Raw genomic sequence first — 144,179 nt, 5'->3', positions numbered from 1 at the left:
TGTCTTGATTTAGGAGGCCAGAATCAGATTTGCTGCCACGAAGAGCTGTCACCGTGAAAGAATGGGATGTGATTTATCATCCCGAACCACACAGGGCTGATAACCAGAGAGCTAGCATTTTTGCACACACACACACACACACACACACACACACACACACACACACACACACACACACACACACACACACACACACACACACACACACACACACACACACACACACACACACACACACACACACACACCTTCTCCCTTCCACCTCAAAGAAATACCTTAAAAAACAGATTAACACATGTTCTCAAGCTCACTCATCCTCTGGCTCAATCACTCCTATATGTTTTCACAAAAAGCCGCAATTTGACAGACGCCGTCTTGCCCCTCGCTCTCTTGCAGCATGGTGCTGGATCACATGCTTTTTTACAAACTGCAACTACATCACCTTCCACCCAGGGATCCTCTCTAAACGCTCCCTTTTAAACCTCCACTAACAGTCTCATCATTGATTTTATGTCTCTGTGCTTTTTTTTTCCCTCCTCGGGTTGTAAGCAAGCAAACACAGCTGAACCCTAACACCCTGTGTCCCGCTGTGTCTCCCTCAGGGTGTTCTCATCACGAAACAGCTACAAAACATCTTAGAGTGAAACACCCTCAGCAACACAGGCCATTGAAAGGCAAAGGTGACGGGAGCAAGTTTTTCACCATTTCAAAAGTACAGAATCATCAAATAAACTGCACTCTCTCTCTCTCAACATTCAGAGGTTGAGAGCAGTTACTTCTCCAAAGAAGTAGTTTCTCTTAACTCTTTCTATCCTTTTCTCACTTTTTTTTCACCCACCCATCTTTCTTTCGGCTCTCTCTCTCTCTCTTTCTGTCTTGCTCTCGCCAGTTGCAGCTTATTATTTCTTTGTGGAAGAGTACGTGATTGCCAGGATTGCTTGGTGGTGCCTCCTCTGAAGTTGTTAGTTTCAATGAAAAGGCAGAGAGACTCAGATTGTTCTGCTTCTGATCTCTCCGCCTGTGTCTCCGCTCTGCCCTCCCGCTCTCTCTCAGGTTTCAGGTTTTTTTCTGATCAATCAACAAACTGTTGCAGTGTGCGGCGGTTTCAGCGGGACGCATAATCATCATAAGGTGTGTTGGTGCGCACGGAGAGGAGACTAAACTTGCCAAAGGCTAGCGAGTGCAAGCGTAAACCTCGCCTGCTCTCCTGTCCCTGTTAGCTCAGCCATTTTTGGGCGGTCAGGCTGTCTTGCCACAATCACACGCTGGCGCCACAATTGCCTAGCCCCAACTGCAACCCTTTCACTGTGTAATGAATACGTCCAGAAATAAACTTTAACCACTCATGCCCTGCTGCTTGCCCCTCGCGCATATATGTACAGAAACAAGGCTGGAGTGATGTTTGTGTTGTGCCCTGGATAGTGGCATGCTCACCTGGCCTCAGGACGGCATGTGGTGATGGAGTGGTTATGGTTCAACACTGAACCAGTCAGTGAGAGAGAGGTGACCACTGACCGCTGTCACCCTCTGGTGGGACTGAGCGCGCCCCAGGTCCAGGGAATGTTGTGGAGGGATAGAGATGACCAGAGAAGTAGAGTGGTGTTTTTGTCTACTTGAAAATTGTGTCAAACTCTATGTTTGTGTGTACTTATGCTCGTATTAAAAAAGTCATGCTCATGATCTTGGGCTTGTGCAAAGGTGCTTACATACAGCCACATACTGAACACTCTTCTGTTTACATAGTACATATGTAGGAAAATGCTTTTTGTGGTATTCATCGCTGTCTGCATGTCCGTATGTATGCAAGATTTATCGCCACAAGAGATAAATATACCTGCACCAAGCCCACAGGCTCGAGTCTTGATTGTGCAAGGGATGGTCGGATCAGAGCGGTAATTTTCCACATTTACACTCAGCCCACTTGAGTCCACCTTGAAGGGCGTTTCTATGAGGATAAGTGCTGTATGCTTCCGTGTATGTGTGTGTCTGTGAGTGTGTGTATGCTGTATGCTTGCACAATTTTGTTTGTCTGCGCCCTGTGTTTTTGTGCTGCAGCCTCTATATTCGTCTTCAGTAACATGTGCACGGCAGAGGCACATTCCCTTCATGTAAACTGCTGTTACGAGTTTTGTTTATTTTCATCCCGTCTCCGTGCAAATAAGCACACCTATGAAATCAGATAGCACAACATTTATTTACCATTTCCATCTGTGATAAATGAAACCAATTAAGCCGCACTTTTATATTAGGGAGGAGGCAATCCTAATTTTCTCCTTAAGTGCGGTTTCCACGGCAATCAGAGGTCTCTGCAGGGGGTCGGGAATGGAGGCGTTGGGTGGGAGCGCACACAGCAGGGACAAACAGAGCGAGAGCCTACTGCACTCCGGCTGAATCTTCTGCTGGCATGCACTGTTGCTTTCTCACATACACACGTTTGCTGGTGCACACACATGCACACACACACTAACACACACACAAAAATCACACAGAAGCAGCCAGTATCACACAAACATTTGCACATATTCTCTTTGTTAATTTGGCCTCATCTATAGGCTTCGTGGAGTGAAACTGAAGGTTATAAAAGTGTCCATGTTGATGTTGACCCATCAATTCATGAAATGAAGATCATTCACTGATTCACGAGTGTCCATCCAATACTGTACGTTTGACATTGAGAGCGGTGTCCTGTGTGTGCAGGCCTGTTCCTCTTTCTTTCCTATGAATGAAGGAAATGAAGGGAAAATATGGACATGACAGCTTCCTCAGTCTATTAACAGGGGACGTATTTATGGTTCCAGTCAGAATATTAGGGAACTTGGCCACGTGTGTCATCATTTATTGTTATGTCTGACTGGATTTTCCCTTTCCCTCTGATGAGTGTGGGCTACAAAAAAAAAAAAGTCTGATTTTTTTTTATACAACCACAAAGCAGAATCAACAAATGAGCATTTGCGCAAGTCTCTCACATTTGTATGATTTTAGTTTTTAGTAGTAAAGTCTGTTTAAATAGGTATGAAGGATCAAAACGAGCTATTCTGGAGCTCGATAGGGGGAAAGAAACCTGTGGAAATTGTACCGAACCAGACAGTTTTATTTTGCCCAACTTCTGCAAAATTAATAAACAAACAAAATGAATAAACAGGAGCCGTGCTGAAATGTTGACCAAGCAAACAGGCAGACTAGAATGGCCTGTTGTGAGTATTTACAGGGTCCGTTTTGGAGCTCTTACAGAAGCTCACAAGCTTGGGGCTAGAAAATAAAAAAAATAAATGTATCTATAGAGAGAAGTTTTTTACACTTAGATAATGTTGATGCTTAACAGACAATGACTGTCCTTTTAATACAACAAACTGTTATTTACAGTAAATAGAAACAGATTATGTGTTATCTATAGTAAGCAACACTTTTTAGCCATTTTCTGTTCAGTGTCTCTTTGTGAATTAAACATTTTCAGTCTTTTTAATACAATCGATAAGTTATTAGCAGTGATATACTGTTCTGGAATATAATCAGACAGAGATTCGATTACATGACAACGTTTTGCTAAAAAGACAGGACAGCCAACAGATAAAAATAAAGTCGATTTTGACAGTTTTTGATAGTGAGGAAAGCAAAGGAAAAAATATAATTTGTGGTGGATATTCTCTTCTTCTCTTTTTACTTTTACTTTACTTTAATAAACTTGAATTATCATAATATGGCACGGTTTTGTATTTTGTTCTAGAGTTATTGTTGGTTCATGAAAATGAACACGGCACTGTTCGACTAACCAATCAACTTTATTTAGAATGTTGAGAACATAAAAATGCATTGAGAGAGCTTCATATTTTTTGGCCAATGAATCTTTTTAACAGAAGATGGATTCCAACTTCACTTTTGCAACTCAACAGAACTTTTCCTGTAAACAATTAAAACTTTCCTCTTGTTCGCGGTTGTGATACGTACGATTCCTCCGCTCTATAGAAGCCAGTTTGCTCTTTTGTACGAAAAAAAATGGAAAGGAAGAAAAGAAAAAGGCGGGATTCAATCCGTCACACTGGATCTGGCATAGCCGTCTTATAGTTTGAGAAAGCAAAGAAGAAGTTGAAGCTCAGACACAACAGTTGTGAGTCAAACGCAGGAGTGTTCCACAGGCACAAGGATGGAGAGGCACAGAGGGAAGAAAAGGAGAGAAGGAGGCACAGAAAAGGAAAGAGAGGGATGAAAAGAAAAAAGAAAGAGCGCAGGCCTTCCTCAGAACTGTATTCATAGAGTCTGGCTCTTTCAGGTTCATCTCTCATTACTCCTGGGTGCTCTCTCAAGCTTAGCGGAAATGGATTACGCTACACAAAGAAAGGAATAATCACCCTATTCTCCTCCTTCTTCTCTGATAAACACACAGGCGCACGGGACACATCTACACACACACACACACAAACATAAACACACTCTCTTCCAGTCTGTTGTTTTGCCATACAAACTCATATACACACACTGAGTGAGCCAAGCTTTGTGTGGCTGTGAGTCGCTGAGTGGGGTGCTCGTTCTCTCGCTGCATGCCAGGGGACTCGTCAATTATCTCCCCAAACGCACCCAGTCCTCAGGGGGAAAAGGCGGTGACGGAGACGTCCCTGTTTTTGAGGGAACCTGGAGTTTGCAACATTCAGCTGAGTGACAATACATTCATGCTCTAATTCTAGGCTAGCAGATGTAATGTTTTTTTCCTCTTTCTCCCTCTTCCTTTGTCTCATCCCCTTCTGCTCTCCTTGTACTTCTCATCATTCCAACTTTGAGAAGTTGGAGCTCCTAAAGGCTTTAGTCAGTGTGTGTGTTTTGGGGTAGTTTCTAGTGGATCCTCAGCTTGAGTTTGTGCTCGCGTGTCTTTTGCATTAAAGGGTGTATTCTACAGTTTGATCTTTTTTATCTAATGCAGGCAAGGTGGAACTCCCAAAAGAGTTAGTTTCTTTCCCTGAGCAAATTTAAGAAATGTCTGCAAAGGAAGAAAAAAAAAAAACAATAACAAAAGAAAAACAACAGTTTTTATCATATTCATGTAATTAATTATGCAATGATTAGCATTTTCTCTTTTCAAGCATGAAACAGAGAAAACCTTTAGCAGTTTTATATTTACATAAACAATTACATCAAGCCTTCCATGGATTAAAAGTTTGGACCGATGCAGTAATATTTTGACAACGTTGTGCCAGTAAAGGCAATATTTTTAACAGATGGTACTCATGTCATTACAGTTTTGAGGTCTTGAATTTTGAGTCGAACATATAATTGCTCTGTCTCCTGACAGCCACCAAGCAGATTGACTCACTGGGAACGGCTTCAAATAAAAAAAACTCCCTGTCCATGTTTGTCTTGCCGGGGTTGACTGTATCTGTGAGCACTGGGCTGTGCGGCCACTTCTACCTGGTTAAATTAAAGAGAATATGAATAATAGATGGGGAGAATGACACTTCCGTCGCCAGGGGTAATGAAAGACCGACTTCCAGCTCTCTCTTGTCACTCCTCTGACTCACAGAGAGCGCTAATAAAGATGACACTTGACAGCTAACGAGACCCATCACGGGTGGGGACATGCACACATACACAGAGAAAGACGAAGGGAAAGAGAATGGGGGAGAGTAAGATAGTGAAAACACAAAATATAAGAGGAGGGCAAGTGTTATCAGGGCATCTAACCTCTGACTGGCCAAACAACTTGTTGTCCTGCTCTAGCATTCTGCAACATATTTTATAAAGTCAAAAAATGACTGTCACTCACACACAGATTTTAGGTTGGAAAAATAAATGCGGGGGGGGGGACTGACAATAAAAAAAATAGGCAACTTCTCAGTAAAAGGTGTTGGAGAAGGGAATGAAAAACAAAGCAGAGGAAAAGACTGCAAATGAGATTTAAGTCTGTCCATAAGGGACAAGTGGTGCACTGGAACACGGAAGGTTGGAAGTTGGAGGAAGCCCTGCCCACAGCCTGATCTGCTGGGTCAGTCTCAGCTCCAGTCCTGCCGCAGAGCTCCCATAGAGAGGGCGTGCCATTGTTTACTGTCCGCGGTGCGGGTAAACAATAAACAATGAAAAGACTGAGAGGTTGCCAGCACCTCACCCTAATGTTGCCATTTTGGGAACTCAAATACGCCCCCATGCTCCTCACAGCCCCCACACACCACCCACTGCCTCCCTCTACCTCTGCCACCTCCCCCATTCAGATCCATCCCCAGCCCCAGAAACCCCAAAGGGGCGGTCGCCCTGCCTGCCCACGCTGCCCTCTAAGAAACCACGAGAGGGTGTGGTTCCGCCTGAAACAGGGACGCCATTTATTTTGGGCGCATCTCTGCTGACTGACTCATGTGTTGACTGGAAAGTTGGCTGCAGGCTCCATGGGCCGAGGCTCCACCAGCCCATGTGGACTATCAGTCACTGACCTGCTCTCTCTCCTTTAGGGCCCCCCCCCCCCTTGCACCTCAGCCCACCACAAGTTGAAATGCACCAATAGCCACCCACTCCCATCCTCCCACCCACTCTAACCAGCCCTCATCACTACTCTATTTTTGTCTTTATGTCAGCCCTGCCACTTACCACCCTGCTCTTAGTCTCAAATTGGAGAATTGCCATTGTTTCACAGTGACCTTCAGTTGGTGTTTTGTAAGAGTTGCTCATCAAGCACCATTTTATGATGGGCATGTGTCACATGTATTGTTTGAAGAACTTTATTAACTAAGAATATATGGAAATAAAAAGAGAGAGAGACAAAGAAGTGGAAGTAGAAGGAGAGATAGTTCGCAGAAGCTGAGTCGGATTAATTTGGTGCCATAATGAAAAAAAAAAATCGACCCTATTCGCATGTGGAATAGAGGATGATTTGATCTTAAATAGCAAACCTGCAGATACATGTTTCCATCTTGACATTTAAGGTGAAAGGGTAAGACCTAATGATTGGAGAGTTTAGCAATAAAATCGGATGATTCGTTTAGAAATTCTGCTACAAAAAGAATATTTGTATTTATTTATCAATTTATTGCCTCAGTGGCTAAACATACTCTGTAAAAATAAAACAATCCACTCTTACAATACATCTGGAGCCACAGTCATCTGTGGTATGATTGCAGTCTTTGAAATATAGAATCCATTCAATCAATTAAAAAGAGCAGTCTTTAATCCAATAAAGTAACCATTAAATGTCAGGAATAAAACGCTTTTACAATTCTGATATTGCACATTTGAAGACGGCAGCTTCTGTTCTCAGTGGAGAAATAAATTACCTATACAGATATTGTATATATGATGTGTGTAATAATTGAAAATTGGTGTTTAGGTCAAACTAAAGGCAGGGAAATGTTTTAATCTATGTATACTGTACACACATCAGATCTTGATGAACGAATTATTCAAGTTAAAAATCTTTACTGATGTACATTGTTTAATTTGTTGAGAACAAAATGACCTAACAACGGTCAATGGAAACCAAAATCATCAACCCATTGAGGGCTAGATTTAAAACCGCACAGAGTAAAAAAAGTAAAAAATTGAAATCACAGGCTGATCCAACTTGCGTGAATTTTATCACGGCAACTCATAATGTGACTCAGTAGTGTGTATGGCCCCCGTGTGCCTGTGCACTCATGACAACATCTGAGCATGTTCCTGATGACTCAGTGGATGGTATCCTGGGGGATCTGCTCCTAGACCTGGGTCAGGCCATCAGTGAGCTCCTGGACAGTCTGTGGCTGTACTTGGCGGCGTCGGATGCACCGATATGCAACATCCGGTGCTCAATTGGATTTAGCTCAGGGGAACGTCAATGCGTTCGTCATCCAGGAACTGGAGATCTATGCGACCCTCCAAGGATATGCCTCCCCAGACCATCACTGACCCACCAACAACGGGTCATGCTGGATGATGTTACAGCACAACGTTCACCACAGCGTCTACAGACTCTTTCATGCCTGTCACATGTGCTCAGTGTGAACTTTCTCTCATCTGTGAAGAGAACGAGGTGCCAGTGGCGGACCTGCCAATTCTGGTGTTCTTTGGCAAATGCCAATCCAGCTGCTCGGTGCTGGGCTGTGAGCACAGGTCCCACTCGAGGTTGTCGGGCCCTCATGGAGTCTGTTTGTGACGGTTTGGTCAGAAACATGCACACCAGTAGCCTGCTGGAGGTCATTTTGTAGAGCTCTGGCAGTGCTCCTCCTGGTCCTCTGCACAAAGGAGCAGATACCGGTCCTGCTGCTGGGTTGATGCCCTACAGCTCTGTTCAGCTCAGGTATCTCTTCCATGCTCTTGAGACTGTGGTGGGAGACACAGCAAACCTTCTTGCGACCGCACGTATGGATGTGCCTTCCTGGAGGAGCTGGACTACCTGTGCAACCTGTTTGGGCCTCATGCTACCAGTAGTGACAAGGACACTAGCAGAACAGAAAACTAGAGAAGAATCAGTCAGGAAGGAGAAGGAGAGAACAACTATTTTCGGCCACCACATGCAGAACCATTTCCTTTTTGGGGTTTTCTTGCTTTTGTCTCTCCATTGCACCTGTTGTCACTTTCACTTGCACCAAAACAAGTGAAATTGATTCACAATCACGTGCGCTTCCTAAATGGACAGATTGACATCACTGAAGTTTAACTGACTTGGTGTTATACTCTGATAAGTTTTCCCTTAATTTACTTGAGCTGTGTATTTTCTTGATGTGTGCTTGAATATGAAGAAAAAGACGAAACTATGAGTAAATACATTTTTCACAGCTGGAGCATTCAACATGGCATAGATAGTCAATAGAAGAGAGGACAAGGGCCCATAAAAAACTGCCCAACTGTAACAGGACTTTTATTTATCTGAATGCAGAGTCTTTTATATGGTGCAAGTCAAATTTATTCTTTCGCTATTTATTGTCACTAGGGGATGGAGACCTGGACCTTTTTTATCCTCAATGTAAATGTCTTTGCATTGCTCATATTTCAAAGCACCACAGGTAACAAAAACAGAAAATCTTCTCACAGCAGCATGCAGCTTCATTTAAATTTAAAGAAACGTAGGCAACAATTTCATGACATTACCTGTGACATATACCTGACTACCCAGCACAAAAACACACTGACCTACTGTACTACATCTTATTTCTTTACCTACTTTTTATTATGTGGTGGTCAAAAGAAGCAGTGGGTGCTCTTCATCTTCCCCGTTCCTCCCCAGGGTCCCCATACTGTTCTGGAGATGTCTGTGGGTTCCTTGCTATGGCGTGGCGCTCTGACATTCCCTCCACACCCACACTGGCAGCCAATGTGCCAATTAGTGGCCTTCTCCACAGGGGTGGGTGTATGGGAGGTGGAGAACACAGGAGAACGAGAGACAGAGGGGAGAAGGAGCAAGAGAGGGAGCGTGTATATGAGCGTTTTCGGATGTGTGTATGCGTGTGTGCGTGTAACAAGGCCTCAGACCTCAGACATTCCTTTCGCTATGACCTAGGGTACAATTAAGGGTTGTCCCTCCCCTGCCTCCCCTCCTTGATGGACCACATCAACGGAAGTCCTGGCCCAGCTGGAAGCTCTAATGACGGGAGGGAGGCCAGGTCGCGACCCTTGTGTGCCACCTCAGCGCCACGCCCTTCCTGTTTGGGTCCAGACAGGGTCTACGCCAAGAGAGGAGCAGAGAAAAGGGGAGACTGGGAGCGAGGAAGTGTTTTGAGTTCGTGAACATCTGGAGAGCTTGCTGGGAATGATTGGGTGGTAGAAACAAGCATGGTAGTTGTCGTTATGATTTTACTGCTGGACCAAAACAGCAAAGCCAGCCCTAGAAAGCCATAGGACCATGACTGACTGAGTGACGGCTTGACCTAATAATGAAGTTACACAATTGTTCACCCAACCAAGTGCTTGAGTTTCCCCGGTAGGTTACTAGCTGGCATTAGGCAGAATTCAAATACAGCGAGATGACGATGCTGATTAGCATATTACATCATCTGGTGTCGTTTAGCGACACTTTGAGCAGGTTCTTGCTTCTTTCAATCAAAAGCATTGTTTATAATGGTTCAACAACAGTTTTAAACTATATCGCATGATGACCAGTTACAGTCCAGCCATGTATTAGCTTTTGAGCAGGTCTTGTTTTACCCTCACCTGTCAACCCTTTCTGTATAAGGAAAGAGATGACTTCTTAAAATTGATCAAATTCTTAATTTACAAAACATCCACTTGAGAAACAGAACTCGCTGCTGTCATTACTCGCTCTCTATCTGAGGCTTTGGACCTAATGATAAATTAGTCACACCTTAGAGCATGATTGGAGGTAGTAAAGGGCGAGATGAGAGACGCAGACACGTAGGTGTCTGGTTATTTGTTAGAATGTAGACGGTGCTGTTAGAGTATCATGGGACTGAAAGCCGCGGTCCTCAGCCCTGCTATCGTCAGACACCCACCCTCATGGAGAGGCTTGGATAATGATATCTCTGTGAGTCGGTCTGTCTATCTGTCTGTCATGCCTCTGGATTTGCTTTCTCCATTCTGTTGAGTGAGGAGCAGCAGGAAATGTGTGGGGGTGGTAAAGTGTGTGTGTGTTCGTGTGTGTGTGTGTGTGTTGCATCTGGTAGGCTTACATAGCAGTATGGTCGTGTGTTTGAGTGTGTTTGCGTGACAGGGGTCCCCACAGATTATAGATGTTGATGAGCATCTCCTCTCAGCTTTGAGACCGTGTAATTGTCACCTTGCTCAAGTAGGTGAGAGAGGCGAGTAGGGCTGCACCTATCAATTGTTTTTTTAGCGATTAATCATACGTTTATTTTTTAGATTGATCTAACGACAAATTTTTCGTTTAATCTAAAGCATTTTTTATAACTTTATTAATATAATAATGATTTTTTTTTTTTAATGTAATTAAAATCATTTATATTTAGTTAATCATCTTCTCTAAAATACAAACAAATTTGACAAAAAAACAAAATATACACAGCAAGGCGTTATTCCACAACAAAAAATGATCTTGAAGTAGCCTAGTAGTTGTATCAATGTCTGTATTAAGTCAAAAACTGACAGTACAGAAAGTACAATTTAATAGTGTTCCAACAATGTTTATTATCGTTAATTTTCGAACTGAAATGAAGGGTACTCGTATAATAAAATAAATGTTCTTTTCTTGTTTCAAGTAGAGCTTCTGTACACATATTAACAATCTCAACAAACAACTGTCCTCTTTGTTCCCACTTTCTCTTGTTCAGTGACAGAAGTAAACTCTACCATGTGCTGTCCTTTACTACTACTACATGCTTTGACTCTGCGCAGCCACCTTCCATACGACGCGTCGATGCACGTTTCGAAAGTGGACGTATTTATGTAATCAATGACGTTGATTACGTTGGCGCGTCGCCCCAGCCGTAGAGGAGAGATACGCCTTAGATAACCACATAGAAAACCTCCAATCAAAGAAGAGGGACAGGTAGAGAGAGATGACGACAAAAATAAGGAGCGAGAAGTAATACCACAACACCTGACCAAACGAAAAATGATGTGGCGGACATATCACTGACCAACTAAAACCAATGTTCTGCTGATATGAATTACACCATGTTATAGAACATACAGTACAGCATGTGTGAGGTCATGCGTCTTACGTGTGCATTTAACCTGTGTGGGTTCATGGCTGCTTCTATGTGTGGGACAGATGGAAACAACTAGAGTGAGGGACAATCAATGCTTGTCCAGTGATCATAGTCATTACATTATTAGTGCCTGAGTGACCAATAACACTGATAATGTTTCCACTTCCCCTCTGAACAAAACAGACCGACATGTTCAGGGTGAGTCCTGATTCATTCCATTAGGCCGTGAATATGCTGTGTTGGTTCACTTAACTGTGTAAATTCCTATGGTCTTTTATAGCATGCTGTAAATGCCAGTGCAGATTATTAGGTGTAGTTTGACTTAATTAAGTAAATTATTTTAAGTCATTTAATCTTAATTTTTAGCTCAAATTTGCATCATGAACTACTGATATTTTAAGTATTTTAATATTTTTTAAGGACTTGTGATACAGATATTATCTATCCATCCATCGATCTATACAAGAGGTGGTCTCGGTCCGGATAAAAAAAAAAAACATGGTTCAGTTTGTTTGCAGTGTGAAAACGCTTTTTTTTTATAGTTTAGTTTTTTTTGGGGGGGTATGATCCCAGTCTTCCCCATCTGCATGCCAAAGTGTCCTTTGGCAAGATACTGAACCCCACATTCCCCCTCATAGAAAAAAGTGATGCCCATAGATGCACTCTATGAAGCAGGATTTGCAGGACAACTTGCTGCAGGATAGTCCTCACTACTGATAATACAATGGTTGAATGACAACGACGCTCATTTTGCTGCCGGTAACATCATAATGATATTACAGAGGCAATGAAATTAGCTAAGTGAAATGGTTCATTCTTGATTCAAATGGAGAGACTACTTGCATATATGCACTTCATTCAAAAGAATCAGCAAATGCAACAGCAGAATTTACAACATGCCAACCCCAGACAAACCAATCAATGTCAAGTAAAGGTACACCCAGCCGGAGTGCAGGTAGGTGATGACGATAGGACGCATGTTAAATAAAAGTCTTTAGTGCACTCCATAAATTGCAATGTGAAAACAAAACTAAGCAGATCAAATGTAAACAATGTAACAGACACATGAATCTTGGTTTGGATTATCAGGTGTGAAAACACCCAAGTCACTCTGCAATTTCCCCACCAAACCCAGTTGAGATTCTATGCCACTGTGTGTACATTCTGACAATGGTGTTTGAAATTGAAGTGGATGATTAGATGGTGTGTGATCATTAAATGATGTAGGCAGAGCAAGACTGAACCTTGTGTGAATCATTTGAGCTGAGAGACATGTGTAAGACATGCTACCACGTGAAGCAACCGCAGTGGTTGTTGTCTACGTGACAGTGTCATGTTGTTACAGTTCTAGTGAGGTGAACGTCAGATACGCAGCTTCACCATACCTACAGCGTCAATTCAGCACAGAAGTATAAATAGGACTTAAAGTGTTATCATATTTTCTAAGCCTTTGAGGTTTTTAACCAGGTTCATCATTTGTTAATCATCAGATCTTCATGGGAGACAATGAGACAAACTGCCTTAAACTTGTATTCACCTACTCCCTCCTAGTATCTCAAGAGCTGTCTGAAATCTGTCATTTGTGTCTTGTTAATGGAACTACACTAAGACATTTTAAACGATTTTTTAACACCTATACACCTGCTTATTCAATCAGCCATGGCAGCAAAAATCATAGAGATACAGGTCAGCAGCTTCATGTTCACATCAAATATCAGAATGAGCAAAGAATGTGTGGTCAGTGATGGTCAGCGCAATTGTTGGTGCAAGACAAGTTGGTTTGAATATTTTTTGAAACTGCTGATCTCCTGGGATTTTGATGAACAACAATCTTCGAGAGTTTACTCAGAATAGTGTGAAAAACACAAAAACATCCAGTGAGCAGCAGTTCTGTGGACAGAAACATCTTGTTGAGGAGAGCAGGAGAATGGTCAGACTGATTGGAGCTGACAGTAAGGCCACAGCAACTCAAATAAACACTCTTTACAAATGTGGTGAACAGAAAAGCGTCTCAGAATGAACAATATGTCCAACCTCGGGGCGGATGGGCTACAACAGCAAACGACCATGTTGGGTTTCACCCTTGTCAGCCTAGAAAAAAACCGGAGGCTGCAGTAGGCACATGCTCACCAAAAGAAGACAGAGAAACGTAGCCTGGTCTAACAAATCATACTGTCTGATGGTGTCATGGTGAACTGATTGTGTTTCGGGGCTTTAAAGTGACAAAATGCAAGATTTGATCTCGACTTTACTTAAAATCCCCTTACAGGTGGGATGCATAATTCACTGCTGTAAATACGAGTGGCAGCCTGAGCCTCCCCATACACACAGCTGTACACAAATGCATTTGTTGACAAGCTGACAGAAAAGAAACTGGCAGCCTCAGAAGCAGAGTCCTCGCAGCATTTGTAATGTTATGTCTTTAAAATGTGTCCTGAACAAAGTTACTTATTCGTGCGCACACAGTTTTTGGAGTCTGGCAGTAAATGTTTGCACATTCACTGCACTAAACTCAGAGTAGAACAGCAGCATACAAGCTAACACAGTTATTGACGTCCAGGTTTAAGGTATCAAATCACATCAAATTGTTTGGCTAACTTGTCAGCTAGACCTCTATTTAAATGTGTTTTCTGACTTCTACTGATACACTAGCAAGTAGACAACTTCACTTACACAGACAAAAGTCAAGCAAGCAGAACAGCATGAGACATAATAAGCTAAAGTTATGACTTACTTGTCCAATATCAATACCAGATCGACATCTGTCCTGCTTCCTTTGGCCTCTTGCCAATGGGTGAACTATGCTCCAATATTCACTCTTGCTTGGTTTCTTACTCGATCATTTTCTCCTTCGTTTCCACTGAGAATGTTCTCTTCGGTTTCTTTGGTGGCTATGCTGTGATGTCCACACTAAGAACTGGCAAGCTGGTTGTCTCTTATAGCTAGATGCTAGGTCCAGCTCTGGTGGTTGGTGTATGATGTAAAGCAGGTTGTAATATTCCAGCATGGTACACCAGAGTTACATAGTGTAGTGGCACACATGCCATTGTTCCCATTATATGTTTGTGTTCCATAAGAATGATTTCGAAGGTATTTAAAAAGGTATGAAAACTACCTAGTGTTTCTTTAATACCAATTGGTTGCGATTTGAATGCACCAGCCTATCTGAGCATTATGACCGACCATGTGGATAACACTTTATGACCACAGTTTACCATCTTCTATTAGCATGACAATGGGTTCAGTGGTCTCCCCAGTCACCACAGCTGAATCCAGTAGAATACCTTTTGAGATGTAGAACAGACTCACAGGATCATTGAAGGGTAGTCATGTCAACATTGACCACAACCTCAAAAGACAACAACATCATGCAGAATGGCTTGTGGCTGTTATGAGAGCAAATGGCGACCCTGCCCAGTATTAGCATGGTGCTCCTAATTAAGTGCTTGGTGAGTGTTTGTGACGACGACTAATTAAAATGGACTAATAAAAAATATTTAAATATCACAGTAGCACACTGACAAGAAGCACCGTGTATGTGTGTTGCCATCCTGTCTTCCTGTCACGTCATACAACAGTGAAACAGTAAACATAAAACAAACACTAATTTGTCCATATTGACTGTACTGCTCCTATGTCTCTCATTAGCTTCTATTAATCTATTTACCCTTCACCGTGCCCTGACACCACCCCAAGAACCCCAGCCTCTGCCAAAACCAAAGTGACACTGGCTCCGCAGGCGAGGTTGGGAGGCCATGAGGTCATACCAATGATGGCACTAGCTGTCGACCGGTGAGATGTGGGGCCCGTAGGCGGAGGGGTGCTAGGTGCCTGCAAGGGGAGAGTGAAGGGAGTGTGCCGGGGGAAGTGAGACATTCATTAGGAGAGCCAAGCTGACGCTGTCACCCTTGCCTGCTTCTAAGGAGCCTGCTCAGACACACGCCAGCCTCAGCTGCTGCCGAGCCATGGCTGTGCTATGCACCGACATGTCTTCAACATTCAAGTCACAGTTTGTGTGTGCATAAATATGTGTGTGTGCAATTGAATGTTAAAATGATGTGTTATGCTGTGAAACACTGTCACACAAATGCTCTTTCATTCACAGATGCAGTATAGAGTGAGTAGATAAAGATGCAGAGAGAGACGCACACACAGGGTCTATTATAAAATGCAAGTTCAAAATCATGGTTCATCTGCTGAGGCCTTTCACTTGCTTCTTTCATGCAGTTCTGATGACAAATGAGACAAGCATGTTCCCTCAGTCATCTTGCACGCCTGTGAAAGCAGAGCCCATTTTATTGGGCCTCTAATGCGATGAGAGAGGCCAGGAGTCAATTACTGTGTACTTATTCTCCCTCTGCCTGAACACTGACTTGTTAACGCTTCCTAATAATCAGCTATAGTGAACAAGAGGGTTACACTGGATCCTTTTGACTCACAGAATGGAAAACATTTTCCATTCTCTTTGTGCCCCATCACTGATGCCTGACAAAAAAATGAATAAAGACAGGAGGGACACGGGGAATGTTTACCTTATAACTGTAATGATGTCCTGGGCTTTTGTTGTTGAAACAATGATAAAGGAGGCAAAGTAGTTCACACTTCTATGTTTAATACCAGCATTATACTTTTATGATAATGTTCTGTTCATGTTTACTTTGAAACAGCATAACAATGAGTAGAAGGTAGAACAAGGTTTAAAGAGGCCGTTCTCTGTCCAGAATACATTGACTTGTCTCACAGAAAATGTTTCTTGAACTGAGGCCGTTAAGACGTGGTATTAACATTTGTCTCAGTTGATCCAAATCACACTTCTAGTTCTAGTTACAGGTGTAAATATCTTTGACATACGGGCACATAGATCGCACCTGCAAGTGGTCTGGGACTAATTATTTTAGTTGTGCGAACGTAAAATGTGTCTTGAGTCTTGACACTGACTGGGTCCGCTGATGTCCTCTGTCCTGCTGCAGTTCCATGTAGAACCTACTTCCATGTAGAAGTTCATGTCTGAAAATGCCTTCTGTCTCCCTCTCACATATACACACACACACACAATATTAACATTGGAACACTTTGTATAGTTAGTTAGTTAGTTAGATAAAAATATTATCAGGTCAACGTGAACAGAAGTAACATAATAAAAATAATAATCTTATTTGCATAAAGAGCGAGAAACTGAAATCTGATCACATGTGGTCACTCAAGACACGTGTGGAGACGTATTCTAGCACCAGGTGTGAACTGACGTACTCAGAGCTGACCACTTGTGATCGGATGAACCGAGACACATGTTAATACAAGATCTGAACAGGGCCAGACAGTTTGTGTTCAGCCAGTAAAGGCGGTAACACTACCTAACTCCATATCCCTCATTATACACTACCTGTGTAGACTAGCTTAAAACTCCTTTGCTAAAAATATAGCAGAGGTTTTTGTTATTTTAGCTCTTGCCAGGTACCTGGTGCTGCTTACATTTGTATTGCATTTGTTTGTTTTGCTTGCAGGGGGTTTGCAGTGTTCAGAGCCGGTATGAACTTGAGAATAGTGGGAAACATTTTTAATTAATGGAGACATAAGGAACGAAGGGCCCACACTAAACAAGGAACCTCTACAGAGAAACCCATATTATTAGACCCTACTTTCCATTTTTAACACAAATGTGATTTGTTGGTTTGTTAATCAAAACACAAAGCTACAATATTCTTTAAGACAGAAATAAAAAAACATTGGATTTTATATCATGCATCAGGCTAATGCATTTTCCATTGTTCTGCACCAATCTATTAATATGCTGGTGTCTCCTCCATCAAGTGTTATCATCCTGGCACGCTTTGCTCTTGTAGCAGCAACGATAGTACTTATCCTCTACTAACAATGCAGAATATCACTCTCACATTCTCCACTTGTCTCTGCGGACTCAAGTAAGATTAATTTACTTTTAACATAATCAAGTAATTGAAAGGTTGAATAACTCTCCAGTTGTGGTTAATTGTGACAAATTAAAATGGCAACTCTCTCCTAGAGTGTAGGCTCTCAGTTTTAAAAGCTTTGCAAAATGCCGTCTCTTCACACAGTTTGATTGGAGAATTACACTTCATTGTTCTTGATTATCCAAAATATCTCGTCAAATTCTGCTTGACAAGGTTTTTTTTCTATTTTTATGAAGCAACTTGCTTTTGAAAAAAAATGATTAAAATACTGGCACTTCACAAACACTGTAACTTGGCTTTTGGAATACACAATGGAAATAGGATAATAAATTCCACTGCATTATACTTTAATTCAATCCAAATGAGGTTGATCTTTGCCAAATCAGTTTATGAGAACCCCTGGCTTTGTTCATTTGTTTTAATTAACGAGAAGAGGAGAGGTGAGAGAAAAAACACTGGCGAATTGTTAGTGTAATTAAAGATTAATTCCAGAATATTTTGTGTGTGATGATGTCTCCAGTGTTGGGGAAAAATATCCATATTTTACATAAAACACTGTGCGGTTAATTTTAGGTAATTTAACATAAAACCTGTCACAGGCGCTTCCGACACTATTCATTTAGCATTAGAGGTGCTTCAAGGACCACAATTCATGTGTCACTCCTCTTGTCAAAAAGACGTTTTCATGTGAGGATAAACCTGAGGCAACTGTTTGAGGGTTTAGTCACTTACTGTAGAGGTAGAGCGCTTCATTTTGCTGACATGACAGAGCAAGGTACGAAACCTCATGCAAGAAAATAATAGGTTGTAGATTAGTGGACAGAAATTCTACTTCCATCCCGGACTCTTGATTGTAAAATTTTAAAATGTATGCTATTTACCTTACATACCACCTTTACTTGAAGGTGCCTTTTTAAATTTCTGGCCATGGTGTCTCAATCTTCATGCAGCACACCATAATTTGCAGCAACATCAACATCAACAAAGATCAGTCTACTGTATCTATCTGGCATCCTTTTTTTTTTTTTTTAAGTAAAGAAAAACTGTTTACTTTATCAATGTTAAACCCAAACATTTTAATCCCAGTTATTTAAGGGATAACACATCCACATTTATTGTGTTTTTTGATCATTTGCCTCAAAAAGTCCTCTGCATGTTCAGTGAGCTTTTCTTTCATTCCTCCAGAATGCTTAATTACCTAAATGAACTCATTATGTACTTCACTGGACTAATTTCACTCTTTGGCCAAGGTCAAATTTGACAGAGATTTAAAGTGACCAGTCTGTAGATCTGGGAGACAAGGAACGGTGCAGAGTGCCAAGAAGAGCATGAAGAAAACAAGAGGGGGAAAGAAGAGATGATGGTGTAGAAAGATCTTGTGTTGGGGGAGGTCATCAATGGAGAGATGAAGTGAGGTACAGGTAACATCCACTGAAATAACTGCCATGGTTGACCATGGCTATAATGCATTTGATATCCGTTGGATGCAGGTAACTGAGTGCGCAGTTCATATAGTGACACATGGAGCACTAGTAACTAATGACACAGCAGTTTGCCTACAGCGCTGGCCCATCGCCTGTGGGATGAATAAATCAATTGAGTCATTGTGCCGCACTTTGTCGAAAGTGATGATGTTGCGGGAAACCTTCTTGTGCGTCGTTTCACCAATCTGTCATCCAGCAGTATGGCAGCAGATCACAATAACCACAGAAAAGGCTGCTGGTACTCTTTTTTAAAGTGTCACCTCATTGTTTTTGTTTTAAAAACAGTCAAACGTGGCACCAAAAAGAAGGAGGGGCAAACAGTTTTGATGGTTTTAAAGGATGGAGGAATAGACATATTTTAAAGAGTGTGTTAATAAAAATCAATGCCATGCATAAGATGTCGTTTGACATGCCAAGGTGCCATTTCCTTTCTTTTATCTTAATAGATCACCTACAGCAGTATCTCCAACATGCAGGACAAACATACAGCACATCTTCCAACAAATATCTGGGGACTCTGAACCATATCCCATTGTTTTGTTGTTTTTTTCTTTTTGTGGCCTGCATTCTGCATAAGACACTACAGGACTAATAGGTTTTGTTTGTGACATCACAAAAGAGTTGTAAATCATGAATGAGAGTTATGTTGCATTTTGTCATGTTGCTTTGGGCAGGATGAGCGTGATGGATAGGCCTACAGTGCAGGGGACAAATGAGTGAAACAGCATGGGGAGAGGCATAGGTCCCACTAAATTTGCCATAACAACTGCACTAGTTCACACATACATTTATACAGTTTTACATATTTATAGTTAAAAGGCTACAGTATTCTCTGTAATGTATCTGGTTTTGTTTGCTTTAATATAATATATGCATGTTGCTTCATGTTTTGCAAGCAAGCCGGGCCCTCTGCTCTCCCATCTCTTATCTGGCTCTGCTCAACTCCTGTTCCCGGGGACCATTGGGAAGGACAAGTCCTGGCTGTCCTGGCTCTTGACAGAGGAGATAAATCACTCAGCACACCGGAGGATAGCCTTCCAGTCGGCAAGCTGGGAACTTCATTATACCGCCCCTGCCACACATTACCATGCAGATCGTCACTGATTGGGCCGGCGCTGTGGCGAACGCAGCCTACTTCTGTCAGCACCAGAGGAGTCTCATATCTGTCTCAGCGTTGAGGAAAGGAAAGGAAAGGAAAGGAGAGGAGAGGAGAGGAGGAGTTTTATAATGGAAGGTCTAAGTCAAGAGACAAAAATGGAAAGTGGAAGTGAGAGATGATAGGCAGATCTGAAGAGGAAGTGGGGAATTTTCACTAATATCACGCAAATCCAAGATATTTGGCAGAAAAAACATTGACATAAAAGTGGATTTTTGATGACATCTGCAAAATTCTTGCAAATCTAAGCAAACATATTCTGTGTGAAATTCCACTATGGTGTAGTTTCCTTCAGCAACGAGAGGCCCAGGAAAACCACAGTTTCGACTTTTTTGCTCACGCTATTCTGCATCAACACACTTTCACTTGCTCTAGCACCTTGTATGTTTTGAAATACAGTAATTTTCTTCACCACAAGCCACCCATCTTGAGAGCTCATGAGGACATATAGATATATTTATAGACCTCAAACTTAGACATGATTTATGAAATGCTAAAATATTGAATGGCAAGTGCTTCCTTAGCAATTATTTGTCATATAATGTAATAAAATTAATTAAATAAGCACAAACTGGGTTTTTTATAATAATACCGTACATGGTTCAGTGAACACTAACATTGTTTTTCAAAGCAGGATGTGGACATGGCCAGTTTAAGTTATTGATATTGTTATATTGTATAAATATACAGAGAGCAACTTAGTGAGATGGGAGAGCACCAATCCCTCACATGCTGACTCCAAAGACAAGCATGGATCATATATCATGTGCCCCGGGACCCCACACACACACACACACACACACACACACACACACACACACACACACACACACACACACACACACACACACACACACACACACACACACACACACACACACACACACACACACACACACACACACACACACACGGTAGTTTCCTGGTACAGATCAGCATTAGATTGACAAAATGTTTGAGTGTCACTTTCAATCATTTAAATGAATACCTCTGTGTCTAGGTATGCAGACATAAGAAAGGAGACATATGAAACTATGCAAACTTCTGCCCACAGATCCATTCTTACAGCAGGAACCAGAGCACATGAGAACATCAAGCTATAGCGTTTCATTCTGTTTGATTCACAGCACATCAACAATAATCATAATAATAATTACTTAGTAACTCAGTTACTTAACTCTCACAGAGATACGTATGATAAAACAACTAGCAATGCTATTCATCATTTAAAAAAGCTGTGTGTATTATAACCAGAGTTCAATGGGTTTACATCTCTTTCTCTTTCTCAAATACTTTCGAGCCGGGCATCAAGCGGGATCAATACATTGGGGGGCAGTAACCTGATCGCATTGATTATCTTCTTTTGTTTCTTGGCTCCCAACCAGTGAAAACCATTGGAGAAAGATGAGAAAGACAAGAGAAAACCCAATATCCAAGACAAAGTGAAAAACATATAATCCAAGAAAACAAAAAGCAAGAAATAAATCAGTCAATCAATGAATTCAGCGTGAAGCATTTACATTAGCTATGTAGACAGGGAACCTCTCTGATTAATTAGGGAAAAAATAGTGATAATCACTAAAGTTTAAACTTATTAGACATGTTACAGCATGAGGTTATCACCACGACACCTTCGTGAAGGAGATGGACTGTCGGGTTGCAGTTGTCAAGGACGACACTGAGGTAACTGTGTTATCGCTAGGAGTGATAGGAGGGCGTAATGGGGTGGGCAGGGGTTCCAGGTGTTCCTAACAAGAGTAAAAGCAACATCAGAAATTAACTAACATTTCATTCCACACTTCCGATCCATGTGGTGAGTGCAAATGAAACTGATAGGGGGGTGTGACTCCTCCACCTCTCAACCTCCAGTTCTCACCGCTGACAGCAGATGTCAGTTAACTTCTGCCTGTGCTGCTGCCTGGCTCTCTCTCACTTTCTCTCTCTGACACTGGCTCATCTTCGTTAATCACCTACCAACACAAGAAAGCATCGAGTAACTACAAGGTTTTATCCTCGCTCCCTTTATCTCAGACTACCCTTTTTTCCTCTACCTTAACTTTTGTATGCCCTCCCCACTTTTCCCCCCCAGTCTAACCCTCCCCTCCCCCAGCCCAGGTCTTGTGTGCCGGAGGATCCCCAGGGTGTGTGTGGGCTAATTAGGGTGAGGCATATCGGAGGGAAACACAGGTGTTAGCCAGACCGTACTCGCTGTACAGAGTAATGACTGTACTAGAGCCCCCTCATCCCACCACCACCCCCCCAAGGGTAATTTGTCGCTACTCTGTATAACCATGCATCTCGCTGCTCCACTTCTGTTTGCTTTTCATTAATTCTTTTTATGTGGTTATTTGTTAGCATTATTTATGGCCCACACAAATATTAGTACCATTAGCCAGAGACCCAGCAATGACTTTGCTACTGTGGTCGTCACCTAAGCCGCGAGGGCTACAGAGCTTTTGCGTCTTCGTCAAGTCAAGGTGGCGTGTTAATGTGTGCGTGTACTAGAGATGCGCGGATCGGCTCTGACGACATCCTCACGTATGCTTGACTCATCCGCCCATCACCCACCCGAATAATTATTTTATTCAATTTAGAGACCGGCACCCTCACTTCCATCTCTACTGGTGATATTATGGTAACATATTACACCTAAGGAGGCTGTTTTTGATTAAATTCACATTTATTTGAAGTAAATGTTTTTTTTTTATGTTCATTTAAATAGTTTCAGGTATTTACATGATTATGGAGCCCCTCTGGTGACATTTGGGGAAAAAAAATATTGCGTTGCCACAACATAACGCATGGGAACAAGATAAAAAACCTGTGACCACGCGATATGAATCCGTTCTTTAGTAACAAGACCTGGCGAAGTGAACTTAAGAAGCCTCTTGGATGAGAGATGAAACGTTTTACTTAATCACATGATGTAGCCTTTATAATGGGCTTTAGTTTGACACTGTCTGCACTGACTCTGATTGAGGACACACTGTGGGGGAAATGTTTGCAATTATTAGTAAATAAAAACATATGGATCTATTTTTGTGTGGCCACATTTGGCACATTGGTGACAGGATGCGCCTGGTGCATCTGGAAACAGGGAGAGATTGAGATGTAGTGGGTGTGTTAGCAGCAGGGATCGACTTAACCAACCAGACATTGTTTGAAACTTCCCTTATCCTTCCCTTTAAAGGTTCACCCTCCCCTTCCAAACATGAAAGACAACCTGTGGTAGCCTTCAGTTCTCATAAAAACTCAAAAGGTGTTTAGTTTGTCCAGTTTGAACTACTGCAAAATAAAACATATAAGCCTCTGTAGAGAGGACCTGCTCCTGATGTAAATATAAAGTATTTAAATATAAAGGGCCCATTGTAGGGTGAAGAAAGGCAGAATTCGTACAATTTAGATGAAACACTAGTGAAAACATCAATAGGATTATTTTATATAAAATTTCTGCCAACAGATCCCTTTCACCTAAATCCTACACACTGAACCTTTAAGGAGAGTATGCACCCCACAACAGTGTAGTGACATTTTTATGAGTGCTGACTGCACGTGCCTCAGCAAGAGAGAACACTGGACATTTGACTGCACTTTGCACAATGCGCCTTGGCGCAAAAAATAGGGCCCAATGTTTTCATTGACTAGTAATTGCAAACTGCAGGATTAAACAAGATTGTCTTTGTCGCTGACATTTTAGAGAATGTAATTAATATTTTACACAATGATGTATGATGACAATTTCATCCCATTATTTCTACACATCCGCTATTAATCAGAAATGTAAATTTTTATGACCCGACTGACCCGACCTGCGGATTAACCGCAAGTCAGCTGGTATAACTGCAATCTGCGCGCCACTAGCACATCTCTGCGTGTGATGCCATGTTAGCAAAAGCTTTGATTTACATCAATTGTCAGACACACTGCATTTTTCCTCTTTCCTTATTGCTCCGTTGCCTCACTGTTTATCGCCTCTGACGGTCGTATATCACATTTTAAACTCTTTTAAATTCTCCATTTGTGATGTCCAAGTACCCCTATTAATATTATCGTACATGACTGTGCAAATCTCAAGGATAAAAAAAAGTGAGCAGGAGAACATTCTTCTGCTTCTTACTTCTGATTATTAAATTATGACAGAGGCTGCTGAGTGAAGAATTTATGAGCACAAATCGACAGAGAGTTGGAGTAACAGACAGTAAAAAGAGAGAGCGGAGAGGGTGAGTGATGGGAGGAGTGTGAGATGCAAAAAGAAATTGTTGAGACAACTCCAGGATCGACGGAGGAGATGAAGAGGAGAAAAGGGAGAGCACGCTACTGTTAAGTGCATAAGTGGCGATATGCACCCAGTGAGGTGGAACTGGACCTGGTGAGAGAATATTGTCTTAGGTCAAGCCGAGTCAGATTCACTTGGGTGACTGTTGCTCACTAGAGCAGAACACAGCTGAGGGAGAAAGTGGGTGTAATCCTGAGTCAGCGCCATTTTCCCTCTTACTTTGTAGAAAACATGCTTCATGCAACTCTCAATATTTAAGATATTCATGTAAGCAGCTATGGTATTGTGTAATGCAATATCACATGTTAGATGTATGGTTCTCTTTAATAGCACATTTTGATAATATGCTTGAGAGTCACGGACAAAAAACATCCACTTATACAAGGCATTTACAGCGAGCACTGTCCACTGTCTATTTACTTCAACAAACGTATTCTCCAAGTACTTAAGCGACAGCAGACATCCAATATTTAAAACCAGTAAAAGCTGTCCCAGGAAAACCACTTACTATTGCAAAATTAAAACCTGGCACAACTGACCTTTGTTTGTTTACTACAAACAAACCACCACTCTCATAAACAGGACAACACGCAGCATTTTCTGATGTCCATCCATAAAACTTTCCCTCTTCACTGATGGATTGTGATGTTAAAGGGATAGTTCACCCAAAATTTAAAATTCACTCATTGTCTCCTATCAGCTGTATTGCAATTTACACATGGTGTAAATGATGCTGCCTCAAGTCGAATTTGAATGTCAGGGCTTATGGACACTTGGAAGACACCAGAGGAGCAGTATGGCTGCTTTTTTTCTTCCTTCTGTTTTTCACATTTGAAGAAGTGGTCACCATTTACTTCAATTGTATTGGATTTGGCTGCAACGCTGTTTACCCATGAAACTCCAAAAGTGTTTTGTGGACTCAAACACTTCACCCACCCCTCCATCAGCATAGTGGTGAGTAGATAATGAGAGCATTTCCATTTTTGGGTGAAATATCGCTTTAATAAAAGTATGTTTCTCATCAACTTTGTCCAGTTTGTTTCTGTTGTTTTTTGCATGTTTACAAATATTGCAATTCCATGGTAGTAAAGGTATCAAGCAGGTGATGGCATGAAGTTCTGTAAAGGTCATTATGTTTGGTATGGCTGTCTGCCCTGCATACTGTACTGTGCATCATGTTCAGCTCCACTCTGAGCTTGGGTGAGTTCAACCGTTACCCATTGGTTTTCAACCATCCCAAATAGGACTGTCTCAAGGAAGCATTGCATATGATGCTGCTTTAGCTTTAGCTGTAGAATGTATTGCAAATTAGCATGGATGGTTTTGATAGGGGCAGCTTCACAGCAAGAAGGTTTTCGGTTCGAATCCTGCCAGGGTTTTTTTGTGTGGAGTTTGCACATTCTCCCGGGGCTGAGTGGGTTTTATCCAGGTATCTTGCTTCCTCCCAAAGTCTAAAGAAAGGAAAGAGGGAGGGAAGGAAGGAAGGAAGGAAGGAAGAAAGAAAGAATCGATAGCTGGATGGATTTGATAGTTTATATGTCTGTATAATGTGTGCAACCATCTTGTAATCTTGTGAATTAGCTTGGTTCATCAAACGTTTCCAATATCCTCTCAATGATGTTGTCAACTTGTCTGGTCCGTTTCAATGCTGTGGAGGAATTCTGCAACTGCGTAATGCTCTTTAAAAACTCCCAAGGGCCCCTTGTAACAACAGTCAAGATGGCGACACAAACACACTGCATTAATGAAACAAATCACCTACATCTAATTATTACATGGAGTAAGTTGTTATTTAATTGAAGCCATTTAGTTTGTACTGTCAAACAATGAGGTGACGATGATGTGACTCATTACTCCCGTGGTATCCAGAGGGACATTGTGCGATCAGAGATTTGTGGAGTGTGTTAATTTAAAATTGTACGCTGGATGTGTTGCATTACTTGTATGTGTAAATTGAAAGTATTTCTTTACAGTGCGAGACACAGTGTGTAAGTGTTGTCATGTTGGCAGCAAGGTCATCAGCCGAGGAATTGAAAATAGTTTTAAGTGCTGCTACTACTGATATCATTAATTGTTCAGAAAGTCTTGGGTAAAAAGCTCAGAGCCGAATCCCACCTGCGTACATCTTCACTGGTATAAACAGCAGTTACAATGAGTAAAATGTTTTTATGGAAGCAGGTTTTGTCCAGCAGCATGAAAGGTAGCCTGCAGTATGGTTAGTGGGTTCACTATAGATAAATCTATGTACCACTCACTGTGAGTTCTGCTCCAATTCAGCAGATGAACTGCTCATACACTATAATTGTTCCAACTGTGTTCACTCTGTTGCCTTTGAGCCAAAACATAAAATAATGAGCCATACATAATATGCAGATTAAAGTATCAATTAACTGTAATAATGAAAATGTTAATATAAAAAAAATTCAGCTGTGCCATGTCTTTACAGTTTTTACTATTAGCTGATTCAAAACTGATTTAACTTCTTTTCCTTCTTTGTCATTTCTCATACTTTACAGTAGTGCTTATCTTCACTGTCAACTTTCAGTAGTAATTCAGGAGGAAGTGGAAAATTCATATAGTGCAGCACAAAGGAAGAGTGTGAAGGTCAGGGCAGTCAACTTGGATTTCTCTGACATTTAACTGTGATTTTTCACAAACCTTGGCCAAGTATTTTTATTACCTAAACATTCCCTCACAAAACTCAGTTTACTTTAAGTGAGCTTTATGAGGTAGTGTAACTCCTCCACACAATGTACTGACCCTGTACCTACAGCATTTTTGTAAGCAGGTGTTCGACAGTGGTTTAAGTCATGTCCTGAATATTATAAATGGCACTCTTCAAACTGAAATCTCCCCAAACCCCTTCTAAATTGCTTTTGTAAAACCCTTGTTAAAGAACCTACACAGCTATTTATTGACAAGCTTTAAGCTAATATCCATCCTTCCACTAACTAATAAGACACTTCTCTCACACACACACACACACACACACACACACACACACACACACACACACACACACACACACACACACACACACACACACACACACACACACACACACACACACACACACACACACACACACACACACACACACACACACACACACACACACACACACACACACACACGGGTTATGCCAGGGCAGGGTAATTAATTATTTCTATCTACTTTAAACTTTATGTTTTGACAATGGTATTCTATAAATTGTCGTAAAAATTTTGGTTGGTCTTTGGTTGGTCTTTTATGTCTGTCTTGGAGATCCTATGTCTGAGAAACAGACATGGGGGGTTGCACCAATGGGGGTTGCACCAAAGACTAACTCATAACCTGATGGATGACATGAGTGTCAGAGTTTTAATTAGTTACTTGACAGCATAAAAATTGGGTGTAACATTATGAGTGGCAGCTGAGACTTATTCACAATTGTTCAAGCATGTGTATCGACAGGACCCTGAAACAAGCTCCATTCCATTATCATTACTGCGTAGACTGCTCCAAACTACATCATCAGCACAACATGCCAGTGTCTTTATTTGGCAAAGAACTTGCAATGTGTCACTTTTAAGGCTTTTCATCTGAATATGACAAATATCCCGAAGACTCAGAATATGCAGAGAAGGTTTGGTGTCAATAAACTCCAATAAACAGCCATGTTTGCATGTTATTAGTTTCACAGACACATAGTTTGTGTGTAGTGTCTTAATGCAATTCAGCTTGGCAGCCAACACTCGCATTTCAATGAACATTTAAGACAACAAATTGAACACAGCGACGTTGATACATAGCACTGCATGCTCCTTTTATTTTCACTATTTATTCTATTCTGCTTTATTTTATGTACCTATCCAAATCTTGATTTCAAGAACAACTGCATAGTGTGTAAATATGTGTCAGAATGTTAGTATAAAATAGGTGTATCGTGGCATGATGGATTTTTTACCATCTTTTATTTTTGCATTAAAAATTCAACAGTGCCTACAAGTTCGGGTCTAAGCCAGTAAAAGAATCAAATTTGAAAATAGTTTGAAATGACAATTAACAAGAAACTGCTGCTCCTTTACCTTCTTCACTGTAATTGGTTTAACTGATGTTTTATTTAGTGTCAAAAGCACATTTGTCACATAGGGTGCCAAGGCATAAAATGGGTAATGGAGGAACAGAGAAAGGAATAGAGGGACAAAATGAGGCAGTGTTAGGAGAACACATACTTGATGGGTACTGTCATACACTCCCTGACATTTTGTAAAAGCCTGTGCTGCTGACACAGGTGAGCACAGACAAGGGAAGTTACATTACACAGATGATTGGATAGTGAGCTAACTGATCACTCGTTCATTTGCACTCTTTCACCCTGGGGTCGGAGGTGTGACAAGAGGCGTTTGTTCATTTTTCCACTGCTGATGTCAGTTGTTTTTTAATCAGCACCACCGATCTGTAAGTAGTGCAGGTGTGGCACAGAGGAACATAATGCTGAGGATGTGTGAAATTACACTCGTTATGGGGTTAAGATGAGAAGCACCAAACGAGGCATTACAAAAGTTTGGATTAGCAGCTGATAGTTGGATTTTTTGTCATCATGAAATTGTTAGTTTTTCCAGCCTTTACCCTTTAGAACTTTGAATGAATAGCAGCAGAATAACAATGACTCTAATTTTTTAATTTGTCTACTTCAATCGTTTCAAGCAAAGAGGGCCTCTGTTCCAATTCTCTGAAATTGATATGTTCAAAGATAATGTATGTTGCCTTTCAGTTATCTGACAGTTAGCATGTAGCATGAATCTACAGAAGATTCATATGTTGAGAATGAGAAACTTTCCTTTTGTTAGGATGTGAAATTTGGTAATGAAAGGTGAATTCAACATTCATCTAATTCAGAAATGTACACTTAACACAATGTGCTCAAACAATGAATGCACAAATTATAATCATTTTTTGTTTTTACTAAATACATCACTTGAACCTATTTTTTTGTTTAAACTCACATGGACTGCATTTATGAAGTACTTTTCCAGTCCTCACCACTCAAAGTGCTTTACACAACAGTTCACATTCATATCCATACAGTACTTGTACTATACATGTAGCACTTGACTAACAAACAAAACCACACTCATGCACCAGTGGTACATCATTGGGAACGATTTGGGGTTCTGTATCTTGCTCAAGGACACTTCCCCATGTGGCACTTGAGGAGCTAGGTATCAAACCACCAACTTTCCAATTAGTGGATGACACACTCTACCTCTTAGGCCCCAGCTGCCCTAAGTGAACCCTTGGATTTAGTAACTAGTCAAAACCTCCTTTGGAAGCAATAACCTCAAACTAGTGCTTCCAGTGGCTGTAGATCAGAGGGGCCATTTAAGGGCAATTTCTGGAAATAGTTGTGACTCAAATCCAGAGAAACTCATGGAGCTGCAAACTATGACGATTACAAGAGAACAATGCAGACCTTGGAAACAGAGAAGGTGGGGTGGACCCTCATGATCCTGGGAAGGCGCAGATTAATAGACACTCGATGGACCACCTTTGAAAATGGGAAAGTACCAACAAACTTGCAGGACACCAGACAGAAGGGGAGGTTCTTAGTGGTTTAGAAGATAGATTTTCTAACATATATTACATGAGCTAATGTACATTTTGCACATACTCGCTTCTATTTTTGGAGAAAATTGAGTCAACATGTTTTTCAACTCGTCATTAGTAAAGCCTGGAACACATTGGTCAAACCAAAGGCCATTACAAGACAATTCAAGGTGCAGCACATTACAAAGCAGGCAACCATGCACTGCATTGGTTGACGGGCTAGGGTAGTGGAAGTAGCACTTGTATCTGACATTTAACAAGGGACATTATCTTCATTTCCTGTTTTCTTAATTTCATGATCACAAATTTCTTGCTGCAAGTTATGTCCAAGAGGGGCTCTCTCAACTATAAAGCCAGCAATGCTCTACATTTCATTATGGAAAGTCCCCTCCTTTATTAATACTTAGAACCTACTTTATGTTTTTCCCTTTCTCTTCGAGAGAATACATTTTAACACCAATAACAATAAATCACATGACGATCAAAACCATATGCACTACAGATCCCTCAGATCCAGTGAATAATATAATTCAGTGAGGACAATGCCAATGGAGCCCGAGTGTGAGAAAAAAGGTGACAGTTTGGCACCTTCATGCGCTTTTTCCCAGTGGCCTAAAGGTGAGATACAAAGGTGACATTTCCAGATATCATATGTGAAGAACAATCACATACACATATGGTATAGTCTGAGCAGTGCTGAACTTGGTAATTTAAATCATCAGATTTGATTCTAACAAAGCACATTTTCCTGCAGTTCTGGTACCACCAGAGGATTGCAATTGTCTGATCGGCAGCTTTTTAAGTATTTAGTAGTGAGTGCACTTTGAATGCATATGTAATCTCACTTCCATATATATAGACCAAACACTGACCATACCTATGTCCAAATATAGTCTTTTTGGTGACTGACACTTGTATCACTAATGACAGATAATGATAATGATATCTGCTCTGCTAGGCCATTACTGTGGTGGTCATTGTAAAGTAGCTTCACTACATGGGCCCTTAGTCTACTTGACCACTTACAGACCTTGCTTTATACTCCCAGAGAGCCCCAGTTATCCCCTTATCAGCAAGTAGGGAGGTTCATTCTTGCTGTTAAGAGTTTGATGTCTCGCCAAAGGTAAAAACTCCAAAAGTTTGGATGTCTAACTATCTTAACAGTAGGGATGAAACGGTTACTGATTCCAGGTGAATTTTTTTAACTTTTTTGGGGAAAAAATGCTAGAGGAAACACTGTACCATGATGATTTGGTTGATAATGTCCAGCATCAACCAGAGTGAGCAAGTCTCCCAGATGCAGGCACAGCAAGTGCAGCATTTGTTGTGCGTTAAGATGGCGGAAGGAGCGTCAGGCAGGTGGGGGCAGTAACAGCAGGAGAATTGTTAGTAATCCGTGGCCAACAAATGCTAACATCCACAGTGGAAGTGCATATTGTATGCGTTTAACAAATGTTGATATTTTGTTGCAACTCTGACATTGGGGGTCTACATCGGCACCTAAACATAACAAGCTGACAACCTTCAATTAACAAAAAACAATACCGTTAATACAGTTTTATTGATAATAATATGTCATTTAAAAACTTAGTGAAATTACTATAGTATCAGTATATTTTTTACATTTACAGCACATTTTAACGATACCGCGATTATACTGATAACAGTGATAATGTTAATCACTTTAATCGTGATACAAAATGTTCTCTACTTAAAAGTGTGACCCAAATGTTATCACATTTTGATAACAAAGATGATGGTTCAATCTCTAGGTGTTATGCAGAAAACGAATGCCTCTCCTGCTGGCCTTATTCATTGGTGACTTGCTGGAATATGAAAGAATTCAGTTCAGGATTTTCCATTTCATAATCCACAGTTCAATGTTAAGGCCTTTTAGGGCCTCATTCATTTTTATGAGGTGTTTTTCTTGTCAGGACCAATTCTTGTCTCTACAGCTCGGACTCTGAAACTATCAAGAAGCCTTTATTTTTGTTATTGAATAAGAATCAAAGAACCTCTAGGTGAGGCCTCAAAGACACCTTACAAAATATTCCTTTGGCGGGTTAGTCCTAATGTTTACTTGGCATGAGCCTGTGCCCAGAAGCAGCAGCCCTTATTCCCTCTCTGACACCAGTGTTGTCTTGCGCTACACGAGGAACCCTCTGTGCCCACAATTAATTTCCGCCAGAGCCATAATATTCCTCTGGCGTCTGCAGGAGACTGGCAGTGACATTGAGGTGCATGGTCTCTGAGCCTGATCTTTAATAGACATATATTCCAAACTTTCCTCCTGTGCACCCGACAATTTACATGTCCAGAGACCTTTCTCCCCACCCTTCCATTTTTTTGTTTACCCACATATGATGAAAGAAAAAGTTCACATTCACGACATACTTTGCAGGTTTATACAACAAGATTCTTGGTGCTGGAACATGAAATCAGTTTTGAAAATGTTATCAAAGAAAACTGAAAGCATTGTTCAGAATATCTTTGTTTTATAATTCTGTTGTCTGCTGTGAAATAGGTGGTTAGTTTATTTGATTAATGTGACACTAAGTCTGAAACACATTAAGCTGTAAATGATTAAAGTTATAGCCTGATGTCCAATCCACTCAAAGTAATTTAAACCTTATTCCTCCTTAGATGGCATTTGACCAAGTACAACAATGTGAATGTGACTAACTAATTTACACATTTAGCTAAAGGAGGCCCATGGTCTTGCATGTTTGACATTTTAAAGACTAAATAACTATATCTGATCCAAAAGTAGCTCATTAGTCACAGCACGTTGGAGGACTTTGACCAGTTTTATAATACTTTCTTGTATTAAAGTTTGTCTTAGGTCTCACCCAGCCTTCCCCTCTTTAATCAAGCCTGTGTGCTTATATTTGTGCCATTGTGAGATTCTTTTTATCTTCTATTTGTTAATGACCTTTATGCGCAAGCTATGTAAAGAATGTGAGAATGTTAGCCGTCACTCATTGAGTCTCCTGTGTTCTTTCGACAGCAGAGAATGTGTCATGGGTTTAAAACTGTCTCTGAAGTGGGAAGGTTGGGTGTGAATTCAAAAATACCAAGAAATAACACTAAATGAGAGGCCACCATTCATCCTGACTGGCACGGTATGAGCAGACTCCATAAGGTGTCGGCAAAGAGCATGGATCTTACTAGTAACAATAAATTGATTCTACAGTTTTCTCTTTCGCTGACAGTCCATCAGTTGTCCAGGAACAGGAAATGCATTTGAAGAGTTGTGGCTCGTGCTAGCTAACCACTTGTGAGGTGATAGAGGGATATTTTGGCTCACTGATCAAAGAGTCCTTTGATCATCCCATTAACCATACATTCAAAACAGTGGAATATTTTTGGGAGGTTGCTAGAGGACGTTTTGGGAAATTTTGTGGTCATGATTGCTCTATGAATCAAAAAAGCCCTAATAATCATAATTGGATTCTAGGTTGAAACATATAATAGTTAATGGTGAGGTAGGAAAATTCCATATATGTGATGTTTTCCTAAGCCCATACGAACAGAACAGATTCCTTGACAGCGCTTGGTGAGGTACAGTGTTTGTACAGGCCTACAGACAACTTGTCTGTAGCTTCATACACATGCAACAGGCCACTGTGGGAGACAGTCTGGCTGCCCCTAACTCTACAAACATTGTCACAGCAAACAAATCTGTTTCCAATTTTAATGTGATCAAATAAATTACAGAAACATTTTTTCACGGGCTATACTCCTTAGCGGATACATCCAGGTTGCTAGTGCCAGGAAGAGAAACATGCAGCCAAGATATTTCTCCTTCAGGAAAAGCTCTGTGAAGTCATCCTTTCTATCTCTGTGACAGTGAGGGACTGAGAAGTTTAGCTGCCTCTTGAAGCTCCCCAAACAACATTTTGATACAGTTAGGGCAAAGGCAACATGATTATTTGTGCTGTTTCCTTCACAGTAAATGTGCTCTGCTGCAGGGGATGGGGGGTAAAACCGTGACAAGCTTGTAAAATCCATGACGTGCTTGGGATTCTTTGCCCTTATCACCACTTGGTTCTTTTTTTTTTGTCTGGCTGGTTTCTGAAGTGTAATGCCCAGCACTCTCTTCCTAATCATGCCCTCCGCATAGAGTGTCTGGCAGACCTCACATCTAGCAAAACCTGTTGAGTGGCTGGTGTTGTGGCAGGTATGAGGCCTTGAGTTGAGACTTGGGGTCAAGCCAGGGATAAATCATTATTGCAGAAGTGAGTAAAAGCAAGTATGGGCATATTCTGGGTTTTACTGAATGTTTGTGTATTATCCAAGAAAGTTTTGGTGTATGTTTGCGATTCATGTGTGGTGCAATCAATGCCATTTGTAATTTGAATGGCTTTATAAAAATGCACAGATTGTTATGTCTACGTCTGACCAGCAATTTGGCCGTGTATGGTCCAGCCAGTGGTGATACACTCCCCTGTCCTCACTGTTGCCTCCCACCATGCCCCTTAAGGGTAAGGGTTCATGGGAATGACCAATGGGAAGCACCGCTCAGCTACTTCCCACAGCCAAGAGACAGCTGTAATGCTTTAACCCCTTCCCCCCCATATGAGTTTCAAAACACACACAAACTATCTTAAAACACAATGGAATTTGTAGGTACACACATGAGCACATATATACAAAGACACATTCCACACTGCAGTTCCTCCCGGTCGTGCTGTGATACGGCTTCTAAATTGATGGTGTTTCTGCTGCAGTGTCCTAGATTGCCTCTGAACATTCATCACTACCATCCATGGCAAGCTGTGGCCACTGGCCTTCAGTCAAACCCCATCCCGTAGCGCCAGTGGGGCACTGATAAAACAAACAACACACTGCTGCCTACACAGTGACCCTCTGAGTCTGCATATTAAGACTCTCTACCACCCCCCTAACCTTAAATTACTTTTTTCTCATTCACCCTCTCTCTATCCTCCCCTCCAGCCCCAGTAGACCTCCTTCCTGTTTCCTCTCAATCTGCACCTCCTTCAATGCGTTGGCTAACCTCCTCCTCCTCTCTTCCACATTTCTTTATGCGTTTCTTTGTGCTGTGTGATGAAGAGGATTTGGGTAGCTACAGTAGCTGAGGGGGCTGGAAAAGGAAGAGAGGGAAGAAGTGGAAAAAGAAAGATGGCAAGGTGGATATGGATGGGTGGGAGGATAGGGGGCTCCGAGTATACACAGTTCTCAGAGGAGTGAAGTGAAAGCCAAGAGAGTTCTTCTAAGGAAGTGAGTTCAAGATTAATCTCTTTTATTCCAGCGCCGTCATCATTCTGCCTTATGCGCTCTCATATGTAGACATTTACACACTGTGCCCTGTCACACATAATTATGCCTTTTGGTCACATTTCGTCGACAAAACAAGTAAAACTAAAAAAGTAACTAGGGAAAAAATTACTTCCACTGTTTTGACAATACATTTTGGGCCGATCGCTTACAATTGGCTCTTGCTCAGCTAAATAAGCAGGCAGCTGTGTAAGAGAGAACCCTTGTAGGATTGAAGATACAGACACAGGGGAAAGGTCACGTTTTTGCAGTGAGTAATGTGTGAACACACTCACTACCTAATCATATCCCCCTATTGGACTGCTTCCATTGCAGCCAAAGACACATTACCTGTACTGTACATGTGTATCTTGACTCTATATATGTGGTGTATGTTAGAAGCAGAACAATGCATGACTACAAGGCAAAACATTGTTCAATTTACATTGAAATGATTCATACAATATAATTATTGTTAATACACATCATAGACTGTTTATAAATATGGACAACATGACAGCTCCTTATAAGTGAATCCGAAGCATCTTAATCAGCCTCTGGTGGGTGGCTACAGTATAGGTTGATTATCCTCTTAATGTTAGTGGATGTGACATGGACCAAAATAAAACATATAAGTATTCTTTGAATACATTTTTCATTTTAGGTATTTCTTATCAAACTGATGTGGGTCCTTTTCCGGGGAAGTTTGGTTTTAATTAGTTATTTGATACTATATTAACAGAGTGAAATGTCATGTCTGATATCAAGACTAGAAAAGCACTATATAAATACAAAACCATTTACCATATCTTAGACTGAATCCAGGTCCAGCCGATAGACACGCTCAAACTAAATACTATGATCACTACTGTGCAGACTCAGGCTCCAAATTACATCAAAAGCCCAAGATGGCGGCAACTGAGCTGGAATATTTTAGTTTCAAATTTTGAACAACCAAAAGAAGTGTATAAAGCCTATGGTATACATACACAGTACATTGGTTTTGATGGTGTCGTTATTCATTTTTACTTCTGTTTTGCTGCTATTACACATTTGGCCACAAGGGTATTTTAGTGAAATACAGCCACCATGGCAAAAATGTATGCATGTACTGTTTTATATGTAGAATTTTCCTCATCACTGATCTAGTGTTTATTACAACAAAGCCATTAACATGACACAAATGCATTTCAGTAAATGTAACTACTGATAGTCCAAAAACCCCAATCAAGCACTAAATGCATCTTTTCCTAATGCTCTTTTCAGTTGATAGAAATAAAAGGAGAGGTGGCATCGGCTACCTCATCACACTATAAAAATAAAAATAAACTATTTATAGATCACTTTTTAAAATCTAAGTTACAAAGTACAAAGGGTAGCAAAATTAAAGAGGTCATAAAATCATAAAAAGAGTAAAGCAAAGATGATGGAATCACAAATATTAAAAGACAACATTCATTTAAAAGAAGTGTAAAAGAAAATTAAATTAATAAAATTCGATAAAATAGAATTAAAATTCAGATAAAATCAGAAAATGCTCTCGGATAAAAGTACATTTTAACGAGGGATTTAAAGGAGATCACTGACTCAGCTGACCAGAGTCACTCAGGCAGATCACTCCAGAGTTTTGGGCCCCTCTGTTCCCTTTAGTTTTTAATCTAGTATTTGGAACACACTTCATTTGTTCTTTTTACAGTGCTGTAAAAGGTAAACTACATTTTAAGATCAAAAATATTCCATGTGGTGAACCACGTGAAGTTGACGTTTTTCCTTTCAGGTAACGGCAGTCTGTACTGTACATATTAGAGGTGTATTGTCTGCATATGAGTGATCCTACATTATAATACTTGAACATTGAAACACCAATGTTAGATGAGAGAAGTTGACAATATTTAAACATGCATGTCATTCTTTTAAATTTAAATAAACATACTATTGCACAATTAAGCGCACCTATTGATTTTACTAATATAGATATTGGTTTCCATTTTAATTTACAGATTCCCTTACAATGATTGACACGACAAAACCCACAATATTTTTTTTAAACAATCACAGTTTTGGTTGCAGCCTCCATTGAGAATATGAGAAAGAAAGAGTTGTTCCATGGCAAGCCTGTTATTGCGTCTGCCTGGTTGAGCATGGAGGCGTTAATGTCTCACTAATCACATTAACACACAACACTCACCCAGTCATGGGGATGGAACAACATGAATTCTCTGCATGGCTTAGGAATCCATCCGCATTTTGCTCAGACAGAAGCATTATAGAGTCAGCAGTTAAAAACAAAGATTCCTTGATGGGATCAGGGGGAGCTTTTGAGACATACTGGTCTCACAGTCAGCTGAAAAGATGTATCATCTGTTTAATGCTGGAGGAAATTGGAAATGAACGCACAATACAAGGATATGTGACACAAAGAGAGCAGGAGACTGCTTTTGCTGACAGTCAGGCAAGGCCTGATTTTAAGTAAGATAGGATCAATTTTTGAGAATTGAGAGGCTCAATGTGTAGAGGAGCTTAGTGGTGGATTGCTCTTCAGAGCTACATGTATGGCTGTTATAGTCAAAGCAGAAGGGAATTGACATATTCACAAATGATGCGCTTTTGAGGCGAAAATGCAGGCAGACGAGGTGGAGAAGGAATGTACCGGTGTGTACGTTCAGTATTCTGTCAAATACTCTGTAAATATGAGGAAAAACAGGGAAGTGCTTGATCACAAAACTTGAGAAAACATTGTGTCGTAGCTTTAATCACCTATTCCTTGTGCTATCCACAATGAGTCGATGATAAATAAATTGACGTTCAAGTAATAAACATTCCTAAATCAAACTGTTGACTCGGAGCATTGTTGACACACTGTAAATTTCTACAATATGCATGAGACAGAATCTCAATAGCATTAGTGTCCACCACAGGAAGCTTAACTGTCACTTCTGTCACTTCTGTCACTTCGATGCAATCCTCTTGCTTGTGTTTAACTGGTCTCGCACATTCTTCTGCCGGCATCTGTGCCATCTCAGAAGCGGGCCTTGTCTCTTCTGCCTGCCCACCTCCTAATGTTATTTGGCAGAACAAAAGCTTCAGTGCTCATGCCAGCGATCCTGCCGAAGGAAGTTCTCGGGCATATGAGTGGAGTTTCGGTGGAGGTAATATTACCACTCTCAGCAAGCGGCTGCTTGTGTGTCATGGCTGTGGACTTAGAGAAGAGGATGTTTGTCATGTTTCTTTTGTTTGCTGTGCATTCTCCTCTCTATATGCTCGCTCCTCTGGTGTCTGGCCTGTCTGTCCTGCTCCTCCTTGGCTTTCTTATTTCACTTTCTGTCTATGGATCTTCGCCTCCCCCTCATATTCTCAGATTCTTTGCTTGACATCTCGTTTTGAGTTGTTTCTCTCTCTCCCTCTCTCTTCCTCATCTCTTTGATGCCCTTATGGTTGGTTGAATGACTGAAGCCATAAGGCTGTTCCACCCACACACGTACGCCGAGCTGAGCTGTCCTGTGCTGCACTGTTGATTCTCCTGCTCAGCCCTTCTGAAAGAGAAGGCAGTGTGTGACTCAGATGCTAAGGTGGGTGGTATGGGCGCAGGTGGGTGGTTAAATAGGCTAACTGTAGCTTCTCTAACGCACTCACTTTCACACGGGAGATATTCTGATAAGTAGCTACCACACAGCAAATTGGAGACGTGAACATCTCTCAAATGTGATTTAGAGTTCAAAGATTGTCACTGTTATATCTCTAGGTTGTTTTGGAGACAAACCAAAGCTCTTAATTTGATTTGCTGCGATGACAGTTACTTACTATGAGAGCTCGCTCAGCCTCACAGTCAAAATGACATTAGCAGATCAGCATTATCATAATCATCCAAACCATGCAGCTCTCTGGGTTGTTTTCATATTTGCCTCATCACAGGAAAGTGTTTGGAAATAGATGTGTATAAATCAAATGATTTTATTAAATGTCTGGAATCAGTGCCGAGGCTGTAACGCTACTTTACAATCTCACAAGCGAATTGCAAAAGGGAGATTATTAAAAATGAAATCCAACAAATAGAAAGTAGAAGCATCATTGGATACAGTTTTGTAATTGTGTTTCGGTTATGACAAGATTTTGATCTCAACTTTTCTTAAGATAAAAGTTGAACATTATCATACGGAACTGGAGTATATCAAATTTAAATCATGGTAACCTTTTGCTGTAGGCCCACGAGTCCAATGCTGATTGACAACAAGGCTTCTTCCTCTAAGTGGAGGGGTTTAGAATTTTGCCTTAAGTTATAGATTTAGATTTCAACTTCTACCATGGGTAATTCCCCCTGACAGGCTAAAGTGACTAAGTTACATTGCGTGCACTAGGGGGGAACTGCAGCTGGCTTATCTTTGAACGTGATTATCTTTATATAATTTGGCTGTCTGTAAAGCACTGTGAGTCACTAACTGAGGGCAATGTGATGTCTCTTCTCTAAACCGCACAACACACAAAGCCTTGACTGGACACTTTTACATTATAATGTAAAAGTCAATCTATGGATTGACAATGTTCTCGTAATTGAAGTTCCAGTACAAACATAATGTTTTATGACCAACACAGAAATGAATGAAGAAGATTGTCTGAACATTTTTGCTATAAAGTATTTGTGGAACTGACATGTAACACAATGTATTTGAGTAAGGATTTTCAGCTGTTGTGGTTGTTTGCCTCTGTAGGCTTGTTTTGGTGCAACACGCTCCTCTTTTTTTTACACTACAGCACCTAGTCTGATGAAGATATCACCAGTTCTGTCTATCTGACGCCCGTAACCATCTGTTGGGAGCCCGCAGTGGAGCCTTGATGGCTGTGCATCTGAGTGGTAATTGAGCCTAAAATGTGCTTAATAACGATTGTCCTGCCTAATACGCCACATCAGGAGCTCATAGCACCGTGACAACCCCAAGCAGCCGAGACAAGCAGGCAGGCAGATAGGAGAGATGGGCAGAAACCACATTTCTGCTCCTCATTAGCCTCCAATAACTGGGAACAGCCCACATAAATGCATCACCGGGAATCAGCAGAGAGAAAGACACTAAAGTAATAGTTTCTCTGAAGGGCTGTGATATACGTCAGTCCCAGTGCACTCTGTATTTTATTAAATATTATAAACAGGTCTCACTTTGGTTCGACAGAATGTCTAGTCTGTTCACATTTTATCCTACAATATTAATTAGAGACCAAATACAAAAGGCCTATTTCCATTTTTATTCCCGAAGCCCATCCAAATGCTTATGTTACAACCAAGACAAGTGAGATAAGCCCCACTTCTCTAATTGGTCACATAATGAACCTCCTTTTGAATTTATTTGTCATGTTCATACTGATCTTGGCTGCTATGGTTATGAAAACATCCTCTGGGAACACGTTCCCCATGTTAGTAATGGGTGTAAAATGAGTTGTAGGTCTTTATACAGTGTAGTCTAGGATGGGGTGCTCTGTTCGCCATGACAGCTGCCCCAGGAGACCACATGGCAGTAAGAGGTACTTGTCAACAGTGGGTTAGAAACAAAAAGGCAGGCGTCGTCCTTGTCGGCAGGGGACAGAGTGTGGGATCAGAGGGCGTGATATCCTGCCCAATGCCCCCGCTGAGGATCAAGAAAACCCTAACTCCGTGCACCTGTCAGGCACGGCGGGGAGGTGGTTTGACAGTGTCTCACTTGTAACACAAGAGAACGCCCCTCTCCTGAGGTGTGCGCGTACAGTGATCATCATGGCGTCTGTTTCAGATCTATAATCAGTCGTTCAACCTGACAGAAGTACTGTGTTTTTCGCCTGTATGTTGCATTGTGTTGAAGCTGACAAGGCTGGGTGCTCAGGATTTTTGGAAGGGTAATTGCCTCACAAAGTGAACTGAGTCATGAGGAAATGAGCATCCTCAGAGAAAAATCTGTCTTACAAAGTAACTCATATACACAACAACGAGAGCCTGCTGGTGAAGCATTACTTATTCCCTCTCAACTTCCTCTGCTATTCATTTTCTAGTCTGTTCAACTTAGAGTGTGTGGGTGCCGCTAACTCACCCAGCCGCATGTGTAACCTGCTCAGCAGTAGCTAAATGTTACTCTGGGGATATAGCTTCATAAGAGCAATACCATGCATCACAGAGACCACATTTAAATACCAAATATTGCCCATTCATTTCTCCCTCTCCAAGCGTGGAGGAGAGCGCAGCACTGTGTTTAGCACAGGCCAGGGGGATTTGAGCAGGCAAACAGATGGGACCTGAGAAAAGGTATGGATAAGGTGGAAATACAGGAGCGGAATCCCCCTGGGAGCACCCTCCTCATTCTGGCACCCACTTTCATGGTGTGTTTAGTAGCCTACTCTGTATGAATTATGAACAGACTCAGAGAAAGATTGTGTAGAGCTCTGAATACAAAGTGTGTTATGTTCTATGTGCTAGCTTTTCTCTGTGCATCAGCTTATTTTGGTGTGTTTTACAGAAGAAAGTCAGCCTGTGATGCTGTTATTACCAGTCAAACTGGATATATCATTGTTCTATTTTTTCATTAAAAAATGCAACTTAATTGAAATACATTAAAGAAAACTATTTGACCAACACAATGCCTGAAAAATTCTACACTCTGTGTACAGGACTGCAGCGATCATAGCAATCAGCACTATCATTTCAAGATTTCTCTGGACCGCACAGCACTGACAAAACACATGTAGGAGCAGAGTCGACAAATCTGGAAACAAGATGGGCACTCTGACCTTCCCCTGGCACGACGCCCACAGCCTGCAAACCCACTCAACATGACGGGTATCTGTGCGTCTCTGCAGAAATCGTGGCAGGCATAATTGCACCTCCTGTCCAAGTGCGAGGAAGATATTCTTGAGGACCTTTCCTCTATGCATCTCTGCGAGACACGACAGAACAAGGGTACTCATCTTCATCTGTGGATCAGACCCCAAAGGTCCCTTCCGTTAGTCGGAATGTAATGAGACATTGTTAACTAAATTTTCCCAATCTTCAGAGGAAATGCAAAAAGGATTTTCCCTGGGACTGCAGAATATCACTACCATTTGATTTGATTGTCTGTCTTGGCGTTGGTGAACAAATGTGACTTTGACACTAAAAATGTCAACAAAAAAAAAGAAATAGTGTGTGTTGTATTAGGTTCAGTTTAGGTTAAGGTTAACGTTAGAGAAAAGGTTAGGCTAGTAGTAGTTATCTTCAAGGTTTGTGTAAGTCTCACGGAAATTAGTGTAATGTCCTCAATTATGTGAGCATGCCGTAAAGAATGTATCTAACAAAAGTGGAGACAGAAAAAACCCTGCTCCTCTGTTCTCTCTGCCTCTCTGGATGTTAAAGGGGTGCTTACCACAACTACGGGTCACTGTACAGATGCCCTGACATTTACACAACTTTCTCTGCATGCACATAAACTCAGACAGACAGACAGACAGACAGACAGACAGACAGACAGACAGACAGACAGACAACACACACACACACTCACAAAGAATCACAATGTTAATCTGTGTCACAATGCCCTCTGAAAAGATTGGGCACCCTTCAAAAATCCCCCCGCTACAAAGGACAGTTCGTGGCACCAGCGTATGTTGTCAAGGCTGAGGTCATGGTGAACTGTGTCACTGTACGCCCAGGAAACAAATGAGGCGGGTCTATTATGCCAACTCCTGGTTACATGGACACATTTAGGGACACAGTGGCTGTCTGTTTGGAACTCACCCTGGATGGCTGGCAAAGAGTGTGAGAGAGAAAAGGTCTTGGTTTTACCCCTGTGTCCTCCTTTTACCCCACTTCTAACTGAACACATGTCCATCAACAACCACAACATCCCTATTTAGAGCTAATGAGAGGTTCACTCGCAAGTGCACACAAGGGGCGCGAGTGACCCTTTGTGACTGACATCAACAGCTACTAGCTATAATGCTCAGCCTTTCGTGCACTCCAGCCTCATTCTTAAAACGCATGAGATTGGTGAGTGAAGAATGTGAATATGGAGCAGAGAGGAAGCAAAGAACTTTTACTTCCCCACAACACAAACCTTTGCTATTTTCAAGGCTCTTTTTGGGTACATCAAATGGTACATGCATTAGAATTGCTTGAAGGGGCAGTTGCTAGTTTGAAGCTGCTTGTCCGTCAATCTCTTTCACACATGATGCCTGGACTATGATGTGAAGTTGCAGGCCCCGGGCCACAAGAGAAGCACACCATTGTTGCTCTGTTATTACTTCTACTGCTGAAGAGTTTTACATCTGTATGTTTCTCCTTTATTTACAGAGTGCATCTGCCTACGCAGACCAAGGTGCAAAGGAATGTTGTTTTCCTGCTCAGAGACAGACGTACGGACACTGACAAGGGAAGGGATTTAAAAGTCGCAGTCTCCTTGGTAACAACATGCTTTCTCCAAAACCCAATCTCGGCTGTTTAATCACTTTCATCAGTGAAATTATCAACACAATTACATCAACAATGCAAACATGTGAATAAGCAACCCAGCATTCACTACTGCCGGAATGGAGGATTGCGTGTTGATGAATAATTGGCATTGATGAACAACATAAAGCCACATTTAGATACGGTACATTAACCAAGTATTTGGTAGAGTTAAGTTATTCACAGGGTTGGAGAGAGTCCTGGAAAATGGTACTCAAATGAAGTACTGTTTGTCAATATGAATTTACGAAAAAAAAGTTAAATTACTTAAATTTAGTAAGTCAATTAAAATGTACTCTGAGTAAAGACAGAGTTAATCTGTTAATTTTAAGGCTACTGGAAGAAGCCTACACATAGGTTGTTCCTTGGTGAGAACTGCAGTTAATATATTTAATAAATGGTTGGTCTCAGCACTGTAATAAATTTAAATGTTATGGGATGAGAAACAAGTGGACCTGTAGTGAATTTTAGTAAACCTAGTACTCAAATCATGGGCAAATCTATGAGCCAGTACTCACATGACCTGACTGATGATCTTAACTAGCCCACTTGACTTATAGAAAATAGTTTTAATGGCCCATTGGATGTGCACAGGAGCAAATAACTTAAAATAGCATTATTTAATGAATGAATAATTACAGGGAGCTTTATTGTATCACTTGATGCTGATTCAGACAACAATGTGAATAGTGAGGAATTCCTGACATTTTCCAGGTTGGAAACAATAAACCATACACCATTCATAGCACTTAATGGCTAAATGCAAACACCTGTACAATAAAGCAGGTTTCTTGGTACTTTATGAAGTGATGTTAACCTAAAAAAATCAAATAACCAGCCAGTTCATATGGAATTAACAGCAGAATAAAGCAGCATGAAATGTATCTATAAACAACATAAACTCCAAGGCGGCTGCAGCCGGAAACACAGACAAAACACTACGTTGCTAGAGAACACAGAAGCTGCTGGTGCTCTCCTTTGTACAGTGAGTCACAACATCCAGTCATTTACTTGTTGCACACATCTGTCTGTACGTCAGTCTGTCAGTCTTGAGCACCACAAAGTCCTCCACAATCTGCTCTAAAAGTAGCTTCTGCGCTGGTTCATTCTCAATGCAAAACATATCCCCTCGGCCTCTCTGTCTCACTCCTCCAAGTTTTCAAACCCTGAGCTGAATAAGTTCTGCAGTCACAACGGGGATCATCAAAAAACAGGTGGTCCACACCTCACTGACAGAAGAAGTGAATGTAGGAGTCAGAGGAATCCCCAGTCAGTATTTAGCTTTAAGCCAGGCACAGCATGCACCAAGAGCTATAGGTTAATGCAACATGGCAGGTGTGTTTGATTTGGGATGGTCGCTGTGTTAAATCACTGATAAAGTAATGAAGATTTGACCTTTTCTTTATACAGGCAAGCTCATTTTTAACATGGTGGCTTAATGAAACTATCCTTTAGTTCAATGTACAGTTAGAAAAACCTCTCACAATAACTTTTTTGTAAATTGAAAAACAGCATGCAAAATGGAACACAATCTTTTTAAATATACATCATACCTTTAATGTATCAATTGCATATTAAAATGGTTTAATAGGACTTATTTGGAAACAGTAGCTGACAAGTTAAAGAAAAAAGAAAGAAAGAAACATGGCAGGTGGACAGACAACCCAACACGTGAAGTGTATTTCCACGCCGAACTATAACACATCATTACAATCATCTACCCACCCCCTGTCCCTCCTCAGTGCTAAATAACTAAATTGATTCCACCAGAAAGCATGCACTTCACCACTGACACCGTGAGGGGGATTTGGTCCTGTGGGGATATAAATACCTGCCGAATCATGAAATGCCTAACACTGAGAGATGGAGGAGAGGCCAATCAGGTGAATAATGGCCATAGGTCTTACACTGTAGCTGCCAGTTCTAGTTGCCATCAGTAGTAATGTCCACCTTGACAAACCCTAAGTGTGTTTTTTGATCAATGCTGCCTGATGGGAAGAGAAAATCAACCCCATAAACGGGCCCTTGGATGCTAAAAGGGGAGAGAGACCTGAGGGACACAGCACTGAAATGTATGGTGAGAGGTATATTGATGGCTGAATTCCGAGAAGTAGAAGTGTTTGACTCTATAGCACTCGCTCTCACCCTAATATGCATGTACTGTGTACCTGTGTATTATGTGCTGGTAAATACACATATGTCCACAAGTGATCTGCTATATACTGTGCATGTAATTAAGATAGAGAATCGGTCCAGCTGCAGCGTGGTGCTTAGAGACAGTTATGACATTCTAGCTTGTCTCTTAGATCGTGCCTCAGTGGTTGAAAAGTTCATCTCTTCAAACGTAGAAAAGACTGTAGAAGTGTCTTGAAGACGACAACGAGAGCAGAAGAAAGGCAGGCAGAGGGAAAACAAACAAAAAAAAACGAAGTAGCAACAAAGTTTCTCTTCTCGGCGAAGAAGGAGGCATGTTTCTGTGTCACCGTTTTCCCTTTTCATGGCAAAGGGAGGAGAGCCAAGGTCGAGTGTGTCAGTGTGAGTCAAGCCTGAAAGTGTGAAGACTCCAATTAGACATAGCCTCCGGTCTGACTCCAAAAGACAAGGATAACACACCCCTCCGTGAAAATGTGCCAAACAACGCAGTGCAAACACATACACAAACACATGCATATACACAAACACACACGCACTCGCACACACACCACATGTCTTCATGTCCCTGTTTTACATGAAATGCATGTTGATACCACAGCTGTTTGCACCCCATCCATCATCTCTAGCAGGCAACAGGCAGAATTATTAACAAGCAAAATCTGTCATGCCCTATTAGCGCAATAAGGAACCTGCTAAGGCAAGTAAACAATTTATTAATGTATGGCTGATGTATCTAATTATCGTGTGTTTGAAAAAAAACTAATATTTATGATTTCACGGCCTATTTGCACTTAATCGAACATGTTGCCAAAATATCACTACACTATTATCACTATAATATCACTACACTATTTAATGAGTACAGGGAAGATTTACAAAGTTTACAGTGTGAGGTGTCTGTTACTCTGAGCTTGTTCATAAGGACATGAGATCATCAATGATACTTGCTGTAGTGAGCTCTAATAGAAATTAAATATAAATTAGTTTTAATCATAAACTATTTTCACTTATGAAAATTAATTTTATTAAGTAGCATTAGATGATTGTGTAGATTAGTTTCATTGACCATTTGGTTGATTGCTTTCTTTTGCATAATTTTGTCTTTTAATGCATTTGTCCACACTTTTAATTGAACAATTACCCATTTTAAAATTTAGGACACTTTCCTAATGGTATGGGTACATTTCTCCTGTTTACAAAGCAGTTTAACATGTAGGTCTAGATTTCCAGATATTTTTTTCAGGGCAGTATTATAAAACAGGATGTTGTTGAACTGTGGTTGTTGCTTTATAGTGCAATGATCATTTTACAAGTATGATGGGGGGACAGGCTTGGGCTGAGACAAATTATGTGACCAAAGTGAGAAAACATAAGTATTTCAGCCATGCCAATAATAATGGATTCTAGAACAACTCTTTGAATGGAAACAGCTTTTTCATGTTTTCTAAAAACCGCAGACCTCACAAGCTGAGTTACTTCCTTGCTGCACCGCTACTGGTTTACCAAACAGTTGAGAATTATCTGACATTTCTAAATAAGTAGATAGACTAACAAAGAGATAAAAATGTTCTTGCTACTGATGACCCGAAATAAACACATTTGATAATAGGGCCTAATAAACCCAATTCAGCACATCATGGGAAAGCACACTGCAACAACTCATTTGGTGAGGATGATACATGCTTTACACATTAAAATGAATGGCTCTTTGAATTATTTCCCTGTCTTTATTTAAGTCACAATAAAATTCTCAGTTCAAATGAGGCAACTAGAGCTCGGTAGATGTTTTTATGGTTATGAATAGTCAAGTCAAATTACTTTTATATTTTAGGGATATTATATTATAGGGAATGATTCAGGTCTTGATTCAGTCAAAGGTAACATAAAGCAGAAGATGTAATATGTAAAAAAAATTCAATACATAGTTTAGCACTTCATGGTTGTAAAAAACATTGCCAACAAACATAATCCACTCAGGTGTCCATCCCCCTATGCATGATTTGGCAAAAACCACTAAGGAGAATATACCTGTCATTTTCTGGAGAAAAGTTTGCACAATACCAGTGGCCTTTTTCAACAGAGACTCATCTTCCTCATAACAGAGTAAGATCACTCTTACTAAAGACATGGATCATTGAATCCTGCCTTTAGGTTCAATTATCCCCAACACCTATTTGGTCAATCCCATATCACACCCATCTCTCTCTCATCTCCATTGATGCCTTGCTGCAGCAATGCCCTGATGTGGAGAAAATAGGTATTTTTGTGTTTTTGAAGAGGAAAAGATAGCAGAGATGAAATAGCACAGAGTAGATTGTGAGTAAAACTACAGACAGTAACCATCACACGGAAATGCAGAGCAGATGTCCAGTGTACAGTGTGGACTTAATGAGCCATGAATGATACGAGAGGCAAGAGGAGATGCCTGTCCCTATCTGTTCAGAGAGAGGCTATGGTTGGGACACATCTGGTACCTGCCCCCCTTCCTACTGCACCTGTGCTTTAGATGCTCGGGGATGGCTGTGAAGCAAACTACAATTACAACCTCAACTTTGCAATTTCTACCCATCTGACGTTCATCTAATGCGCAGTAAAAAAAAAGATATAGACCAAGACCTTATTTGCTTTAAACGTGGTATAATTCCAATGACATAAAATCATATAAAGTTTAATTTTCAGGACAAATTAACAAAAACTAAATACATTTTTTACAGAGAATTAGATGAAAACATTGACCACTTTCATGCCTGTACTTATTGTTTAATTAGACCCAGGATATGATTAGCTTGACTTGGTGTATGCAGGGTAGACTGGCTCTATCCAAATGCATATAATACATCAAATATGTCTGACCTTTGTGCCAGTGTTTGCTCTTCATTCCATTTCAATCTTTTTTTAAATCATATGTTATTGTGTACCGACTGTTTCTATTTTATCTTAAAAACACAATATCTCCAGGAGAAGTTCAGAGCTTGGCTGAAAATGAATAAAACAAATGGATGTATATTCTTTCCATTTACTTAATTTATTGTTCCAACAATGGACAAAAAGAGTTTAATGGTTTTAGCGAGAAGTGATTAAAATATGGAGGAGGTGATTATAATAGGGCAGAAAAGGGAATGAGAAGAGGAAGTGAGAGATACCAAGGATAAATGAAAGATGATGGTGATGCACTGGAACAGAGCTCCATATACGAAAGCACCGGAGGAGAATCTCAGGAAGGAAGCATGGAAATGGATGGTGGTCAGCTGTTTGCCCATCGGTTTACGGCTTGCTCAGTCAGGGGCACGGATGACCCAAAACCAGAAACTCTCCCTGCTGTCATCCACCTCCCGAGACCACCATGGAACTGACCTAATTTACACTGATTGATCTTTTTCCAAGCTTTCAAATGTGACCTTTTAACCACTTTTCTCCATCACACATTTACAATTCTGGATTGGAAACTTTCTTTTGGGGAGATTTTACCGTTTTTAAATGGTTATTCCTATTATTTACTTGAACAAATTTATGTTTTATAAATGTATTATAGATGTATTTTTTCAGACAAAAAAGAAAGAATGACAGGTTCATGTCGGGCTCGGCGAATATTCTCAGAAAATTGCGACCTGAGCCTCACTCTATATATATATATGGCATGTCTGAAGGTACTTTGTTTGTTGGATGATTGAATTCAAAGTCATACAGTAGACTGGAAACAAACTGCAGTCATATTTTCATGTCAATACAATATTTAAAACACCTTCCCAAACAACAAACTGCAAATCCTACAGATTCTAAATTCATTGCCGAGGAGATTTTGAATGAGGTGAACGTGATATGTTGAGTATGGAAATGTGTCATTTTGTTTGCAAAATCCAATGACCTATATCCAACAAAACCAATTATATTTAACATGAATTAATATTATATATCAATGCAACTTGCAGTACAGTAATCGCCACAACCTTCCTTAAATCTAAACAAAGTTTTAAAGAACACTGGGGAAGTATTTTGCTCAGCTCCTGTGTAATATTATAAAAGGATCATCTTATAGATTCAGAGACACTACATGTAGTGGTCTATAGTCTGTTTGAGTGCTCATCAGAGAAGCCAGTGAACACTGATAAATGATTTTGCAGATGTAGAAGTAAAGAAACAGCAGTAAGATGAAAAAACTTTGTATATATTAATTATAACGTTTTTCTCTGTTGAACATAGCAGTCATTAGTATCATTGTTTTGTCATTATTGTCATAGCAGCAGCCGCAGCCACAGCTGCATCATCATTATCATCAGAGTCTCTAATCTATCCATCATTGTCATCATCAGGTAAGTAACCAACTGTGATTTCTGGGCACTGCATAGCATACATTATATGACTAGATCTGCCCAGATAGACAGCAACTCCATGCATGCATGCATCCATCCATCCATCCATCCATCCATCAGTCCATCTAGAGAGAGAAAGGCAAAGAAGTGTTTAAAGAGTAGAGGGAAGAAATCACTGGAGGCCTCAGACCAGCCTATGTGGTCCCACACTATCCTCTCCTGTCCGGGCAGCATCACTGAGTTAGACTGAGTGGCCCTGCTCCAGCATGTTGAATAATGAATTAGAGGCTGATATCCTGTGACGGAGGCTGGGAGAGAGCACTTCCTCCCTGGGCCAGAGTGGGGCTTGAATACCCGTGAATAATACATGGCCAAAAGTGGGTCTGTTGAAATGACTCAATACTGGGAGTCAAGTGCGAGATTATCTTTCCACGGTTATGAAAATATTGCAGCCTTCGTAACACAATAGCAGAGGTGAGAAGATGACCGTATGAAGCAGGCTCACAGTTAGTGCTCAGTATGAACAATTTTGTATCAATTTTTTCTGGATTTCTGAGTCGTTTCTAAAATGCTGCTCCAGGAGTTACAGTTGAGAGATAATATTTTATCCATCGAAACTAAAAGCTAACTCTGGTGTACGTCGACTTAAAACTAAAGAAATGCATTAGGATTACTTTTCACTGGAAGAAGTGTGCCTCTGTTCAGCATGGCATGAGTATATCTGCAGCCCAACCCCAGCCTTCTGGTCTTTCCTTTTTTCCATGTTTCATCATGGGTTTCTTGTTACATGAATGTGGAAAACTAATAATCACGGCACCTGTCTTTTCAAACAAAAATAAATCTTACCAGACAGAATTATGATATATTTACTTATCTTTATAAAGTTGTCAATTTACACATTCAAAAACGGATTTTCTCTCTCCCAAAAGACTAACTGGGGCCCTGTGTCTCTCACTGGGCCAAGTCAGCCTCCAAGAAAGCTGGAAACCGCAGGCTCTTGCTCAGCCCCGGCTCTCCCAGCTAACCGCTAATCCATGTGTTTGATACATTAGACGCTCTGCTTGGCTTTGTTCTGCAGGGATGTGCTGTCCCTTCCCCTGCCAAGGCTCCCTCTTTCCCTTGACTATCTCTCTCGCTTGTGCTCTCTCTTGCTCCCGCTGCAGTCCAGAGGATTACGCCACAGTCCATGGGATTTATCTAATTGTGTTTAATTAGGGCTGGGTCAGGCCCGAGTCACAAAGCTCAGGCGGTTGGATTTCGAGGGAAGCAGATACATGTGAAGTAACCCCTTCCAGATCTGAGTCTGGCAGGTGGGCCTGAGTAAGGTGAGAAAGAGAGAGGAAAGAGTGGGAAAATGAATAGAGAGCGAGGAGAAAGAGAGAGTGCAACAGAGGGCAGAGGGAGGTGGAAGAGAGGAATCAGTAAGGCAACGACAGTGTCTGTGTTGGATTCCCCCAAGGAGAAATCGATTGCCACGCGCCTCGCTGTTCCCCAGACCTCTGTTTCTCTATGCCTCTCTCCATGACACCGTGCTGCAGGGAGCAGTAACTCACTGTGCCCTTGGTCGGGGCTTAAGCGGATTGTGGGTCAGGATGTCGTCCCTTTGGCTTGATGCACTGTATCTCAGCTCAAATAAATTCTCCACTGAAGAGTATTAACAGCGAGCAGCCTCTTGCTCTCGTCTGCCGAGGACTACCATGGGCTTAGAGCAAGACAAAAAGGCGCAGAGGGGGGTGTGCAAGGAAAGCTCCAGTTTCTTTGATTTTCAACCACTGAAGGCCTCCAAGTTTACTGAGAGCATTTAACACTCACTATATCTGGGTTACTTGGATTGTACGTTGTCACATTACAGTCCGATCATAATTCAACTACATACATTGCATCAATCCAATCTAGAAAAAACCTGTTACCCTTTACTTGGTCCACTACATCACCCGGTGTATGACTGATCTAAGATGTAACCATAGGAACTGAATCAAGTGCTTAATGACTCATCTCTCATCAAGCGAGAAGTATACACATCCATTTCTTTTCCATCCAATAATTTAATGAAATGCTATTGAGTGCAGAATATATCCCATGTAAAAAATTCAGCAATGCATCAAAGAAAAATGTTTATCCCTGTAAAGGACCTGTCATGTTAAATCTCTGGAGCGTTTTCTCCTGTTACAGACAAAATGAATCTGGTCGCCTCATAATGAGCCCTTATTATGGCATTGTGTTTATGTTGGGTGAAACAAATTGTTATTCCTGTGGGGAGGGCTGGGAGAAAATAAAATGCGTATGTAATTTCTGTACCACAGCATTGTCATCAGGAGTTACTGTAAAAGCGGGCAGCCTCTGAAATGTGAGCTGTTGACACACACACACACACACACACATACACACAAAAAGAAGTATGCAGTAGCAAAGCCACACAAAAAGGAGTTCTGGGGCCCATAAAGCCGTGCTGATGGTGCAGCAGTTGTAAATGAAATGTAATGAAACACTGCTGCTAGCTTTCGTCTTGATTCACTTCGTCACATTGACTTTATGAGACATATGCCCAAACTGACAAATACATGGTGTGTTTTTCTTCTTCCCTCTGACTGTGCATGTGTGCAAATGTGTGAATTATGTATGCAAATGAGAGACAGAGGTGGTGTGTTTATTCTGCTTAAAATATTGAAAATCATATTGATGTCTAGGCTTTGGAAATCTGCTTGCAGACATGTTGAAAAAGCCAACAAAAGGACTGAGATTGTTGGTCTCTACACATGTCAGTGTCCCTGTTAGATAAAATAACAGCACACTAAATTGCTCAATCCAAATAACTACCAAAGACTAACAATACGATATCACCTTACACCAATGTGTTGATTCAGCAGGAAGGACAGATGGACAGTGACAGCCAATGCTATCAACCTCAATTGACTCAAAAGGCTCCTACAATTACTCACTACCTCTTAATAACAATGACCACAACAGGATCCAGGGCACTTCACTGGGCCTGGAGACGGTTCTCTGTACAATTATTCATATCACAGCCCGAACAAGAGCAATGGACGGAATTGTTGGAAGTGAGTAATTATAGGGCCAAGCAGCAGTGGCTCTAAATGCCACAAGCTGAGCGACTAAGTAGTAGCCTTGTATCCACGGTAACCTTTAAGTAGAAAAGTAATATCTGTATAATATGGCCCCATCTGATCTGCGAGAGAGGATGTCCAAACTCTTTGTGACGAGAACATGGTTGAAAAGAAGTTTATTAGTGTCTATTTATTAAACAATTTCACAGGGAAATTGTTTACTAGGTTCATGGAAGCATGCTAGATTTAATCAGTTTGAGAGAAACAGAATTTCATTTGTGTGTATGGAAATACTAAATGACAATAAATTGAATCTTGAATCATTGAGAGGTTTAGAGAGCCACAAAACTGGCTTAGTTGAAATTTTTCCCGAAAGCCTCTGGTTCCTCACCTCGGCACTATGATTTCTTTATAACCAACCTTTACATCAATGTTACTGGTACCCAAAAAAATAGCTGCCATCCCTGCATTAAGCAACCTCCATTTTCTCTGGACTTCCTTGACACCTGCATGTATCCTATCATAAAGAAGAAATGGCAAAAACGTCGGTGTGAGGTTTCATCACATAGAACCAGGGATGGAGAAAAATAATAAAATTGTATTATTTATCACAGGTTGGCAGGGTGAACTACTGAACACAATATATCCATTTGCATCACCCTAACAACTCCGTCCTCTGTCATCCCCAGCATTAAGAATTGAGCTCTATATATCAGCCTTCGTCAGGCCACTGTCAAATCTCTGCATCCTCAAGATTTTAACTTTTGTAGGAACTAAAGGGGTTTTCATGTTTGTACATCTACAGCTTCAATTATTTAATTTTCTGTTTTAATTGCAAAAATATAATTTAACTTCATCAATCACATTTGACACCACTGAATGATCATATATATTTGCCACTGCACTTGAAAATCATGAGCACTGTGTCTTCCAGTATGAATAACAGAAAGTGCCTAATTAGTGAGGTACGTGGGCAAAGCTTATGGCTGAATTTTCATCGCCCTTTTCACTGGTTCCAGTCAACTCGGTATCTATTTACACAAAAAGGTGTGAGATGGTTTTAGTGTCCATAGGAATTAATCATATTCATTTGAATCCAAGTCAGGTAAAAAGAAAATGTATTCTATAAGACGTGATCATCCTCCTCAGGATATGACACCAGACTAAGGCTGTGTATTTTGTCTGCAATCACTGAGAACATAAAAATAATTCTAAATTTCATATAGATTCAGATCACCTAAATATCGGGATGTATACGAAAAGAGGAGAGAACATAGTAGTGCAACAAAAGCGACGAGAATTTAGATCAAGGAGTGAATGCACAGTATGTATTCTTTGCACAAGTCACCTTTGTGGACTGATATTGCAAAGTGTAGCTATTGTACTGACGGCCTGAGGTAAAAGTGGGACACATCCAGACTTAAATTAGCGGCACAGCAGTTGCATGTGTGCACATAACATTGAGGCTGGTTGCCTAGTCACAGCGGAACACAGGCACTGCATCCCGGTCCCAGAGAGTGGACTGGAGATGCTGAGTCAGCCAAATCCCTCAGCTGCAGGCTGGAATTGGCCCCCAGGAGCACAATGTCTGACCCACATAACTAAATGCAAGGTACAATATAGTACAAGCTTACATTAAGTTTCATAGTACTTTACTTGTAGTTGAACTAACACTACTGGTGACATTGTTTCCTTAATACACTGCTTTGATAAACTCAAAAATATTATATAAGTCTAGTTGAATAATGCACAAATAAAAGGATTTTGAAGTTGTGGCTGAATTACATGTTTTAACAGGTTGTCCTCACCTGGCCCATTAACCTCTGAGGTCATTAAAAGCCAGGAATAATCACCATGAAGTTGATTTGTGAAGCAGCTTTCTCCTTAGTTAGTGAGATAGTAGTTTGTTCCAAAAGCAGGTTTAAAATCCCACAGTGGTCATATTCTGGTCAGTTGAACGTACTAAGACACACAAACACATACACACACCTCACAAAGGGCAGTTAGATGTGTAGTGGCCCGAGGCTTGCTTGCCCATGGCAACAGAACACGCAACCATTGCCTCCCATTAACCTCCTCCAAAGCGGGGGGAGAGGACTGCAAACAGACAAGAGCTGAAGACTTTATATTTAGAGGGTGCACAACTGAGGCTCTGCTAGCTATCTGTTCCATCTTTGTTCCACCTTGAGAGGCAGTGCTCGCAGGCTGTCAGTAACCTGGCAACAAGTAGGGTACTCTTTACTTATTTTGTGTTTTTATGTAAGAATAAATAAATAAATAAGACACATTTCCAGTTAAAAATTTCAGGTAGACCCACTGACTCTGGCAAAAACACTGTCCAAGTGTGTGCAGTTGAATTTGCATCGATGAGGAGAAAAACTGTCAGGTGGGAAAGTGGGAGCTTAAACTAATATCAAAGTCAACCAAAAAGAGAAGGAAGAGAAAAGGAGGAAGAGAAAACTTGCATCTACAAATGCTGCCTGTAATTTTCAAAGCTGTGGCCTAGATAAGCACTTGAACTTAGGAGTTGGTTTTCAGATATGTGGCATGTTTATGCTCCCTCAACTCCACCGTTCTGGTTGAAACACTATCCCCAACATTATTCCAGGCCAACATTTGTATGAGAGCATGGTTTTGTCTGTTATTGATTGGTTGCATGGCTATTTTGTCATGCTGGTGCAGTGTTGGCAGATGTACAATTTTGCTCTTTGTACTATGTGAACAATAATAATAACTTTATTTATTTGTATAGCACTTATCTAAACAAGGTATCAAAGTGCTTCAGAAAAGAAATCTATGGCAAAAAGATGAACTCAAATAAAAGGTATACAATTCAGTTAAATTTTAAAGGCTAAATCATAACATAAGGTCAAGACCTTAAAATCTATAGAGAAACCCAACAGTTCCCACAATAATGCCAAAATTCCCTTAATGTCTGATAATTTAATTACGGTATAATGAGCTATAATAATACGTATACTAATATATGGATCCTATATCTGTGTTTACGCATTCTTTTTGTTATGATGAACATTAATATTGGTGTGATCTCTTCTCACCTGACTTCTTTCCAGCCAGTGGAGGATGTAGGAGTCACAAAGAGGGATTCAGAGGTGGTGCTTCTGAATCTTTCTCACGAGCTACGCTCAGTTTACTTGCGTCAGCAATGTGGCTAGATTTTTAACCAGTGTCAGAAACCCATTCATCTAAATATTGCCTCTGTGTTTTATGAAAGTGCATATTTGTTTTCTTACATATGACTCATGTACAATTATTTTCCCCAAAACAAGATAATTTTAAGCCTTTGGTAAGATTCAACATTTCCCATCTGGCAGTGCTGTGGAGAATGGTATGGCTGTATCCAGTGTAATTCTGCTACTGGGGAACCATGTTCTTTCTTGTTTATAGTTCTTTAAACCAATTACAACCCTTTTGGGTGGCATGAATCTCCAGATGCAAGGAAGGTGCCCCTGCAAAATAGGTGAGTGGGAACTTGTTTTGGTGGAACATTTGGTGAGGTGAGCATGGTAAATCCCCCACATAAGAAAACGCAACAAAATAAATTCAGCTTTTCACCTGTTTGTGCTAATGATATCCTATTTGTTTCTCGCACTATTTGTATGATGTCCCTCTGTAGGACTTCCTCCTTCCTTCCAAATCAATAATTCAAGGTGTTGTTTGGGCAGTGAGTAAACACTAAACAGGATCCTGATCTATTCGGATGACATGACCTCCATTATGTTATCATGAGGACATGAAGGTCATTGATTGGTGGGGAAACATTAGCGCATGTCAAGCTGATCCATCTGCAGCTCCGTTTAGTAGGCAACATGGTTGTGAATAGAGAGGTAAGGGGATCAACTTGCTTCCTACGGTTTCTAAGCGATACAAGTCACTAATAACAAAACTCACTGACCACATAGACATTTTTCTAAAAGGTAATTATTACTAAGTAACGTGGTCATAACTTAACAGACTGAACCTATAGGGACACTCAACAGAACCAGACATTCTAAACACATTTACGGTCTTTGGACTTCGACCATTGCATTTTTCACTCTGAAGAATAAAGGCTTGTGTGTTCTTTTCCATGCCAACTTTGATCAGAGCCCTGGAGGAAATGGTCATCTGGACTCTGTAAAGGAAACTTTGTCTTAATTGTTAAAACTAACACTGCGCAACCTGCACTGTGTTATCCCTGGGTTACAGTAGGCACAACGGCAGCTGGCTCTATTTTGTTGTCAAATACAGGAAGGCAGGGAGGAGAAAAACAGCATGAAATCGTATCAGTAGAGAGAGAGAGGACACTTGGTATTATTAATAGTAACAGACCCATGACAGTGAACAGAGAGGAGCCTGTGTGAGCCGCCTTTTATTTCAGCCACCCCTTCCATATACCCCACAACTCCCACTTCCCTCCACCCCAGCATCTTATGAAATATGTACAAGGCAAACAGAGGTGGGGTTGATGCGCAGACCTTCCTCCTCTATGACTAACCGCTACACGTCCAGTACCATTACTTATTTATAAGGCATGCCGTGTAAGTGCCAGAGTGGCCTCGCTCGCTTTCCTCCACGCCATAAGGGCACTTTCATAACACCCTGTTTACATTTCACCCACCAAGAGAGGAGTGATAACAAAAAAGGATCTCCAATTAGTTACAGTGTCCAGAGCATGGTGAGACACTGGCGGCTGTGACGCTTCTGATAAATATTTGTAATGTCGTAGTACCCATTTGCGCTCAGTACCATCCTAGGTTATTAGAGGAGATGAGTTAAAAACTTTTCCAAACTTTAAGTTATGTGGAGAATAAGTGGAAGAAAAAAAAACGCCTTGTTCTAAAAAATCTTTTTGAAAGTGATTACAGTTAAGGAAGTAAGTCCTAATATGTTGTTTCTTTAAATTATCTGCTTATATGAAATTACATTTTTTGTTTTCTTTTCTAGTTATTTTTCTTTTTATACATTAAATCTCATAGGTGTCCATTTGTTTTACTGCTGCAGGAGCAGAAATATTACCAGGATTCAATATTAGTGCCACTGCGCATGGTTTAATATCATTTTTGCAACACCATTCATTTTAGTCCATTTGATGATTTCAAACAGACATATTGAAAGGAATTATGAATTTACAATGGCTAGATTAGACTCTCTTGGTGCATGTGGATTGATGTGGATTGAATAATAATTAAAATAAATTCTGACAGCATCATTACAGAAAAATCAATGAATACAGCAAAGCCTCTTGCATGGTGAGAGTATAGTGCAGATTTTCAGCTTTGAAATTTGGCTTCTCAAGAAAAAAAAGAACATACTCATTGCCGCTTGCATAGAAATAAGTGGGAGGATTCATTGTCAGTAAGTAAACAAAGCAGTGTGACAAGCCAGTACCCCTCCCCACTGTGTTTGTAACACAGTAAAGAATCAGATCAAATCTGGATTAAGAATAAAATGCCTACAGCATTTTACATGCACCTTCCAACTGTATGGATTGCAAGCTCCAACGTTCTTACCAAGGAACTCCATCTGGTGTGACTGTATTCTACTGGATTGTATTATTTACTCTGTGAAAACCATGTAGCTTCAGACACTTACTAAAAAAATCAGGTCATACTCTCTGATATATAAAGTATATTATACCAAAAGCAGTGAAACTGACAAATAACACTGTCACTTTAAATATAATACAATAAAAACCATACAGAAGAAAGCTGTTTACAGAATATACGGTATTTTAATGGAAAATTCAGGCTGCTTAGGAATTTATTTAAAGATTGTCTTTGTGATAAATGTACATGTTTAGTACTCAGATCGCCTCTGTGAATGTGAAAGCTAAGCATCCTTCTTCCCTTATGGCAATATAGGTCATATTTTCCTCCAACTCTGCCTCTTGAGTGTCTCAGCATGAGCCCTGCCCCATCTCTGAATGCCACCAAACACAGAGCTGGCCATACCACTTGGGACACACAGACAGTCATTGACACACACATTCCGACAGAAGCAGTGCCAGGCAGACCTCAGACATGTTACCATTACCATACTGCACCACTGTCTGGGACCTCCATTGCCACTGTATCCCCAAACCACTATCCAGTGCCACGCCTCATACATCCAGCCTCAGGCCAGGCCAGCCCTGCCCAGCTGTGTGTGATCCAGGCCAGACCTAGCTGACACAGGTCCACCCTCCATCTACGCCATCCACTCCATCCTTCTCTGCATCTCTCACACCCTAATCTCTCTCATCACTTGTCTCTGGATGGATGGGGGTTTGGGATTGACGGCAGGCCCTCCGCCCGCCGTCCTTGCCATCGCCATCTGCTTGGTGAGCTCAAGGAAAGTGAGAGGAAGCGTGGCGTGTGTCTGCCAGCCAGCCAGCTATCCTCGCTGAGGGCCGTTGCGTCCAAAAACGCTGTGCCGTGCCGCAGAACCTTAACTCACTGTCACAGGGCCGTCCAATGTGATTGATCTGGTCCATTTAGTTGGAGCAGCCAAGTCTGGAGGAGGCCTGGTCCTCCAGTAGCCCCTCCAGCCCCTCTCTGCCCAATCTAGTCCTGACATCCCAACTAGCACAACACAAACACTAGAGCCCTGCCAGCTGGCCCACAAGCTTGACATGCTCTCCCTGCTTATCAGTTAACACGCCACGGGGCTAAAACCAGGCTTGCATGGCCTGTAGTTCTTTTGACTGTCCTATTGAGGAGTAATTGTACTGAATTGAATCATAATACAAGTTCAAATTGCGATATGCTTTTAGTGCATGATAATGTCATCCTGTTGGAAAAGCAGGATATTTTATTTATTAACCACAGGATAGCTGAGGTTAGCGAAGTTAAATGCAATCGCTCTGCACTGGCAAATTAATGCTCAAAGAGAAGCTTTTTATCAGCGCTATTAAATTGAAGTGATTCAAAAAGCAGACAGTGGTGCATTTCATATTTCAACAAATCCTCCAGAATATTCTCAATACATTTATTAGCGACAGATGAAATGGAGTTTGGAGGAAATTAAAGAGGTCATCAGTACAGGTTTGTGCAGTTTCATTTTACATCCCTAATATCATTTCCTGTTCAGCATATTTACGTATCCCTATCCCTTTTATTGGATGGCTGGTGCTCTGGCTTGGCTCATTCCAAGCAAGGCATTTCATTGGGGTTTAGTTACTATGAAAATGGGTTCCCTAGACAGAGAGGTCACGGCCACAGTCCTTCATCCAGTTGCTATTTGCGCTCTGTGTGTATTACATCACTTTGAAATCAGGCAAGTCCAAAGCACCGACTTGCTCAATGCTCCCTTTTAACAAGCCCAGTATTAGTTTTTGGAATTTGCCCATCGCCTGTTTTTACACTTTTCCTTAAGACTCCAACAACATCACATGGAGTTACTTTTCTTTTGAGACATGCGACTGCTGCAGAGGCTTCGATCCCGAACTGCTCCATTTCACTACATAAACAGAAAATGATTGTAGATTTACCCTTAAAAGTCATGTAGGGTTTCCTTGATTTTGTTGATATAGATGTGACATTTAACTGGAACAGACATTTCTTTAATGCTTTAATTGTGATCAGTGAGGCAAGGCAAAGATACTGACCTTTTAGTTTCAGGCCAGGATTCAGAAGAGAAAGGGACTCCATGTACTCTACATATATACGCTGAGTGAGTTTAAGACATTCAGGGAAGTTGTTAGGAAAGTTGCATGTCCTCTCACTTTAATATTTAACAAGAGGAGAGCTTTTTTCTCTAAAACTTTTCATCATCCTTTTGCTCACTGTATGTTTTTTTTTTTCTTTCGCCAAATCTCTCTCTCTCTCTCTCTCTCCTTTACTGCAGGAGACAATATTTTGCATCAGACACAGTAAAAGGAACCTCACAAACCAAATATACTTTCTCATCAAAATACTAATATTCACAGTTTCTGCATAAAATGCACACAAGAAAATGTTTTGACATAATCCAAATTTTTTCAGTACAGTTGTTTGTGTATAGTGAGCCAGTAATGCAACCAGAATTTGAACTCACTATTGTGTGACGTCCTAAGCAAAGTTCCTATCTAACTGAGGCAGTTGGAGCATTCATCTGTGAGCTGTCCAAGGACCACCATGGGAACTTCACTAGAGGGGATGGCTGGAAACATTGTGGGAGTGCAGTGACAGTTGGGGGACTTTTCTCATGTGAAAAGGGCCCAGCCGCTCCATAGAAAAACACGCCACTACAAACAAAAAGCATCCGTGACCCGATAATGAGGAACTCTGAGTTTGATCATTTAAAAAAAATATAATAATAACTAGCAGCAGACACCCTTTTTTTTTTTTTAAATCATTTTTTTCACCTTCTACACATTTGTAATTGCAGCCAGGTTAATTAAAGAATCCTTTCCTTAATTCCCCCGAGAATATAATCATGACAGTTTAACGAGAAGCAAGGTAATATGATCTCATATTTTTGTTCATCGCTGCAAACCGTGTTGCAAAGTAGTTTTAAGCGTGTCTCCGATGGTGACATCTCATCATGGCACAGTATGAAATGGTCCTGAAGTTGAATGAGACTCAAACAAAAGCGTGAGGGAATTAGTATATGCGAGGCACATTTCCAGAAAGTGTTTATGTTCTTCTTAAAGCCTTTCTCTGGCAGAAGCGATTACATGAACGTCTCCTACTTATTTGTTTTCATCTGAACATTTGGCTGAGGGGTTTATCCATCTTGACAAGCACATAATATGGCTTTTGGTGCTGTGAGGGAGAAAACGAGAGCGATCGGAGGAGAGAGAGGGGAGAAGACGTGAAAGTTAAAATAGAGGCTCTATGGTGGGGTTTTATCACTTTTCTTGCTGTTCCCTTCCTCTCTTTAACAACATGCTTAACTCCCCAAAGATGTGTTGAAAGATCACAATAATCCCCTCGAAATGACATTAGTCCTCACTCTCCTCTTTGAGTAGGTGGAATGTAGCGGAGCCAAATTACTGAAGACACTCTAGGGTGTTGGGAACGATGTGATAAACACATAAAGTTCCCAATGTAATTTGATTAAGTCTAAAAAGTATAAATATGGTGTCTGCTCTGCATTCCATGCTAAGCCAATTAAAAGCTCTACAGTAAATGAATTTTTGTCTATATGATAGTTTGACTTGACTTCCTCAGCAGTCAAAAGGTATAGTGGAACATTTATGTTGCTATATCCTCTGCTTCACCACTAGATGTCACTAAATCCTACAAACTAAACCTTTAAGTAAAGTTTAGTTATTTAATGGGAATGTGTTATTTTAACCCTTTGATTTTATTGGTCAGGATCCCTCTACTTCTTAACAGTTGTATATATAAATACGACATAGAATAAAATGAAATATCTTTCTCTGAAATGTTTGAGAAAAATTATATAAAAGAAAAAATGTATACAACTTTGGTTGAAATTGAAATTACCCAAGTACCCTTTAATCTATTAGAATTTCTTTATGGCACCGTTAAACCACAAGACGCAACATCTTAAAAAATGGTACCTCTTATCTTTGACAAGGTTTCTCAAAAGAAAATACTGGTATTGAGTAAAACCTCGATGAAACACAATATCAATGAAAATTCACCATACCAAAACTAAATTATTTGGCGTCACCATTAGTGGGCCCACTTGAGTAAGCCATAAACAGGAATAACCCCCCCGTTGCAGGCCTTTGTGCATCTTTGATGCCATGTTAGGATGTGTGTGGTACCTCAGAGCGGCTGATGATGATGTCTTCCATCAATGAGCAGCAGCAGGTCACTCCTCCATGACACACAGTTCAATGGCAGTCTCCTTACTTTGTCCAAACGTGGTCCTTACGTCCTCAGATGACGAAGAGAGAGAAAATAACCAAACAGTCCTCCTGGGCCTAATGGTCATGATGGTCACCAGTGGGTCCCTTTAGCAGCCAGAGTTGCCGCAGTGTGTTGGGAACTGTTGGGTCTCTTTATAGATTTAAGGTCTTGACCTTGGCCCTTAAAATTGAACTGAACCTTTTATTGTAATTCATTCCTCATTCTGTGTGAAGCACTTTGTAACCTTGTTTAGATAAGTGCTGTACAAAGAAAATGATTATTATTATTCCTGGTCACACAGTGCGCTGTCTGGTCATGCTCTGTGCAGGTGTCAAAGTCCTGACACCATTAGCACGGAGCTAGCAGAGATGCTAAACGACAGCTAATCAGCAGGCTAACGGCTCAACTAGCTGCGCGTCGCTCCCTAAACGCCGTAAAACATTCAAAGCAAGCACTGAACAGCCATATAATCACTTTTTACAAATGAGTCAGGCTGCTTTAGTGACATAAATCTAAATATCTGTCTTACTGTGGTAGCTGGTAGCATTGTGCGCACACTACGTCCCACAGGTGCGTCACACACGCGCCGTCTCCTCGCGCCCTCTGTTAGTCCCGCCCCTGAACCAATCGTGTTGTTCGAAACGGATGACCTCTGTGAAAGCACCAATCAGATTAACGAAACACATGCAGGTTAGTCTGTCTCACGAGGGATGTCCTCTCAATCAAAGTAGAAAAAAAGTTACGTTCTTAATGGATAGTTCACCCAAAAATTAAATGCACTCATTATCTAATCACCCCTGTGCCGATGGAGGGTTGGGTGAAGTGTTTGAGTCCACAAAACACTTTCAGGGGTTTATAGTGTTGCAGCCAAATCCAATACAATTGAAGTAACTGGTGGTCACGTCTTCAAACGTAAAAAAAAACAACAGAAAAGAAACATAGAATGGCTTCATACTGCTCCTGTGGTGTCATACAAGTTTCCTTAGCCCTGACATAGCCCTGATTCGTTTTGTTTTATTCAATAATGTGCCCCAACAACCAAAACCAGACCAGGGTGAGACCACAGGTCAGGAAACTTGTGATGTATTCGCTATGGAGAAGGACAACAAAAGGGACATTTCTTAATATCGCTTGTCCTCGCTTGCCTCAATCACTTTGCCACTACTTTGTGGAAGCCAATTCAAAATAGAGCATTACAGACCATGGACCTCTCCCTTCACCAATGGTGCATTTTGAATATTGTGGAAAAAGCACCAAAGTGCTTATTTCGATTCCATCAACCTTGGAGCCTGGGAGGCTGGACTGGAGTGCTCAGCTCCTAAAATTGCTGCCAAGACATGCCACTGACTTTTCTAACCAGCTTTTCACTTACAACAGTATAATACAGGAGTGGAGAGAAGGCACCTTTTTGTTCTTTGTTCCAGGTGTTTATGTCCAAAATAATGGACTCCCCTTTTATTTTTAACCAATTTATTATCTATCTATCTATCTATCTATCTATCTATCTATCTATCTATCTAACTTTATTAATTTGTGGTATGTTGTATCCTGCTGGTGTATGCATATATCTGACAGTGTTGTTTTTTTTTGCAGCCCATATAGTTCTGCATGTGTGTGGCTGTCTGTATGTCGATCCGCTTCCCCTGGTGTGTCTGAAGTGTTGGATAATTAGCTGCCTTATCAGCCTGGGACACGGGCAGCCTCCTCACCACTGACAGGTCATGGAGCCCAGGACCAGCGGGAGGTTGGAGACAAGGAGGAGGTGGGATGATAAGGCCACAGGAGGAGAGACAAGGAGGAGAGAGAGAGAGAGAGCGAAAGAGAGAGAAGGAGCTGGGTGGTGGAGGTGGTGGTGGTGGGGGGTTTGTAGACAAGCAGACAAAAACATGAAGTAGAGAAATGGGATGAGGAACCAGACAGAGGAGGAGACAGAGAGATGGAGCAGTTTAAAAAAAAAGAAGAAAAAGAGAAGGGGAGACAGTTAGGCCCCGCAAGGACAGAGCAGCTGCTCCGGCCTATCAGCTCTTCCACAAGACCTCGGCACTCATTAGCATAAATTCGAATGACAAATGTGGCCCGCTTTGGCAAAGACTAATTAATTCATAGAGAGGGGGAAACTCACCAGAGTAAGAATTCAAATCATTCACTGCCACGGGCCTGAACAAGTGTTAAGAGGGAGCACGTTGATGGGCTATTGTGTTATGGAATTACTACAGTTGCCTTACATGTCCTGAAAAGGTTTCAGCTTTCATTCACTATTTGATTTGTGTTGGGGTTTTTTCGTATATTTTTTTTTTTTTCAGTATTCAGGTTGAGTGCTCGGTGTTTTGAAAAGTTTGTAGAGGTGCTTTTTTCAATATTCCATATTTACACTGTGTATGGGTGGGTGTGATTAGGTTGATTAGGCTGATATGTTGTGTTTGGTATATTTTCACACACACACACATACTCAGGACTTCAAGATTTATAAGAAGGAACAATGGACTGGAAAAGATTGCTGCTCTGAAGTAATGGCAGACTGCATGGAAAACACAGGGAAAGGATAAGTGCGCCCCCTTGTGTTTAGCACTCATACTCCTGCTTGTGAAACCGGTCTCAATCTGGCTTCATGAACTATGATCATATCTGTGGAATGGCACTCTCGCTCACATTAAAATGATATTGCATTCTGTCACTATGGTTACCTGCACAATGTTTTGCACATCAATTTGACCTCTTCCTCTTAGTCTCTGCACCGCAAACATTACCTCATTTTATCCTCCTTTTGATTGTCTGACAACGAGGTAACGTCTGCCAGTGAAAATGTCTGTCTCCTCAACTTTTGTTAACAAGACCATCATTCTTCGGGGATTCTGTGCAAACCGAATCAATCCAACATGTTGGCATGTGACACCGAGTGGTGTGGGGGGCCTAAATGATCCATTTAAATGAGATTATAGATTGAGTATCTGCTTCATGCCGCAGCTTGTGTTAGCCCTCAATCCTCTTTGTTTTCCACTTTACAGGAGGCCTGACTGGTCAGAACATCTGGCCCTCATCAAGTCCAGGTGTTCCTGCTACAGTGAGAGTGTGTGTGTGTGTGTGTGTGTGTGTGTGTGTGTGTGTGTGTGTGTGTGTGTGTGTGTGTGTGTGTGTGTGTGCTTGTGTTTGTGATTCAGTCTGTGTGTGTGTGTTGCAGAGAGCCTTCTCTGTCTTTCACCTTCTCTCGCTCCATGTCTGTCTCACTCTCCACCTCCTTACGTCTACTGTCTTCTCTTTCCTTTCACTCCCTGCTCCAAAGCACACCACGCTCAGCCAGGTGCAAGCGTTTTTCTCACCAAATCCCCTGCTAAAGACCCCACAATGGTTGCCCAAGAACGCTCCCTGCTAAACCAGGCTCTTCCTGCTCCGTAATTACATCAAAACAGAACATGTTGAGCAGTGTGAGGACTATTTATACATGCACTTCGAGAGCCAGTTTTCAGTGTCTCTGCTTCCAAGGAACATCCTTCTGCATGACTACTGTGCGTGCGTGGGTGTTTGTGTGTGTGTGAGAGTCAGGGTGAGTGCTGGAGGAGTAAATGGGCGGCGGTTGGCGGATGCAGTGTGATTCTCCAGGTGGCTCACAGGGGCCCCACGTTGCCGCTGCCCATTACCAATCACACAGAGACACCTGTGAAACACATTATATCTTGACCAAAACACTGAAAGTGGGTGGTGCCTCTCTTTGTGTGACAGTGGCGGACAGCTAAAGCGATTTTAAAGCAATGCTATAACCAACTGTTGGTTCAAAAGGGATCATTCAGGCAAAGCCACAACTATTACAGGCCTACTATTCATATCTTTGCATGAGGCCATCATAATTTCCATACTAGCCCTGTATATAATATGATTGCTCTCTGGTTGAAACTACAGAATGGTCTTTGTTGGACAGATCTCATAATCATGCAATGTTTCAGGCTTTAATGGGCTATTACACTGCGGGACCAGTCATTTATTTATTCAACACCATCGCTGCCATGGCAATGACACCTCATTCATTCTAGCATGGTGTTATTTAGGATTTCTTCACTTTATTTTACCAAATCTCCACACAGAGAAAAATGACTTACTTGTGTTGAGAGAGGAAACCACACATGAAGTTTGAAAACTAAGGGACTTTTTCTTCTTTTTCATGTTTAATTGTGTATGTGAACAAGACTTGAAATATAACACTTTCGAATGGATGAACGTGGTAAGATAACCAGTCAACACCTATGGACAAAGATCTTCTATATGCAGCACCTTTCTATCACACATTTGTAATTGCACACATCATGGGCAAGTGGGGTTCAGTGTCTTACCCAAGGACACTTCAGAATGAGGACTGGAGGAATCGAGAATCTAACACCAACTTTCTAAATAGTGGACAACCCACTCTACCTCCTGAGCCACATCTGCCCACAGTTGCATAAAACCTGGATGTCTCACTTGAACACAGTAAAGATGCAGAAGACACAGAGAGGATTTATATTTTTATAAGCATCAAAATCTTTCAGCGTATTTAATTGTTTGGCATTGGCATAATCTGGAGAAGTCTGTAGATCCCATAATATCAGGGCTGAAGGTCTGGAATTCCATACAGGTGTTGGACAAAATGTAAAAAGTAATATGGTGATTTCCAATCTTCTTGCATGAACTATGCCACAGTTATTGTTTTTCAGATATGATTAAGAGATAAGAAAAACAACTTACTGAGCCAAGTGTGAACTGAACAGTTTTGTAGGTTCTGTCCCATGCTGAACAAGCTTGTTATCTGTCAGTTGTTGTCAGTTCTCGGTGGATTTTTATAGTAACCACATACACAGTTAAAGTTGGCAAGTAAAACACACCCGGAGGAAAATATGGACATAAACATGTTTTCACAAATACTGTATTTACATTACATCTGCAGAACAAATATCTATGAATAGCAGGCAGTTAATTGAGAAGAACATCCATCAATTTTTATGTGAAAACATAGGACAAGTGGTATATTGTATAATATTAAACATCACATCAAACTGAATGAGCCATGTGACCGTTTTGGTCCACTCGCAAAATTTAATAAGCTCAAGATAAATAACAATCCTTAAATTGCACATCCCCCCCCCCCAGGCCCAGTCATGTCAGCAGTGTTGAAACGTTTGACGTCTAAAGTCATGAAGTTATGAACCAAATCATGGCTAAAAAAAATCTAAGTCTCAGCCAAACCATTGACTTAACATGTTTTTAACAGGGACGGTGAAAACTGCGAAGATTAATATCCACTTCCCTGAAGGAAGCTACCTGATAATCTTAAAATAACAAAAATGTTACTTTAGACTGTCGCTATACCTTGCAATCCCCTGCTGTCGCACATACGGAGTGGAGAGTGGGAGTGGAGTAATCTTGGGAGGAGGAAATGGTTTCATGGCTGAGCTGACTGTTTGAATTAGTGTATCTGAAATGGGCATCGTCTGCTAGCACTCTGACATGGTGTTGCTCTCGCCTTTGGCATGCATCCATCCCTTCAGACTGACACACGCGCACACACTCACATATTCACACACACACAGACACATGCTCGCACAGTGACACACACACGTCGTGCATTTAGCTTGCCTTCCTCCGACCTCCCTGCTGTGTCTGACACAGCACCCATGATCCTTTGCCTCACGGGCTGTGAGCTGTCAGGGCATGAGGATGTTGACATGTGATGCTGCGAGACAGGATCAAATGTGTCATCATCTCCTCGAACAAAGAAACAAAGAGGTGAGAAACTCATTTTTGTAGCATACGCATTGTGTGAGCAAATTTATTTATCAATTAAAATGTTTTCGTGTTTCAGCTTTGATTTAGCTTTAATACTTATAGACAATTGTAGGGGAGGTTTTGTTTAGAAACTAACTGTTGATTAATGGCTTATTTGGTGTGTCCATCTTTCTGAACATTATATTATATGTGCCACTGACTCAAGACAGATTATATTAAGAACAAATGGATTTGGACCAATATCCAGGTGGAATCAAATAAAAACTATACAGCAGATGCATCAATACATAGAAGTTAAGCTCAAGTATTATCTTACATGAGCTGGCTGAGGTGTTAAAATTAGACCAGGGAAAAAACATGTAAGATTATTGAAGTCCTCGACTAAATCCTCATTCTCTCCTGTGTCTGACAAGCTGTTGTCAGGTATAGTGCTCAGTATGCCCCTACACACACACACACACACACACACACACACACACACACACACACACACACACACACACACACACACACACACACATATAAAGCTCTCCAGGTCTCACTAGCTAAGTCCAATCTGTCCTGTGCTGTCCAGGCCTCTGCTGTGCAAGTAGACCACACATCCACACATCAGCCCTTTATTGTTCCTTCCACTGTGGTAATGGAAACAGAGTCAATGTGGCACAGAGAGGGAGGAAGTGGTGGCCAAGGGATGTGGGCCCGTGGGCCCTGCACGGCCCCTCCATGGTTGGCATCTCGTTATACACACACACACACATGCGCACACACACACTTTCACGTATATTACTGCACAGAAACTGTCTTTCTCTCGCTCTCAGGATTTGACACACACTCACACACACACATACAGTTAGGCGAGCCGCACCGTAGTGAAAACACACACCGCCCCTGCATCTCCTCAAATGGTAGGAAATCCTGGACATGTCAAGCACATTTAGAAAAATACTTGAGGTTTTGGAGAAATTGGGATCACCTCATCTTGGAGTAACGTGATGCCGGTTATATTAAAAAATGAGAGGGTGCCCATATGGAAGCCATCGCCGACCTCGTGCATGCACGTACAAATCAAAGCAACTTCAGGCCGGCTGGTAATGAGTGTGACCGTGACGTTTTAATGTTGTTATCCTACTGTGTGGCTAAGGTAACGGCTGCATAGGAAGGGAGGTTTCATCCACACACACAGGGGGGTCTGGGTGGTATTGTTACAGCCTAAACACATTTTTTATGGTCTTTTTAGTTTTTGAATTATGGTATCAGCTCAACACATAGCAGGTAGGGTTTAGTGGTTGGTTAGCAAGCAAGATTTATTTACTTTAAATGTCTCGCAGAAGCCAAACTGACAGGTTCTCAGTTTATAGTGAGACAGCAAACACCGGTGGTTCACCTGAGAGCAGAATAGAATGGAATAGAATGGAATAGAATGGAAGGCCTAAAACCAGAGCAAAGCAATAAAATTGCTGTATTTTTTTTGGGGGAGGTTCTAACAAATGCTCCTGTGTGGCTTTCACGTTTTGTAATTGATCTTTGTGCGAACAAAGAGATGTTAGATGCCGTTGTAATAATTGTGCGAGTGCTTCCCCTGGTTGCAGCTAGTCTGTGTGTCTGTAGCAAATAAAGTGTGTGCATGCCCATGTCTGTTTATTTGTGTGCGTGTGTGTGTGTGTGTGTGTGTGTGTGTGTGTGTGTGTGTGTGTGTGTGTGTGTGTGTGTGTGTGTGTGTGTGTGTGTGTGTGTGTGTGTGTGTGTGTGTGTGTGTGTGTGTGTGTGTGTGCTCCTGTGCTATCAGTCTTGGTCAGGTCCCTGCCCGGGTGTGTGAAGGTTTGTCTCCCTGTGTTGTTGCAGCCTGTGTAATCATGGTATTAATTATTAGCTGTTTGCTCTCCATCATCCCCCTCCCCTGGGGCGGGCACCATGCCTGGGCTGCCAAGGGCTGGCTCTGGGTGTCTCATCCACTATAAATCTGCATGGTTAACATCACAATCGCTGGAACAGCAAGCACCAAGTTGTTATACACGTCTCATCGCAGGGTGGGAAACAAAAAATGTGACTAGCTTCGGCTAGTGCAATTTTTTAATTTCCCTTAAAACATTATCCCTGCCTTTGTTACTGCTGTGTGTGTGTTTTATTTTCAGCAACATAAAAATCATGCCATGTTTTTTATGTCTTTCAAAACTCCGCTTATTGCTTGAAATCATGTAGTTCAGCCAAGGAATAAACAATGTGTCCCCATGGGCTTAGCCTAAATGGTGTGAGAAAAGATGTCTCACATTATCCTGCTTGGTGTCCTCAGGCCAAGCTGTGAATTAGTCTCAAGTCTATCTGATCTCATATGTGTCCTTTTCACGCACTGCCACCGGCATATCCCCAGCACACACACACACACACACACACACACACACACACACACACACACACACATGCAGATTTAGGTACATTTTTCTCCCTCAAATGGCACCATTGGCATCACTCCTTCAGAGATACTTGTTAAATGAATTGTCTGAAAGAAAGTCACAGCATCTGGCAGTGATTGTGGTGCCACAGGCAGAATGTGTGTGTGTGTGTGTGTGTGTGAAAGAGAGCGGGTGCGTGGGTGTGCATGTGTGTGTGTGTGTGTGTTTGCACGTGTGAGTCACAAGGAGACAGGGGCTTTCACCCCTGATGGTCTTGAGGGTAAGAGACAGCTCACCCCATTATTGACCTCCAAGATTTTAGCTGCATTAATGTGTTGACTCCTGAAAAATGTTTTAGTCATCACTTTAAGCTCGTGATTTGCTTTGACAATATTTCTTTATTCTTGGTGCAATTATCACTGTTGCTGTTTATTAAATAAATCTGAAAATGTGCACAATCAAAAGCAAAGCAGAACGTTTAAAGTAATTTACTGGATTGAAAGTAATTTAGAGAATCTTAAGATTAAACCATATTATCCATCATTTATCTTGGCCAATTTCGCTTTAGACGCCTCTCAGCGGCTACCACAGCCTTTGTCAGGTTTCCCACTTCTTTCAAATTCAATGATAGACACAAAGACCAGAGAAGATCATTTTCGCAAAACATGTTTAATGTCAATGGAAACCTAAACGATCAGTGCGAGCAAAAATCCAATAAACCTAAATCAGAGCGAGATGTATTTCTTCTGGAACCACCGCAGAGTAAATACAAATCACATGTTTTTCAGAGAAACAGCAGCATTTCATTGTTCAGAATAACGGCTCTAGGATGAGGTAAGAGATTTGGACGCGCCTGTTGCCATATTCAAAGCATGATTTTTTTTTTCTATTTCATCTTTAGAATCAGGAAAATAAAGCATTCGTACAGGGTCTGTTGCATTAATTAAAAACTACCAATGATCCCCTGTGGTTCCCAGACACTTTGAAGATTCCTTCACAATGGACTGAGAGACTTAACCATTTACCAACTGAGGGGGGAAAACAATCTCTGTGATTGGATCACAATGCCACATGTTGGCTGATCGCAAGTGCAGGAATTGTATCGTAAAAGCAAAAACCGCCCCTTGGGAATCATGTCAGGAAAAATCCCAGGGAGGAAATGCTGCCAACTTGTCTTCACCAATGAGATTTTTTCTTTTTTTAAATCCATTTTTTCTTCTTTTTTTTTTTTTTGCTTCAAGACAGAGAGATGTTCTAATCCTCTGTTCATTGTTAGGGTTGTGTGGGACTGGCCGAGGGAAATAGCTTTTTGATGGCGATGGAGGGGAAAGGGAGCTTTGCCAAAGAGGGCTTCAGAAGTTAATGGGCCGGTTTCTATGCTGACAGTAAAATCTTGGCTGGAGCCATCAGGAGCTTGCGCGGCGTTATCTACTTCAGCGGTTTTGAAGATTATCTTTAAAGGGAAAACAGAAAATGACAGTGTCAAGAACAAGAGAGACGTCTAAAAGCAAAGGTTTAATCAAGACTTAGACTAGATGGAATTATCGCCGCGCTAAAGCTGATTTATGTTGGGGAAGCATAATAGTTTTCTACGCCTTGAGATCATCTCAGAAGCAGAAAAGCATCAGTGGTGGATTCACAACACCAAGGCTATAGCGATGGAGTTTCTGTTGCCGGTGGGTGATGTTTGATCCGGTGGTTGAAATGTTGCCTGTGGTAACTGTTGCCCCTGCGGAACAAAGAGCCAAAGCGAAAATGAGACCCATTTTCCCTGCACTACAGGTGCTTACAAAAACTGATCTTTATTTCCGCAAGGGAGATGAAAAACATGCGCTTCTTATAAGTATTTTCAGACTACCGCTGGATTCTTCAGCGCTGCCAAAACCTTTACGAAAGAATATTATGGGTAGTGAATGTAAGTTTCATGGCACTTAGGAATGGGAGAATTCCAACGGGGCAGTCTTCTGGCACAAGAATTGGTAAGGTGTGGAGAGACATGGTGACCCTGTCCTTCATGTTTCCTCCTGCAGAACAATGAGCCAAAAAGAAACAGTCCCATTCACTCACACTTGCACACAGGTGCCTGGAGCTACGGCGCAGTAAAGATGGAAGACTGAGCTCGGAGTTACTGCTGCGGTAAGATTTTCATCTCCCGTAAACTGACACCTCTCCCAAACACATAATTAATCACAAAAAGTTGCAGCAAACTATTAGTTAGACACTGACAGGCAGGGGGGTTGAGGAGCTGCAAGGAGAAGGAGGTTGGGTTCTAAGAATAGTGCACGTCTGCGGTTGTGTGAACATGCATGTGTGTTTCATGTGTGTATCCATGCCCATGCATTATTGTGTGCCTGTGCTTATCCTCCCCTTCCAAGTATCTCGGGGTGGGGGGTGGGTTACCAGGATCTGCTTCAGAGCAGAGACCCCAGCCAACGAGCCACCAGCCATCAGCAGCCAGGTCAGATTAGGTTTCTGTCGTTTGGCCTTTGTGCTGATAATACGACAATGAGTGGCACTTCCCTACTGCCACTTCACCTCGGCCGTAGCGCACTTGTCAGAGCTCGGCCAGTCAGATAGGGTCTGTCAGTTAAATAAGAGATAACGGGAAAGTCAGGAGAGGTGGGAGTCGGCTGACGGTGGGTGGCAGTTTCCTCAGTTAGTTTAGCACCCCAGTCGAGGGGTTTTTGTTTTTGATGAGGGTCACAGGAGGGAGGAACTGCCTAAAGACAAGAGGGGAAGGGTAGTGAAGGTTGATTGGCACATTAGCCCGTGTCTCCCCCATCACTCTGTTTAATCTGAAGAGACAACAAGTCTCCTGAGTTGTGGGGATGACCCTGGGAGTGGGGGATACGGAAACGCCGGAGAAGGGGGCGACGCAACTGTCCAGACTAGTTTGCTTTCACATTCTCTGTAGCTGTTTATCCTCCTCACACACACACACACACACACACACACACGTAAAATTCCGTAAGTCTACTCAGTCGGTATAATATCAATGTTTAAGTTTCCCCCCTTCTTCCCTTCTTGGAACTCAAATTAAAACATTTTTTTATATCTCTCAATCTTGCTCATTTGAGGTTTTCACGCTCGTCTCCTTCCCCTTCCCCAATTAGTCTTTCATAAGAGGCTCATCACCTTTTCACACACATCACTGATGATTAGCCTTGTGGGAGAACCTTGACAGAATAGTCTCCTGGATAGATTTAGTCAAGTCTGTCAACAGGCATCAGTTCAAGCCGGATGACACCCCATGTCAGACATTAACCTCTCTATTTCAGAACAGAGGCGCATCTGCCAAATACTGTTATTGAGCTGGCACCGCAAGAGCATAACCTTTCCCCCACCCCACCCCCGTAAATATTAAAGGTGTATGGTTAAGAAATATTAATGTCATATTCAATCAATCATTACCACCCTAAGGGGAAAATCCTGTTTGAGGTGTAGCAGTATTAACAATTTTTAGCTTTGGAACTGTCTGGATATCCCGCTTCTAAAACGTGTGCCACAATGAGCCTCCTCTCTGCCTGTCAAAATATTTTGCCTTTTGTCCTGAGGAATCTGTTCGTTTCAGTGAGCTCTGCCTCCTCAAGGTTCACGCTGACACACGGGAAAAGGCAATGTCTCCACCTATAGGTACAAACACAGCACTGCAGTTCACACAACTCCCCCCCCCTTCAATGGCTCAACGCATATGTTCAGCAAAATAAAGGAAAACACATTATTGAATCAAGTTTACTTTGAATAATATAATCCAACAATAAAACAAACATTTGAAAGCAGTTGAGTTTGTAAAAGCTATATATTTGTAAGTTTGGAGTAAATACAAAGAGCATACATACCGTCAAACAAGCACACAACATACAAACATACAAGCCAAGTATAGAAAAAGATAGATCTTTTTATACATTATTATATACACTGCAGAGTATTAAGACGTGACAGAAAACTAAAACGGGAGGATTGTGTTTCATATCATCTGCGTATCGACACAATGTTTTAATCTCTTATGATCTAGGAGAAATTAGGACAATCACGAAACGTATAGAAGGACATTAACATATGAATAAAATACAGCCCCTTCAAAGAGTGAGAGAGAATTACAGGTGTCAGTACAGTGCCTTGTTTTTCCTTTGCTTGTTTTATGTTTTATGCTGCCGCTCTGGTCTGGGTAATTACAATGTGCTGTGAGACTGTCAGTGACAAATACAGAGAAAATAACTCAGGAAATACAGAAAAGATGATTACAACACGATGTCTGATACATGAATCTTGATTATACAGTGTACCAGTCAAGAGCAGTACATTATTTTTCTTTAAGCAACATAACACACAAAGCAAACAGTGAGCAGAATGGAACGCTTGTTATACGTGTGGATCAAAACGAGAACTATTTTTAAAAAATTGTGTTTCCTACAGGAAAAGCAAGTTTGTGATCATCTGTCATCACGATCTGATCCCTCCCACCAACATTCCTACTGTATCTCAAAGGAAATAAGTTATTTTGGTCCAGGAAAAAAGCTAGTTTATCCAAGTAAATGAGGCTGGGTAATTTCTGCATACTTGTGAGAATATTTTGTTTTCTCAAAAAATAAAACCCATCAGAACTGAGAGTTCCTCTTAATGCGAGGACAAAGTTTAAGTGGGAGGATTAAGGTAAAAACATGCACGAACGTAAGGGGAGATGGTGTCCCTGAGTGTGTGTGTGTGATGGTGTGTCTCTTGTCGGTCTATATGGTCTCCACATAATTGGCAGGGAACAGTCCTTGACGGCCGTCTTTGCTCCACCCCCTCCACCAGGCTTTGTCCACCGTCTCCACGTCCCTGATGATGTCACCGGGTTCAAAGGAGATCTCAGACTCGTCCTCTGTGGGAACCACAAGATAACATGGTGAAGACCCGCTAATCACAGTGTAATTACTGTAAGTGGAGGCACTTTGTGTGCACATGCGCGCCGATTATCCCCTAAATGGCAGCCTACCTGCTTGGTAGTCGAACAGAGCGCGGACGCACAGTTGTCGCTCGGTTAGAACCTGTGGAAAATGGATTCAGAGAAAGGCTGTAATCACCAAATACTCATCTTGTTTAACCAAAATTCACATGGTGGAAAGAACAAAAACAAAATCCTTGTCATGGGAACTTGTTGAAAACTACAGTAACCAACTGATTTAGGAAATTACTGAGCCTTTTTTTAAACATGAAACTAAACATGTTTGTGACCAAGATCTACATCTTATGGGGCTGAGCAGCAGAGACGGGGAAGAGAAGTCACACGGTATTGACAGACTGACACTGTTGGATTTTGGTCGTGTGTGATTTATTGACAGTAAGAAAAACTTAAGAAGTAGAATGTCACTCAGTCGAGCCCATACCTCCGCCAAGCCCAGCCCCCTTATGAAGCCACACTTAATCTCACCAGATCCGTATCAGCATGTTTATTTGAATCTGCAGCAAAGTGCACACTCTCATAAATATCAGTCCCCTGAATGTCAACGAAAATGTTGCTGAACACCCGACCTCGCAATTTTAAAGAAAGTGAAAAAAAAAAAAAGCCAGGATCCGCCCCCTGATCCGGATCTGCACTAAAATTCAATGGATTCTTCCTCGGGTCATGCCCCACCCCTCCACAACATCTCATGAAAAACAAACTAACTAACAACTGACAAAGACATTACCTCCTCCTCTGAGGATAGACTAAGTCATAAATAAAATATGTAATTTCCAGTAGAATATATTTTACTGTAGTTTTTAAATACACATTTAATTGTTTTGAATGTGAATATATTAAAGAGACACATTTTTTCCCACTTTCTTGTGTTTGTGTGATTAACTGTGCTCTTTGAATACAGTTTTTAATTAATCACATATTCTAATTAGGAACATAGACATTTTTGGGACAGTTAATATTTGTGGAAGACACTGTACAAGAACAACACGCGTCTGTAGATACACTACCTCTTCTCCATTTTCTGAGATCTCCTGCTCCTTCTCCTCGATGACACCATCCTCCTCCTCCTCTGCCGTGCCATGAAGATCATAGCACACCGCCAGCTCCGGTGAGCTGAGCTCTGTGTCAGACAGACTCAGAGATCGCTCTGAGGAAGTGTGAGAAACATCCATCAGCCACAAACCAATATACCTTGAAGAATGTCTTAATATATCACAGTATTTTTACTGAAATGTTGCCAAACCTATGCCGTTGTGTTTCTGTGCGTCCTCTCCATTTGTGATCCCGTTGGTCGACAGGATGATACTCTCGTGTTTGATTCCCTGACAACCTGGCTCAGCATCTTAAATAATGAAGGTGACTTGTTTTTTCATCGAAAATGTTAAGATGTTTTAAATATTATTAAATGTTAATTTAGTCTAGATGACAGGATATAAGAAAAAGGGGCCTACCTGGCACTGCTGACTCTTTCTCTGAAAACTTGGCAGGGGCCTGACTGTCCTCTGATTGGTCAATCTCCTCTCCATCAATCTTTGCCTCATCTTCCTCCTGCATCACCTCCAAGGACTCCTCATGAGATGCAAACTCAGCTTCTTGTTCCAAACCCTCCTCTTCCTCTTCTTCTTCTTCTTCTTCTTCTTCTTCTTCTTCTCCCTTGTCCTCTTCCTCCTCCTCCTGCTTCTCCTTCCCATCCTCTTCTACCTTCTCCGGCTCTACCTCAGTCTGGACTGGCTCAGTGATAACGGCACAAAGCTGCGGTCGAGTAACCTCTTCTTCCTCCACATCATCTTCCTCGTCCTCCTCCACCAGTACAGCCTGTACCTTGTAGCCAACGTCTGAGACCAGCTCAGTGTGCACAGGAGAGGCACTGTTGAGGTCTATCGAGTAGCAAATTACATTGTTATTAAAACAAAAAAGAAAAATGTACATTTCATAAGCTTACATGTTGAAAAAGTGAATATGGACTTTGTGTGTGTGAGGCAGAAAAGCTGAACCGTCTGGGTGCACAGTTCAGTTAAGCTTGGCATGACTAAGAGTACGTGTGGTTACTTTAGGAATATTTAATTGTGACTGGAATATAAAAATAATCTGTCATTTCTGTATAATAAGCCTCTGATTCATAAGTCTTGGCTACTTTACACAGTCTGGACTATGTGGAGTAGTTTTTGGCCAAAGCATCTAAGTCATTTTAGCCTGTAATAAAAATTTTAACCACCATTATTTTATGTCAAATGATTAATGTCCTTGGCGAACAAATGCGAAATAAGCAGAGTTATAGACTCCTCTTCTCACCGACTCATTCTGAATGGGAATTTTGTTATATTTTTTCTGCAGGTTTGTTCAAAAATCTGATCTGAAGTTAATACTGTACCTGTGTTTGGCTGTGGTTTGTCAGGAAGAGGTGCAGCTAGAACCTGCAGAGGCTCGAAGCAGAAAGCTGAATCCCCTGGCTGCGTTGGGGTATTTGGGGGTGAGGCAGGCAGGGTCTCTGGATGTGCCTGTGACGGTTTGTTTTTTACTAAACTGGAGGTCAAGGAAGCCAAGAGGCTCGGGGAGGCCGGGGGTGCAGAGGGTTGTGCAGGTGACGGAGCTTTGGGCTCAACAGCGGCCTCCACTTGTTTGTTAGTTTGTGGGACACTGGGCAGGGCTGTAAGTGGAGGGGTGGGGCGAAAAGGTGATGTGGGCTGTGACAGGGGGGCTCTGGGGCTTTGTGGTGAGGTGACGGGGCGGAAATCGGGGCTTCTGGGGGGGGACGTGGTGCGGTAGATGGGCGAGGGAGGAAACCGGGAGAAGGGGGAGACCAGCGGGGAACTGCGAGGTGAGGAGGCCGTGCTCTCCTCTGCCTTAGAGAAGATGAACGCCGTGTCTGTAAGGCTGCGCTGGTATCGTCGGAATGGTTTGCCTGGAGAGAAAGAAAAAAGTTTGTTAGTAGTCGAGAAAATGAAAGAATAAATTATAGGTCCGAAAATCATACATCCAGTTTCAATGAGGTCATGTGGATCCTCGAGCGGTGGCATTTCTCCATGTTTAAGCTCACGTACGACAACATACCAGTGCGGGACGATCCGGGGCTGGTGGGACTTTGCGATGAGGATGATGACAGCTGTCTGAAGAACTCCCGAGGGTTCATGGATCGCTGGGACACTAACACTGCTGCCTCCTACAGGTCAGTGAATGCACAGTTGGTAAATGGAAGCAGGAATCTGAACTTATCAAACAGTAATGTTATCTGCAGGGTTATAGAAGTCTGATCTTAACTTACTGCTGCTTTCTCGATAGACTCACTCCTTCTAAGACGAGCCCTCATATCGTCCTCATGCTCCTTCTGCTGCTCGTCCTGTAAGTACAGACACCAAACCACACTCAGGTTTACATATTCACACACGTTTTATTATTCCTCATTTAATATATTATAAAGATTATGAGAAACTTTAGTGTTTTGATGATAATTATTTTTCATAAACTTTTAAATGAAGGGTAGAATGTAAGATGAAGATATTGTTTTTTGGGATATTTATTTTGTTTATGTTTTAGAATTTACATAAATTAGTTGATGGTAAATATATACGTATACAGTATACATAGTGTACTCTGCTCCTTAATTTAGACCTGGAACTATGTAATGTGGCACAACTTACGTGCATGTAATATGTTTAACATTGGCAGAGTTATATCATTATAAAATGTGATGGGCCAGCTTTGGTTGTGAGGGATTCAGGTCCCATATTTTGAATTTGGACATTAAACCTGTAAACTGCCCCCATGCTCTTACTTTACCTACAGCCCTGAAGTAAGTTATAGTGAAGCTAAGGAGGAAAAGCCTGTCTTACAATATTAAGCCCTAATTAGTGATATGGAAATAAGTAACCTATGCAAATATGATGACCACTATTAACAGCTGGCACAAAGAAAAACATTGAAAGTCATTTGTACAACCTTAATGGTCACTGTGACCTTTGACCACTGAAATCGAATCAGTTATTCCGTGAGTCCAAGTGAACATTTGTGCCAGAAAGCATTCTCTAGAGGAGTTCTTGAAGTAACCTTGACCTTTGACCTTCAACCATAGATTGATAAAAGCGTCAGCTAAATGAAATGTGTAATGTAATGTAACAACCAAAATCTATCCAGTTCATCTTTGAGGCCAAGTGAATGTTTGAACATAATTTGAAGTAATTTCCTCAATGTGTTCCTGAGATGTTGCGTCCAGCAAAAATGTGTTTTGTGAAGTCATAGTGACTTCGGTGGCATAAAATCTGAAGACACGTCATCTTTTCAGTTGCACAGTTAAAAAGTTTGTACATTCAGCAAACTGTATGTCAAAATGTAAAGAAGTCTGCAATGCATTCCTATTTTGAACTATTTGTATGTATAGCAACAATTGAGAGTGTGAAACAAGGATTCAGTGACACGTTTGCTTAGCTTCAGGTTATATTCTTATCAACGGTACAATGCATTATAAAGAGTTATTAATTGGTACACAACCCACTTCCCCATATCAATTTAAATCAGTCTATTGTTGTCTTTGACCCCGTTCAGACCTGGTATTAGTATCCTTCCTGAGTGATCCAATCACAAATGGTCACTCTCACGTACTTTACGCTGTTCCCTTGTGATCGGATCTCTCAGGACGTTGTTAATACCGGGTCTGAACAAGACCTTTGTTCATGTAGAATTAATCAATTAGTCTTTGCACTTCAACAAATGTGCCCCTCACATGGATCAAGGGTTTAAGCTCTAAAGTCCTCGGGGACAATTAAAGATTTAGAGCCAGACCTCACACAGCCTGTGGTCAGTCCACTTCTTCCATGAGTTCAAACCAGTCTGACCACATTTAGGCCACAGCCCAGCAGAGATAGTGTTGATTTTGCCACAAGACAAATTCCATACTGTTCATCATTTTGTATGCAAAGTTAAACACATCTCTTTACTCACCCATTTGAATTTCTCCTTTCTGCGCAGCTCCTCTGCTTGCTCAGCCTGTTTTCTTCTGTGACACAGAGAAGCAAATGAAATAGCACAAGTTATTGTGATGCACCCATATGCACATGGATGTTCTCTGTTCATCCACACGATACAAAACACAGCCACTAGAGGGCAGTGCTGACAGGAGACAGACATGGCTCTAACCTCTGCTCCTCGATCATCTGTAGTTTCTCGTTCATCTTTCTGTCTCTCTCGTCTGCATCCCTTCGCTCCTTTAGAACTCTCTCTTTTTCAAGGCGCCGTCTCTCCTCCACTGCTCGTCTCCTCTCCTCATCTTTCCTCACTTCCTCTTCACGCTGACACACACAGGGGCACAATGTGAGACTATAGACTATAGTAGACTTCCATTTCTTTTTCAAATGAAAGTATGTCTCTCTTTAAACATTTCCTGCACATTTTAGCCAATCAAATGTGGCCAAATGAGGCATACCTCTGCACGTGCCCAGAAGGAGTCTCTGTTTATTAGTCTCATCTCCATTGCAGCATTAGTTTTTCTGTAGTTTGTACCCTGTAATAAAAATGGAGACAACAATTCTCAAACTTTCCAATGGTGCATTTTATGTCACTCTATCATATTGTATCATTTTCAGTAAGTAAAACCTTTTTTAAATGCCATATTAAAAAAAAAAAAAACATATTCATGAGCTTGACTGAATAAACAGTAAATGCAAAAGTGAAATTTACTAAGAGTAACCTAAAAAACTGAATTTACACCTAAACTATTTCACAAGGTGTATTTTAAGTCTTTGCCTCCATCTGATGGACAGATGAAGTATTTCAGGAGACTCACCACTAAGTCCTCCTTGTCAGCAGACCTGGAGCTTCTCCTCGCCCACTGTGCAGGAGCCTGGGCCTGTGTCTTGCTGAACTCGGCTCTTATCTTCTCCTCCGTCACATCGTCCGCCTTCTCCGCACTAATGAACACATGTGCTTCCTGAAACACGGAGGGCACGCAATGAAAATAAGGAGATGACAAGTAGACTTAGACAGATGTGAATTTAATCCACTCTCATATGCTGTACTGTGGCCACAGACACAGACACACAGACACACAGACACACACACACACACACACACACTAGAAATCCATCCACAAGTACACACATTCCCTCTGGTGGTTTTCTCTTGGTCTGACTTGAAGTTATGCAAACTTGGAGCCAAACAGTTGTGCAACTGCTTCACTTATAAAGACGGAGTGAACAAAAACAGTCCCTGGTTTAAGAGTTGGGACAGGAATGCATTGGTTTGGATGCTTATGGATAGCAATGGGAGGGCATGAAAAGTTGTGGGTCAGATAGTGAAACTGAGAAAAATAGGGTGTGAATGTGTGTTTGCAAAAAATAAAAAAGGTGGAAAGGGAGAAACATTTGCTCAAAAACTGGAAGTCAAGCCAGGGGGAGATTCAGAGATATGAGAAAAACAAGACTATTGACAGAGCATTTTCTACAATCACAGACCAAAACACTGTTCCGCTGCTGCCCTTTGGGACAGATGTCAAACACGGCTGAACTCACATCTGTGTTTTTCTACATTTGTGCGTGGCCAGGACCTGAGAATAAATTCCTCGGAGCGCCACTCGAGGCTTGTTGAAGGAGGGCCAGGCCCGTCCGCCTCCAACAGGAAACCACAGATTTATCTGAGTGACACCGCTGACACTGACACTGCACAGAGCATTCACCGTGCCCAATAATACATGTCAGTACAGTGTAAAATCCATATCACTCTAGCTGTTAACTGCCAACTGCATGACACACAGTCCAGACCAGACAAGCAGCCCGCAGTGCTTCCATGGGACACTGGGAAAATCACAGAGCCGGAGAGAACAACAATCTGCAGCAAAGGCTCACTGTGACTCAGTGTGCTGTTCATTTCTGCAGAGTGCAAGTACAGAAAACTACTAGATTTCAACCTGCATCTTCATGTACTGTAACTCATTGTGTAGAGGAGGTGGTGCAGAAACTGCCCAATGAATACCTGCATGACTAATACTGAAACCAAATGCATGATGGTTCATGTAAAAGCATGCACGGGTCAGACAGCTCTAAGCAGGCGTCTCTCATACTGATGAATTGATATGAATATCACCTTATATTATTTTCATATCTGTTTGTTTAACATGGCTGGGTGTCATTCTACTGCATTCAAATCCTCAGACTTTCCTGTTTCAAAATAAAATCGTTTTACCTTCTTGTTTTTTTAAATATAACTCATAAGTGTTTCACATTAAGGAAAGACCCTACACTCTTCTCAATCTGTTACCTTCCTCTTTATTCTTCCCTTTTCTTCTCACTCTCTGTCAACCTCATAACATGTGTTTTGCAGTAATGCGATAACTTCACATGTGCCAAACAGAAAGCTTTTTGATTTCAGCTCATAGTATTGCTGTGCTGTTGTTATTGGTAATAGCTAACAGCACTATTTAGGTGTCATAACCATGCCGTTATGTTCTCTTCATTGAAAAATCTCAAAAATTGACCGAGTAGGATGCATGCACGATCTTTTTCAGGAATTGTGGCATTGATGACCTTGACAAGAAAAAGTCACTGTGGGTATGAGTGCAAACTCTCTGGGAGGAAGAGGAGGTGATGTGACAGGTTGGGAGTTACTTTCTCGCTATAATTGGGCTCAATTCTGCACAAACTGTCTCTCTGCTCTGGAAGTGAACTGCTTCGAGGAGTCTCTTTCTCCACTTGCTCAGACTGTGAGAGGCAGTAGGTGGATATATGGGATATTCTCAGTGTCCCCAGGTCAAGTTTGTCTCGATTGAGGGATGCAATTCTTGCAGGAAATTTTCATTGTTTGCATGTAAAAACCCAAAATTATATTTGGTTTGCATGTTCTCCCTGTGTCCGTGAGAAAACCCCCCACAAAACTAGACCACAGTCGCGTGCATACCTCTGCCAACATTCTATGTATGAAACCACATTTAAATTCACTTGATCCAGATTTGTATTTGGTGCACACACTCATAAACATCTGTCCCCTAAACATTCTTTCATCAAGATCCATGAATTATTCTCTAAGAGATCAATGAAAATGTTGAAAAAGTCTCACAATGTTCAACAGCAAGTGAAAAAAAAAAAATCCTGGTTCCGCCCCCTGATTCAGATCCACACCAATATTTGTTGGATTCTACCTCCACAAACTTTCATGGGAATCACTAGAGTAGTTTTCTGCTAAATAACAAACAGACAAACGCAGACTAAACAGGGGGCGGAGGTAATAAACCTGAGCGAAAAACAAGAGGGTTCTACCCCTAAAAACTCTGTTGCTCTAATAAGTGGGAGTGTTATACTTCTGAGAAGTGATGACATTTGCTTTAGTAATGAGAGCTCATTGTCTGAAACAACACAGGAGGCGTGATGAAGGGCTGGTGGTGGTTGACATGAAACTAAAGCCTCTGTTCTAAAGTGTGTGGGTGTGTGCGTGTGTGTCGTGTGTGTGTGTGTGTGTGTAAAGGCCAGATGACAGATGCTTCAGGGTTTTGAGCCTTGAGCCAAATGCGTTGCCTTATTCCTTATTTTACAAGAGAACTACTGTTCTTTGTTGCACCACAAATCTCAAACATCTGACTGGAGCAAAACATGTCATGCCACAGCCGATTACCTTTATAAATACATTTGATTAATTAAAGGTGACTTATAATCAAAACTTCTCATGGGATTGTACTTCAAATTCTACTGGTGCACGTACACACACGTACACACGCACACACGTACACACGTGTACACACACACACACACACACACACACACACACACACACACACACACACACACACACACACACACACACACACACACACACACACACACACACACACACACACACACACACATTTTCTTAGCCCCTTACCCTAACCTTAACCATCACAACCAAATGCCTAACCCTAACCTAAAACTAACCCTAACCCTAAAACCAAGTCTTAACCCAAAAACAGCCCATTTTACTTTACCAGCCAAAATGTCTTCACAATGTCAAAACGTCCTCAATTTTGGTATTGAACCAAAATTGGCCCTCATAACTAAAGATACACATGCGCACATACCCACCCACCCACACACACACCCACACCCACACACACACCCACACCCACACCCACACACAGCGCCCGTCTGGCTGAACTTCAAGCTGCTATTATGTCAGTGGAGATGTAGAACAATGGTAACATCTGCACTCTATTCATATTTTAGTTTTCATAACTTAATGCTACACTAGAGTACAGTATGCAACACACCCAAAACTGCTGCCGCTTCAGACTCGCCTTGACAAAGCCCTCGCTGCCAGCTGGGACTTGCAGCATAGCAGACCAGACGACAGAAATAAAGAGAGAAAAGGAGATAAGGAAAGAGGGAAGGAAAGAAATAAAAAAACAGAAACAACGTGCGAATGGAAAATCGAATTGTCTGTATGCAAGGGCTTAAAATAGGTCGAGACAAATTGAGCCCCCAGTTATTGTCATCATTCTCTGCTCAATGTGGACAACAGTAATATATAACACTGCCTTGACATATGCAGGGTGAGATATTGAGATAGACGCTGCTTTTACTCTCCTTTTACCCTAAACAAATATCCCTAATATCCCTAGAACATCACTAATGTCGCAGGTTCTCTGAGACAACGTCAACACAGCCACGTGTTGTTCTGGACAAGACAGAGATGATGATGATGGATTAATCAACATTATATTGCCGACCAGTTTTAATGGACAAGACAGATAATAAACAAAGAGAGTCCACAATATAAGCAATTTAAAGTTTGTAATCCTTGATTGATTAGATAATTGATGTATCAGTTATCATCAATATCATATTTTATACAGCGTCACTTCTTGAACTATGATTTGTTTTCGCAAGGTGGCTGTGAAATTCCACTTTCCTCACCAACATCAGATGCTTTTACAGCCACAGGTATCAGTGTTGTGCTGTTTTCCAATTTCTCCCTGATGCTCAAGCTTTTTTGCTTCTAGTTCATGAAAAATCAACTTGGTGTGAAAGCAGTTAGTCACGTGGCTTCAACACAGTGTGAAAAATGTCTACTGGCAAAGTTAGAATTAACCAAAGACAGAATAACAGTAATGCATCATCACCACAGTCTTTGGGCCGGGATATTTCTGCAAATACAATCCACATGCTTGGCTGTAATGTCCATTGTGCAAGGTGAGGCAGCGTGAGCTCCTCCAGTCTGAATTATCTGAAAGTAATAAATCTACTTTCCATCGCCAGGTTATGGAAATTTAAACTTGTTAAATAACTGTCAGAAAAACAGTTAAAATTAATTATTCCTTTTTGTATATTCAGAAGGAGGGAGCTTAGCATATAAAATATAAGTGATCATGGGTTATTTGTATTGTCTTGCCGCAAGTCTGGCTGTTCATATATATGTGTTTTTGCTGAGGTTAGAGGTCGCACTTCTCCCACAATTCACAGCAGGACAAATTTTCTCCACTCCCCTCCACATACTGACCATGAAATCATCTCTCCAGACTTTTTTAAATCCCTCATGAAAATGGCCCAAGGGTGCTTATACACACACACACATATGCTCACACACACACTCACACACAGGGTTAGGGGTTTTCATGGTGCAGCTCAGAAAATCCTGAACTTAACAATTACTGTTTAAAAAGGGAGACAAAAAAAAAGAAAAACGACAAACATTCCACAGATGCCTCTGCAGTTGACTGGGTGATGCCTTTATATGGAAACTAGTAAACCTGGGGGTGAGCTGAAAATCTCCTCGTCAGATTGAAACACTTAATAAACAAGTTGCAGCTATAAGATAGGAATGGAAGGAGTTTTACGTTTTACAAACATGCACATAAACTGTGAAAATATTTAGAGATGAACTATTCTCTTGTTTTGCCTCTACTTCCTGTCGCTCATATCACCACTTGAGTTTCTGTCCATTGGGTTTCGCCACAAACAATGAAGCTTTAAACCCCAAACTTTACAATCCCCCCCCCCTGGTAATGACATGTCAGATGGACCAATCACACACAGGACCAGTAGAACAGGAAGTGGACGGAGGACAGGAAACTACCAAAACAATACAAAGTAAACTAGTGTGTGTAAATATAGATTTTGAGAGTACAAAGTCTAAAATCAAGGGGTAAAGAAATCAGAACAAGTCAAAATATTTGAATTTGGGAGTTGGATGTTTATGATGTTTTCCTTGACTATACTGCTTCTGCCCGTCCTCAAGATATGTCAAAGGTAAAGTGATATTTGAATTCTCTTGAGAGGGGAAACCATGAACATGAGCTGATGTCAGATCTAAAGGTATGTTCTTAATGATCGAGCACATTTCCACCTACTGCACCTTGAAGAAGTTTTTGATGGCCGGGATGTGGCTGGCACATTCTGTCCTGCGGTAGTCTTCCACGTTCTGTCCGACCTGCGGACAAACACAGGATGTAGACACGGACATTCAGCTCATACCTCTCGCTGAGGGACAAGACTAAAAAAAGACGAGGAACAATAGGATTCACAATTACAGCCCGGATACTAATCTGCATTTCACATAACTGACCCCATGAGAATGTCAAGAGTTCAAACATTACGTCATAATGAAAGAAAATGTACACTGTAGTAACATGAGGGTTTGGTCACTCTTAATGCAAAGACACAACAGGATGGAGATGGATAACTTTCTTCAGCAGCACTTTACTGTTCATCTTCACCACAACAACACTTCCTGCTTCACATGTGAAGAAGCTGGTGAGAACTTAAACTGAGGTAACTGTGGGGGAACCACAGAGGCAGTTTCAACACATCGGATCTGAAGATGCAAATGAAAATATTTCAACGTGAAAATATGTAAATAATCCAATGTCAACATTGTAAACACATTTTTAGCAAGTCAAGATAAACGTATGAATTCACTTCTAAACCACTTGGATCTTGGTTTATTTGGGGGGGCTGATAACGATACCAAGTAAAAGAGTAACAAAATATTACTGGACAAGATGTTGTTATCAACCCTTATCCCTCCCGAAGAAATGCAATTGAAGCTTGATATTTTATAATTTAACCAAAAACTTGATTATAAGTAACTATAAATAAAAAGAAGACACAAACATAGCCATATATACTGTATATACACCACTTGAATTAATAAAATAAAACATTATTTTACGCAAAATACAAATGCAAGTCTCTTCTGCATTGTTTATTCTGTATAATAGAAGTTTTCATATCTGTGCATATCGGGAAACATTAACGTCTGTGAAAGACTCATATCAGCCAATTTCAGACCAATAAACTGGTCGGGCTCTAGTTCTTAATACGTCAGTGTGTATGAGTTCATAAGTATGTTTTGTAAAAGCTGGATTTTGAGAAAATTACACGCTACTGTTATTATTCTGAGTCATTCACTTTTCCCACGTACGTCTGACAAACGTCTGTCATGTTTAATTGTGCATGAGGATTTACATGTTCTGTTTGCTGCTCGGGATTCATAAACTTCTTTTTACTACAATGACGTAACGGCACATTCTCACAGCGTTTTCCCACATGTCAGATGCCAAGTAAGCCTCTGTCAAAACAGAACCACAGAATGTGAATAAGCCAGGATTTTGTCCGGGGCATTTTACAGGTTAAGAAGTGCACTGATTTCCCTGGATGCGACGACTTAACATGTTAAACCCATTATCTTGGCGCCGCTAAACGACTTTGCTCTGACTGAAAGAAACCATGAGCGCTTGTGTGTGTACAAGCAATATTTTTTTATCTGTACGTGTTTCTGTAATTCCTGCTGGTATGTGTGTAACGATGGGCTCATGCTAATATGAGCTAAGCCCCATGAGGCTGTCTGCCACTCACCCAGTTGATCATAGCGATCCGGAGGCCTCCTGTCTCCCCACTTCCCACTTTGCAGAGTCCATATTGCGGCTTGGATATGTGAAACTTCCCCACAAGCTCTGTCACGCCACCCGCTGTAAGAGAGGACACAGATTCAGGGACAAGTTGGACAAAAAGGACGCTAAATTCAAAACGGTGCAAACTTCCACCAAGCCAAAGTGAAGAAGCTGAATTTTCATTTCTAGAAAACATTGACCCTTACCTCCAGAGTCAGCAAGTTTGAGCTTGTTGGTCAGTCCATCATATGTGAATAATGCCCTGTGGACACACACACACACACACACAGGTCAGCTGCTGAGACATGTCAGAAACATCTGTAATTTTCAGTGTTAGAAAACATGGTTTAATTTCCTGGATTAAACAACCACTCGTGTATCCCCAAGAGTAATGACTCATCCACAACTTTTATATCCATGCATGAGCGTGTGGACGGCCGGGCACGGCATGTGTCCAGTCCATCATCGTGCACAAGGGACACATACAGGCACGCACACATGGAGAGCCAGATGTTTTCTCCACATGTCTAAAAGAGAACAGGCTTCCCCGCAGTGCACGGCATCGCTACAATGCACCAACTATAAAAAAAAAAATCAAATCTCCTCATCTGTGACACACACTAGTAAACTTGTTAACTTTCCATCTGCCTCCAAGCCCTTGTCACCCAGAGGCCTTTTACAGCACTTGTGTAAAACAGGACGGCAATCAGTGACACAATAACCTTCATTCATGGCGTTAACCTCCAGTCTGGTGGCTCCTGGAGTAAATGGAGCCTGTGCTGCTCACTGCTACAGGCTTTTGCAGGTGAAAACGTGTCCTACCGCACCCTTCCATCAGTCAAACTGCAGGTCACTGTGGCAGCTCAGATACATGACGTGTTTTCATGAATTCAGTGTTGAATGGATTTTTTGGAGATGATAACATGATAGTGTATTTTAGCATTGAAGAATCTGCAAGACAGAAAAATGTGACTTAAGAGATTCTAATCAACAGCGACGATTAGTTTAACATGTCAACACTTATCTATACTATTTGTCATGAAAAGCTTCTTGTGTGTGGCTGAAGTGATACTGGTTACTTTCAGAAGTGGCCTGCAGGGAGGCATTGTTAAGACTTTTTACGACTATGTGTATTTGTCTGTGTTTGGGCACGTGTATGTTTGTGTCCGACTGTGTGTCTGGGTTAGGGTTAGGGTTAAATTCCCCTCTGTGGGATTCATGGGGTGTGTCAATAACATCTGGAGCTGGGTATGGCCACGAGTAGCTATTACAATGGGCCAAAGGTGAATGGTGTGTGTGTGTGTGTGTGTGTGTGTGTGTGTGTGTGTGTGTGTGTGCGTGTGTGCGTGAGTGGGAGAGAGAGACAAGGAGAGTTACACAAAGAGACAGAGAGAGAACTTTTCAACATTTTTCCTACTATACAAATTGCACAGTGAAAAACATCAGCACTGTTGTTGCGTACAGGCTGACAGGTCAGCTACCTCTTATTTTTAGCAGCTCTTATTTTTCATGATACAACAAGTCTGTGTCCAAAGAACAAAGAGCGACAAAAGTCAATCAATGTGTGTGTTCGAGAGTCTGCTGAGTGCACAATAACCATATTGTGTGCCCTGTTGAGCAAGCTGCAAGCTGGCCCTGCATGTGCGAGGCAGCAGGCTGACACTGCTCTCTCGTTTCTGTATTGTGCTGATTGTGTTGCATCTATGACTTTGTCAGGCAACACAACATATCTTTGAATAAGAACTTATCCAGAGCGCTCCAGGATTAATTAAGCTTTGTGTCACCCGCATCCTTCACATGGATAAGTCCAGTCACAATACCTAAATACAACACACTCCTCTCCCTCATTAACGGCATCCAGAGCTCAGACGCCGAGCCACATTTACTGAACCTTGGTCCGCAAGAAATTCCAAAAGGTCACCGTTCACAAGCAGTCAAGGACAAAGGTCGCTGTGCCTCTGTAGGAGTCTTAATTGCATGTGCAAATTCTCCACCCACAGTGAGCAGGGCTGCACATGACGATGCACTGCGATGTGGGAGACTCTTTGTTCTGCCAGAGCTTTTAGCTAAGAGTTTGCGAAAGCTCCTGTTTTCAGACAGCTTTCTCGCCTGGACTTTACTTAATCTGTCCTGGATACTAAGAGGGAGAGAGAGAGAGGCCGAGGGGTTTGAGAACGCAGTGATTTCACACAGCTAGACAAAATATGAAAATGGTCAGAAAGTATAAAAACTTGAGTATTTCAAAGATCCACATTTTTAAAATGCTAAAGATTGTAGAAGGTAAAATAAAGTTTAGGGGAATCAAGTTAACATTTTTCTTCTTTTTTAGAAAGTTTCATTCCATTTACTGCTCACGCATAGTTTAATCAAAAGATTAACTGCATGGTTGAAACTCAAATGAAATGTTCCATCATTTCTTTGGTTCGGTGAACACATCATACCATGTAAAACGTTCTCGTTGCTGACATGAACTGAATGGATTATCTTTGACAGGAATATCTGCAAATGTTCACAGTTCTGCATGTTGCACCTTTTTGAAGCTGAGCTTATTCTTCACTGCTGTTTACTGTAGCAGAGGATGATGTTAAAACCAGTGGTAAACCACTGAATAAGGATGTGTGTAGTGAATGAATGGATATAGTTCTCCAAACAGAAGATGAGGGTTCAAGTTCCCATTACAAGTGTTTATCATGCTGAAGTGTCCTGAAGCAAGACAATAATGATGATGGTGATTGACAGCTGAGACTGACTTGTGATTGGTCGAGCACAGGCATCAATCCAAAAGTGCGCCATCCCCCCATCGCAGCTGCACAGACTCTCGCTTTAAATGACGTCATTGCCTTGAGATGACAGCGTTTGTATCTGGGATATTTTAGCTTCATTTCTGGATAGTGGGAGGAAGTGTCTTTATAAACAGTCTATGTGCTGACCCATGGTGCGCAACATATCCAAGTAAGCCAGTGGGATGCCATTCACACTCTCTTGCTTTGTCTGCACTTGATTAGCTATACTGTTATGCTGTAGGAACATCAGCAGTTTTAGTAGTAGTAGTAAATTTTTTCCCCCAAATAAAAGAGCAGAAAGACCCTCATCCCCTCACACATGTAACTTTCTACAGAGCTCCACTGACTGATGAGAAAAACAGATCCCTCATGTCTGTGCTCCAGCCCACCTCCAGAGTCAGCCAGCTATGACCTCACCTCTGAGAGAGGGAGGGTCGGAGAGGAGATTTAGAGAAAGAGGCCATCATTAAGGGGAATGAGTGGCATGAAAAAGGGGGAGACAGAGGAGAAGAGTAGGGAAAACAATGATGTCACCATCTGAAACATCAACATTTTTGAAGTAATTAACAATGAGAAATGAAATCTGTGCATCATTACCACAGCGAGACACTCTGTGGAGCTTTAAAACAAATAAACAGCCATTCATCTCAGAGTATACAAAGAGAAAGGCCTTCATACAGACCATAAACATAGACACGCACACGCGCGCACGCACGCACGCACACGCACACACACACACACACACACACACACACACACACACACACACACACAGTGAGCCTGAGCCAGCAACAATAAGGATGGTTTGTTTTGGACTACCAGAGCCCCTGTAATACCTCCAAACATGCTACACTCTACCATTCCAAGATGAACATAACAGAAGCAGATGGTGAGCTGTGCTGGAGAAGGACTTGTTTTCTCTTATCCAAGCATTTGACTACACCAGTCTCAACTCTGAACTATTTCACTGTGGTTATACACAGTACCCGAAGATACTCTTGGTATTGTAATGCTAAACACAAAGCAAATTTTCGTTTTGCGTAGCACAGGTTTGGCCACAGGATCATGCGATCATTGTGTTTACCCGCGGTGCTTGCGTGAGCAATTCGTGAATTTGTACCTGCTCCCCTCCTTAAAAGAGGAGAGAATTGACTACAGAAGCCTGCAGTGCCGTCGGTTCCACAAGAGCATCTAGAGGTGCACACGGCTTGGGGATTTTCACCATCTTTTCCAGGAGCTATTGAGGCTGACCGGTGGCCAGTTTGAGGACTTGCTAGCTCGGATCAGTGCCAGGATCTGTCTCTGGTGAGTTGTATTCGACTCGCCCAGTGCGAGTGACAAAAGATGTGCATCTATTTATGTGTTTGCATTGACTTTGTATGTAATTGCATGATGAACTCAGTGAGCCATAACTTCTAAGAAGACAGGGCTCATTTATCCTCTATGTTAGCTATGTATACGGAAAAGGAAGGAGCCTCCTGTTGGTACTCTGCCCTCATTTTGCCCATATTTGTGCACATCTTCTGAAAGTGTACAGATATTGGCTAAAAAGAGCAGTAGCACCAGACATCATGGGGGGCAGTGTAGCCAAATATACAAGCAAGACAATCAAAGAACACAAGGAAGAAATTTCAACGGCCAGGCCAACATTAAGGATGCATGGAAATATATGGGCAGTGATGGCTAAATCATTTTGAAATGGACAAATCTCTTGTCGGACGTAAAGGCAAGATAATTGAGCCTTAATTGAGATTTACATACATTCTATTTTTGTTCTGATGCTCTCGGGGAGTGCATTCAATTGTACTTGTACTGTGCATTCTCTTACAATAAGCAAAAATGAACCTATAGGAATACATTTTGGACCTAACAACTAACTAACATTTCTTATATTCCTTGGTGACTTCACCATCCAACTCTCTCCATACATTTTGTGGATATCTCAAAATCTTTACTACTCAAAATTCATTACTCTGAACCCAGCACATTTCTTTCCCCTCCTACTTTACAATCCTGTATTACACCCAGCCCCTGTCACAAGCTGAAGCAATATCTCATCCTCATCTTTTCTTCCCTCGCCTCCGCACTTCCTACCCCATGTCTCTCCGGCAGAAAGATCTTGTGGGCTCGTAGGTCATTTATTCATTCCATCTTTGCCAGCGGGGGAGATATGAAAGATTTGTGGTTATGCACGCTGTTGTGATATGATGAACTGCGTCGTAAGAGAAAGATGTGAGAAAATGAATGGAGAGGCTGAGAGCTCTCACCTGGACTCACTAGATCTCAATCAGATCAGTTTTCTCTTCTCCTTTCCACACACACTGCATTAATACAGCAGTCACACCAACTCCCATGTAAAGCACACGGCAAGGCCGGTGAGTTTTACAGTGCAGTCTTTGAATGCCTATTTCATGCTTAAACTTGCTGTTCTGTATTTTCATTACACCTACCTCCCTGCACATTGTTTTTCTGATCACTTCATATAAAGCCCCCTCACTCTTGGCTCAGAGCTTGACCTGGGTTCCCAATTCTATTTTTAGTCTCGTCTCCGTCTGTGTTGGAGTGGGGAGCTCGGAGACGTCCCCAAAGCACACAAAGCTCATTTCCTCTCGCCAAACATGGGCAAAAGAAGTCCAGCCAGACCCAGCTGCTGAAAAAGCCCACCCCCCCTCGCAACCCACCCCGTTCAACATTTTGCTTATAAAATGTCCATGTGGCGACCCCAGTGGTACACGCATTCCTCTGTCCGTCTGGACAGCGGAGACATGTGGAGGTACTGAGGGTTAATGACTAGGGTTTAAGAAGTGAGAGTAGAGCGAGGAAGTGTTGGAATGAGAGACTGATAGAGCATAAAGCCAAAGAAGAGAAGAGTAGGAAAAAGAGAGAGAATTTGTCTGGCTCGTAGAGGCCTACCGGGAGGTGCAGGGTGCTCTAAGGTGATGCACTAATGTAAACACCATGACTGAGAAATGTTGCAAGGTAAACCACAGGCATGTTCTAGCTGTAATGTGGGGAAAGTTGTTGCTAGGAAGCATAAACACTTTACTTTACACAAGTTTACTTGGGTTTTATATTGTTCTGGTAAAAAGAAAACCTACAGAATTTGGCCATAAAACTGCAGCCATGAAGGCTGTTCAATTTCAATCACGATTCCCAGCAACTTAAACTGGAATCACCCAATCAGAGTTCTTTCTTTTTGGCTCCTCGTGAAGTGATGAATCATGTCAAAATAATGTCGACTGCTGCTAAGAGATTGTGTGTATTTGAACACATGTCTGGGCTTATTAACTATCCCATACACTTGGAGATAAAGTGCCTGAAAGAATTAGACAGACAGTGAGGGAGATAAGGGATGTGACAGTTCCTCTAGAGGACAACTTCACATTGCATCAGTCATATTGATTATCATTTGAATGGAAAAATGTAATTTACAGCTGAATGCATTGCTCATTGGAAAACAATGCTTATGTGCTGATAACATCACTAGGCATGATTTTGTTTTTGTGAGGTCAACGTGACCTTGGCCTGTGAGCACCCACATTTAATTAGTTAATCTGTGAGTCAAAGTGAACATTTGTGCCAAATTTGAAAGGATCGTCTCAAGGCATTCTTGAGATAGCAGATTCACAAGGGGGAAGAAGAGTTCTATGAAGTCACAGTGACTTTGACTCACACATGATTTGAATATAATTTGGCGGTCAAAGGGAAAAGTGAATGTTTGCGTAAAATTTTAATAAATTCCCTCAAGAAGTTTCTAAGGTGTTGCCAAAAAGGTGTTTTGTAAGGTGTAATGGGGAGACAACCCAAACACAAAATAACTTCAGCCACTGACTGATGCGCAGAGGCATAAAAATATATAAATTCAAAGTCCAGTGCACGGTGTCTGTTTGTATTCTAAGTGTATTTTTGTGCCACAAGTAAAGTTAGCTCTGGGAAAGGCCAAATATAAACCACTGGCAGTCTGCATTTGTGTTATTAAGTGATGGTAGTGCCTAAAACAGAAACCTTGATCCAATAACCAAACTGTGCCAAGTCCCAATCAACAGCATTAACACAGGCCAACCAGACTGCTACTGGACACACGCACAGCCTCACAGGGCTTGGTTCAGTTGACCTTTCACATTCATAAGTTAGTACTATTACTGCAGATGACTAAGACTAAACAGTCTTGATTTTCCACTACTCTTCAATGACTTTAGACAAACTTGATCTTCCACTAATGACTAATACAGTCATCTTACTACAGTGGCAACACAAAGAAACTGTGTTGAAAACCTTAACTACAGCTCAGACCAACACGAAGCTGAGGGGTATGACATGAACCTGTAATATTACCTTTGAATTATGGTTTGTCGTTAACTGCTTGAGGTAATTTATTTCTACTAAATAGCCTAGCTGTATCAGTAGTAAACTACCATCAAGTAAACTCTCAGAGCCCCACTGACCCCACAGCAAAAGTAATGCAAGAAGCACTGCTAGCTTTAGATGCCTCAAACACTTTTGAAAACTTTGACAGTGTGCAGGATGTTGAAACATGGTGGAAATGAGATCACAATGTCACAACCTTCTATTTATTTTCTTAGGTGCTGTGTCCTATCTTCTGTTGTCTTTGGCTATTCATGTAAAAATGAGTGGAACGCCAATAATGGTCAGTTACTTTATCAACACATTGACTGGGACAAGTAAAAGTAAACTGTGCTTAGTCACCATGAAAATATACATTTGCTTTTATAGTAGAGGAATGGGCATAAAGAGGATAAATCATGTTTAACTCTAACAGCAGTTGACCCATAGGAGTACTTGTCCAAATCCACCCTCTGACTAACACTGACTGATCAGTATATTATTCGACTGGGTGGAGGACACATCTGACCCCTCTGGAGACTATTACAGACCGCTGAAGCTATTTGGGTTGAAGAGAATGGTACATAGTGGGAGAAATGACAGAGGTGAAAGAGAGCAATATTATAAGAGGGAGCATAACGTGTAGCTAAATGAAATGTAAGGAAAACTGATTTTTAAAAATGAAACAAACCGAGCACGAGGGGCAGAGGGAGAGACCGGATGGAATGTTGAAAGGAGGAGGCGAGGGAGGAAAATGCCTTTTCTCAGCAAAACACAGAGCCAGAGAAGTTTAGAATATGAGAAACTAAACAAATAAGTAATTAAATCACTGCCAAGGCCCAGTGAGAGAAAACAGCCTTCTCTGTGCTGAGGCCGATGGAAAAGAGCGGGGGACGGACAAAGAGAGGCAACAAGTGTGTTGCTGCTTTATAGCTGATCACGTCAAAATGTCCTGAAGCAGCCCACCTACAACAAACACGGACAAAACACATCATTAAGCGTTTAGACGTGGGGGCTGACACAGCAGTGAACACCACGTTGTCAGGTGATTAAATGTCAGGCAGGGGATGTAGACAACATGGACAACAGTTGGTCTCGTGTTACAGCCATGAGTTAATCCACAGATAACATTAGCCAGCGTGTAAGTAGAGCTGCACATGGACTAAAGCTAACATATTTCTGTCTGGGTAATATAATCTTACCTATCAGTAAAGACAAGCGGGTGTCATCGAGGTGAGAATTTATTTATGTATTGTGACAGGTCACTTTTTTAAACCTGGGACAGTCTTGACATTCTTAAGCTGGGCTCAGACAACAGGAGTTTTACATCCACACTACATTTTCATTTGAAAATTCATTAACACTGTTATGGAGAAGCCTGGCTAGAAACGCTGCTGACCCTGTGAATACGTGTTAGTCTGGACGGCCAGAAACAAAGACACATGACACTCACAACAGCTTGCTGATTGGGTGTTTACCAGTGCAGAAAGGATTATTAATAATTCATGAAAAGCATTGTTGACACTGTTGTTTTTGCGAACAGCTGTTGTGCAGTAAAGTTCTGTATTTTATAATGATACAACTACTTACATGCCGAGGAGGCAAACTATTATTCGAGCAATCCCAATTTACACCGACATGCGCATGGCCAGTGTATGAGTGATATGCATTTTCAGGCAGGTTAGTATGGTCGAGGATCAAAGCAGATACAGAGCGAGGACAAAAATGAATGAAATCATAGCAATATGGATGTAGCCTTATAAATGAGAGTCTGGATGAGAAAATGATCAGAGAGACGCAATAAACAAGTATCTGTTCTCAGGTGAGATCACAACTCTCAGTTATAATATCAATGAACAGTAGCACGCTAGATGACGTTGGCCACAGATACATATATATATATATAGTATAGTATTGTATTGTGTAGTATATACAGTATTTTATATATATATATATTTATATACTGCAGCACGCTCAGCTGCTCCGGTCTCATTGGCTGTTGTGGTTCTTCTCGGAGAGTACTGATGTAATCATCCTGAATCAATATATCAATATGAATGGTTCTGCAAACGCTCCCACTACCAGACAGTCGGGTCTGGTCAGTACCAACCAAGGCTCCAGATTTCTCCTCAGATTCTCTAGGGCACAGAATCAGGGTTAAATCAGCCTGAAATTCCTGTAGTCTAAGCCCAGCTTTACTGTTTTAAAGAGATTCACAGTAACATGGTCTCATTCCTCTTGAAGCGTTGTGACATTATTCAGTGGGAGGAAGGAGTCTAGACCTTTTCTGGTGTGTGTGTGTGTGTGTGTGTGTGTGTGTGTGTGTGTGTGTGTGTGTGTGTGTGTGTGTGTGTGTGTGTGTGTGTGTGATAACCGAGAAGATCCCACACTGTGCATATACTTTTAAATATTGAGACCTGTGCACATTAACCAATGTTAAAAGATTGTGTTTTATGACTGAATGCATTAAAACCTGACACTTGTGTGGAAGTGTCACATGGTTCAGTTCTCACACTGGTGAAGAAAGGGGCTAAAGGGCTTAGTGCAAAAACAGGCGTGATAGAAGCAAAGTTTAACAGAAGAAGGGGGGCGTTTTGTGTGTTGGGGGGCACATGGAGAGGAAGGGATATATTCAAGCCACTCAAAGATAAGAGTTCACACTGGGCAAAACGATGAAAAGCACCAGGGGATGTAGATACAAAATGGGCAGGCTAAGAGGGACACATCTAACAAAGGCACACAATGGGAAACAGCAGAGAGTGTATAGGAGGTTTCCAAGGGGGCAGAAGAGTATGTGGTTATTGGGGGCAAGTGTCCTGGTGGAGGTATTACAGGGGAACTGTCGTGTCTCTATGGGGTAAATTGTTATGACAGGGAGGTTTATGGATTGTTCAGAGGAGAGGAGAGGAATGAGGGATGAGGAATGAGGGATGATAAACCTCCTAAAATCGCTGTCCACTGGGATCACTCTGGCATTTCCTGCATATGCTGTCCCACACTGCTACACACACACACACACACACACACACACACACACACACACACACACACACACACACACACACACACACACACACACACACACACACACACACACACACACACACAGAGAGAAATAGCCTCCCTTATTATGTGATCTTTAAACACAAGATGGCATCTTATCTTCAACCATTTCCTTCAGTTAAACAAAACAAAGTCTCAAGTATCACATATCCACTTATACCCCATTTGGCCCATCTTCTCTTGATGCTTTGATTCTTTTCTCGTTCCTCTTCACCCCCCCCCCCCTGTCCCCCAATCTTTCCCTTTCTCCATCCCAGCACGTTGCCCAGCTTCAATCATTTTCTGCTTCTGCTCTCCAATAAACCTCTCACCACGACCGCCCCGCTGAACTTCTCTTCATTCTCTGCAATGTTTCCTCTTTCCTCTCACACGTTGTCCTTTCTCATCTCCTTATCCCTCTATATTTCTTACCAAGTGTCCTCATCCCCATTCATTTGCAACCCTTTCCCAGCCTCATCAGTGCTTCTCCACTCATCTCCCCCACGTCCCATTCAGTCGCTCTCAACAAACAACCTAGCTTTCCCAGGGTCGTCAGGACAACGGAGGCCCCCCGACTCTCCTCAACCACCCACAACCCAATACTGCCACCTGTAAGTGAGCAAACAAGACAGGAGAAAGGAAAGTGGAGGTTCCAGCCCAATACCAAGTGTGACTTTGCAGCAAGATGGTAATAGTTAACCTTAAAACTGTCATGGTTTTAAGTGTGGTGCGCTTGGTAGCCATGGTGAAGTGGGAGCAACTGCTTAAGCAACTTGGCAAACACAGCTGATGACACCTAATAGTCTTGGGACAGCTGTGGGAATGAGAAAGGGGACATCCTTATTGAATTGGTCCAGTGTCGTGTTTATGTGTGGTTATGTATTTGAATGTGTCAATGCAAGTTTTTATGTATTAAGGTCTCAGAACATATGTCTGTTAGTCTCCTAACTGTAATTAAAGGCAAAGACAGCTGATTTGTGGCTGGTGCTCTGCTTGGCACGCTCACCTAATAAATGTGTCACAACACGACGAGATGTTAGATTCACAACATTCATTCATGTTCAGCAGACCTGAGATACAGGCCCTCATTGAGTTCTGTAAACAAGCTAAAGCAAGACACTTGTCATCTCTCCAATAACAAGATTTGATCCCAATCTAAGTCTAAAGGAGACGTCTCACGCTCATAGTCAGGTTCATAATTTTGATTTGGGTTATGACTTGAAAAGCTTTACATGCTCCAATGTTCAGAAAACACATCACTGTCCTCAGACACTCAATTGCTGCTGCACCTCTTTTAAACCTCTATCTGAAATGCTGGGCTTTAGCTACTGACTCTTTAAGGCCCCCCTCCCGAAAAAGCCCAGTCTGCTCTGATTGGACAGCTGGCCTACTCTGTTGTCATTGGTCAATGACTTCCAGCATGCGTAGGAAATATCGGCCTCTGCTATCGCTGTAAGTAACTTTGTTAGGGGGCATTCCTGAATAGCTGCTAGCCAAACATTATGCAAATTGTGGAAGTATTGGCCAGACTGAACCTGAAAAGTTTTTTCAGGTTCATCTGGGAGGAGCTCTACATGTACAGAAAACCCATTAACACACTAGAGGGAAAGGGGAAAACTGAAAAAGCATAATGTGTCTCTTCATTCTTTAGCAATGAGGCAGCTGTGGGAGCAAACTTGTGGAGGCAGCACCAGAGTACTCTACCTCACCATCTGCTTCAGGACTTCCACGCATGGCAGCAATGTTAAGACAGAAAGGCCACTCTCACATCTGTAATACTAGAATATGAGTTTCAATGTACTTGAGTGCCCAAAGCTTGGATTCACATATTATATATTTGGAAAACTCAGCAGCTCTGACTTTAAAATCTGTTTCTGTGATATATTGTTGCTCAGATATGCTTTAAAAGAGCCTGCGGACACACAACATCCCCATATTCCATCCCTTTGCCAATATTTGAACAAACACTAAAATACAGATGTTTTAGACAGCTTTCTGACACACCCTTGGAAACACCACTCTGCCTGCTACACTCAAGGCCCATTAGTTAGATTGAACAAACAATATCCCTCATTCTGCTTCCACTTTTCATCATCACATTTCATAAAGATATGGCCGACGTTTTCCTGCATAGGGTCTCAGCCTTCATGTTGGGCTGCAAAGTACAACAAGAATGTATTTGTTTTGTCCGCTGCTGTCGGCATTGAAAAAAGAAACGTTTTCCAGAGTTGATAGAGAGGACGACTGACAAAATACTCTGAGGCTTATTGTTTGCAAAAACCTTAAAACTTCACGACAACAAACAGATGCTGCACCTGCAGGATAAAATGTCTCAACTGTTTTGTGTTGATAATGTTTAAGTCATTTTGTGTCCAATAGAAAACTGACACCAAGACGCTTAACAGCACTATGGTGCCACCAAGTCATGAAACATTAATTACCAACCTTCTACAGGGCAATTACCAGTCACACTTCAACACGGTGTCAATTTGTGGTCTTGCACCCAACAGTTTCCATGCTAAGGAACCAAATCACGCAGAGGCACACACACACATAATAGCATACACACATAAAGTGCAACCTTCTCTTTATCAGACCCACAATTATCTTACAGGTTTGTCTTGAATCTAAATAGTGTTTAAGAGTAGTAAACAGTTGTTTGATTACTGCTTGAATCATTCTCTGAGTTCACTAAACAGAGATGCTTATAACAGCCATTATTGTCATTATCTTCCAACATGCCACCCACAGACTTCCTCACACAAGAAAACTCGGCTGAGGGTAGTTTTGCAGGAGGCACCAACCGACATGCTGCTGTGGTCAGGTTGGTGTTGTGCAAAAGCTTTAGAAAAAAACAACTTTATATAACCAGAAGGCAGTATGACTGTGTCCTGATGGGGCAACTGCATGCGTAACATTTGTCTTAATGTCACACCAGGAGAACTTCTATGGCCCAAATACTACTCAACCCAAAATAGTGCTTATGTTCTGTTGTACACCAACAAAAAAAGCCATTTTCAGACAACACAGCAGGAGATTGTCCAGGTCAGACAAGTTCACAACATAAAAATGCCTTTTCAGTCAGGTGAGGGGTGGCATCTGGGTGCAGCATGCAGGAGGCAGGACCAATCATGTAAATTCTACTGCGGAAAGTACAGTGTTTTTGATTGGGGCACATCCACACTGGCGTCGGCCCACAAAAGAAAAGTCATCAACACACCCACTCGCTTGCTGTAAATTCAGCAGAATCTTCCTGTTGTATCCTCACATGGGCTCATTTGGACATTTGCCAGACATTTTACTGGTGGCTGGCAGGGATTCCAGAGAATTTCTGGAGCAACTGACTCAGACATTTGGGTTCTCACGTACAGCACCTCTGGATAATTTCAAGAAAATGTCAGGAGTTCAGTTTATAGAATTAGATTTAGGTCAGGGTATGGATTAGGGTTACACTTAGGCATTTCATTGAGATTGTTCAGTTTAGGGTACATTTAGGTTTCGGCAATGTATTATGGCCTCACAACTCTAGAAAGAGTTAATAATCTGTGTGTTTGGTCTGGGCACTGGCTTCAGTGTTCCTGTCCTCTGACTTCCCATTTGCAGTATCTGGCTATTTATATCAGGGATCGATCAAACGTCCTGCTCTCACTCAGCCTCATCACAACGCTGTGTGTGGCCTTTGAAGCCTTATCCTGACCGGCCGGAGGAAGCGAACCAGACGGCTTGTTTGCCTTCTGTGGAAGTCAGGAGTCAGGTGATCAGTAGGTTTTGTTACATCGCGGAAAACTGCAACAGCCTTTACACGAAACTAGATGAGGATTACACAACAGCTTGTGTGTTGGTAACCGGTATTAATACTGTTGGGTCTCTTTTTTTGGACAGGTGAGTCTTTGTGAATCTTTAAGGAACTGAACAAAAAACAGAACTTGTTTTAGGAAGTTCAGGTCGGGGTAACGTCGTGATAAGAGCATGATGATAATGGCTGTTTATGTTTGCTAACAAGATGACTGATTTACTGCACTTCCACATAATCTCCCTGTGGATTTAAGAAACACTGTACACCTACAGTAAACACAAGCAGTGGCACTCAGTGATGTGCATCCACACACGCACGCACACACACACTGGCAGTCCTGCATGTTACCGCCTCTCCCCCACACCCACAGGTTTATTCCATCCAGCAGGTAACTTTATACACAGGAGCTCTTTGGGCCTCAGTTAATCATGCATGAGCCGGGGGAACTTTTGGCAAACAGCAGAAACACAAACACCACAGGCCCAAATAAAAGCTGAAATAAAGGTTCCTCCATTTATCATCAACAATAGGTTGGAGAGGAGAGGGTTGTGTGTTGTTGTCATGAAAGATTTATACAAATTTCAGACATACTGCCAAAACCACATGATAAGATGGATAAAGGTATAAATAAAACCAAATCTGCATACGTAATGAATTCAGCAGGTTAAATGACATGTTTTCAATGAAGAAGAGGACGATCTTGAGCACGATTTACAAAGTTGTTACTGAAATAAAGTGGAGGAATTAAAAATAGGTGTTTCTAGAGGTTACCGTTTGGTGACAGAACCCAGCTACACTTCTGCTAAAAAACAGAATTACCAGTAAAGGCTTTACATCGTAAAACAGTAAGTTCTCTTTAACTTCTCGTGAATATTTCATTTTCAAATCAATGAGGAACTGTTTCTACCTGGTAAAGCAATACGCGGTCTACTGAAAAACCAATAAAACCGTAATTATCCATTGTATGTGTCTGTCAATCAGTTCTATTACAATAGGATAGTAAACTTAAAGTAAACTAAACTAGAGCTTCATATTCCCCATTTTAACACAGGCAACAGGCTGATCTCCTGATATTCCCCCTCTAAACTGACGAAATTAAAAATGATGAAATTACGGCTTTATTATTGTAATATTATTATAATATTACAACTTTATTCTCCTAATATTATGACCTTATTCTCAGAAATCTGTTTTTCCCTTTTAAGTGGCCCTAATACGCCATCTTTTGAACTAGACTTTAAACCCAGAATGAACGAGGACAAGATGGATCGCCCCCTTAGTACTTTATCTAAACAGAATCACACTGTTGAAACAATGAAATCAGATATTTACTCAATGCGTCACTGTCGGTACTGACTTAACACAAGCACTGTGCACAGTATCAAAGTGTGGACTTCAAGAGAGACGTCTTTAAAGAAGGTGTGTTCAAAGTCACCAAGGCTCACAGATGTCTAAATGCAGTCCACACCCAATTCTGATGAAAAGAGGTCAAACTGTTCCACGGCTCAGCAGGGCTTCCCTTCTGATAAACTTAGCCAGACTTAAAACAATGCTGTAAACATTTTACTGAGTGGATTTCTTCAACCTCTCTTCTTTACATGTTTGGCTGAGCTGGTGCTGCTACAATCTATTAGATATTTGGCAGGGAGACACCTCTGGGAATACGTGCTGGTTTGGAAAATTGCTCTCGTTTAAACTGTCTCACTGACTGAGCTGCGAATGTGTAAAATGTGCAGAACAAACCACTGACAGAGGCAGTTTGGTGAATTGTCAGGAACAAGGTGTTCTTTTACGTTTGCGTCCACAACTAAAACTGTCAGTCTACAGTAGCTGCTTTATGCATGGCCACATTAGCAACGGTGTGTATTTGAGTCGTTTATTTTTGGTTTAAACTGGACATGAATCATGATTTCCTGCTGCTAAGAATTAGAAGTATTTCCTGCTCCGAGAATTGGACAGTGTCCTTGGGAACATGCATTTTAACTGTTTCTCTTTCTCTCTGTTTGTCAGAGCACACACAAACACAAAACACATGTGGACGGAGCAGGATTCCAGCCTACGAGCGAGACACTTTGTAGTCCTCTCCTCAGTGGTCTGGGAGACTGAGGAGAGACCTCCAAGGCTGCGGGCTGAGCAGAGGGGTCTGAATGAAGGACGCATTGAAATTGCTCCTCTTTTCTTTAGAGTCTCACCCACAAAGGGTCTGCTTCCCATTCAGGACACAAGGTCATTAGATAATACACGCAGGGACCTCAAGGCCATGCAGTGGGGGGGCGGGATCGTTCAACAACACAAGCTCCAAAGCAAACTTCTCAACGCTCGCCGACTCACTTGAGTGTTCTCTGCTAGATGCGCACACACATCCAGCCACAAATATATTCACATGCAAACTCACCACGCATGGAAATAAAATCCCTTTAACGCACGAACACACACACTTACACACACACTCGCACACATGGTGGGTGTCTGTCTCGCTGGTCTGAGAGTGGGAATCATGACATCATCGTGTCCCCCTACACCCCTCCATTCAGTCCCAACAGAGTTATTTAGCCTTTTAAAGTGGGCTTAATGAATGCTGGGATCTGTGAGTGTGTGTCTGAGTGTGTGTGTGGGTGAGAGACACTTTGGGTAGAGGGTTGGCAGAGGCACAATCCAGATCTGTTGTTCACTGAAACGCTCTCGAATGAGGAACTGCTGCATCAGTGAAGTTATGGAGGTGTTGCCATGGGACAAAAAGCTCCGTAGTGATACTGAACATGGAAACTTTTAGACATATTTTTTCCAAACGCAAGAAAGAGTGGAAACTAAATGAACGTGTTCTGCCTGGAAAAGGGGGAACTTCTTTCCACACTGAGTCGTGAAGACGGCATATTTCAGCTTGTCGAGGTTAACACATGGCGTTCTGACTCTCATTTCCTCAAGTCGGCATGGCGTCATGAGAAGAAAAGTGGGCAGGAAGAACCATGTGGTAGAGAGGGAGATGAAACAGAGATGGACAGAATCAGTCATTTACTTCCTCATGACCACACGTGGGGGTTGGGTCTTGTCATTACTTCTATGAACTATAGCTTCACCTTCAAAGTGAGTGGATATAGAGAGGGGGTCACAGTGTGTGTCTAGCTCTACTTTGGAATAACTAGTGACAACATGCGTCTGTAGCTGCAGATTACATTACCACACACACACACACACACACACACACACACACACACACACACACACACACACACACACACACACACACACACACACACACACACAGTATAAAAGGAGGAGAATGGGAATGAGACGGGCAGACTAAGTTTGTTTGGAGAGGAAGGATTGGGCACCATAGTGACAGACGGGCCATACTGTGTCAAAAGGACAGAACAAGACATATTTCAGGTGCTCAGGAAAACATTAAATAAAAGTTCTGCTTTCTATCTGTTAGAGTCATCATGTCGGAACGTAGGGCGATAAAACAATATCAATAATTATCGCACTATAATCTTCATCTATCAGAAATAAAATAAAAGTTCAATATATATTGATATTATGCATTGTGTAAGCACATTGTGGTAAAACACATTGATCTGCCTCAGATTGGTTTAAAAGTGTTTGTCGTTGTCTGCTCATTTCGAAAAGGTTTTAAACTACAACATTCACTCAGGAGCAAAACTCAGTCTTTAAACTTAAAAGAAATAATAATGTGACATTTATCATGATAATTAACAATATACAATACATTTAGATCTTGATATAATTTTTGGCCATATTGTTTATCTATGGTAAAACAGTTGTGTTGATGCTCTAAATGCTGCTATGTTCATGCAGACCCCTCTGTGTGGCTGCTCTTCAATACTTTGTTCCTAAATGACCTTTATTCACAACATCCCTGCTCAGCATTAGTTGATTGGTCGCCTATTATTGGTTAATGACACTCATGCAGGCAGTCTGTCAAATTAACGAGCTTCTCCCTGAAAGACAACCCCTGTCAGAGATCAGCACACCAGCAGAAACATGATCCTTGGCACAAAGAATGACGCCTCGCAGCTCCTGAGGGGGAGAACAGCAAAGTCATGGAGCTCAGGGCCCGGGGTGAGGAGAGCGGGCCGCCGGCCAGGTGTTGCACCCTGAGCCACACCAGCCGCCTGGCGTGCACACTCACATCAGCTCTCCGAGAGGAGGAGAGGAGGGTCAACACATTCCTGGGCCACTAAACCAGTTTGCATGCATTTGTCACTGCAGGACTTGTGTAGAAAGGCGAGTCTGCGTGTTGGTCACCTCCCTATATCCCATTGGATTGATTAAAATCAAGCCTGGGTTTACGCAACAGAACCCGTGGCTGTGCGTAAACAGCTCAGGCTCATTCACCAGAAACAACACGGAGAACACGAACACGCCATGAAAAGTTACTCAATCTACTCTATAGGGATGCAGAATCATAAATGCAATAGCTCAGATACTCTACAGGGTCTGTGATGATGCAGATTTGTTAAAAGGCACTACAGGCGTGTGCGTTACCAGTTGGTGGAGGAGCGGGGGTTGAGGATGTCCTCCTTGGCCGTGAGCAGCGACAGGCTGTAGGTATCAAGGTTGACCGTTTGCGTGCTCATCGTGACTAAAGTTTCCAGACCACTCCCGCAGCTTCTCTCTTCACGGGTCCCGATGTTGTTCGGGCTCGGACGATCTGCTGGAAGAAAAAAAAACAGCCACAGCCGGCAAAAGCGAGGGTCTTTCACGGCCGAGAGGAAACCTGCAGCGAGCTGAGTGCAGGTTCATGCAGTGTGGGCTTTGTAGGTCCGAACCGGGGCGATCTGTGGTGCAGGCGCTGGCTGCGTGTCTTTACGCACAGCGTGGAGGAGACTGCGGCTGCTGCTGCACACTGCTCTTTGTGCAGCGGGGTAGAATAAGTTTTCAGCAAAAAGCCCCACCTCCCGTTGAGAGAGTGGAAAGCGTAATGACTTCACTAAGCTGCTGGGTGACTCGGAGGAAAAGTGCAATGCAGCCACTAAAGCAACACGTGCAGCAGAGGGTCATAAAAATAAGTCTCATGCATCCTCATTGTTCTGTTATTCGCAGAAGCTCATTTCTGCCACTTAAAATAAAAACAGTCATTGGGATGAGAAACTTTCTCAAATAATGACTTAACTAAAATAATGACTTACAAACTAAAATAATGACTTAACAACTCAAACGACATAGTCTCCAAAAAATAATGGTTTGGGCTATTTTGCTAAAAAATAATGACTTAGTATATAATGACCCAGGATCTACAAAGAAATATAAAAATCTCATAATTAAGGCCTACTATGTCATAATTTCAACTTTTCATCACATGATGATTTTGCTCACTTTCTCATAATTTTGCTTTACTTTTATCGACTTTAATCTCAGAATTCTGATTCGGCATCCATGTTATCTTCACATCGCCTAGTAACCATTGCTGAGGATCAATAGCCAGGATCAATCCAATAGAGCTAATTATTTTGTATAATACTATTTATATATATATAATTGTAGTGGTTCATTTGAGGCAGAATGCAGAATATGAATTGTTGGGGCGACAGGATCTGGAGCTGTCAGTCTCTCCTTTGTCTCTATTTGTCTTTGAATTGGCCCCACTGACCCCTGGCAGACTCCAGAGAAGCCATTTACAGTTTGGGCAGCCAGGAGGGGCCAATTTCATGGGAACTGAGTCCGAAGCAGGCTTCACAGAAAAGAGGGAGCAGGGGAGGCTGCTTCAGTGCTGAAGAACAGCTGGGGGTCTGTTCAATGGCTGTCCAACAGTGACACACACACACTCAGACTGACCACACCATCACACCCACACACAAGAAACTGCCATGCATTGATGCACAGGCTGTGAACTCTGAACAAACTGCCCCCCAGACATGCACACACACACACACACTCATGCACTGGTATTTGTGCGTCAGTGGCATGGGGGTTTAAGATCTTGGATTATGGGAATGTTCCTGAGCTCTGTAATTTACTTAGCAGCCACTCTCAGATAATCCAGGACAGATGTAGAGGATAAAAGTCACAGGTTTTTATTTTCACATGTGCCAGGTTCAGGCTGGATTTGACGCTGTGCAAAACATCTGACTTCAGATCATTTTTTCCAAATACCAGGCTCCTCGCTGCTAAAAGAAAATGAGGTGTGGAAAAGGTTCACTGTAGCTGAGTAATCCTTTGGTGAAATCTGGATCGACACAGTCACCTGACACAATCACATGAGAATAACCCCTCACATTGAAGCCTAAAGAGTTTCCATCTTCATCTCTGTATTCATTGCCTTTGGGTTCATTTCTTATTGTCAGGGTTGAAGCTGTTTTACGATAACGCCAGAGTAATTATTAATAATTAATAAAAGTCTTTGCTCTTAGTACAAAGCAGTTTCTTACATAATTCAACACTTTCAGGATTAAGAGAAGAGCAAGCTATTGTAACGTAAAAATATATCTAGTGTTTCAAAAATGTCTAATTACCTTCACCCCTGTTTGTTTGTTTGTTTGTCAGCAAGATACTGCAAAAACTGTTGTATGGATTTCCACAAAACTTGGTAAAAGAAAGTGTTACATTTTGGTTTGAATCCTTTTTCATTGATTTCCCAGGGAATAATTCATGGATTCTGATATAAAAAAGAATCTTGACACATTTAGTGAACTGGTTTCTATGAGTGTGTGAAATTTGGCCCAGCGTGATTGAACCGAAGGGGACTGTTGGGCCTGGGCGGAGATATGTTCTCTACTGATTTTAAAGAATCCGCAAATTACTTGCAGAAATCAGGCAAATCTCATGAATTCTGATCAACAGTCTCAGTTTCAATGCAGGCAGAGGTCATACACAGGAAGGTAGTCAGAGATGCAAAGGTTAAAAGGAATCCACATGAAAAAGAAATCACAAAATCCAAACAAGCAAAGTCAAAAAAACAAGGAGGCAAAACTTACATAGCATATAGTCCTAGACACAAAACCAGGCGATGGTTATGAGCTCGATCTGAAGGACAGAGACAATCTAGTGGGAGGTGTTGTGTGAGCAGGTGCATACACTGGGTGACTGGTGATGAGGTGCAGGTGAGTGCAGTGGAAGGAAACCGAACAATGGGAGGAAGTGAAGCTGGATTCCATGACCAGAGTGAGTGACAAACAAAATAAAAACAGGAAGTGAGAGTTCAAAAATGTCCAATTACATCCACCAAGGAGGCTATGTTTTCACCCCCAGCTGTTTGTATGCTGGTTGGTTTGTAACTATTTCGCTTGGATGTCCATGGAAACTTGGTGGAAGGAAGTGCTTTATGAGTCAGGGAATCATTTTGGTGCAGATCCAGGAATCTTTATTCACTTTCTTTATCATTTTAATATAGGGCAATTAAAAAATAAAAAAGATTCCCAGGGATTAATTCGTGGATCTTGATGAAAAAGGTCAGGCATGTTAAGGAACTGAGATTAGCGTGTGACATTTGGTGCAGCTTGATTAAAAGTGAGGGGACAGTTGGGCCTCGGTGGAGGTATGCGCTCTAAGTACCATTCCAGTTGGTGGTAGAAACAGTCACACAAACTCTTCTTGCTTGGAAAGGTAATTTCTCCCTAAAATATCCACATGTGGTCAACCCTGACTGTAAACTGTGTGAGACATGTTGCATTATCTGTGTAAGAAAAGCATGAAGCACAGACTCTGACGCTGTTCTGGCCCAGAGCTCGCATGCCACAGGGACAGGGGGCCATGACATCCTCATGCCGCTATTATTCTTACAACTTCCTGCTATTAGAGGCTCTCCTGCCCTCCCAGCCTCTCAGCCCCACTCGCTGTGGATGTGAACTGCCGAGCTGTTATGCTCCACTTCAGAGGACTTAGGCATTTCCTCTGCTGGGGTGCGGCGGCAGTTTGTTGAAGATGGGGTCTAAATGTGGGGATGATTGTATGTCCAGTGGGGATTTTGGACCTTTGTTTGTGTGTGTGTGTGTGTCTGTGTGTGTGTGTGTGTGTGTGTGTGTGTTGATGGGGATTTTCTCTTCATTTACTTCTCTAATTGTTCTGCTTCCTGCCTTCCTGCTGTAGACTAATCTAAGAGAGTGTGGGTGACAGAGTGTTGACTGGTCCGGTCACAGGCAACATCCTCTGGGAGCACTCTTTAATTCAGAGTCCATTCATCAACATGTCTCTTTGACTCCATGGACTCATTGGGGTCCTTGTGACTGTTCCCCCTTTTAGTGGCATCGTATACAACATACAAAGCAAAACCCTCTGATTTGACAAAATAAAGGTCCTCCTCGAAACAAAACACTTCCTTGTTGACGTGGATTTTGTACAAATCTTGTTTTGTTGGGGGGAATCAAGGCTTGCGTGACGGTTTTATGTGCCGAGACCTTATGGGCTGTGTTAAAAGGTCAGTTTGAGTTCAAGGGTCAAACCTTCATCGTTATCCTCTGTCTTTACACTTCACTAATCATATGCTCCCACTGCTCCTCTCTGAGAGGCCAGGACCTACCGTGCACCATTATGTGTGGGTATGTGCTGTCATATTTCGCGTGTGTGAGAACAGTTAAAATCTCCTGCTCAAATAGCCATAAATATAGCCTTCCTATGACATTATCCCAGTGTCTGGTGAATTTACTGTTTCACACTATGACCTGCTGGAATGTGTCCAACCTTTTAAAGTGCCATTTGATTTAGTTGAATTTTTGTAAGGCGATTTTCAGACTCAGACTGACCTTCATTCCTGTTTTTTGTCCAAGTGGATGACTTTAAAAAACTAGAATGGCACTCAGAGAGCACAAACCTCCACCAACACCCAACAGGCCCCAAATAAAACCACATTCAAATTGACTAAATCCCGATATTTATTTGGTTCTGCACCAAATTTCACACACTCAAATATTTTTTTTGTCATCAAGATCCAGGAGCTATTCTGCAAGAAATCAACAAACAAGATGAAAAACGCCCAATACCTGATCTTGATTCACATCACAATTTAATGAGTTCCTTCCTGATCCACATCACATCCTTCCTCTAAGTTTTGTGTAAATCTGTGACGCAGTTTTTGTGTCATTATGCTGACTATCAGACGAACAAACACAGATTAAAACATAACCCTGTTGTCTGAGGTAAAAATGAAATCTGTTTTGCGGCAGATTGTATGTGTTAAGCTTGAAACAGAAGACAAAACTCCATGTTTGCAATGTCGCATTTTATCTAAGATGATATTCTCTTCTCTGACAACTAAAAGTGTGTCTTCAGTGTCTTATAAGTTCACGTGGGCTGAACAAGCACACCTAAGTAAATCTCTTTCAATCCTGTGTACTGGATGGCAGCTTGACGACACCACTGCCTCCTCCTCCTGTCATTGTAATACTTAGTGTGGCTCGTGGAGGAGTGATGTTATTACTGGAGGTAGAAAATGAGGCAGATGCTGGGGAGGCTCTCTCGTGACGATGATACGACTCATTGGAAGTTAGACTCAAGTGATACGCCAGCGGTGTACAAACATTCAACAGACAGAAGGACCCACAAACATACCAACAGCTGGAGCCAACAGAGAAACAAAACACAGAGAGGGCACATGTGCATGTCATGGTCAAACATACCACTAGTCTGAGTCTGTGATTGTTTGTGTGTGCATGTGTGTGTGTGTGTGTGTGTGTGTGTGTGTGTGTGTGTGTGTGTGTGTGTGTGTGTGTGTGTGTGTGTGTGTGTGTGTGTGTGTGTGAGAGAGACAAACAGAGAGAGTGAGAGGGGTCAACACACAGTAAATCTTTCTCACCAGGCTTCCAGGTGAGGTCACTGCTCAGATATGCAGCTTCACAACAACCCTGAGCTATTTCTTCTACTTCAGCCTCAGCATGTGTGAGTCTGTGTGCTGTGTGCGATTTTCACTTTTGTAAACACAAACAGAAGCAGAAAAAAACCGGATCTTTCCAAATCGACACAGCTTTTTCTCCTCACTTTGTTGGTATTGCTTGAAGCTGAGCGTTTGATCTCCTCGTGCTCCTCCTTGCTCCTGTGAATTATTGCTTGAATATAAACAAACGGCAGAGTAATGCAGAAATAAAAAGAGGCCACAAATCTCTGTTTTGAAAAAAAAAAGGAGGTCCTCGTCTGCTTTCCTACACAAAGTAGCCCTTAAATTAGACCACGGTGTCAGGATAATAGAGTACTCATAAACTTTGCTTTGAGAGGCCCTGATTTAGAGTTGTGTTTGTGTGTGTGTGTGTGTGTGTGTGTGTGTGTGTGTGTGTGTGTGTGTGTGTGTGTGTGTGTGTGTGTGTGTGTGTGTGTGTGTGTGTGTATTGGGGGGGCAGACAGTTTTGTTTATGCAACAGGCCTTGGGGAGGTCTGGACCGACAACATGTAGATGAGACAAGCTCGGAGGAGGGTGAAGTGCCCAAAGGAATGTGCTGTCACTCCTCAACCCGTGGACCTTTCTTTGTATTTCTAGTTGGTCCACTTCATTATAAAATAACCATGGCATGTGCCGTCCTGCCTGTGTGTGTGTGTGTGTGTGAGTGTGTTGTTGTTTGAGGCGGTGAAAATACTATCAGCTCATCCCGCAAGCAATAAAAAGTGCTGTCCCAGGTTTGATGAAGTTATAAAACCATTTCAAATCTTCCTCCCACTCCTCATTCGTTTACCTCAAGGCCTCAGCAAGAGGCAGGATTCATAAGCAGCGTCTCCATGGTCCATAAAGAGCCCCGATACATTCACATTGTACCAACTGTTGGACAGTGTTTAGGCGTTGGGTCTCATATTCAGACCCTCTTATCTGCTCCTGAGGGAGCCCTGGGAAATGAGAGCCAGATGTGGTGATGTCAGCACGTGACTCATGTTGTGTTCTACGAGGCTGCGGTGCGAGAGCAGGGGCAAGGTCGGTGGGAAATCCGAAACACAGCCCACGGATCAAACAGCTGACGCAGCGTAAAGGTCTGTAATCAGTGTTCCAACCCAAAGCTTGTGACCATGGAAGATGCTGTAGGTCACTGCTACGAACGCACACTAGTGAATTTACTAGAGAATGAAAGAAAAACTGGTGAACTCAGAGTTTGATGAAAGGCAACTTTAATTGTATACTAGTTGAGACACACACACGTCAATAAGGCGTATGGATGTAAATATCCCACTGCCCGCAACCGCCACCTTCCCTCATCACTTTCCAAAAGTTACCGATCAGCCGCCACATCACTAACCATCACCATGGCAACACTTCCCATTCATCTGTGGCTTTCTGTGATCCCTCACCAGATTCACTCTATTTACAGTCTCAGCTCACAGTGTGTTGATCTCTATGATGCATGTGTTCAGGGATCTTACTCCATTTATCTCAACCAAAGTTATGAGGAAGCATAAAAATACATATACAAGGATATATGTTTGTAAAAGGGCAAACACAGGGGATAGATTTTATTGTTATGTTTGAGCTTTGAGTTTCATTGGAATTTTAATCACGAACAGTTAAGGATGAAGAGAAAAAAACATGGTGTTGCTTTGTGGCTTTGATCCCTGTTTTGCATGATATATGTTTTGTTCAGTTTAATTTTCATCATGGGAACAAAGAAAATAAATGATTCGTGGGTAGATATTTGGAAGACACTGAAAGTGGTACCACAACAGCTTTAATTCAAACTAGAAAAGACCCACATGGCACATCTAAGGCATAAAGCGTTGTCCCCATTAGACTTCAATAACAAGTTTCATTTATGTTTCACACAGTAAAGTTGTGCATATTTTGTTTTGTCCACTAGGTGGCACAATTGCATCAAATGAACAGAGTGTGAGCGTTGCATTCAGCCTGTGAGACAAAAATTGATGTTGTGCAACAGAGAGTATTTATGCATAGTATAGATTTTCAATGTTTTTTCCATGCAGAACTATCAGTGAATATTTTATCTTTCATTTTATAAACTGAGTTACGTGTCATCGTTTCGGCTGTCAACCCAAAACCAAACCTCTTGAATAATAATACAATCAGATGTTATGTTGTTGTTGAGTATAGTGTGAGGTAAGTCTAATACAATGGCTGAATAAAATAAATGAATAGAAAATCAATTGAATAAAACTGTAATTTGAATCTAGATGTTAAAGGCAATTTCACCAGGCAGCTAAAATCATGGTGTCATATTTTTCCAGGTCTATTTCAGTATCACTATCTATTGTTAACTAGCATTTTGTCTATTTAAAGTGTTTTAAATAGACAAAACTACTTTTAGTAAACTATCTATTCTTGCTTTTTACAAACTTAGAGGAGGCTGGAGACAGAAGCTGCATCCTTCTTCCTATTTTAGAAACCTATTGTCTGACAGTGTATTTTTAAACTGAGTAACGGTAAATGGAACAAATAACACACTCACACATAACACACAATAACAGATGTGAGACAAGTTCAAAAGATTAACAGTTTTAATAAAATCCATGTCAAACATCAAAATACTGAAATGGCAAAAAAAGAAAAAAAGTTTTCTTTTTGAAAGTTTGTACAAATCACAGTGGTTCAAAAATATTACAAATTTTTTAGTTTCAAAACTTTTTTTTGCGACAGCGGAGCAGCAAAACATTCTGATTGTTGTATATTTTCTTGAAAGCCCTTAATAGTTGTGAGTGTGGTGCGCTCTCTCTCTCTCTCTTGCCTTTTATTGTAATTAACACACAATAATTAACGTGAGCAGTAAATATTAATATTAAACTCATATGAGCCAATGGAAACAGAAGTGCATAACAATACTAAACAGTATGAACAACCCACTTCAACATTACAGTATAGACCAGGGGCTAATGTCACCGCGTCTGTCTATAGAAACACCCTCCCTGTCCTGGGCCTCTCCGTGCATAAGATCCTATGTATACACCAGCTCAGTAAATACATACAGTGTGGTGAGCAGTTATAAGGTGAGAGGTTCAATCCAGCCGGGACTCGTTTAACATTTACAACACTGTACTGTACAACCATCTTCATTAAAGCATTATATACGTAGTTGTCACAGCTAATATCTGCCTTTAATCCAACTGGTACTTCACAGATGCTGTTCCCCAAATAGAAATACACTGACTTTATGCATGAACTCAACATATTAGAATGCAGCTAAATAGTGGAAGCAATCGGGTACACTGGTGAATTTGGCTTAAGAGAGAAAGAGAACATGAGAGAGTGGAAAAGATATTTTTAACTTTTGATCAAGAAAAGTGCTAAATATAAAGAATTGGCATACTTATCAAAAGAGTAGTATTAGGCTACATAATAGAAAGTGCAGGCACCAGAAAAGAGTGCGAATACATTGTTTTAAAATTGCTGGTTCACCGGGTTTCTTGGTCATATGTAATTTAAGTTGTGTAGCTTTAGAACAGGCGATATATTACAGACTGAACTTGTAAAGCTCCATACCTCGGATGGATGTTATCACTATGACCCTAATTGCCAGTAACTGCTTTCTGCACCAAAACTATTAAAGAAATCTAATCTACACAAGCTTTAAGATACTGTACATTAAAGAAAGCTGCCCGCTTTTAGTTCTGTGCTCAGGAGGCTGCAGGTGAAAGTGCCATCAGCCTGCACGCAGCCCGAAAGAGTGAGATTTCACTGAAGGCACAGCAGAAAAGACCAAAAGACTAAAGAAAGGTGTTCTCTCAGTCACTAGGCCTCACATTTTAGATAAAGAAAAGGAAGATCAGGCCTGGAAGGAGGGAAGAAGAGCGCCACCTAAAGTAGTGGCGGAAAAAGAATGTGATGAGAATATCAATGTGGAGCAAATATTGTGGAATAAAGCTTATACAGTTTTGAATTCTGCGTTTCTTTTCCTCTCTGTGAGTCAGGGTTTCTTAACCTTTTTTAATCACTCTATTTTATTTCCCCATGACCCTGTGATCATACCAAGTGACCCCAAATATGGTCAGAATCCCAAGGTCGAGAAGCTCTGCTGTATATACAGAAACCCAGCTAACACCAGAAACATGCATCATGCTTTTCCTAATACCTCTGTCATTTCATGCAGGCTAAGAACCCATAAACATTATACCCGGCTTTCAGCCATTCAGCATATTCTTAAAATACGTGTGTTGTAATACTTGATTTCGTTTGAGAGTTTGCTCTTAATGTTTTTTCAGGTGTTCACCCTGTGCCCAGTATCACTAAAATCACAAGTGTGATTGATTGTATTAACTATAGTAAACAGGACAGCTATAACACTGCAAAACAGCTTGTCTGCACTTGTTTCTTTTAAGCGTCTGTGGTCGTCCCAGCAGTTTATTTTAAAGTGGTGTATTAAGTGATGCTACCTTAAGCTGAGCTGAAACTGACTTGTGCATCAAGCCACATAGCGAGAAGGAAGCTACCGTGGGGTTCAAGGTGGGAATATTTGAAAGACTCAAGTGGAAACATTGTGCTACAATCATCAGGTATTGAAACGATCGTACATAAGGAACAAGTCATGCTAAGCACAGAAAAGGTACAGTACAAAAAAAAGGGAAAGAAAAAGAAAGTGCATTCCAGCACAAAGTGTCATTATAATAACAACGTTAGGCCACCATGCAAATGAACCACATTCCAAGAAGTGGCTGCACCCTCCCCGCACACAGGCCAGCTAGTGCTCATTTAAAAAAAGCTTTACTTTCTCAGAATCATCAGCGGTTGAGAAGTTACACCCGATTCATTGTAATCACTGCCTCTCCACCACCTGGTCAGTGGAGAATCCCAAACACCGTGTGAGTCCTTCCTCATGCAGACACCAAACTGGAAGGAGCAGACTAATCTAAGGCCATATGATTACACCCACCTACTGGACTACTTCCTTTTAAGAGATTGATTCAAGGCCATGTTCTCTGCAGTGGGCAGACATTTTGACTTGTCACGGTAGAGAAGGAGCAGGTGCAACATTAAAGATGGCTCTGTCTTATTCAACAGTCCCAGTAATTCATTCCTTATGTGCACCTGTGTTTTTCCTACTGTCTCCCGGCAACATGTCTCCTGTCAGAAAAAGTGTATGGCTCTCGTTGGGTCTAAAATCAAGATGGATCATGGCTGAGAATGCATAGAGCCGAATGGCCTAATCCTTTTTACAGTTATAGCCGTTGTCTGCTGCATCCATCAAGTCAGCAGCTGCAGAACCTGTCTGCAGGTTTGAAATAAGATGTTCAATCCCAAATTAGTTTTTTTAATTAAAATAAAAACAAATTTTAACTAAAAGGCACATCGACCGAGAGAAAAGTCTTCATGGATCAACCCAAATAAGACTAATCTTATTGCCCTCCTTTCTATCGGCGACAAAAAAGGAGGCCATGCAAGTCCATCACAAAACTGTCCCCCAACCTGCTCCTCTTGAGGTTATCATTTCTAAATTCCCATAATCCTGCCCTGGGATGAGATTAAATCCATGGAATAAATCCAAAATGTAGGTTCCATGTTATTCTTGCTGAGACTTGTGCACTAATACTCCACTTTCACTCTTTTCACAGCGGAATCACCTCAATTCTCACTCGGGTCTCATGAGATTCCATCTCGCGCCTTTTTCAGGAGCCGACAATGACTTTAACACATGAACGGCATAACACGTCTTGCACATTCTATCTATCAGCCTTAGTTACCTGCGTAAAGCTGAGGGGCGCCGAACCCACAAATAGAACAAACGTGCTAATAGAAACTCATCAACAAAGCCTGGTTTTTACATTCAGTCCTAAAGCCCAAAGAAATTAACACCCTTAGCAAGAAAATCTGATTTGCTCTCAAACGCAGTTGTAAATCAATCCATTTGTCGTCCGAGCCAACACTCACGATTGCAAGTCAAGCTAAAGTAACATTATTTTCCTGGTTAAGGTTGGGGAAGCAAAACAGATCATATTTTTTACAAGATAAAAGAAAGAACAAGTTTGTAACCACTGTGTGTGAAAGCAGAGATCTACACATTCTACATGATCTATTTTGATCTCTGAAGAAAAAAAACTTAAGGTTTAAAAATCCTCATGTGCCAAATTTGAATACCATTATTAACTCTGTGCACATTCATCACAGGTAAACACTAAACAACGAAGCAGACTGTTAAACTGTGAACATAAAAAAAAATCATGTGTGTGTCTGTGTGTTCTTGTGGACTTATTGTGTCTTAAGCACCATTTTCAAGAGGAATGGAAGGCAATGTCCAGCAAACGTTTCCACGAGGAGGGATTCTATCATCACGCTGCCCCCCTTCACCTTCGAGCCACGCCCTCGTCTCTCCTCCACCCCCTCTCCGCCAACAAAGGAAGCAGAAATGAATAAACGAGGAAGAGAGAGATTAAAAGAGCTTTGGCATTCGGAATTAGGTGAAAACCAAAAGTTAAGTATAGTTTTCAAATGCACCAATAACACTGTGAATGTGCTTTCACTTTCCTCTAACACTTTACGACTGAAGTTATACTTATGATCCTAATGATGGAAAGTAGGCTTTAACATACTGTTAGGGTGAAGGTTAGTGCCTGGGGGGGCCCTGAGCAGTGCTGCCCCTAGTGTTGTAGGGGTGTAAAGGCAGGCTGGCTGAGGTGCTCAAATGCAACCTAGTGGCCATGGACGTTACAAGCGCATTTGTTTATTACTGTATCCATCACTCCTCCGTGGTAGAGGTATCCAGTAAGGCTAGCCCTCTTTACTCCCCCCTTCATTGCTATAGAGCGGTCACTTTGAATGTCTCTGAAGTGCAGTTTTGGTGAATCCGACTCGTCGAGGAGAGCTGACGTTTTGTTTTGTTGCAGGTGTGGTGTGCAAGAGGAGGAGGCGGAACGTGCACGGGGTGGATGATGAATGCCAGGGACCACAACATGACCGGACTGGAGGTTAATGGCTATGATTTGGACTCCTGATCGGAGCATCCTAACTTGCTCCCAGTTTTAAAGTTACCCTTACACCCATATCTGGGCTCTGGATTAACAGTCTCATCTTTGCGGGGCGCAATGGCAATCGTCAAAGTCCTCAGCACTTCCTGGGAGTGGTGTGCACCCTTCCCCCTGATTGGAGTATCCTGGAAGGTGCAAGAATATATAGAAAAAGGTCAAATTATATCAAAACAATTGTCAGCATCCGTTCCTGGGAATCCAGTGCTGGTTTTAGAGGGGAGGAGCTTGGGCACGGGTATCTATGTGCAAGCTAACAGTCTGTGTAAAAGTGAAGGCAGAGGGACGCTCCCTGACAGGAGCCGCCGCGGTTAGTGTGTAATAAGTCATTAAGGTCAATGTGAAGGGTGGAGACTGAGAGAGATAAGAGAGCCCTTTGCTCCCAGTCCAGTCACTCAGAGGCTGAGACCCAGTGAGTGCTGGTGGAGGGAAGGAGCTCTGGTGGAGGGGACAGGGGGCTGCACTGCAACGCCACAGGCCCTCATAGATCAGGAGGGCGTCTGGGAAGCACTCAACTCGGAAGCATCACTCAAACACACACACTCGCACACGTGCTAACCCTTCAGCTGAGTCCACACTGGTCACACAAGCATACCAAAATGCACTCATGAAGTCACCCACAGTTATAAAGAGGCACGTACATTCCCCCCAAAACACGCTGACATTCAGGCAGAGTAGCACTGAGAGTCAGTTCTCCACTGATAGAGGGTTCAGAGCCAAACTCCTCTGTAAGCTTTTGGGGGGGTTTGGTTTTCCTGGGTGTGATGAAAAAGTCAGTGGAGGACGTTTAGGAGACATGCGGAGAGGAGGACGGGTGTCTCCAGAAACACCAGCCGCGTTTGGTGTGTTGCTTGCGCAGGATCTCCTCCTCGCGCTCGCGCTCTTTCTGAGAGCGCAGGTAGCGGTCCTCCTCCTTCAGGAACCACACCGGAGGCCAGCGCTGCTTCTCAAAGTACCTCTGGTTTTCTACAGAGAAGGAAAAGACATGTTTGGATGTTTCAGGTGTAATTTCAGACATGCATGTTGCATTACAAAATGACACAAGGAAAAGAGGAAAAAGAGTCATGAAATATTATTTTACACATAAAACCCTTGAGGAATGACAAGATTTTAAAATGATTAGCAGTGGTTTAGTTTCCCCTTTATAAAATTTGTGTATTAAGATGCACTTTCATTAAATGTGAGGATGGATTATAACCTTTGATGTACCTGGTTAAAGACCAAAATGTTTTTCTTTATTAACACAGCCCATGAGGGGCGTATGTGTGCTTTCTGTGAACAAGGCATGCTGCAATTCCTTGGTGATGGGCTTAAGAAAATTGTTTTTTGTTCACTCCAAAGAAAAAATCATCCAAGTTCTTGTGAGGGGAAAACTGCATTTATAAAAACGGCAGCTCAAGGTAAATAGAGGCGTCTGTACCTGGAAGCATGGCCTTCATGTCTTTGGGAAACTTGCGGCAGATGCTGTTATAGTTAGTGCAGATGTGATGGAGACACCAAGCTGAGAGCTGCTTGGCATTGTGGAACTGCAAAAGGCAAAACAGAGGAGTCATGAGGAGATAAAAGTAAAAAGGTTAAACACTAAACAGAATAACAGACTGAATCGTTTTTAATTTATGAATCAATTGCTATTTAAAGAACAGTGATAGTGTAACAGGAACAGACCTGTGATAGCTCGAGGTAAGACAACACCTGTCCATCTACGTCAACTCCTTTCCCCCCCAACTGGAGGAGCTCATCCACAGCGTGCTGCTCTGAAGACCCACAGAATGCACACGATTACATCAATATGTGCTGTTTACAGGCAACACTGATATGGGCCTACAAGTAATGCTTTTTTTTAGGTTTTCTAGCAGTGTGAATTACTACATTTACTAGAGTCATGGATAAAAAGTCATTTGTGCACAGATAAAACATGTAATGGCAGTATATAGGTAGTAAAATCGTTTTAAAATGTCAAAGAGAAAGAGCATTTACCTGTGAGGGCGACAAGGCGCGGCAAACAGAGGCGGTTGGCCAGCACTATCAGTTCCATGGGCTCTAGACCAGCACAGGGCGTCAGATGACCACAGTACAGAAACTCCAGCACCCCACGCATACAGGCTGTACCGGTGTTTGGAATGGATACCTGGGAAATTAAGATAAGGGGGGGATTAAGGACAGAAGGTCAACTAAGAAAATTGATTTATTCAAGCTTTATTTTTATCATTAAAATACATGAGTTTATACTGAGTCCACAAGCATCTTATGTCTCCTTTCCTGCATTTGCACTTTTGTGTGAAGATACAAAATGACATGTTGGTAAAGTCATAAACGGTGAATCAAGAGTAATTGCTGTAAATGAGTGGAGCCAGATGAAAACAGTGGTATCAAAGTAAGCGGACCTGTGGGTATTTGGAGGTAAAGGGCAGAGGACATCCTGTTCTCGCCACATTCACTTTGATCTTGGCTCAGATGAAAAGCTCTGTGTGGGGGCTGGTGATGTGAGCAACATGGCTAAAGCTAAACATCCCAAAGCACAAACAGGAAACACTGAGCAGAGAGAGGAGCGAGCTCGGCCTTATCGTGCCTCAAAACTACATCCAGATTCAGACCCTTTCCACTCAGACACAGGTTATATCAATACTCTCCGAAGATATAGACAGTGTGGGGTATCATTCACATTTGTGATAAACAGGACATACCTACAGATGCACTCTACTGGTTTCAGTGATCATTGGTGGTGATTGAACCATTCCAGACATGCACATTTAAACATGTTTAGCATTAAGGTAAAACAACATGCAAAGTGCATACTAATGAGCAGGACCTTTTAGTTGGCCTAATTACTGTAAGTCAGACCAACAGCAATTCATCAACAGTTTAAGCCCAGGAAGGGCAGAAGAAAGGTAAATGATGATGAGGGGGATGAAGTGACCCCTCCAGGAGCTCTCTGTGTGTAGCCGCTCTTTAACCTTTACTCCCTTAGCTAATTAGGAGAATGTCATCGTGGTGTGACCTCTCATTATGACGAAAAGAAATCAGAACGCCGAAGACATATGTGGTCTGCAGAGCTTAAAGCCCCCGGCTGGGGCCAGGAAGCATTATTGAGTGGTCACAGTGACAAGAAACAACATGAGTTTATTGCTTTATGTACAGTCTATGGTTTATTGTATTTTGCTCCCCCTAGTGGTCAATTATGAGTTGAGCATAAGTTAAGTTCATTTGCATAGACATGAAGCTTGGAGCGAAGAAAATTATGATGAAATTGAATATAAGAAGACAAACTGGGTGAGGAAAGAAAAGGAGAGGGAGGAAAATAAAGATCAGGTAAGGAAAGGAAAAGTAAGCTAAGGTAAGGTAAGGGAAAGGAAAGGTATGGTATGGTAAGGTAAGGTAAGGAAAGGAAAGGTAAGGGAAGGTAAAGAAGGGAAGGGAAGGGAAGGTAAAGAAGGGAAGGTGAGGTAAGGAAAGGAAAGGAAAGGAAAGGTAAGGAAGGGAAAAACAGCAAATTTATGCAAATGTGATGTCAGTCCCAAAGAGGCTTGAAAAATTCGCACATAAAACTGAAATTTAAACTTAAGTGTGCATTAAAATTAAATGTGCAGCGAGTCAAATAGCCACAACCACAGATAAGGAACAAAGTTTAGGAGAAGGAGTAAGAAAATTCAGGTCACTCTTTCTCCACAGGGGAAAAAGTTGATCTTCTACTGATAACAACTTCCTGTTGACTTTCCTGTTTCCGTCCCCTCTTCTCGGGGGGGAGAGGAGAGGGGGGTGATGCACGCTCACGTTGTGAACATAAAACCACAATGGTACACCTAGAACATAATCCAAGGGTGTACCATGACACATGCAGGGGTCAGTTTTTAAATGCCTGACACAGAGAGCAAACCTCAAGAGAGTTTGCACTACACCAAAGCTAAAACCTACTCAACTAGGTGTGTGTGTGCAAAAAGGGAATAATACCACGAATTATGATGATCATATTAAATCTGTGTCTGTATCATCATTTTGTTCTGCACACAGTTAGATTAGCCATGTTGTCTCAGAACAGCATGAACAGGGAAATGTGTGAGTCTAAAAATATTGAGGAGGAAGTGTGACTTGAGCATGAAAATAGAACGGCGCTGACTGATCACATGCTACTCTCGCTCCCTCTAACAGGGTTTCAGGTTCTATGAATGTCCATGTATGTAGTGGATTTATATAACACTCTTACCTCACAGAAAACAGCTGTAATATTAAAACATGATGACGTTTTCTGTTGATTTCCATAACCCATTAACCATGTTTTTTCTATTGTTCATGTTGTTGTGTCCAAATTCCACTGTTTCAATATTTCAATGAATATTCCCATGTTTAAAATCTGAGTGATTGAGAGCTGCAGAAGTTGATAGTCTCTTAAATATGTGCATTGTATTTGATTTGATCTAGAAAAGGACAGAGTGAGACTTTCTTTCGGTTGCAACCATAGACTATATATAAAGATGGACGACGGGTCTCCACTTCCTCCTTCTATCTAAAATGAAGCCAAAATATTGCTGATACGAGCACCGCCATCTTGTGCATTTGGAGCCAGATTTGACACCTGTCCCATCCACTAACATGGAGGAAGTGAGACTTATGACCTATACACTGCAGCCACTTACCAGGGGGTGATAGAGACACTTTGGCTTCACTTAGAGGAGCTGTTATGGCGGCCATTTTTATATACAGTCTATTGCTGTAACTCGATCACTCTGTGTTGTAAATATAATGTATAACCTTCACATAAGTGATGAACCTCTATGTCACTATAGATCATACTCCAATAGAAACTGATGAACAATAATATTAAACATCTTTAAATACAGTACTGATTCTTTTTATATAACTGAACAGAATGAGACAATCTGCTGTGGTAAGGTTGCGCAATTGTTACTGAATCCTACTATAAAAAACTCTGCTTCTGTTAAAGTACAAGATTAAAGTGTTCTAGTAAGTATTTCTGCCCAGTTTGACATACACTATATATTTATTTGTACGTGTCTCCAAGTCAAAAGGATAAATAAGCAGCCAATGGCAATTCTGAAATTAGAGTCTGCACACAAGCAACACTTAGCAACCATCTTTTCCTGTCAACTGAGGAAGGAAGCAACTTTCATAGCCTGTGTACAGTCCAGTAACTGCAGCTTCCTGTTGATATATGTCAAATCCAAATCATTAATTTAGTATTGTTAAGATTTTCAGCTGCATAAAATACAGCTCCACTTATGTGCAAACACAAATACACTCTTTGACATACAGCATAAACACTGGGAGCTTCGCTGTCTCTGAGTCTTTGTCTCTTCTCTGGGCACCTGCCGTCTGTGCGCTGCCAGCTCCGTGGACTGTGTAGAGTAACCATAGACACCGGCAGCCCACCAGCTCCAAACACTGAGCCCCCTCACTGATGCTGATGTCCTGTTTTTACCCCTGGCCACAATAGGTGCAATGGCCTTTTCACACCCACTCACATGTTGTGTTCTGGAATAAAATCTAGGTTTATCCACATGGAAACACAAAAAGGTTCAGTTTCTTTCCAACTTCTAAATTTGCTTTCTTCTAACATGCCTTATAACTTGGAGCTTTGCCTCTAAAGGGAATATACAACATTTTCACTCCTTGTCTCGCTCTCTCTACCTTATTTCTTCCCTACTTCTAATCCTTCTACGGGGCTGGATCTCTGTAAACTTACGCTGCTGACCTTGACAGTAACCATACCCCAGGGGATCTGGTTCTGCAGCACAGTCCAGGGAGCATCGACGTTAAGTGACGTGAACTTCCTCTCTGTGGTTAGGGCCGGGTCCGGTGCACAGGCCCTAACAACCGGAGGAGTACTGAGCTGAGAAATCTGAAGTAACCAGACCCGGCACACAAGTAAGGCTGACCTCAAAAGAGCTCCTCTTCCGGGCTCACTCAAGGTACTGAGACGGGTTAGTGCACAACATCCTCATTCTGCCGTCACTAACCTAAACCCTCACACTAATGTTGAAATGCTTCTAACTATAGGCTGTTTTCCAACTGCTGGCTTGTCTTTAATGTAATAATATAATCTGTGAATTATATTCAATGAAAACAAGTGCTACCCGAAAAGCTACATAGGGATGGTAACTACTGATTAAATAATTAGAGTGCCCCGGTGTCTCTGTGGTGTTGCAACAAACTGAAAACTGTGGTTTGCATGGTGCAAAAAACATGGCCTTAAACAGCATCTGAAGGGTGTGTGTGTGTGTGTGTGTGTGTGTGTGTGTGTGTGTGTGTGTGTGTGTGTGTGTGTGTGTGTGTGTGTGTGTGTGTGTGTGTGCATGCATGCCTGTGAGAAAGAGAGAACCACATTGGTAGGTGAATGAAAAAACAGTCTGAGGTCTATCTGATAACAGGGCACAAGGATCTTGAGCTGTAAATCATTTTCTATGCACTGTCCTGAAGATAATAAACCTTATCCGATAAATGATTTATCTTTACCTTATTTACCTATTGATTATTGATTATTATTGGGTGATTAGATTTCCCTTTTGTTGACCTGAGTTTACTGTTCGATCACAAGCAGACAGCTCTAAGTTCGAGTTTCCACATCTGGTACTTAAATGTCTCTCTGACCCTGCTCTATATGCAAATAACCACACGTGTCATTCGAGTTCCTGAAGACCAAATTGTGTCATTGTAAGGTTGACAGATGTGTCCGATGAGAATGTTTGTGTGTGTATGTGTGTCGTTGTGAGCAAGAGATAGAGGGCGAGCAGAGTCAGGAGGGGCTGAGTGAAAGAATGTGTGCATTCATGTTTGATGTGGTGATCTGTGTTGATATTGTTGCAGTGGCTCCAATCAAATTGATGTACGGACACTGAGAAGCGTGAAAATACCTTAGAGTGAAAATACGTCAGCTCTGGTTTGATTGATCACATCTCAGGAAGCATTCACGACTAATTTGAGTACCTGTCCTTAACACTGACCACTTGTGATCGCATCACTCAGGATGGATGTTAACACCAGGTCTGAACTGGGTCTAAATGGTTCTTCAAAATCTGAAATCCAATTCCATCCTCAACCTCTTCCTGGTATGTACGAGCTCACCTCCTCGACGTAGCTTTCCATGAAAGAGCCTCGGAACATGGCCGCCATCCAGTCGCAGCTGGAGATGAGCAGGGGCTTGTGGGCCGGGAGGTAGCCATCGTCCAGGCGGAACACCACATCTAAAACCGGGGTGGGAAAAGAGCATTCATCTCGTGGAGTGCCACAGAAGCCCAAGCTACAGAGAGGGGGGAGAGACAGACAAGGCAGACGTCCAGACGCACGCACAGGCAGACAGAAGGCCAGACAGAGACACACAAAGACATAGACACAGGTAGACAGACAGAGAGATAAATTGACAGAAGGACAGAACAGCTTTGGACAAAGAGTAAGGGAAAGAGAGCGGACGCAGGGTAAAAGGTGAAGGATAAATCCTGTGTGGATGTTGGTCGTGTCAAACCAAAAAATAAACGATGTTCGAGTAATAATGCTGAAAAGTAAGTCTTAATGTATTTAATTCAGTCCTGGAGGAACATATGGTATAAAACAGATTATGTAGTTGTTAAGATAGTATAATTTTTAAAAGAAGTAGAGAAAGTATAGAAAGAAGTGAATGTGAGACAGGCCTTGTTCAGAGACAGCAGACTGGTTGTCAATGCAGTGATAACATGCAAACACAACAGTTTAGGGGGACACACAACACACACATACAAGACAACCAAGCTGACTGACACAACAGTCATCAAGTGACTTGATGACTTTAGGGGTATTTCACACAAGAGATTAACCACAACCCATGAAATGCATATTTTATGACATAGGTTCAGTGGGAAACAAACAGTACAAGCAAATATACACAAGGTTTAGGTTTCCACAGACAGAAAGAGAATGGTGCTGGAAATCAGCAAAATCTTTTCTGTCTTTTTCTTTCACTTTTTCATCCTCAACTTGTCATATTACTCAACTACGCCATCTCTCTCTCTCTCGCTACACACACACACACACACACACACACACACACACACACACACACACACACACACACACACACACACACACACACACACACAGTTCTACAGACATAGACTGTATATAAAGATGGTCGTCTCAACTCCACACTTCCTCCCACTTCTAGAAATAAAGCCAAAATATCTCAGATACGAACGCTGCCATTTTGTATATGGAGCCAGGAGCGATCATGCGATGGAGTCGCAGTAGCGAGGTCCAGACGATACACATGCTCCACCAATCGTGACTCAGTCTTAGATTTCATGACGCTCAACACATATTTTACAGCCTCAAACTAAATAAACCCAAACTTAAATAAAATAAACACTGGAACAAACTGGTGTGTTAAGAGCCACCTAACATGACAGAAACCATCTTTGACAAAAAATGATTTGATGTGTACTTTGACTTCTTATGTCCATATCCTATCCACTAACATGGAGTAGGTAGGATTTATGACCTATACTGTAGCCAGCATCCAGCTGGTGATCTGAGACGCTTTTGGCTTCACTTTTTCTCAGCAGTTATGTCATCCATCTTCATATACAGTTTATGTTACAAACACCTACTGATGCGCACATGGACAACATCTACAATGACATGAATGCTAGTGAAAGCATGGAGGCAGTGATTTGCACAGGGGTTTACCAGCAAAGGTCCCTTTATTGAGACTCTCCTTGATGCGGTTGGCTCTGCGGACGTGGAAGGCCTTGGTGATCTCCTGGTTCATGAAGCTCTCTCTGTTCAAAACATTGGCCACCATCATCCGCAGGTCAAACACCTCGAGCAGCTCAGCTATGGTGGCCACCTGCATCAGGTCCCCTCGGCCCTCGTCCAGACTGCCTGTGTACAGGTACTGAAGCACCGCCTGGAAGCAGAGCAGGTCGAGAGGTCAAATGAAGAGCTAGTCTGCAGGAATGATGAAGAACTTTTCTACGACACACAACAGAATATTGCCCTTTTGTATGAATATATTTTTTAATAATCTTGTTGCTCTTAAGTCCATCACCTTGAATGGCTCTTCTTGTATAAGAGCATCCATGGCTACCACAGTCACAAGTCGTGGTTGTCCAGTCATTGGATCCTCGACATGCTCCAGACACACGCTCAGGAACCCTCTCCCCCAACCTGAAAGTGCTCGGCCAGTCCCCAGAGCTCCGAGGGAGTACTGGGCTCGGGACGGGAGTGCATTATCGCTCTGGGAAGTCCTCAAAGAGCCCTGCTGGAGCAGCTGGGGTCGATTCAGGCCTCGCACTCCTCCATCAACCCCGTCTTTATCAATGTCCAGGCTCTTAGTGCGCCCGGCGAGCTCCTTGGCTCCTCTCCTGCTCTGCTCATCCTCCTCCCCGCCCTCCAAGTTTTCCTTGCTCTCCTGCTCCTCTCCCCACGGTGCCACGCACGATCCGCCAAGATCCAGGGTGAAAAGGTCGTAAAACTTGGAGCAGGAAGTTGCCAGATAGACTTTGTGTGCAAAGACGCGAGTGGTGCCAGCCTGCAGGAGGAAAAGGACATCTGTGCACAGTGGCTGGCAGAAAAGAGAATCAGGGCCCTCGCCGTCTGTGGGAGGGGGGTCTGGGATGCCCACGATTGGGCGTGGAGGGCGAGGAGGCAGGAAGGGTGCCTGGAGGAGGGGCCTCTGGACCTTTTTCAGGTGGGACTTCCAGAACTGCAGGTGACGACGGGAGATCAGGGCGGCTCGGATGGCATTGTCGAAAACATCTTTCACTCCAAACTGGGCAACAATGCTGGTCTCGTAGTAGGGTATCCCAAGCTCCTTTGCAACCTCGTGGCCTCTCTCAGGAGGAAGGATATCTGTAGGTTTGATTGGTCTGCAAGTAAAGAAGAGATGACATTATTAATGATGACAGTTTTCCGATTAACAAGTCAAATACACGCAAGGTGGTAGGAAAAAGTGGTATTGTCTGCAACTGACTGGTCATTTTATCAACTTTTACCTTTAGTTAACCAATAAAACAACATCAATCAAAAATGTGTCAATGTCTCATCTGTGGTGATTCAATTACTGCTCTGCTGTTGTTATTGATCACTGATTAACAGAACAAACCCCACAGGTAAAAAATCCACCATGCGGCGGATTCTATGCAAATGAATCTGGTGTCTCACTTGGCAAGGGGCCGTCGTGCACGGTTAACTGCTTCCAGGTCGGCGTAGCGCAGATCCAGCTGGCAGCCGACCAGGATGATGGGAGTCCGGGGACAGAAGTGCTTGATTTCCGGGAACCACATGGTGCGGACATGGCGCAGGGAGTTGGGATTGGCCAGAGAGAAGCAAAGCACCACCACATCGGACCTACAGGAAACGAAAGGAGACGAAAGAGTCCTCATTTCATGTAGTTTCAGCTAATCACAAATGAGATGGAAAAAAGATGTCAGAGGAAAATTGATTTCTTTTGTCATGAGCAGCAGAAAGATGACATGTGATATTTGATAGAGTGAAGGTGATAGAGGAGTCACGTCAGTTTATGTTTGAACATGAATGATGTGCGTATGGAAGAAACTTGTATTGTCGGATTCTGGATGGGGCCATTGAAAAATCTATGAGGTGGGTCACAGGACGCATGTGTGGGTGAGGGTGTTCAGTGTGCATCTATGTACGAGTCTGGGCCTCTGGGCTGCTGATCTGTGTTGCCCATCTCTCTCTGTCTCTTATGTAAATCTCCCTAAGCCCTCCAAGGCCACGCTGACCACAAAGAGGAGGCTAAGAATAGATCGGGATACACACACACACACACAAACACACACACACAAATTAATTTCCTCAACCGATGTGTTTGAGCAAGCAGATGACAGCTGGGGTTGATATTTCAGTGGCATGTTGGGACATGTGTGTTTCTGGGTAATGTTTGATAGAGCTCTGTGTCAGTAACACAAATCATCTGGTGTTATAACAATAATGACAGGGCAAAAATCTACAATCTCTAAGTTATCTACTTCTTACACACAACTTTTGACCCCAGTTACATCAATGCAATATTAACCATCACTGATATCCTGCAGGTACTCTAATATATATTTATTTATAAGATGTGAGATACTAAAAGGAACCTTGAACTTAAGAGCAGCATTAGACATAACTTTAACACTGCTCTTATTCCCTTTGAGCAAAATACCTGTGCTACAGCTAACATGGCCTATTTACTGAGCAGACAAAGCAGCAGAGCAGACTGCACTGTAATATATTTATATTTGTTTTAGCTTGTATTTAACCTAACTTTAAGTTTGATGTATCTTTGCACAAATCAAACAAATAGACCAACAGAGTAAGTAAGCATTTTTATAGGGGTTATGCAAAACAAAAAGGACCTAAGAAAATGCAGCTGAATTACTTACAGCTCTACAACGGACTTGCTACAAAGGATATTTCTACAGTGCCGATATGGGCAGCATAGTCGATCTTTACTTTCACTAATGTAATCTCTCAAAAGCTCAAATGCCCCAGGGCCATAATATACACCAGCAATGCATTACATCGCACACACACACACAAACACAGGAATTTCCATTAGCACTTTGTCAAAGGATCATTACCATGACTTAGTCTATTTGAGGTCATGTTATGTGTACGTGCCTTTGCTCTCGTGGTTAAACTTAAGCTTCACTGCCATAATGGCCGGTGCAGCTTTTTGTAGCAGAGCATTGTACGTACTTGCCACCAATGTTGTTGAGACTGGAGGAGACGCATTTTATCAAAGGCTTCCAGCACAGCAAAGGAAATGAGAGACCTTGAATGCGTTTGAACGTTTCCGACCACGCTGTCAGAAGCAGCTGTTTGGAAAGTTTGAGTGTGCAGGTAAACATTACAACATTTGAACCTAAGGAATCGCTGCTGCTGCTTTACGCTGCAGAGCTGCCACCAGGTTCAACCTGCAGGTCGACCCAGATGAACAAGATATTGTATAATGTGTACGTTGTTCTGTTTGCAATGGAAACCCACAAAGAAGGCAAATGTAGACAATAGAGAGAGCTGGGACACAATGTGACCAGTGAAGACACAATGGGTTGTTTGATATCCTGAGCATTTGCATTAATAAACAAGTGACAATATGTAACAGTATGATTCAAAGCAGTCTCATTTCACTTGTTGAGCTCGGCATGAGTGTGTGAAAGACAAGTTAACCTGTTTAAACATGCAACTTTAAAACATTATATAAATTGTTAAACAAATATAATGAATAGGAACTTTGCTTTAGGTTTGAAGTGAAGAATATACACTGATACTGATAGTTCCACCACTGTGAGTGGTAGATTAGAGATTTGTGTGTGTGTGTGTGTGTGTGTGTGTGTGTGTGTGTGTGTGTGTGTGTGTGTGTGTGTGTGTGTGTGTGTGTGTGTGTGTGTGTGTGTGTGTGTGTGTGTGTGTGTGTGTGTACACTGGTACAGACAGGATATTTTGGCCATGATTCAGACTTGATTTTAGGTTTAGAATCAAGCTTAGCTCAGGTTAGGGTTAGGATAAGGGTTAGGTTGGTATTTAGTTGTGATGGTTAAGGTTGTGGTGGGGGGCTAGGGAATGCATCAAGTCAATGAGGTTCCTCCATATGATAGTAGTAAAGGTTGTGGATGTATTATGTAATAAATAACAAACACAACATTAATGACCCAAATAGTCAGCTGTCTGTCTTCTGTAATAAATCATTGAATAGGTGTCATGCAGGGACCTGTGTGACTCACACAGCCTCTCATCAGTCATTAACTTTACCACAGCACTATAACAGTTGATAATGTACCACTAAAGGTGCAACACCTTCACCTTTATAAGACTGTTTTGCTTCTCAAAGAAAAAAATACGTTTTTTTTTTATATTTCTGCTGACGGTTAAAAAAGGAACTTGAGGTTGGCTCAGGTGAAGTTTGCCTTGTGTTCCTCTCTTAACAAAGCATGTGACATTCTGGGTATTGTCTGACAATGTGATGTTTTGAGTTTTGATATCAACAAAAGGGCTACAAAGTGAAGGAAGGTGCGGAGAGGGTGAAGGAGCAGCAAGGTGTCAAGGGCACAGAAGCGGAAGCACAATCATGGCAGTCAAGCAACCGGGTAATGAGGGGAATGGCGGAGAGGGGAGGTCAGGTGAGGTAGAGAGGAATCTGAGGTCAAGCTGGAGGAGAGAGACGGGCTCGCAAGAACAAGTCGATGAACAGAGTCTCACGAGGAGGAAGAGAATGAAGGGAGGTCGATGCCTGGACTTGCAGATGCCAGAGAGGCGGGCAGGCAGAAAACAGCTGAGCTGGCACAGTGTCTTTATCAGCTGACTGCAGGCTGACAGAGCATACAGGAGATGCACGCACACACATGCTAAAAACACACACAAACAGTACAGACACTGAGAGAATGAAAGAACACGAACAAAACCACACGCAACCGACCAAATCACAAACGCACAGTCTGTCACGTAGATACACTTGCAATAAGATGACGTGGCAACATGTGTGCATCCACCCGCCCTCACGAAAACTCATGCAGGGTCATGTGTGTGACGTAGTGGTGCAGAGTTATGGCACATGACACATTCAATGATGAAAGATTTGAGTACGATGGATAGAATGACAAGGAAAAATCTCAGCTTTTGTTAAATGGAAAAATAAAACACAATGCATTCACATAATTATATAGATTAATAATCAACTCTCTGTTTACAGTAATTATTTAATGATGTAATGTATCATTACGTTTCTGTGCTACTGTCACATGACCATGTTTGGTCACTGCCGTTTGAAAAGGCATTTCCTGATTTTGCTATGTAAGTGCTTTTGCATTCCGGCCAATAAATCAGCTTTGATAGAGGGATGGGGGGGTAAGAGGATAGAGCGATGATCCAATCATGTTTGGTGGAGGAAGTGTGTAACAGCCTGAGGGCAGAGGTCGACTGAAAAGCTTGGCAGCTGCACTGCACGAAAAAAAAAAAAAAAATCTGGGTAGGTAAACGTTCTGTGGGTGTGTTTATGTGGGTGTGATGGATTAGTTACATTATCATTGTAAATTAAGCTGCTTTCAGACATGCACTGAACTCCGGACATTTTCCTCGGGCTCTGTGTCAAATTGCAAAGGTCTGATTTAATTGTTACGGGTATTTTACAAAACTTTTCCTGCCAGCGACCTGGTAAAATGCCTGGAAAATGTCAGAGTAAGCTCGTGTGAGAATACAGCTGGAAAATATTCTGAAATTCACAGTGATCAGCGTGTTAATGACGTTTCTAACACGCGACGCACCAGAAACTGAAAAAACACAAAGAAATATCTCAGTTTGAAAAAGACATGCAGATGATGCCGATGATGTCAACTTGGAGAGACAACGCGATTTGAGTGCTTTTGGCAATAAGGACCAGCACCAGTGTTGATTTGCTGTAAGGAAAAATGCAGCAGAATTTATGTTATATTCTTGATATGAAAAAGGCAAACTCCAGAAAATGTCAGGACCCAGTTTTCCTTTCGCTTTAGATTCTTTTGAATTGGACGACAACGTGTTGTTTGACATATCAGCCCAAGGAAGTTGTGTCAGTGCTTTACAAGTTAAACAGCCAAGACAAAAAAACGTCTCGGTTGAACCAGTTCTGAAAACAATCTGTGTTGCAAGGTAGTTAAACAGGCAGCCGATCAGCAACTGTGTTACTGGGTCAGTAACTAGGTTCTGGCAGTTGGACAGTCTAAGTGTGTGTGTGTGTGTGTGTGTGTGTGTGTGTGTGTGTGTGTGTGTGTGTGTGTGTGTGTGTGTGTGTGTGTGTGTGTGTGTGTGTGTGTGTGTGTGTGTGTGTGTGTGTGTGTGCGTGCGTGCGTCTCTCACCTGCCATAGGCGAATCGTCTGTCTTTGTGATGATCCCCGAATGTGTCCCACAGCCTCAGGGACACACTGACCTCATCCACTATATCACGAGATCTCTCTAACACCTGCAACACACACACACACACACACACATACCAATGTCATCAAGTCATCAAGTCATTAAAAGTCCCATCTTTCATTATGGTGTTTGTTTTTTTGGTGGAATTGAAGGACTATGCAGTCACGGAGCTTAATGAAACAAAACACAATTTAAATTCTAACTTCATGGTCAACAAGGAATAAAGTACATTTTCTTTCATGGGCCTGAAAAGAGGTGATTTTACCGATGTTACAAATGCACAATAAACAAATTATCCTCAGTACCACTTCTAACAGTGTACCCAAGTTTGTCTATATGTGGCTCTTTCCACCCTCTGTTTGCCTGCGTGTGCATGTGCATGCGTGTGCCCACCTCCTGGCATACACGGTACTGGTCGATGGCCCAGACGGTTGGCACGTGGGTGGCAAGCAGCTGATACTGTGTGAGGGTGGCATTGCAGGCCCGGGCACAGATTAGCCTGGTCTTGCCTACTGCGTTATCCCCGACCACCACACATTTAATGGTTTCCACATTGGGCCGCTCATAATCTGTGTCTATATCCATGGAGAGGGCCCTGGAGAATTCAGGAGACACAGAAAGAAAGGAAAGAGGTTAATTCAATAGGCATTGGAAATGAAAATCACATTGATTAGGTGGCCCGGGAGGAATGAGACTGCAACAGCGAAAGTAACAGGCATCAGGCACAGTAGGTTTTTAACGGTTGCTCCGTCCAGGTTTGGGAAGCTTGGTTAAGTCTATAAGCTTTAGCTGTAGCCATAATGACCCGTGTTCAGGGGCTTCTGCCAAACTCTTCAATAGAACACATGGTTCGCAGGCTGAGGAATAGAGGGACCGCAGTGCTATTTCTGTAACAACACACACACAGAGTGAGAGAGAGAGAGACAAAGAGAGACTCCCCTTGAGCTCACTGTCAAGTCTGTTCCCCTTTTTGACGTGATGATAGCATCTTAGCTTCAGAGAAAACAGTTATTAAAATGTATTCATTCATCCATTCATTTTATCTTGGGAATATATTGAGACCTCATTTACAATCTAGCAGAGAACAGAAAATAAACAAAACATGCCAAGACACCAAGAAATAAAAAATAAGAAACAGTACAATTTGAAAAATAAAAACTTAAATTGCCCTAAGGATTAACATGAGAAGAGCTTTAGATTGTTCTCCATGTTATTGCATGGTGCAGGTGCATGATGAGAAAAAGAGGATTTATCCAGCTCAGTAAAAACAGTTGGCACCTCCAGTGTAATCCAGTCATTTGATATCCCTGATATCATGAAGCCATTTGTATTAAACCTTTTAGGTCAAGTGCACTGGGGATAAATATATTTACTATAGATTTGCACCACGAAACAAATGCACGGTTGCGTGTTTGATCACCTGTCAGCTACAGGCTAATCCCGGCACAGGACGGAGGTGGTTATGTACGCAGCTCAACTGACTTCCTCTTTTAAAACCACACATCACTGTAAAAGGCTTATCAGAATCCCTTTCCATAAACTGCTTACAAGCATTTCTGACATGTCAAAACACATGTTGCAACCCTTTTTTTTTTTTAGAACATTACAGGACGATGCTGCTCTGTTGCATAACCAGCCCACACACGCACACAGTTAGACCTGTAGTCAGTTAATCAGTCCATCCGTCCTTGCTCAAAGAGCCACCCCAAGGTCCCATAAATAGAGCCTCTGAAACATTCATAAAGGCCCTTCACTTGTTATTCCATTGACGTGGATGCCGGTGCAGCGCTCCCGTCCGCCGCTGACAGACCCACAACAGCGGCTAAAAATGGCCTCTATTCATCAGACACATGAGCCATGTGTGTACCCGATCTCCGCAATCCTCGCTCACCTCCAACCTGTTCATAACTCTACTGCTGCAGCACAGAACCATCCCAAGAGGCCCGGTTGATTCCTCTTGACAGCAACAACAAAAACACACCTTAATGTTTCCTGGTTTCCTGTCAAAGGACTTTGTCGGCCAGGAAGCGCAGCTCAGGGATCCTACCTGAGTTCAGTCTGTAAAAGAGGTTTCCTGAATGAATGGCCCATATGGACCAGTTGGAGTCAGAGTTATAAATATACTCTGCCACCTGTCTGGCTGCAACACCTCTTGAGACACGTACTGCAGATAGAGAGGAGGTAGAAGAAGCAATAAAACACAGCCTGATGGTCGTTGCAGCTCCCAAAGCAGAAGTCCTCTTAAGAAAAGAGGAAAGAAGGGCTGGTAAGGTTGAAAGCTGCACAGGTGTAATATGTGGGAAAGGACATGTGAAATGGACATAAGCTGTGAGAGGACATGTAATATTTTTTAATTCCCATCGTTTCCAAAGCAACAGCAGATAAGTAAAAAGGATTGCACGAGGGACAAGGCAGGGAGGGGGTTATTAGAGTCTTAGAGAGAAAGAGGGCGACTGTCAGCCCGGCATTAGAACCAGTCATGCCATGGGGATCAAAAGGGCACGACCAACAATAACCAAAGCTGCTCAGGGGAACAGGTATTCCTGCTGACGCTCCTCTCCATCGTCAAATGTGTGGTTCTCCAAGATGGACAGTTAGACAGAGCAGAGACCAGAGTGAAGTTTAAGATCCTCTGCAACTGACTTATGGGACTGTGTGATGTGTGCATGTGAGCGTGCACGTGCGTGTGCATGTGGTAATAAGCTTAGGGCCAGGCTGTGAGGCATGGGGTGATGCAAGCAGTGATGTAATCATGAGTTGGCCTTGGCGGCGGTGGTGGTGCGGACAGTTTCTCAGGGGGATCAAGAATAACCAGCCCCCCAGATATCATCCTCCATCTCACGCACCGCACTGGGCTCCAAGTGCAGATTCTGTTCATGCGTCGGTCAACACACGTAACACAATTATGTGCTCGCACACCACTGCACTTCACAGATATGCACCTGCTCTTGGGATTATATTTAAACTTCACAAGCTTTCACAAACTCTGGTGATTATTTTTAATTGCAAGACTGAGGGGGATGAACAGAGGCCGGGGACCGTGAGAGCAGAGCAGAGTGGCTCAGACGAGCGGAAAGAGAAGCTGCACAGCTCAGGTTTCATTTTTAGACAACGACCTACAGTGAACTTTACTCAGACGTCTAGACTTCATCTGCTGGCCAGTGTCATCTTCCCAACAAAGCAGCAGAGGAGGCTGCAAGGACAAAGAAGCGTTGGAATGTAACAGTGAAAATGTGCACGTATTCCTGACTATAGTGACACATTGATGTGTGCAGAGAGGACGACGGTGATATGAACACTGTGACAGAAACTCAAACGCCCACTAAACACACAAACAGCGACCTTCTGCTTTACCCTGGAAAGTCATGGACTGAGTCAGTGTGTGTGCGCGCGCGTGCGTGTTCGTTGCAGGAGGAGCAGCCAGACAAAGAAACTCATGCATAATTTGAACTGTGCGTGAGTCTCGATGTGGCTTTGCTTCAAGGCCAGGGGGGGTTTCATCAGGAGATGGCTTCAAGCTTTTTTTCCCTCACTGCACAGATCCTGGCATCTTTACCACTTGGTTTTGACACACGCTCTTTGCTACCTTTTCAAATCCTTTCATTTGTCCCTCCGTCTGTCAGATTTGTTCCTGACGGTGCCCACTCAACCACACCTTTTGACCCACTGACAAACTCCCTTGTTTTTCCCCCCCATTCGTTCTCCAAATACTAGTTATCCCATCCTTCACTTGAGCCGTTCTCCACAACTTTGTCTTCACCCAGTGTTTCTCCTGCAGTCATTATCATGCAGCATCCGCCCGCCCTGTCATCCATCCATCTATGACCTTACACTTTTCTCAATAACAATCAAGGTGCAGAATTCACCAGACATCCCTCCCACACCCAGTTTCCTCCCCCCTGCTGTCTCCCCCTCTCTGTTATGTAAAACCTTCAGCGATCCACTGGCAGCTTCCCAAAAACCCTCCATAGCCCTCATCCACCTCTTTTTATTTTTTTGCCCTCTTCATTGGCGCTAGAGTTCAACCTAATGTCACGATGAAGCCGCCTGCCTCTCAGCTCCCTCCACCCCGCCCGGCAAAAAATGAATAAAATGACCCCAATAACCACCCACGTGGACCATGTCGCATGGCCCGACACTTGCACACTCACGCATTGGCTACAGGGTTTACACTATCGCAGGCCTGGCTGCATGTAGCCAAAGTGTCCATGTGCAATTGTTGGAAGAGAACTGTGGGTGCGTGTGCGATCATGTATGCAGCAATTTTTTGTGTTTTTTTGAAACATTGACTGCCACAGGCGCAGCTGGCACAGACTGGTTACATAACCTGGTCTGTAGCCTCTGCTTGGCTCCCTGGATGGCTGACAGCAGCACACACTGACGCTGACATGCATACACACACATGCACGCCTGCACGTAGTTGCCTCACCCACTGCAGATGGCACTGGTGTTAATGCGCGGCCCATGGCAGACGGTGATATGAACACATCTATCTCAAACAAATGGGGGGGGTGTCTTTGTGAGCGGTGTGTCAGCCGGCTTGAGACAATGCTCCTCTTCTCCTCTCTTCCGCTGCAGTAATGCTTTGTAAACACAGACGGGCTCATACTGATGCCCTCATTTCCTTTATCCCTCCCCATCTTCCTCCTCCGCCTCCTGTGTCCATATTTTCCACTTGCTATTTCTCTCATGCTGTCTTAACTCAATTCTCTCACTTCATGCTTACTTTTCACTATCCCCTCCAGCACAGAATATTTTGCTTTAAAATATCTCCCCCCCGTCCGTCATTCACTTTTCTTCCATTTCTCATCCCTTGTTACTATTTTCTTTTCCTGACTATTCTTTGATATTTGTCATTGACCATTACAACACTTTGTGATAACACTCTGTTGGAGTTTATGAACAGAGTTCACACAGCTTTAAATTAGCATAGATCCTTTTAAATACCATTGCATCATTTAATACTGATTTGCTGAAAAAATTCCAGGATTTAATTTCTATGAAATTTGGGGAAATTTCAAGTTTTGTGTTTCTTATTTGAAATTTATCCAAGACAATTGTGAATAGTGAGGGCTAAGTGATCAGATGTCAGGAGGCCTACAGGACACATCCGGGTGAGTTCAGACCTTTTCTTAGCGCTGAACACTTGTGATTGGATCACTCAGGGTGGACGTTAATAGGCTACCAGGTCAGAACTGGGTCTGTGACACTGAGCCAAAGGATTCAGAGGTGGTTTGATTTAGTCTGGAGGATGATATTCCAGGCCACATATCTCCATTGTGAATGTAACAGATCATTTTTCCTCACCCAATCTCTACGGTCCATATTGTAACATAAGGCTCAAGAAGACACAAACATAACTGTGAGCTCTATTCCCCTCATGTACCTCCCTATACAGCCTGGTACAGGGGTCAGAACTATCAAGCCAGCCGCCCCCAATGCTCCATGTGGGTCAGTGCTGCACCGTGTTATCTCAAAGCTGTTGACACAGTCAGAGTGTTGGGCAAGGCTCCTATAACCAGGACAATGAGCACCTCTGTTCTGGATCCAACTGAAGGTGTATGTAATGACAGCACTGATTCATTAACAGTGGTGGGGGTCTCAACACCCCATGCTAAAGCCCTACTGGTCAAAGAGGTATTTAGACGATGATGTAGACAACTAAATGCTTGTTCAAATAATCAATACAATTTAGAACTTCCACAAAAAGAATGAGTCACAAACACAGTGTTGCCATTAATAGACATTGTTTCAGGAGAAAAATGTACTGGCACAAAGCACAAAGATTGCACAATATGGAAGAAGAGGAGAGCCAAATTGTTTACACAACTACATCTCGCAGATATGACTAATTGCAGAGGGCTAAAAATGACAATTTAGTCAAATAAAAATCTCTTCAGTTTAAAGTATTCTGTCTTTACTCGTTTGCAGGTGAAGGCTTCTGCACAAAACCATGCAGCTACACACACACATAAACACAATCCTCATGACGTCATAGCCAAAGATGAGCACTGCTGTGTGTCTGTGTTTGTAGGAGAAAGAGAGAGAGGAGTGCATGCGTGTGTGTGTGTGTGTGTGTGTGTGTGTGTGTGTGTGTGTGTGTGTGTGTGGTCTGAGATCGTGCACGTTATCTATTGTCACAGTTCTGATGCGCGTGCCGTTCCACTTAATGCTCTGGTTCAGCATCACTACGCTCATCAATGAAAAGCACCTCGCGCGCACTCCCTCCCTCCCTGCAGTCATTCATAACCACCTGGCCCATTCACAGATTTTTTTTTTTTGGGAGAAACCGATTCAACAAACCAGTGACTCTATTGAATTGTCAATAAAAGGCAGGACTCATTCAGCACCATGGCGAGATCAGAAGTATGTCACGTGTCGCTGTAGTGAAATAAAGGTGGACCATCCTCCCACATCCCAAATGGTGCGCTTATAAAGTCTTGCGTAATGTGCCAAGCCCATCCATCCGCTGCGCTGCAACAATGAGTCCAAACAAACATCTGTCTGTCTGTCTGTCTGTGCGGCACGTGTGGGTTTATCAAGCAGCGCTCTTCCACTGTACAAAAATAACTATTTAATACACGTGGCATGTGAATGAGAGCCTTCGGGGACTATTACGCGCATGAGAGCAGATTAAAAAGCCATTAGGAACAATAAGGTCACCATGGTATGATGATGATGATGTCAGGATCTGTGGAGGAAAAGGCTATGTGGTGGAGAAACAGTGGCTTTTGTGCACGGCTGAGTGGGAGCATGTGACTCCTGCAGGAGGCTGTTCCCTACCTTCCGACGGTTCCGGAGTTGACCCACATGCCACTCTGCTGGGCGCTGCAGCCGGTCACTCCAACCGGACAAAAGACGCACGGAGAATGGTGCTGATGGTGCTGATGGGGAGGTGGTGGTCGCTGCGTGTGCGTGTGCGTGTGCGTGTATGCGCGCGCGTGTGTGTATTTGTATGTGTGTGTGCAGTTCTTTGCCAGCTATAAACATACACAACCGTCGCACACAGGACCTCTGCCCCTGTCACATCCTCCTCCTCTGCTCCCTCCACTCGCTGTCTCCTCCTGCTGTTTTCTAAATCTTGCTCCCCGGGACTCAGCTCGTCTCCCCTGGCTGCTGCAGACCTGACGTGAAGCTGCGGTGATGTGGAACCAGCGTCTTCTCCAAGTGAAACCAGAACATAACTGGAGCCCCAGATCTGGTTTCTGCTCTGAGCCGACTCCTTTTGTGTTGTTGTTTCTCCCAGCTGATTTCACCAGGGCCACGCCCCCACGGCTGCAACGTCACGACACGAGTCACCCAACTCCCTCTGTGCCGCATTCAGGTGCTGTCAGGAAACATTAGCCTTACACAGCCTGTAGCCTGTTTCCACTGTAATATCTCCCCCCATCTGCATGGCTGTGACATATTTAGGACTTTGGAACATTAAAGATATAAATGGTGCTTAAAATCCAATTATAAGGCCATTTCTGAGTGTTAAAAATACATTTAAACCACTCATGCATACATTTTTTCTTATATCTTTCACTTTTGGCCTCTACATTTAATATCAGCCATCAAATAATATATCTAAAACTAAATCATCAGACACCTAAAGCTGCTTAACACCCCAGACAGGTGTTATTTAAGAGAGATCGCAATGTGCAGCTGAAGAGGAGCATTTAAGGTCTCATCAGACCTTAGGACGCAACAGCCAATCAAGTCCAGCCGAGACGATAGTAGCCCCGCCCCCGTCCCTGTGCCCCTGCCATCCTGTTAACTCCACACATCCCGCAGAGCATGCTGCCTTGTGTTGTTGTATAGACAACACCACTGCACTGTCTGTCTGTCCCAATACACAAGGCGTGTGATACAGCCTAAAAAAATAATAACAATTATTTATCAAAACAGAATAAAAGTAATTCATTAAATGGGCAAAATTATTAATATAAGTCTGATTTAAGCTAAATTTCCGATTTCATCCTTCCTCATACAATCCATTCCCTATAAAAACTAAAATATCCTCATGAATAATGCAACACTTTAGTTTTTATTCATGGGCAATGGAGAGGATTTTTCTTCTATGGTTATTCTGGGTGTTCAGGCATAGCAACTGGCCACCACATAGCAACACTTGTGTGTTGCTACAAAAGGCAAAACAGAAGCCAAGCGAAAGAGAAGAAAGACACATCATGAATTTCTGTCGAAAATAACCCAGCCACTTTTTTTTCTCTTAAATTTTTCCAAGATCTCAGTGTCTGGGAATTCATCTCTGGAATGTTAAGCTGCAGAAGAGAAGAAACGTGCAGCCATGTTCTGCCAAGAGGCCAAAAGATAAAAAAGAATATACTTCGCTATTCTGCCAGCAAAACTATTTTTAAGTTAAATGTAAATTGCTTTTGAAATTTGATGTGAAACTGAAGACTTGAAGAGCCAGACGTGTGAATGAGGTGAACCTGCCTTTCATTACAGTCATGTCTGCAATTTCAGATAAAAGGGGAATTTGTATTAGATTATATCTGAGTGTTTCACTCGGGTCAACTTGGTTGTGTTTGTTCATGTGGGTCTACCAAGTCTGGTCTACCAACTTTCTATCAGGACGGTGGAAGACTGAAGACAGACATCTACTGGTAGAACCTGGTACTGATCTCTCTGGAACAAAGGAGGTGCAAACTCTCACTGCTACATCATGTCACTGCACCAAGAGCGAGCATGTTTGCGGTAGATCCTAGTGCAGATCACTGGATCAGTCAGATTATGTGATGAGAGGTAAATGATGCAGGTTCATGTTGCAGCAAACACACTAATATCTCCACCCTTGTCCGAGCAGACTCACGATGAAAACAATATTCACAAGCAAACACCAACACCGCTAAATAAATGAACAGGAGTCTACTGTGCAACTAGTGGTGATTTCACATCTGTCTGTCTCTTGTTGTCCATGAGAAAACACTGCCCCCCCTGACCTGGCTGGCATGGCCAGAATTAAACGGCGTGAAAGATGGGGTTGGAATGGTGCTGGAGAAAACAGGGGTTCAACAGCACTGGCACTGAGGGGGCTTAGAGAAGTGGAGAGTTTGAGCTTTTTTGTTGGAGGGGTGCACTTGTGAGAGAACTCTCAAGAAGCTCAGGCGCCAATGAAATGTCTGGCCTTTTCAGCTACAGTAGAAAAAAAAAAAAAGGGCATTGGGGTTTTTCTTTACAAGCTTTATCGCTCCTTTTATTAACTGTGTGGGAAGTTTACTCCCATAGCTTTTACACTAAAGGTGGGAGAATGAGCTGAGAGCGTTCTTTGGCACGACTGCTTGAATAAGGAGCATCCAGCTGGGTGGATAAATACAAGGTTTAGTCTGCTGTGTATTCAGTGCCATCCAATGCTCATAATCACAATTTCAATCCAGTATGGCTCAAATATTCATTTCTTGGTTTGATTTAGTTGCAGGTGTAACCGTTGGAGTCATGTGATCTCTGCGTTGTGATTTGGTTGCTGGAAACCATGAACGTCTTTGGAGGAGATATCTGTTTATGCTCAACTCAATTTGTACATATGTGGAGCCCCCA

General features: G+C 42.1%; 2 protein-coding genes across 2 annotated transcripts; both read right to left on the bottom strand.

Moving 5' to 3' along the window:
- Window positions 1-74,895: 74,895 nt before the first annotated feature.
- On the bottom strand, window positions 74,896-109,962 carry si:dkey-40c11.2 (drebrin-like protein A). The gene is made up of 17 exons (XM_035165854.2): window positions 109,867-109,962; window positions 107,438-107,606; window positions 89,173-89,228; window positions 88,932-89,044; window positions 87,430-87,504; window positions 81,899-82,042; window positions 81,539-81,616; window positions 81,253-81,404; window positions 81,058-81,112; window positions 79,385-79,459; window positions 79,174-79,282; window positions 78,494-79,024; window positions 77,574-77,999; window positions 77,366-77,464; window positions 77,130-77,269; window positions 76,156-76,207; window positions 74,896-76,041 (listed from the first exon to the last, which is right to left on the bottom strand). Exons 1-17 carry the CDS (start codon window positions 109,871-109,873, stop codon window positions 75,905-75,907), a joined length of 2,418 nt encoding a protein of 805 aa, XP_035021745.1. The 5' UTR covers window positions 109,874-109,962; the 3' UTR covers window positions 74,896-75,904.
- A 5,333-nt stretch (window positions 109,963-115,295) lies between these two features.
- Window positions 115,296-141,614, bottom strand: rhobtb4 (Rho related BTB domain containing 4). The gene is made up of 11 exons (XM_035166511.2): window positions 141,423-141,614; window positions 135,033-135,234; window positions 134,582-134,685; window positions 129,908-130,093; window positions 128,793-129,612; window positions 128,432-128,651; window positions 126,839-126,957; window positions 121,739-121,889; window positions 121,427-121,515; window positions 121,182-121,287; window positions 115,296-120,727 (listed from the first exon to the last, which is right to left on the bottom strand). Exons 1-11 carry the CDS (start codon window positions 141,449-141,451, stop codon window positions 120,549-120,551), a joined length of 2,205 nt encoding a protein of 734 aa, XP_035022402.1. The 5' UTR covers window positions 141,452-141,614; the 3' UTR covers window positions 115,296-120,548.
- Window positions 141,615-144,179: the final 2,565 nt, after the last annotated feature.

This window comes from Hippoglossus stenolepis, chromosome 9 (assembly GCF_022539355.2).
Source record: "Hippoglossus stenolepis isolate QCI-W04-F060 chromosome 9, HSTE1.2, whole genome shotgun sequence".
Classification (NCBI taxonomy): Eukaryota; Metazoa; Chordata; class Actinopteri; order Pleuronectiformes; family Pleuronectidae; genus Hippoglossus; species Hippoglossus stenolepis.
This window is presented reverse-complemented; position numbering and strand designations above follow the sequence as displayed.

Coding starts and splice junctions, on each gene's coding strand:
- si:dkey-40c11.2 (XM_035165854.2), bottom strand. Junction 89,229..107,437: donor CCCCGCTCCTCCACCAACTG/GTAACGCACACG, acceptor GTGTGTCCACAG/GGCATTATTCACATATGATG. Junction 77,465..77,573: donor GAAAGAGTCAGCAGTGCCAG/GTAGGCCCCTTT, acceptor TCATTATTTAAG/ATGCTGAGCCAGGTTGTCAG.
- rhobtb4 (XM_035166511.2), bottom strand. CDS start 141,451: ATGTGGGTCAACTCCGGAACCGTCGGAAG. Junction 129,613..129,907: donor GCACGACGGCCCCTTGCCAA/GTGAGACACCAG, acceptor CTTTACTTGCAG/ACCAATCAAACCTACAGATA. Junction 121,516..121,738: donor GCGCCTTGTCGCCCTCACAG/GTAAATGCTCTT, acceptor GTGGGTCTTCAG/AGCAGCACGCTGTGGATGAG.